This window comes from Mus caroli, unplaced genomic scaffold (genome assembly GCF_978045245.1).
Source record: "Mus caroli unplaced genomic scaffold, Mus_caroli_1 scaffold_13, whole genome shotgun sequence".
NCBI lineage: Eukaryota > Metazoa > Chordata > Mammalia > Rodentia > Muridae > Mus > Mus caroli.
Window position 1 is genome coordinate 111,661,020 of NW_028227268.1, and position 144,179 is coordinate 111,805,198.

The window sequence follows — 144,179 nt, forward strand, 5'->3', positions numbered from 1 at the left end:
AGTACACAGGGCCCACAGCTGGGTAAGATCGTAAGTAACCTTTCTCACCTAGCAGCCTACAGCCTGTAGACAAGTCTTAGCTGGGGTCCATTCTGCCAGTGTCTGTCTTTTAATTGGTGTGTGTTGTTCACTGGCACTTAGCATGATTAACACCTACTACATAGGTCACTGTTTTTAAATAAATTTTCTTTCTTTCTTTTTTCTTTTTTCTTTTTCTTTTTTTTTTTTTTTTTGAGACAGGGTTTCTCTGTGTAGTCCTGGCTTTCCTGGAACTCACTTTGTAGACCAGGCTGGCCTCGAACTCAGACATCCGCCTGCCTCTGCCTCCCGAGTGCTGGGATTAAAGGCGTGCACCACCACACCTGGCTAGATAAATTTTGTTTCTTTTTGTTTCCCCCTCTACTTGGCATCTCTGGTTTTAATTATCTTCCATGTCTCCATTATTCATTCTTTCTGCTGTCTGTTTTTCAAGAGTTGGTTGAGATGCCCCTGGTCTGTGGATCCTGACTGGTTTCTAGGTCCTGTCTGTTCAGTGCTTGACTCTGAACATCTAACAACCTTGTAGTCATTGGCAAAACTTTGGTGTCCCCTTAACAGTGAACTGTTGTCCTCTCATCTTTCAATTAGTGGCCATGGGACCTGACAGGTCAACTTCTGGCCTGATTAGAGTCAGTGGGATGGAACTTGACCATGCTTATAGGACTGGCTTATACCAGTATAGTCTGATAGAAATAACAATTGCTTATAGGACTGGCTTATACCACTACAGTCTGATAGAAATAACAATTGCTTATAGGACTGGCTTATACCAGTATAGTCTGATAGAAATAACAATTGCTTATAGGACTGGCTTATACCAGTACAGTCTGATAGAAATAACAATTGCTTATAGGACTGGCTTATACCAGTATAGTCTGATAGAAATAACAATTGCTTAAGTTAGAAAAGTCCCAATCTGTGAATGATACCCTCTGCCCTCTACTTGCAGCTAGTTTCTCTGTTTTCAAGGGGCTGCACTCACCTTCTCTACCTCATGGCCCTTCTCTTTGCTTTTTTCACACCAAGGCCACTGCCTGTTCCAGGATACTTTGTCCTGAATACTGGGACAAGGAGTGACCCCTCCTGGAGATTCCAAGGTGAGAGCTGCTGCATTTTCCACTCCCAAGGGGAAGACTGAAGCAGTGCAAAGATGGGAAGGAGCTCCTCAAAGAAAAGATGGGGGCTAGGGTCCAGATCATCACCTTGGACAGGACCCGTCTGGGAGCCAGGGAGCCCAGGATACAGGGAGGACTGACCTCACAGGATACCATTATTATGGGGGGCTCTGGGGAGCCTGGAACCCTCTAAGATTTTAGTCTGATGTGGATAGACTACCACTTAACAGCCAGTACCAGGAATGATCAAGTACAAAGTTACTCTAGGAACAGATCTGGTCTTGAAGAAGCACCAAACACTGAGTGCTGAGAATTCTGTTTTAGTAGCCAGTGCAGTGTGGGAAGACTTTGAGGGCAAGCAGGGTTCTTAGAGTAGGATGGTGTGAGAATTAGATGTGATTTGGAAGATGTCTGAACAGATGGGTTGGGAACAGGGCTGTCACGATGGGGAGAATGCTTTTTACCCATAGATTCCTGCACTTTATGGTCCCTGAGGCCATGAGGTTGAACTCATAAGAAAATCTGCTTTACTTTTGTATTTTGAGATATATTGAATTAAATTAAATGTTTAAAAAATGGAGTGAGGAAAGACAAGAAGCCTATTTTAACTCATTTGAATCCACAACTCAAGTCAGCAGCTGCAACAAGACGAAAGGCTTCAGTTTAGAACCGAAGCATCTGTGTGTGCTGATCAGCCATCAAGGCCATTTCATACTCTGCGTGTGGGACCAACCAACCAGGAAGAAGAGGAAGCCTGCCCTAGGCCTAACCTCCTGTCACAGGCTATGCCTACTTCACATTGTTCTGTCCCTATTATCTGTAGAGTGTGTAGGTTTATAATTCTTTTCTCCCAAATTTTGATATAAAACACACTGGCTACTTAGGGTGTGTGTGTGCATGTGTGTGTTTTAACAGCAATCTGGCCATCTTGCTGGTGTCTTAGGGAATTTTTCTCAGGCTATTCTTTCATTGGTTTATTTTAGAGTATTTGTCACCTAGAATTTGGTAACAGTATCAGTGGATATAAATGCACAACAGCCTTCCTGTGAGGTGTTATAAAACGAATGGTAAAAATAGCTCCTGATGCTTGCAGAAGTGGGAATTTATGGGGGCAATAGGGAGTCCCTCGAAGGGTTAGAAAAGGGCTGTGCCTCTGTGGGTGGGAATCAGGGTGGTACCACAAAAGGAGGAGGCCTGAAAGGGGAATGAAACTGGGGAGCCCTGAAACCACACACCCTTTGTACCCTGGGACTGATCCACCCTCTGCCCACAGAAAGCCACAGGGATAATGTTAATGAGGAAGCTCATGCAGGCTCTAGGAAGTGGCAGAGTGAGGCAGCATTGGTCAAGTATACCAGTAGAGAGGCAGATGACCACCAATGCTGTTTGTGAATCTGGAACACCATATGCTTGTGTTGCAGGGTAAGAGCATTTGGGTGTCCCCCACATTGCATGTGCTTGGGAGAGGTCTCTGAGGGAGCTCAGAAACTCACTTTGGGTACCAGGGAGTGGTGGGTTGAAGAGAGAAAAGGCTTGGGACTGACTTATGAAGGGAGACAATAATAAAAATCAAACAACACCCCCGAACCTTTGGACAAGTTGCACATGCTACCTCATATCTAGTTGGTGTGAGAAAACATGGGAAAGAAGAAGTGAAATTTGTTGAACTATACCGAGATCCATGCAGTTCACTTCAGGGGACAGTTTTGGTACCAAATTATCCCTATTATGCAAATTTCCTCCCCTAGTGGCTGGTTCCTGGTTGTGCCTGAGGACCATGGCGAGCACATCTGCTTCCCTTGGTGCCGATTCACTGAGTCTCCAGGGCTCAGCTGCTCTGCTGCAGGTCAAGTGCTTACTGTAAATGGAGTATGGGTCAGGGGCTCATTGCTGTACAAGGAGCCACCAGACTGTTCTTTGAGCTGGAGCTTAGGGCATCCTGCAATAAGCAGCCCTCTCCCCAGACATGCTGAGTCTGTAATCATCGGAGGAGTCAGAGGTCAAAGGATGTCCACTTTGCTCCTGCTCTTAGCCTTGTCAAAACGTGGAAAGAGCCAAGAGACATACCAGTGAGGGTCTTCTTCCTTTTTTTGTAAAATCTGGCCAAGAAACTGAGAGCAGCTGAACTTTGGCACTGTGTTGCTGAAGTCTTCTCTTGTTAGCTAGGCCTGGGGTCAGAGCCTACCTCTGCTGTATGACCTCTTCCTACTCATGATAGACCTTCAGGGTCATTTGGAGCAACCTATATATCGGGATCAGAGGCCACCTCAGTTGCTGTCCTCATTTGGCCTTTTTTTTTTTTTGGGACTTGTAATTGGTCTCTTATTTTGAAGATGAAAATTGGGGATGCCTTCTTTCCTTCATGTACAAATATTTTTATTTCCTTTGCCAGCTCTTCCTGTTCCTCTCCCCTCTCCCAGAGCAGTGTTTTCTACCCTCCAAAGCAGCTGCAGTACAGCTCAGAGCTTCCATTACGTCTTGGGTAGACAATGCTGCCCACGTCCAACTACCATGCACTGGGCTCTAGAGATGTCCACAGTTGTCATATTTAAACAAGATCTGTCTCCCTGTGCCTGGCTCTACCCATGTCATTATTTTTTCCTATTTGGCTCTGGATTCTGGCCCTGTGCCACTTGCCTTGTTGCTCTGGGGCAAGTCTTGGGGATAGTGACTCTGTGAGAAACTGATATGATATGCAACCCGTGGATCAGTATGGTGATGATCAGCTGAGGGCTGCTTTGAAGGCAAGTTTATAGGTATAGGTATTTCCCTCCCTTTCTGAGAGTGACACTGTAGCTCAAGAGGATCATATTATATCCACTTTTCCTTGAAAGGAACATTCCAGAATGGAGCGGGAGCCAAGTGGAGAAGGGGCCTGGGCCAGGGCCTGCAGCTGTAGCTACCTCTGCACAGCACCATCTTTTTTGTGAGGCTTGGCCTCCCAGGTGCTGTCTTTCATGTGTCCAATGGGGCATGACCCTGCAACTCCCAGGGAAATTGCAAAGGCTGGGGACTTTTCAGTGTGGCTGGTGTTACAAGGAAGGAGAGGCTTGCTGCTTCTCCACTACAGCTACTTGGTCTCCAAGATTGGAATACGGATGGCTGGCTTGTCCGGTTGTCACAGAGATAAAATAGGAGGCAGAGGATAGTATATAAAAAAGTTAGAAAGAACAGAATATTTGACTGACCCAGTCCCAGTGCTCATGTTTTGCCAGATGTTACTAGCTTTAGCCTCCAGCTCTCCAGCTGTCAGTGATGAGGAAAGAGGTCCTGGAAAGGTTAGGTCACCTGCCCACTATTGCATACCTTTAGTCTGCAATGCAGACATTCAAACACAGACTTGGTGGCCTCCAGAATTCTGTTCTTAAGCAGCAGACCACACTTTTGGGAGCACACCCAGGGGGACACCTGCTTAAGGCAAAGCAACCTCAGCATCCATGTTCCCAGCTGAGGAAACTATACTCTGCTCTGAAACTTCAGTGCAACCACTGATGATCTGTGCGTAGGGACAGTAATGTGGGATCAGGTCCCCATTTCCACAAATCACTTTTGAAAGCCCAGAATGGTTGGGCCACAGTAACGGGACTCAGGAGGCAGGAGGCCTGCAAGGACAGTCACAGAAAATCACATCATCTGTGATGGAGTCGCTAGGGAAACCCACTATGGTTGGCATGTGGCCTTCTGTCTTTGTAGTGTACACAAGCCAGGTTGGGTGTCAAAGCTGCCCACTGGGGGAAATGCCGAGGTACTGAGGGTTAGACAATGTGCCTCTTTCAATGTGGTTGCTTTTTGCTGGGTGGTTACACGTGGAAGCTGGCCTTTTGAGAGTAGCAAAATGAACATCTCAACTTCTCACCTGATTCCTTTGTCTACATCTAAGCTGTTTCAGACCATTTGTGGGAAGACACTGTTCCTCTATGCAGACAACTGTGAGCCCAGGCTCAGGAGAGTCCCGGATCTAACTGGTCCTCAGTGAACTAGCACTGACTGATGATTTGTTTCATGCACTGGAGGGCTGGCCACACCCACACCTCAGGGCTGGGCATGGGGGTTGTCCCATGAATACTTTCCACTCCAGAGTATTCAGTAAGTGACCTCTAGATGCTGCAACTGAACAATAGGGGTAAGATCGGGTAGAGTTTGAGAGGCTTCTAAGATACCAGTTCTAGGGCACAGTCCTGACACCCAGCAGGGTTGTAGTTGATGAACTGGAGGCTGGGCCTCTTGTGTGCTAATCCTAGAGTGGGTTTGCTCAGGGTGGAGGTTAATAGTGGAATAGAGAAGCCAAAGGGTTTGGGGCTGCTAAAAGCAGTGTAATTCTAGGGGCCATGGGAATCCCTTTGGGTTTCCCAAGAGGTTGTATATGTGATGGGTGGAGGGGGTAGCCTGGGAAAAGACACAAGAGGTGGACGATGTGTGGCAACAGCAACATTTGACCTCACCTCTGCATATGGGGGCTGTGCCAGTTGGTTGCTGCTTTGGGTACTGGTACAGAGAAAGAGCCAGAAGTTTCCAGAATGATGGAGGAACACGGAGTTCCCACTTTTGTCATCTGAGAACTTCCTCTGAGCCCTTTCACTAATTGCTCAATTTTCTATCTCTTTTGCTCCTAGCTCTGTGTCTTAGTTGAAGCCATGACAAAAGGCAACTTTCAGAAACAGCCAACGTTTTGTTTCTTTCTTTTTATGAAACAGGGTGTCAGGTGTCCAAGGCTTCCCTTGAGCTCCCTGTGGAGCTAAAGACCTTCTTCCTCAAAATACTGGGATTACAAGTACTGCCACCACACCCCGTGTGTGGGGACTGAACCCCAGGGCACTGGGCATTTGAGATGAGCACTCTACCTACCACCTGAGCCATATCCCTAGTGCCCAAAGCTTTGTTTCTTGAGAATTGGAATGGGTTCAAAGAAGGAAGGCAAGGAAGTTTAACTAAGGAGTCACAGAACTTCCACATCATTTTCTGCTTGTAGAAATCTGAATTCTGCTGATCAAAATATGACTGAGAAACACTGGAAATGAGGTCAGGGACCTTGGGCCTCCCTCCTATCCCTCAGTGTGCATTCCAGGCTCACATGGAAAACAGAGCCCAGCATTTACATTGACATACTCCTTAGAAGTGAAGTCTGCATCATGAGAAAGCCTTGCTCCACGGTGTCAGAAAATCATCCTGAGATCTTGTGCTTACTTAAAATGGAAAGGAATAAAAGGCAGGACACGAAAGCGTCATTCTGTTCGTCGTTCTGTCCTGAATGCTCCTCTTCTGCTGCCACTTCACCATGTGGCTGAGGTCCAGAGGCTTACCAGTGACTCCCTAGCTGGCCAGCTGAGCTAACTGGCTGTGCCTCTTTCTGTGTATCCGCTCACACTTCTTGTGTCAAGGCCTGAGCTCCCCCCCACCCCCACCTCCTGGTTTCAGAGAGGCTGCAGCAGACTCCCACAATGACTGGGGCTTGTTTTATGCTTGTGTTTGGACTTCACTGGATGGGGCAGACAGAATATTTGTAGAATTTATTTGCCCTGTAATGATAGTCTGTAGTGATCTAAGGCAAAATGTGTACAAAAGGATAGCTACTCTATGCTCCCAGTGGAAACCTCTTGTTCCCAGCTAAACAGAAATGAGTTAATATCATGCTAGAGTCAGGGCTGCAGAGATGGCTTCATTTTCTTATTCACACTTCCATTTACCTGTCAGGAAGGAGGTGAAGATCTGAAGTGGTAGTGATACAGGAATATTTAACCACATACAACATCATGAAAAAAATGTATTAGAAAGGATTGGAAACAATATTGCATATTAATATCTGGTCACACTTATTCACAGTGAGTGCCATAGCACCAGATGCACATGAGCCTCCTGGTTTTGGATGGCTGTACATCTCAAGTCTAATTGTGGCTCACCATAAAGAAAGAAAAATCATAGAAAGAACATGGATGTTCATTGTGGGAGATCTGGATTTTAGAGTTTATCCACTCTTATTGCTATAACTGACAGAGAAATAGATAGTATGTCTTGACATGTCTACATAAATCCAGTTCAATTTTTTTTTTGGCAAGATGTTGTTACAAGGGTCACAATTCAGTCAAAACCAAACAAAAGAATAAAAGAACACAAAATGTGACACAAGCATAAGCCCCCATCTTTATAACAAGCACCTCTGCTTCCCATTGAAGACGCTAACATTTTATTATGTGGTTGTATCTAAATTGGAAACAGTGTGATGGTATCTGAAGCAACAGGTGCTAGGCCGTGCGTGCCCTTGGTGATAATGTAATGATAACAGAGCAATGCTCCTGACTCTCACCAGGACAGACACACACGCACACTAAGGTAAGAATCACAGAAGGGACCTGGGACAGGAAGCTGGGGTAACAGGGAGAAGAAGGAATGAGAAATGGTGATTGCCAGCTGTCGCCAACAGCTGTCGACCTGCTCTTAGGAACCCTCTTGCCTCTGATAGCTACTTGAAAGACAACTTGAGGGCAATGGACTCTCAGCACGCTTCATCACACAGCAATACTCAAGACACACATCATACAACAGAACAAAGCACAGAACAAACAGTGAGGTCATGCAAAACCCTCCTTTACCAGCTAAAGAAAAACATCATCAACTTCTGATACAGCATATAGCCACCTTCAAACATAATTTAATTACTTGTGGACATAATATGAAACCTTATCTTAAATACAATAGTTTCAAAAAAATGCTGTTACAATATAAAACCACAACAAAAGGTGTGCAAATTGACGTTTATATTGGCTAAAAAAGGCAGTGAGACGAAGGGGCAAAGCATTCTAAAAAAGAGCTCATGAAGCCACTATTTACAATTCTGCTTTAATCTCTGAATACCAGTGGTGGGGCGGGAGTAGGGTTTGGAGCCATCTTCCTTGGACCACATTTAATGGCTCTCATGGCTAAGGACGAGTGAGCAAGAGCTGCCTGCTAACTGTAGGCTTGGGAGGTTGACACCTGAAATATATGAATTTGGGTAAGGCTAGTCTGCCTTTTGACCTGTATATTGAACAAAATCTTTTCACAGCTATAGTTCCTCAAATTTTCCGCTCTTCAGTGTAAATCCTTATATTTGCAATTTTACTTTCACTTTCAAAATGCTACACTGTTTTAGAAGCAAATGAAAAAGATGCCATACTGTTTTAGAAACAAACACACACTTTTGAACTTTTTGAACACAGTTCACACCTTTGTGAACTCTGTCCCTGCACTTGAACTCAGAAGTATTTGAAGTGTGTTTGCAATGCTGATCTATAGAATTCATCAGCATTCCAAAGACACAAGTACAGCCCGAGGCTGCCTACTGGGAAAGGCTTCAAGTGCTTTTTATTTTTAGAAATCCTGCATACTTCAGAGTTAAGAGTTTAGATCAGTGGTTTGCTCCCATGAACACCTGGGAAGACAGTTTAGGTATCAGCTAGAATGTTCCTGGCATCTACTGGGGAGGGACCAGGGGTAGTAGTAAGCAATTCACAGAACAATCCCTACCAGTAATGATCAAGCCCTCCTGAGAGCTGAGACTAAGAACTCCGTTTAGCTCAAGAGCTGTTCATAGACCATCTCCCCTCTAGTTCTTTGGAATCACCTCAGGAAGTTTCTGTGAAGACAGTGCTGTAAACGTTTACAGTTATAAGCTTTTTGTTTTGTTGAGGTGGTGGATGGTAACAACCCTAATACTGACTCTTAAGAGAGGCCTTTCTGTTGGGAATCTTCAGCTAACTGACGTGGCTTCAGCGTGACATCCCTGTCTTGGTCTGGCTATACCAGATCCCACCTCTACCTTTCTGTGATATGGTGGGCATACCTCTCTGGGAACCTGTACTGGTCACCCTGTGTCTCCAAACATTACACCATTCTAATACCTCTACTTGGTAAAGGTTGCATGGCCCCTGTCTTATTTATGTGAAAACACATGCTACTTGGTGTTTATACGAGAGAGCTTCGGAATAGTTAACAATTTTGTTTAAAAGCGTGGATATTTTGTGTTTTAGCCACAGAGATGCTGGGCTCATTTCTTCCATCTAAAAATGGTCATTCTTAATAATGGTTTTATAGGTTTTTCAGACAAAATAACATAGAGAAAGACATTTATCAAGATAGCCAAGTCCATATCTATAATCAGAACAGGGATTCAATTGAAGTGAAGGATGCCTTGTGCTTTTGTGGAATAACAGGTCCTGGTACTATCAGCTCAGGGAAGCACAGGAACCAGGATAACTGAGGATGGGGCTTGGAAGAAAGCTTTGGCTTCCAAGAAGTTTTACAGTATCAGAAGTTTAGAATAAGGTCTCAATTTCAGGATTGGGTTCTAAAATGCAGTGATGAGCTTCAGGGCCATCAATGGCATGGAAACGATAAGAGAGAAATGATCACAAGAGCACTGAGCTCGTCTTACTGGGCAACAGACCCTCTGGAGGCCGGGTTGATCAGGCAAATGAAGAAGAGTCTTCGAGGCTCTCCAATCCCTTCCCTTCAGCACATTGCACAACTTGTCCAGACACCATATTGCCATACAATATATGACTTAATAGTCTTTCAAAGTTCAACCTTTGGCCTTGGTCTCTGCACAGGCTGATGTCCCTGTTCCTCCCCAGCTGCCTTATATCTGGTCCTCTGGCTCACCTGCAGAGCTCCCTGAGATGGCTCAACCCCAGTGGCTGTGCTGTCTTGGAGGATTTGGAGAATCTTTGTGGCATAAACTCTGCTTAGGGCAAGATCCACCTTACTCCTTCTTGGATAATTGTTTTATTCACTTCTTGAAGATTCAGGCTCTGTTTTGGGGGGGTGGGGTGGGTGGGGTAGGTGGGGTGGGTGGGGAGAGTGTTAGGAAGCCACATATCAGGGAAATCTCAGCTATCAGTGAACAAAACTGGCTAGAGGGATGGATGTTGTGAATGTTCCTGATGCAATGCAATCCTGGCACTAACATTAAAAACTTATCTTCCAACGCAAATCAAATGCCAAACAACCAACATAAAATAACAAATGCTGCCTGCAAATCCACTCCCAACATTGTCCGCTGTGGGTCCAGCTGCCGGGAAGGAGGCATAACCAGCTATCTTTGTGCTTCAGTGGGGCCTGGATGGGTTTAGCTCAGGTGGTAGCGATGCTCCCCCCGCGTGATATGGGATGAGAACTCGTACCTGTCCTGGCTGTGATAACCACACATGTTACACTCAAAGGGATCCCGAAAGCCATGGCAGCCCATGTGAATGGTATACATGACGTGATCCAGGAAGAGCACGCGGCAGTGTTCGCACTTGTACACCTTCAGCTGCTCGCCACTCGTGCTGACCACACGGAAGGCATCCTGCGAGTTCTCTGAGGCCGCCCTCAGCACCTCGTAGGCGCGCTGCTCCTCCTTGAGAGCCAGCCCATTGCGTGCATGCGGGTTGATGTGGTTGGTTAGGTAGATAAGGCCGCTGCGCTGTTCCTCCGCGTTGCTCTCTGTATCTGTGGAGTCTTGGCAGCTGTTGCTCGGGGAGGCCTCCCGTTCCGATGACACAGACTTGGCCTTGGACAGCAGCAGCAAGTTCTCCACGGCGTTGTCCTGTGCTGAATGGTTGGACCGTGGGGGGCCATCTGAGGGGGGCTTGTGCAGCTGGTACATGGAGCTGATGACTGGCACCACCTCGGAGCTACCGGGGGGTGTCTGCACCAATGGGCGCAGGGACTCAGCCCCCAGGTAGTTGATGGCATTGTTGATGGCCTGGTCCATCACGTGGGATGTCATCATATCCTCTTTCTCATAGTTGGCACTGTCATAAGGCATGTCTGACAGGCACTTGTCTCCTGCGGGAAGTAGATGATCATAAGTGAAATCGACACCCAGCGGTTGGATGGTGTTCTAGTGTCACAGCAGACAGGGCACATCTGCCAGGGCTCAGGAGGGATAAGGTGCCATCTTTCCCAGGGACTTACTATGGTAGGTTCTTCAGGAAGTCCTATTTACCCATTAATGAAAAAGAAACTAAAGATTATCCATGTCAGCTTAAAGAGGGCATATTTCACAGGGGTAAATCCCATATTTCATTAAGTATGATAAAGTTAATACAATTATATTTAATTTAAATATTTTAAAAGAGCATTCTAAATGTATACTGTTTAATTTATCCTAAAATTATTTAATAAAAATACACAGCCAAGAATTAATGATATTTAATAAATTTAAGATACTATATTACATTTATCATTTTAATAATCTTAAAAATGTTCTCAAAACATGATTATATATTATTTATAATAAACTATATATTTCTTATAAATATTTGAAAAGTGGATGGGTTCCAATGCATGGTGAAGTTGAAGGAATACTTAAACATAATTGTATGTACTCTTTCTTCATAGTCAGCAGTGGTGAATTAGCTCAGCAGAAACAGGAAGCAGGAAACAGAGATGATCTATTTGAGTAGGCTTGGAGGTGGGCACCATTCACTTACTGTTTACAAACACAGCTAATACTAAAGATGAGCAGAACTAAGAATTCAGTGGTGGCCAGACCTGGGACTCAAGAAACTTACGGTCTCGTATGGTTAGCTTGTAGGACTACATGAACTCTGCTACTGTCTGGACCTTCGATGTCCCCAAAGGCCCATGTTTTCAGGTATTGTCCAACCTGTGTTATGATTGTGGCTGAACCCATTTGTAGAGAACAATGTCTTATCACAATGTCCCGGAAGCTTAGTGTCTACCCAGGGACATGCTGTTGTTGGAAGGTTCTCGACTCTTTAGGGAAGAAGGGCCTAATGAGAAGATTTTAGACTTGGGGGACTTTATTCTTAAAGGGGGTCCTGGAACTCTGACCCCCATATATTTCCCTTTTGCTTCGCAGCCACAAGACAACATTTCTACGCTATAACCTTGTTGTGCTTTCTTGCCACAGAGTCAGCACAATAGGGCTAACCAGTCATGAAGAAGGATCCCCCAAGGCTTAAGTCAAACCTCTTCCTTTTTACAAATTGGACATCTAAGATATTTCCCTATCATAATGGAAAATCTGGCTAACACAATCTTCCCTGGCAATGGAAGAAGACGAGACCAGATTTGGCTTCAGATATAGTTTTGGAGTAAAATGTTTTATAATGAAATAAAATGAATTTCCTTAAACATTTATTTTCTAAATACATTGATGTGAAGTATAACATGAAATCATGACCCAGAGAAGACATTCATTCAGTAAATGGATAGTTTATATTCCTGTTGGCAGAGGTAGTCACTGAGTGCCCTCTCAGTGAGAAGAAGGCACTTGGCAGCCTGCCGAATCAGATGCACTTTTAGACCTCACCTCCCACAATGCCTTTTTCCTCTCTTCAATATGTCTGCCTCAACAGTGGGACTAAAAGGAAAGCCAGTGAGAATGGATATGTATCCTTGGATACACACAGCTAGCAGTGGAGATACACACTAAATGATGACAGAAGACTCCATCCCTATCTATGAAATCCCATGATCTCAGGAAGGCTTGCTACCAGAGTGTTGCATAGGTTTCTCATCTCATAAGAGCCAGCTGGGGCTTTTTGTATCTTACTGTTGGAAACAGAAGCAGTGAAGATCCTGAGGGGACAGAGAGCCTGGAGCTTTGGTGACAATGTAAAGGTTCAGGGGACAGAGCTCTTGGGGGCATAGGGAATGTCCAAGTACGGCTGGGATCATATACTGAAACCTTAGACTAGACTGACTTTATTAAAATAAAAAGGGGCACTGATGAAGGGTCTGAAGAAAGTGAACTACCCAGCCACAGTGGGGCAACAGACTGAGCTACCAGGGTGACAGGCTGCTCAGTCAGGTGGTACCTGAAGGCAGCTGATGGAGTGGTGGTAGAAGATGATACCAGTGTCTTTCATGCCAGCACTGAGGTCAGCACTTCCCCCAAACTCTTTATCTACAGTAGGAAAAATATTCCACAATTCATAAGTCTAACCATAGTCCTTGAAAAAATAATCAGTGACTATAGTAGCCCTGGAATATATTCCTCCTGATTCAGTATCTTCCTTTGCATTGCATTTTCTTCATCTTCCTGGGTGTGCACCACACAATGGCTTGATTTCATTTGCTTTCATCTACTCATGCCAGAACCAACACATACTCTGGTAATGACATACAATGATCCTCAGGCTACAGGAAGAAAACATGTTAATGTCCAGTTACACACTCTCAGAAACTGGGCAGAGCAAAAGTCATGTGTAGTGGATGGTAGAAACCAGGAAGGGATTTCTCTCTCCACTCAAGGAGGAGAGTTTGTTTGTTTGTTTGCTTTGTGTGTGTTTTTGTGGTTTTGGTGAGAACCCATCTCATTACGTGGACATGAGGAACTCATTCTTGTACTTGCATCTCATTTACTACCAAACCCTAGCAATGGAGGAGGAGGGTGTGGCCTGGTGCCCAGTTCTGTTAGTGTAAAAGTCTGTGTTCTCTCACCAAAGGTGGTACTTTCCTGTTTCTCCTCAGAGCTGTGGTTCTGTGGTTTTCTAAGCAACCACTGAAGCCTGCTGTTTCAAGAAGTGGGTGTTGCAAAGAAAGCAATATACATTCCAGATGAGTATGGTGTGACAAATCTACCTGTAGAATTTCTCTACCCATATGTGAAAAATTAAAAGCTACAAAAGCCCCCAGTGCCCCAGTGAACCAGTGAAATCTATTATTCTATCTATCTATCTATCTATCTATCTATCTATCTATCTATCTATCTATCTATCTATCTATCTATCTAGTCTAATCTAGCTATCCTATTTATCTAGTCTAATCTATCTATTGTCTATCTATCTATCTATCTATCTATCTATCTATCTATCTATCTATCTATCTAGTCTAATCTACCCATTCTATCTATCTATCTATCTATCTATCTATCTATCTATCTATCTAGCCTATCTACTCATCCATCCCTTTCTCTCCCTGTCTCCCTCCTATCTATCTTCTATCTATCCATCCTATCTCTCTATCTCTTTATATCTATCTATCTATCTATCTATCTATCTATCTATCTATCTATCATCTAACCCATATACTCATCCATCCCTTTCTCTCCCTGTCTCCCTCCTATCTATCTTCTATCTATCCATCCTATCTATCTATCTATCTATCTATCTATCTATCTATCTATCTATCTATCTATCTATCTATCCCATCCATCCATCCATCCATCCATCCATCCATCCATCCATCCATCATCTTCTTATTTCTACTTTACATTCAACTACATATGACCAAGGAAAGGAGCAGAAGATTCTTGCCTGAGACTGGACAAAGCTTTGGGTAATGTCACTTCTAGAAACAAAACATTCTCAACATTCCCTCCAAACCCTCACACTGACAGAGTTCCAATGGGCAAATGCCCTCCTCATTTTGATCATGGAGCTGAAAATTCCACTTTCAGGCAGCATATGACATCAGAGACCTTAGCATGTGGGCTGGCTCCCCTGCACAGAAGCAAAGGCCTTGATGAGTTGTACTTCAGGGGAAGTGAGGCCCTGAGATGTCCCTTGTGGAGACAGAAGGCATCATCTGCTGGTTTAGAGTTTTAACCAAATCTGAAAACTCTGAGAGAGCTCTCAAAGGGGAACATTTTAAACAGAAGCCGTACGTACTAGGCCTCACCTGAACTCCCCCAACACCATCCTTGGCATTCTTTCAGGATTTAAAAAACTTATAGTTCTCATAGGAAAAGTCTCAGGTACAATGGGAAGAATGTTGAAATGTCAGTCAAGCCTCATTAGACCAAGTAGAATGAGCAGGATGAAAAGAAATGCCATGGTTACAGGGAAAATATTTTTTGTCAAGAAGGGAAGTAAGACAAACCAGAAAGTCCATCCTAGGGGAAAAAGAAACTTAATTCCAGGAAGAGGAGCAATGAAGCATAATTACTTCATGACATGGGGTAAAACTTTTTTTTTCAAGTTTTAGCTATTTTAGTTTTTAGAATATGCAAGCAGTCAGATTTCGAAGCTATTCAAAGGCAATACTAAAAAAACAAAAACAAAAACAAAAAACAGAGCCGGGCATGGTGGCGCATGCCTTTAATCCCAGCACTTGGGAGGCAGAGGTAGGCGGATTTCTGAGTTCGAGGCCAGCCTGGTCTACAAAGTGAGTTCCAGGACAGCCAGAGCTATACAGAGAAACCCTGTCTCGAAAAACCAAAAAAAAAAAAAAAAAAAAAAAACAAAAAAACAAAACAAAACAAAACAAAACAGAATAAAGGGAGATTTTAGATCTCAGGAATTAAAACAAAATCCAATTCAATACATACTCAATACATGAGTTAAAAATAGCAAACACTAGAATAAACATTGCTAGGAACTCAATTAAATCAGGAAAAATATAAAATAACAGTAAGTAAACTAAAAGAAAATAAAGAAATTAAAATAGCAAAATGCTAACAGACATGGAAACCAGCACTCTTGACTAGAAGTCACATTAGATAGAACAATTGGTACTTATGTAAAGGAATGTTTCCAAAAGACAAGGAAGAAGAAAGGAACCTCTCAGTCTTAAAGGCTACATTTCATGTAGACTGTAAAACACCAAAGAGCTTCTTACTGATGATGGTTGACTTAGGCCCAAGGAAAGAACACTACATATTTTGGGAGAAAAATAATATCAAAGAAAAGAAAATCAGGTTGTACTTGGCACCCACATAATTCAACAAAGAAAAATCTGCCAATGTTAGAGAAGGAAGAGTGGCCGGAGGCTACGCACTCCTGGGGTTACTATAGAGAGGTGACAGGTGACATTCTCAAACTCAAAGCAGAGATGGAGATGGAATGTCTACAAGGGTGCTTGAATGTAAAGTGTATTCAATGAAGGGATTTATCAGAATAAACGGAAATGAGCCTAAGAGACCAGGGTCTGATTCTGTAACCTGTTAAAATATATAGTGTTGAATATCTAGATTATGCAAGAATAATGATTTCTGCATAGAATGTGAATAGAATGTACAATGTAAAAATGAAAGCAATAAAAATGATTGTTTTAAAAGTATTTTTTAGAATAAATTTTTTCCGATAGTCATCCTTTTTGAGTCCCGTTGGGAATGACTGTGTATTTGAGGAGCCTTTATCTCCTAAGACATGTTGAATATGCTGTGGCCACTGTGAACTGATTTTCAATCAATACACGGGAAGAGGGGAAGCCAGGCAACACCTCCAGCCCAGGGAAGAGCAGTTGCAATCTTTCTGAGGTGGAGCATTCAGGAACTTAAAGGCCTTTACTCCACATCTCTATTTGTAGTCCACCTATTATTAATCCTGTCCACTGAAATATATATGGCAGGAAGATATTTACAATGATGTTCTTCTAATTTAATACTGGTAATTTCTGGATGTTGCATTTGGTTTTCTGAAAAACATGAAATACTTCTATCAAAACTCTTACTATCTATTTATCTATCATCTCAAGTACACAAAGAGATATCATCCTAAATGTGGAGAGCAACCTTTGAGGTCCAATTCTCTTCATTTTAGGGAGAAAACTGTGACACAGTAGGAAGGGTGGACAGGAATGTCGTCATGTAGCACCGAGAGGAAGGCAGACAGGAGAGCAGGAAGAGGCACTGGTTAGTGTGAGAACTGCCAACCACCTCTGGGGGAACACCAACAGAGCACAGCTGCTGGGAGTCCTTCCTTGCACACTTCACTTCTGCTATCCTGGTCCTCCTGTTCCCACAAGGCCACTTCCTCTTGTGTTTAACCTCTCCCCTGGAGATTGCTTTCCCCTCTCAGCATTGCTTCACCAGTTTTGTGGATCCCTTTCACATAGAGCGTGTGAATCAAGACAATGCCCATTCACCCAGGAGAGCCATGGCAAAGTTTCAGATGCTCTGTTTGGCTGGAAGTCTCCGGAAGCTTCAGGGCACTGCAGATGCTCATTCCTAAGGCATGGGGCACTCTTCAGGTTCCTAATCGGAAAGAGGAAGTCACACCCTGCCTCCTGAGGTCAGTTACTCTTCACAACCCTTGAACACATTTGCTGCTTCATCTCTGCCAGTCTCCCAGATAGTTCATCATGGTTCCTGTCTTCTGTGTACTCCTCAGGGAGAAGATAGGGACCTGCACCTCATACTTTCCAAAGCCCCAGCCATCCAACAGCTGGCTCCTTGACCAAGATTGCCTCTTTCTTTGATCAGGATATGAAGTCTCCTTTATTCTTTTGGTTCAAAACCTCATACACAGAGAGACAAGTCTATGAACAATATTTCTAATAAGTGGTTTCTGTTTTGTTTTCTAGTGGTCTTTCTTCCCCTCCTTATCAACGCCTAGAACCTTACCTCTGTCTTTCTGCCTCAGTGTAGGTAAAGATCTTTACATCTCTGTAAAGATGTGTGTGTGTCACCAACTTTTTATTTGCACATCCTTTGTAGCACAGCTTCCATGGGGTAGCCTTACCCGGGTAGCATTCTTAAAAGCAATTACATCAAACCCTGAACTCTTATTTTCCAGACTTGGATTTGTCTTTTCTGCAAATGGCACACTAAGCAAGGGAAACCACAGTTTCCTTCACCAGCCCTACCTTGACCTCCATTTCTTCTTCACCAAAGCATTCTTTCAATTACTCCCCATTCTCCTGCCATCTCCCATGTCCAGATAATTTTGACCCATGTCATCTCTATGTGCTCAGCTTCTGCTCCCATTGGGAGCATACCCCTGTTTCTCTGTGATTCCAAATGAGATGCTGCTGCCCAGTTTGGCCCTCAATGACCAGTACTGTTATAGTCAGAACATCATGGCACAGCTTTACTCACTGCTTTCCAGTGGGTACTGCGCAAAGCTGGGAAATACCCACTAGTCCTGCTCTAGATCCCAACAACACCAGCAGAGTAATTTTCCTTGTCTGCCTAGACTCCATGACCCCTTCACTGTATGGCATGCTGCCGAGGTCCTGCCCCTTTCTCAAAGTCCACCTCAGCTTCCCAAACACCTTACTGTTTCTTTCTTGGACATAAGGTTTCTTTTCTTGATAATGATAGTAGCTGATTTTCCTACTGAGGGATTCTAAAATGTTTTATATCTGTGGGGGCATGTTATGCTTCAGGCTGCCTTATGAGACACATAAAGAATGGAACCCAGGCTTGGGAAGGTTGGGTCATTTACCCCATGTTGCCCCCATAGACTTTACGAGCATCTCTGTTCTGACCTAAAGCCTGCCTGTGAGGCTAGTGATGCCATTCAGGCATCTGTCTCCGCTACTTCCTTGTCCTCACAGTGTCCGCCTTAGCTGGCAGGCACGAGGTTCTTGTCTATGACCTACTATAGGCAACAAGGCGTCATGAACAACTCACTCCCTCTGCATTATTCCGCATAGTATCAAGGACAGGTAAGGATTCAGTGATCAGAACAGCAAGTCTAGCTGTACCCTTCCACTGTCTTCTGAGGGGGCTCATCTCTGTTTGGTTCCTATTAGGCCTCACTGTCCTTGGAGGGGAGAAAGAGTTGATGTAACCATGTCAGAGCGCGGCCACAGAAACATCATACCAAAGGCTCCAAATGCTATGACACCCTATCTAATTCCTAGTAAAAGGTCTATCAGTGTGAATAATATTATTAGAAAAAATTTACAGTATTTAAGAAATAATAAGCTTTTTTTTTTCCAAAAGGGAGATTTTTTTTTGTTTTCCTCTACTTTCAAATAATTTTTATTTGTCTAGAACACCCACATAGTTCTATGTTAAGAGACAGCAAACATTTAACTCTTACCAAGAAATTTCTGAGGCATAGAGCTCTTACGTTTGGCGACATTGCTTGCCAGCCTGTCCAGGACAAGGGACCTCTCTGCTCCTATCTTGCACAGGTCTTCTGCCATCTCGTTGTGGTTAGTTTCTTCCTTAATGACTAAAGTCAAAGACAGTTAGAGAGGCTAGTTTAGAAATGCTTGCACTTCAAGATCCTGCTGTATTCAGTGTTAACTGCACATTTGTCAAGTGCCAATAAGAGCCGTTTTCTCATCCTGCAGCCCCTGGCAGAACCAGCTACCGCAATGCCAATGACTAGCCACCTGCTAGGACTCCATCCTCCACCTGTTCAACCCACATTATCCTTAAGACCAAAATAACAAGCTGCTGTCTACCACACAAGGCTGGACCACAGTGAATTAACTGTGTTACTTTGGAGGGCCTTTTGTCAAGATTGCCTTAACCAAATTTAACAACAACAATGAGAACCAAATATCATCGGGTCCAGAAATGAACAAAGGGTCTAAAGTCACAACTCTATAGGGAGCAGTCCTCAGCCACACAGCACATGTCTAATGACCACACAGCAGTCACACAGGGTAGGAAGCCGAGCATCCATTAAGGTAAACAGAGACATATAGGTTAGCTCATTCCATCTGCTTTTCTATACCAACTCTCCCTGCCCACAAGTGAAGAAGATACAAGTTTGTCTCCTGCATACTCTCATCTATCCTGACACCTCGTTTGCAAGGCAGGGACTTCTAAGATATATAATTCCTTCATTCCCCAGGAGCTTAGAGTGTAAAGTAATCAGCTTCTACTTTTTAAACAGCTCTTCCAATACTGTTCCTGCCTTGTGTGTTTCCCTTCTCAGGCCATTGATTTACAATAGGTTTATCTGGTTCTATCTAGTTTATCTTCATGCTCCTCAAAGAGTTCCTTGACCCATGGCTACATCTTTACATAACCCTAGCCTTGTCAATATTTAAATATATTTTTTCTGATAATTTTTTTTAATTTTTAATATTTTTTATTACATATTTTCCTCAATTACATTTCCAATGCTATCCCAAAAGTCCCCCATACCGCCCCCCACTTCCCTACCCACCCATTCCCATTCTTTTGGCCCTGGCATTCCCCTATATTGGGGCATATAAAGTTTGCAAGTCCAATGGGCCTCTCTTTCCAGTGATGGCCGACTAGGCCATCTTTCGATACATATGCAGCTAGAGACAAGAGCTCCGGGGTATTGGTTAGTTCATCATGTTGTTCCACCTATAGGGTTGCAGATCCCTTTAGCTCCTTGGGTACTTTCTCTAGCTTCTCCATTGGGAGCCCTGTGATACATCCAATAGCTGACTGTGAGCATCCACTCCTGAATTTTTTTTTTTTTACAATAAATGGATATTCACAATGGCTCAGCCTTCATTCACTCCATCATCTTTACATTTCCCCCTTGCTCAGGATGACCTGGTAGTTTCTGCCACTTGCGTATTCTGTACCCTGCATGCCCACACAATCCTTACGCATTTTTATATCATCACTTTAAAACCTGCATTTCTAGTCAAATACCACTGCTGGCATATTCTGTTAACAGTGAATTATGAGGGTGTCTTGTTAAATAGCTCAACATTCAGCCCACTCTGATTAATAGGAGGAAATACAGAAAGTCATAAAACCTAATTCTAGAAGTCATTCATACATGTGATTTATCAAGCTAATTTACATATCTTCCCTTCTCTCAGGTGCTCCATCTCTCAGGTGACATCATACCACACCTCTGAGCCCAGTACTTTTTCTCTGTCCTTGGTGCATGTGAGGCTCAGGAGATAGTTCCTTATCCTATGCAGATATAGGCGAAGTATAACAGGTATCCTTAACCTTTTTACTAAAGAAAATCATATTCAGAAAAACAAACCTTACTTTTACATCTCTTGAGTTAGGCAGTTTTTAACTAATGGACCCAACCTAACTAGGTCTGTGGGAGTAATGAGGTGACCTGAGGGAGATGGAGGGTCAGGGTCAGGAGACAAATGAGAATGCACATGTTTATTGGCAGGATGGAGCCTCAATGCCATGCTCCCTAAGCCAGCACTCAGTGTATATGTATAAGGCAGAGGTTTCAGGGGTGAAATAGTGAAGTAAGACATGACCTAGGCAGCCACAGTTTGCAACTGCAGGGTCCCCCACAGGCCCACGTGTGGGAGGCCTTGGCTCTAGGATGAACCAAGGAAAAGTTGCTGGGAACCTTGAGAGCTGGGGTCTTGGGGGAAGTCCTTAAATCATTGGGACATGCTCTCAACAAGGAGCCTGGGTCCCTAACCTTTTCTTTCTCTCTTTCTCCCTGGCTTATTAGGGTCTCTCTGGCAGGAGATTTCAGTGTACCTGTGCTTCCAGCATGGCCTGGCCAAAGCAATGGAGCCAATCGACCATGGTTTGAAACCTCCAAAGTTCCAAAACAGAATTGCCTTCCTATTATTACTGGTTGTCTCAGACACCCATTACAGTGATGGAAGCTGGCTGGCACTGGCTTGGGGGCAACTATAATCATCTAGTGTATCTTAATGTGCCCTGAGGCAGAGGCAGGAAGAACCCAATGTAATTAAATGCCTCTTTGGGCAGGCTGAGGTCAGATTGCTGCTTCTTGCAAGAGTAATTTCTCACTTCTTGAGAAAGAACTGGAGCATGAAGCCATCACTGCAGTGCTCTGAATCAACAGACACCAGGCAGGACAAATTAGAAACTGATTCTCACCACAATGTAGTGCTCAATAGACATCCAACACTCTTCCTCAGGCTCAGAACCAGTGCCACCAGGTCTCCTAACAAGTTCTGCTCTCTCCAACTGTGGATACTCAAAGCTCAGTCTAAATCAATGTTTAGTTCCAGCCTAACAGTTCTTTTTTGAAGACCTTCATGAGTTATTAGTTTTTTTTTTAAAGACTCACATTTTATTTGGACATTTAAACACAAAGAAGCAATCACGAACGACACTACTCTAGCTTGGTTATTTTATTTTCTCACTTGTGGTGCTGGAGATCAAACTCAGGGCCTCTTGCACACCAGGCAAGCTCGTTCATCACTTAGCTATAGCTTTAGCCAATTCTTGGTTTGAATCCCACCCACCATCCCCTAGGGAAAAAAAACACAAAACAACCCAAACAACAACGACAAAATACCCCACAACACAGACTCTTAAAAGGGTCACTGCTGTTAAGGAGGTCTTAAGACAGGTTATGTATGACTGGTCAACTGAGAACTTGGGAAGTAGAGAAGCTCGGTTTGTCCCTAGTGTAGTTGCAGTGCTACAGGACAAAAAGTTCCTCCTGTGGCTGAAACAGGCCACAGAGCCCCCGTCCTGACCCAGGTGCTGGGAGGGGGAGGGGTGCAGCTCAGCAGGGGCCTCAGTGCTTACCTGGGTACATGCCCGGAAGGCCCATGCTTTCCAAGTAGTTGTGGCATCGCTCTTTATGCTCCTCTAAAGAGCTTCGCTGTTTATAGCTCCGGCCACAATATCCACATTTGTGAGGCTTACCAACTGCAGAAAACACAATTGAGTTTAAGACTCCAATTAAATATTGGCCTTCTGGGTAATCAATACATTTATAAGCAAAAAAAAAAAAAAAAAAAGATAAAAAAAAATGTACTCTCTACTGAGCTATGACTATTATGGACTTAGTGAAAATTAATGAATTTTAAAAATGTTAATGCCCAGGTGACTCATTGAGTGTACCAAGAATTCATGAATTTCATCTTAACCTATGACACTGACTCAAGTGTCTTCTTTAATGGTAAAAAGTAAACTCTCTCCGTGTTCCTGTGTGGACAGAAACATGAGGAGAGTACAGAGTCACTGCCAGGCTGGGCCTCTCCCCAGGCTGACCCCTTACTGTGACAACCTCTAATGAATATGGTGAAAATTCAGGAGGCAAAATGAGGTTGCGCAAGTCTCTAAGAAATCATGGCAGGAAAAGGCTTTAATGAAATGAGTATTTCTAAATTCTATCTTTCTATATAATTCAAATATATTTTACACTTATAGTACATACTATCCTGCTTAAGAATATTAAGAATATACAACATATAAACACAAAATGAAAAGGGATATGGATAAGCCAAATTCATTTTCATATACCTGGAGAACATACAACGTGTTTTGCATAGGAAGAGCATATGAAAAGCCTCTATTCTACCCGCAAAGAATATGAGATGATGAAATATCCAGATCAGCCTTAGCCATTAGAACTCATGCTAACGACTTGAGCACTCTAAGTGTTCTTTGCATATCTGTTCAGCTTGGCATTCACTGTTACATGGAGTTTCTAAGTTTGGCTAGATTAATGTTAGGACTAACATTTTAATTTTGTTTAATTTTAATTTACTAAAACTTAAGTATGGCCAGTGGCTTTTATGTGTGGCAATGTGGCTCTACAAGAGTTTAGTCCTTCCTGGGTTTTTTGAGAGGTATTTTAGGAGAAGAATAGGAAAGGGTCCATATAATATCTGTTTTTAAAGACTTCAATAAAGGCCCTTTTTTTTTTTTTTTAAGAGAAGATGGTCTCCGATTACTTTATGTGGAATATAGAGTTTCACCTCAACATCACATTGTATTTCTCATGCTAAGTATGATATAAAGCCATCCAAACAGGAATGCTTGATAACTGGTAATTCAATGTGACTTAAGTCTCTTTCCTAAGTGACCAGATGCTATGAAGATGCTCTCAAGGAAACCAAAGCTTCATCTGTAGACTCCAAAACAGATTTTTATTTTACTTAATTTCATGGGCATGGTTTTTTTTTCCCTGCATGTATGCCTGTATACCACTTGCTTGCCTGGTGTCTGCCTGAAAAGGCTGTAAGAGGGAGTTGGATTCCCTGGGACTGGAGTTACCGATTATTATGAATCACCACGTGGGTGCTGGGAATCCAATGTGGCCCCTCTGGAAGAGCTGCCAGTGCTCCAACTGCTGAGCCATCTCTCCAGTTATATAGAATTTTTGTCTAGAGACAGTGATGTACCACAAATGATGAAATATGGAACGAATATTGCATATGGTTGCACATTTATATTCTATGGTTACAGAAATTAATACATGTCCTTTCCCACAAAAATGTTAATTTTAGTGATTTCGTGAATCAAATTGCCTCCCTATATAAATGGTATGGTACCTGATTTTTCTTAGTATACGATTGACTTTAATGCTAGAACACGAGAACCAAACTGTCTCTAACAAAGTTTGTAGTTTCCAAAAGAGTACCAACCCTGATACCAGCACAAATTCCATTATCACAGTAGAGTCTAGAACCTCAGACCACCACAGGATGCTAGGGAAAGCTATGGTTGACCCTAGCTTTTAATGGAATGTGGGCGTGGCCATTCATTAAGAAAATATAACACCCTGGACTTTGCAGACAAAGGCTGAAGTCCTGTCATTTTGGTAAAATTGCTTTGAAGAAGGAAACACAGTGTTTCTTTTCTCCCAGAGCTGTGTTTGTTAAGTACATTTTCAGACAATGGAGTCACCCACGCCCCAGGTCTCTGGTGGACATCTTTACCAGCTCATTGGTGACTCTGTGGCAGAAATAACTGTCAGGAGCCCTCTGTCTGTTTTAAATAACTATTCAAATCATTAGCCCCATCGAGAGGAGGATACCATCATGCCTTAAATGCAATGACCAACATGTAGGCAAATTGCAAAACTCAGCCCTGATTTCACAAGATGTTGTCTTGCTATCTTAAGTTGAAGGATGGACATGCAGGAAAGACTTATACTGTAAACCAGTAATTAAAGGGTGATAGTGCTGTGACTGGTATCAGCCTAAAAGTGGGTCTTGGAATTTTCCATTGGCTTGGGAAGTCGTGCTTGCTGCCAATCTGAGTGCATGGTACCTTCCTACTGTGTTTATGTGACTTTCTCCGAAGTCACCTGCCACCTACCCAGGTCTGTATGTCACTCCCTGCCTTGCAGTGCCTTCACCTTGTGGAGCATCTACACACAGACAGTGTTACCTCCATCCCAGGAAGCCTTTGGTTCTCCTCATTCCTTGTAGAAAACGCCTCCCAGGTCTGAGGTAGTGCCCTACCTAAGACAAGGAGGTGTCTGTCTCTTGACATGTTCTCTGACCCACACGCTGCCTGAGAGGGCAGCTCCTCAACGGAGGGCACCACCTTTCTTGGCAGTGCCAAGGAACTCGCCCAAGTCTTAACTTTCTGCCGCACACTTTTAGGAGTCTCCTGACTGTTCACTGCCAGTCAGGCAGGGAAGTAGAGTACAGGGGAGATGACACATAGCCTTAGCTTCTTTTCTTCTCTATATCTGACCACTAACCAGAAAGCCCAGCTCTGGATACCACCTGTTAAAATATGCACTGCAGTAACCTCTGCTCTCATTGGTTCAGAGTTCCTCTAAAGCAAACTTAGCTTGAGCTGACCACTCCCTGTAGCCCTCCTGCTGTGGGAATCTCTACAGATCCTCCAAATAGGACAGACTGTCTTTTCTTTCTGCTCCTGCAGGACCCTCAGGACTCTACCGTGCCACACACACAGAGGATGCTGGTGAGGGGCTTAGGAAATATGGGGCAAAGAGATGGATAACTTGGGATGAATCTGTCTTGTTTGGGGAGATAAACTGAGGACCTTTCTGTCACTGAGCAAGGACAGAGTGACGGCTTGTTATGACAGGGCACTCTTGGAGGGCAGGGGCAAGGCCCATCAACCTAGAGCTCCTAAAGCCAGTGTAGCATACGATACCACACGGCAGTGCAGAATGGAAGCAACATATGTGTGCTACAAATACTAGATTGCAAGCAAACATAGCACATAGTTGCTGGACAAAATTCCTATATCTCAGACCTGGAGGCTTGTGGGGCTACTGGATAAGAAGCCACCCAGGAGGCAGATGATGAGTCTGTGTGACAGGTTGGGAACATTCTGACAACGGTCCAGCATTTATATAGATGGTCTTCTGAGACTCTAGAGTATCTGGACCATCCTTACAGGGAAATTTTCCTGTCTGCAGTTTGCTGACAACTCTAGACTGATTAGTCCCATCAAAGCCTCTGTTGGTTTCCAGCCTGGGAGTTACTCTCTGGCTGGGGCAGTGTGCCCTGGGCTGACAGGGTTATATTCTGACCAACCTATCTCTCTGCAAGGAAAATAATTATGTTTATTACTGCTAGTCAATATATTCCACATAAGCCACTGATATGAGTGACACAGCAATAGATGTAAAAGGATGTGTTTGGAAAGTTAAGGGCATGAGTAGTATACTTCAGAAAAATACCCACTTACCTGACATGGTTGGAGGGGAAAGCTCTTCTAAAACACACCAAGGAGGCAGGGTTTCCATGTGTGCACCGCCCCTCCACCCATTTCCTCTGGTTCAGTAGGAGTAAGTGATTACCGCATAGGAGGCCAACACCCCAGAGGGTTGTGGACTGGGTGGATTGGAAGGACAGTGGCTGGGAACATGGAACACATGATCTGGGTCCCTACATGGCATCCCTGCCATGCTCAGTGAACATACCGGAGTGCGTCCTCAGGTGGCCGGTGAGGGCGTCCCTCCGGCGGCAGGCATAGTTGCAAAGATGGCATTTGAAGGGCTTCTCACCCGAGTGCAGCTTGATGTGCCGCAGGAGGTTGCCTTTCTGGGTAAAGGAGGCCCCACACTGGTTGCACTGGAAAGGCCGTTCACCTGGGCAAGAAGGGAAGAGGGTAGCCTGGTAAGCACTGAGAGAGAGCTGCTCAGGAGGGCGGCCTCGAGAAAGTTGTTTCCTTTGGGCTTGGTGACTTCCACCGGCTGCAGGTTTGATAGAACATGAGGCTTTCAGACTAAACCTGCCAGCTGCTTAACGCTTCACTGGCTGGGTCAATTTGATCTGAAAATCTAATTTTTTTTCCCTAAATCAGAATGGCACATCACAATGCAAATTCAAACTCATTTAAATAAAGTGACTGCAACATTTTGTGATGAAGAGTCACTCTTCCTGATCAGCAGTTTTGGAATAAACCAATATCCAATTTTGCGTGTTGTGGCATTTGGTGGGGTTTTTAATGTGGCTTTTTTCAAAGGGTCTTTAAAATATGCCACTGAAGCAGCAAAATAAAAAGGAAACTCATTAAAAATGCATTTCAGGATCACAAGTTCATTTCAGCGTTACATTCTTATATTTAAATGAAAGGCACTTCATTATAACAGTTATAATAACTTCTTTTCATTTACATTTTCCCTGTATTTTCCCTTTCAATTTCTTCTCCATTACCTGTCTGTCCCTAAGCAGGCAAATCAGGAGAGAGACAGACAGAGAAAGTGTGAGCATGAGAGGGAGAGACTGGAGCAAGACTGAATAAAAGAGAAGTTCAGGGACAGGACAGCCGTCCTCCAGAGGGAACCCCTGGCTCCCGCGCTCGGCAGGCAGCGCAGTGAGTTGCCTGAGACTTCCTGCCTTTCCCTTTCCTCACAACTCGGAGATCCTTCGAATTCATTTTTGTGTCCACAGTAGACAAGTCATGTTCCAGGTACAGATCTTGCTGCCATTGAAGGCGTTTCCAAGGAGGTTTCTTGGTTTGTGACTGAGACAGCCCAGGGCTCCTGCACTCTGTGCCCAAGAGCTTTGGCTTACACCCTGGCTCTGGAGATGGTTGCAGGAGCTACCTGTGAGTAAAGAGTGTGTGACTGTCCTGCTGGGTGGACACTAACTCAGCCTTTAACTCTCAGGAATGGTGTGCCCATTATGTTCCTTATAAACGCTGCCTTTGAAGAACAGATGCTTCATTTAAATGATCATTATGTATGAATCCCATGTCCCGAGACACATTTCTCTTAAGGGTGAACAATGTGTTAAAAATACCCAATTAACATTTCTCCAACATGGAAATGGAGGGGCAGCAGAGAGTTTTTATCACAGGTGGTGCTGTTAAAACCTGTGCCAGGTTAAGCTTTAATGTGCATACTGGTGCCCGGATTTCCGAATCACCTCTAGGTCTTTTTCACTGGGCATTGCAAACACAAAAGTTAGAATTAATTTACAATGGTATTTAATGGCCAGTCAGAGGCTTCTTGATACTAACCAGTAAGTATTCAACGTTTCCCAAAATTCCTGTCTGGATTAGACCCAGGTGAACGTGAAGACACTGTTTAAAGTCAAGGAGGATGGAGAATGATAACTGTAGGTGTTAGCATTGAGAAGCCTCACTAACCGTCACCACGTCTGGGAAACCCAAGTGCACACTCAGCACTCAGGACACTGTGTTCACAAAGTGCTCAGCTCCAACTGGATGAGTGGAAACAAGAAAAGTAAGCAGTGTATGCAGGAAGATCCAGCTGGGGAAGGAGAACGTGCCTAACACTGTAGCTGCTACTCAGAGAGGGCTGGGCCCTCAGGCTGCATGGGAAAGCACATGGAACAGGTTCAGAAGACACTCCTGGTGATCCAAGTGGGCAAAGTCACTTGCTTAGCAGCTGAATGAATGACCCCTTTCTGAGCTGGGAGGTGCTCCAGGTGTCTCCCTGATGTGATTCGAGCTACTGTTCTGGTCATTGGGAGGCAGACAGGACTGGTAATGCCTTTGAATTATCAATTTCTTTGAATTTGATAATTCAAAGCACATCGTTCTTCTACAGGAAGGGAAGGTGGGCATTCTTTGGGGACTGAAACCTGCCTTCTCACTTGATTCAAATCTCTCCATGGGAACTACTTGCCTGGTGTCACAAGCCTTGCTACAAAGCAAGGTAAGGCAGAGTTACTGTAAATCTACTGATTTCCAACTGATTGGGTGGGCATGAATGTACAGCCCATGGTGGGGAGTCTTAAAGACCACATTTCTAAAATGGACCATATGGTATTTCACTCAACGCAGGTGTTACACATAAGTGGGTGTGTTCGAAGATCTTGATCATGGGACACTGCCCATGTCTGTTTCTGTTGACAGGGGCCATGACCTGTTTCCTGGAGGACAACAGCCTATAGCTAAGTTAAGGTCCTTTAAGCTTGTATCCACCTACATTTAACTGGGATGAGACATTAGGTACTGCAAATTCTGAATTTAATTTCCATCCCAGGAACTCCACACTTTTTAGTCTCTCACAATGTTTGCGACCTGTTACTTGGGTAATAAAGAATATCTTCTTAAAAAAAAAGAAAAAAAACCTGGTAGAACATCCGAGGGCCTGTCTGCAGAAGGTAGATTTAAAAAAAAGCCTGGCATACAAGAATAGATGTGTAACTACCACGCCTGTGGTAGCACCTGCTAGGCAGGAGACCACAGGAAGCCAGCCTCTTTGTTCTGCTCAGGCCACTTCCTAGTCTTTGCTATTCAGAATAATGATGTTACAGGTGGGGCCCCGCTGCCCTTCTGCAGCTCCCTACCACCCCAGGGTGATCCTCAGATGCACCCTGAGCTGTTGGTGGCTACCCTGGGGTTGTGACACTTGAATCAAACATGAAACCAATGGAGCACCCAAGGGGAAGTGACACACCGGTGCCCACAAGCCATTTAGAAAATGGCAGCAGTGGAATGCCACCCAGTGAGAGGAGTAGAAGCCGGGCTATGCCCCTGAGATCTTTGTTTACTAGAAAGGGGCTGCAAGTCATGAGCCTGGTTGACTGGGTCATGGGCAATGGGAAGAAGAGAGAGAGGCTCTGGTGCACATCCTGGCTTGTCCACTGGGGCAGCACATCCTACATCAGTTCCTCATAGGCCACAGAGATGGCTCTGCTTATTGTCCTGTCCTCAGCAGCATGTACCCGGAGGCTTATTGTGCTCTAGCTTCCATGCCCAGCGTTCTTGAGGACTTCATAGGAATGCTGGCTCTCCAGATTCTCCCAGAGTCTGAATTAGGACCTGCATGTTCTCAAGATTCCAAGTGATTCACGGCTCCTTTCACAGGGGTGGGGTGGAGGGTTAGTATTCTCACTACCTGCTGTTATTGTAGGAATGCAGAGCCCAAAACTTTGCTGACACATCCCACCCAGACCTGGAAGAGAAAACCCGTCTGCTCTGTCTAGCTAGTCAAACCTAGTTGGCTAAATGGGGTTTTTACTTCTACCTGGGGATTTGTATATTCACATATACAAAGATATACTGTGGAGTTGGCAATGACCAAACTTTGTGTATGAGTGCACGCGTGCGTGTGTGTAGTCTCTTCCTGTTTCCTCTTTCTGTAAGCTATCTGTTCCATAATTGAAGAGCTTAGCATATTGGGGTAGGTATGATACTTAGTCACTATTTGTTGAGGGAAGTATGTAGCAAATATCAGGTACCCTCCCAGATCTGTTGATAGCAGGTTTAATCATTACATGTAATTTTTCTTCTTCTTCTTTTTTAAAATCAAGGCAGGCAGTCATATGTTAGCAATTTACTACACTAGAATTTGATTCATTTGTCAAATATCTAAGGGGATTTTTACTGTACAGTCAGAGGTTTGCTCTCTATCAGCAGTGGTTTGCTACAGGCCGTAGACTGGTTGAGCAACTGTCACAGGGTTCTCCATGTTAATTTCTTCTGCCTCACAGAAGGCAAGAGCAAGGCTACCTTCACATTTGATTTCTCAGGGCTGGGTATGTCAGGTCTATTTCTACGAGTGACTTGAGAACTAAAGGCTCCTCTAAGAAAAGCCAAATTTGCCTAATTTTAGAGCTAAACTTTTGTTGAAGACAAACATTTATTTAAGTATCATCTTATAAATCATTTGTACATATACTATACATGGAATATATAATTTTAGAAACTGCTTCTGTCCATATATAAAACCCAACCTTGGAAACGCCTTCATTCCTTGGTGATGACACTACTGCTCTATACCTGTTCTAGCTCCTGATTCCTCTTTGGATAACACACACTTGTTGAGTCCCATGTAAGAAACAGACAAGGCTGTCATTTCCAAGCCATCTTCCTCAGCTTCCTGAGATAATCTAGTAAAATGCGCTATCATTCATCTGTGCTTGTTTTTCTCCCTCCTGGACACTGCAGTAGCAGATGCCAGCCTTCTCATGCCCCAAAGAAGCCAGTATATGGGTAGTGATAGCCCAGGCTCTCTACGTTTTACATGTGAGCTTTCTGTGGCTGTAAGAGTTGGGTGAATTTGCCAGGTTATAATATCTACCTTTCAAGAAACTTCTATGGAAAGAAGAGTAATGTTTCTCTTTAGTTTTGTCCTCAAAGAAACCTTATACCATGCAAACAATTGTCCTGAACACCACTGATGGTTCTAGGAAGCCTCTTTAGTGTCCTTAGTGATGGTGGAGTAACAGTTACGTTGAACAAGGAGCTGACTGTTCATATACATGTGGAACAGGAGTAGAATAGCCGATTGAAGCTGGTTAGGCTTCCCACAGTGCCAGTGGCAGGGGTAGGCATGGCTCTTGAACATTTTCTTAGTTTTGAATAGACTATTGCATTCTCTTATTCTCTTAAAGCCTTGTGCAAACCTTCTACCGTAATAGGAGTTTGGCAGAAAGTCCCCTACTGCTCTGGGATGAAAACTTGTGGCAATAGGGCCAGCTGACTCAGAGACTCAGACTGGAGGGTGAACCACTTTATGCTGACCCACACCCTTTCCAAAAAAACTGTTTTGCTGCTAGGCTAATGCCTCACTAATGATTCACTAATGCCTCAGAATAGAGAATCCCAAGTGTTAACAAGATTAAAACAAGTATTCTCTGTAGTTTCTCAATGGGAAATTTGTGAAGTCAGTTTTGGTGTGTCTCTAGCTTCTGATCTTGTCTTGTGAAGGATGGACACTTTGGACATGAGAGTCAGCACTGTGGCTGGGATTTTTCTTTTTCTTTTTTCTATCGAGTATACTATCATAGTCTCAGAAGCTGACACACACATGCTGTTAGCTTTTTCTTTCGTTCAAAGGGTTGATTATGTACATGCCGAGAAGACCTTTCAAACACTGCCCCAGAATAAGAAAGCTGTGCCTCAGTACAACTTGGGAGCTATTTATAAGTAACTGCCGCCCTGCTAGTCCATGGGGAACTTGCTTCAAGACCACATTCCTTTTCCCACCCTCCTCTGCACTTTGAACTTAGGGACTGTGCGTGCTAGGTAGGTGCTCTACAATACTAAGTTGCATCCCCAGCCCTTGACAGTACATTTTGCTCCTTCAGCCCCCACAGGACCTCAGGAGACACTCAAGGGAAAACTCCCAGGCCTTACCAGTATGACTTCTTTTGTGAACCATGAGCACATTGGGCCCGATGCAAACGATCCCACAGATATCACACTTTAGTTTTCCGTTAGGAAGTCGAATGCCTCCAACTCCTGACAAAGCCGAGCTGCCTTGGTCCCTGTGGGAGCCATTCATTTTCTCTCCCGAGGCATCAAGCATTCGTAAATCCTCTGCACATTCTTCCCCATTCATTTCACAGGCACGCCCATTCTCTTCATCACTCTGAGACTCTACTTTAACATTACTGGCTGAAAGAGACAACACAGGAGGCCGCTCAGTGTCACTGCAAAAACAAGTCACAAGATAGCAACACAGCAGCAACAAGGCATCAAATAGACAGTTGGAGCTTCTAAGCAGTTTTGAGCCTGTACCTCAAGGCGGGCAGTCTGACTGGTGCATGCACCAAGCTTCCAGAGAGTGTGGATGGTACCTACGGGATGCACTTAGGGATGCAGGGACAGATGCAGGTCTGAACGGGTGAGTATTTTCTTATGCATATGCACAATAAATTTGGAACAGCTCTTTGCTGTTTGGACCTCTGATTCCAACTCCCTTGTCCAAGTTCCGTTTTCTTAGCAATTGGCTTTCTTTTTTATCTTATAGCAGCATACCTCAGCCTGTGTCCTAGGGTGGAGGTGTCCTCACATCTCCTTCATTTGCTAAGAGGTTAGCTGGAATAGTTTATGAATGCAACAGGTAACAGTCTTTCAAAGAGGAAGATGCTTGTAGGTTAACAAATAAACACCGCTATTGACTCTGCTGGAGTCCCAGCACAAGTCATGTAGTTTTGTTATTCGCCTACTTATTTTAAAAGAAAATACAACACATTGTATAAACATGCCCCTGAAACACTAATGGTACAGTGATGAATCCCACATGCAATGGCCAGTGGAAACTGTAGTCATAATTTCTCACAGTGCTTTTTATAGGTGCATAAGAGTTAGGGAGGTATGGGCTGCTCTAAGTAAAATAACCAGTGAGGTGACTAACATAATTAAGAAGCAGGCATTTGCTTTTCATTTGTGTGTATGTGGGAGTGTCTGCTCGTATGTATGTGCACTGTGTGCAGCTTTGTGGGACTAGAGCTTCAGGCTTTTGTGAACCACCAAATGCGGGTGCTTAGAACTAAATCTGGGTCCTCTGCAAGACAGTCAATTACTATTAACCATTGATCTGTATCTCCAGCCTCTATTTGACATAACTTCTGAGGAGCACTTTTGGTCAAGGATTCTCAAAGTTTGGTCCCAGAGCAGCAGCCAGGACATGGCCATAGAGGATGTCTGAAGTGTGCTCTTCTGGGTTTCCCCAACCCTTCTGGTTCCCAAATTCTGGGGTGAATTCAGCTGTGTGTTTAAATCGACCCTGGAGGGGAATCTAAGGTCACTTTACAATGGAGAATATTGAGTTAAAGGAGCCCACCTGCTTCACGGCCTGAGAGAGAATCTTATTTCCCAAATTTCTCTTGACTGGGACATTTGAGATTCTGACACCAAGAGAAAAATGGCTGGCCTGGAGGCGTGGCACCTTTATTTAAAGGCGCAGTGGTTTTATGCAGGTCATCTGACTTCTCTGTGCCTCATTCCTCATCTGTAAATACAGGAGCTTTCATAGCCATGGCCAGCCCGGGGCAGCTGAGAGGACCGAGGAAAGGAACAGTCGACTGGGGCACAGCAAGTGACATCCACCAAGGCTCTGCCTGACCTCGACAGTGCTTACTGTACTTACCTTGTCCTAGACCTCTGGTACTTTAATGGCACTTGCCATTTAACCTCACAACAACTCAAAAGGGGCACACCATTACCATCCTATAGTTTGTAGTGGTAGAGGTTCAGTCAAAGAACTTGCTATGGTCACAGAGCTAGCAACTTGCTAGCTCTAGATCTGGGAGGTCTCCGCACAGAGGCCTCCAGTGCCTACTTACTGCCAATATTATCCTATTAGCTCTTTGCAGAAAAGACTTACTGGCTTAGTAATGGCATGAGACGTACAAACTGGAGCATGGGCTCTGAGGTCCTGGAAGTGAGAATGAACTCTGAGGCTGAATTCCGCACATATCCAGGACAACACTGAGAAATTTTGTAATGGGGAATTCTCTAAAAGCTTTTCCCTACAAGACTCTGATCCGAAACTTTGCAAATCAGCAGTCCTTACTTCCCTCAGAGGCCAGATCCTATCCATGTGGCAAGAGAGGAAAGGTCTGCGGTTCACAGAGTGGTGATTAGTGACACTGGACTCTGAAGTAGCGATTCTTAGGTTATCTTTGGGTAGATTAAAATTCACCAGTATCTGCACTCACATGGCTATGGTTTGGAAAAACACTTCCCAAAGGCTCATTCAGGGTGAGAATTTGTTCTGAGGTGGGACCTGGTGGGAAGTCCTTAGATGGCTAGTGATGTCCCCTCAAAAAGACTGTGGGACTCTATTGTCCCCGTTGGTCCTTTCTACTTCCCAACTTTTGATGTGTGATTGGCTCTGACACATGCTCCCATCACTATCATTGGCCACTCTCACCAAAGCCTTCCCTGCTGGTTTGCCTGGAACCTCTAGAGCCTAACCAAATACACGTTTCTCTGTGAACCCCTTGCTTTGGGTTTTCACTTAGCAATGCAAAGCTGACTAAGAGGAAGACAGGCCTGTGCTAGAGCAATGTCCTATCTAGCCACTTAAGTCCCTTACCAGATGTAGAACACCACACCCAGCTTCTTATCCCCCACAATTACAAGCTAAATGAACTTACATTGTTTATATGCTAACTAGTCTGTGGAATCTTTGTTGTAGCAACAGACCATAGACTATGTTAGCACGGTAAAACTACAAAAATCTCAACCTCTGGTTATTTTTCAATTCTCTCTCTCTCTCTCTCTCTCTCTCTCTCTCTCTCTCTAAGTGAAACTAGGTAGTAAAAGATTCCATGAAGAAAATCATAGCTCGTGTGGCAAGTTCTTAGCCATGACAGCTAAGACACAGAACTGCAGCAAAGTGTATGAACCGGAAGCATCCGCAGCTGGGTAAAAATCACCTTGTGGAAGAACATGTGTTGGGATGATCCCCTTAGCATGTTCCTGACTCCACTGGACTCCACTGAGGTAAAGGAGGCTGTGATCCTGCTTTCCTGAGCACACTGCATGCAGGGCAGAGAAGAACATGCCAGCTGTAAGCATTTTTCTGTATGAATAAAAACATCAGAGTTCATGTGCAATCCTCTGGGGGCATTTCTTGGCACATGCCACTAATGCCTATGTGGGTGCTTCCCAGAGAAGGCCAGGACAGCAGGGTGCATGGGCAGTAACATTCAGGCTTCTCATACCAGGAGCAGCTCTCCTCTAGCAGGCTGCTTGCAAAATGAGGGAGAGTGGAGAGTCAGGAGGAAGCAGGTTATGAATCAGGTGATGGGTGCTGCTTTCTAGGCTACTGGCTTCCTAAAAGCCACCGAGGGCCTATCACTAGGGTGACTAGGGCACCTGAAGGCAGGGCTTTGGCATTTCTGCCTTCTGGATAGTACAGGAAGGATGACCAGTAGTCAGAAAGTTAAAGACTGAAAGTTTATGTTTTTGAGAAAGAAGATACAGTGTCTGCAGATGCCTGTGGGTGTAAGCAGTGGGGACGCAGCAGGCTGTACACACATCTTGCTGAGCTGGGACTTGTGGCTGTGATGCAGACACTCCCAGCCATGTTTTGACTTGGGAGGTCTGTGAGGTCTAACGGAGATGAGTGACCAGAGAGAAGATGATTTGGCAAAAAAACAGGTTACACTGTCAGCATGAGGAATTTAAGATTCCTGCTATGTGAAGGGTTTCTATACAAACATGGGGAAGGCCCTCATATCTCTGGGGATAAATGCAAAGAGGGTGCTTGCTAAATAAGGAATCTGACAGATTTCTATTCAACCAAAAAGGTTGTCCATGACAACAAGGGACTCTGTCTAGAACTGTTTAGCTGTGGCATTCCTTCAGTGAGATGCTACATATAAGGAATAGACTCACACATACTTTGTAAGCTCTATCCCTAGTCTACTACTGAGAACAACGGGGAGTTTGATGAAGTGCTTCACTGAGTTGATTAAATATAAAACATGAATGGAGTCTTGTGAATATTCCCCCTGTCCCCCCAAAGCTCTGGATTCAACCTACTCTTCCAGATACTGACAGATAATGGATGAGGCCAATTTGAGTGTTTACAAAACATGGCTTATGTTAACATGATATTTTCAAACCCCTTATAAAAGCTACCTTGCTTCTCAGTTGTTACTTAAAATGGAGAAAACAAAAAACCCTCTCACTATGTATTTTAGAGGCACACCAGCATAGTCACCCTGCTGTCCTAAGAGAATGTCCCTCCTGACCCGAGTGTGGCAAGGCCTCTCGCATCTAGGAAAAGGTTAGAATGAAAGACTCTGGAGAAGTGAAGGAACTCAGGCCAGCAGGAACCAGGAGGCCTGACTTGGCTGCCAAGTGTGCTGTACCCTTGTGAACAACTGAACATTTTTAATGCAGAGGTGTAATGTGCAGGGTAGGCTCTGGGTCACAGATTTGATGTCTACATTGTTATTCCCCTTGCATCTTAATATTTACTAGAAAAGTAGTATTTCAGAATGTATAATGTGATTTTCCCATTGGAAAATAATTCTGAAGTTGTCATTCTAGCCTGGTTTTATGTCAGGTAAAGAAAATGTTCAATATTTTAAATGGAAAAAGGCAGATGCAAGTGTAAAGATGCATCTTTACAATAACTGTAGCTAATAAGCAAAGTTATTAAATATATAAGGTATATTTTGATTTAGTTGTGATAATAGGTGAAGACCTGAGACACATATGTATGTGCAGATTGGTGTTTTTTATTTCCTCTAAAGGAGCCAGCAGTGTGGTGGGAGGCAGAGACAAGGGATTAGGAGGAACCAGGCCACCCTCCATTAACTCCCTGGGAAACTTGAAGCTATCCTGAACAACATGGCACCTTGTCTAAAATCCAGAACAAATTGTAAGCATTATTTAGAACAAATTGCATGACTTAATATCATTTAAAAATAGTTAAAATAATAAGGTTTCTACCTAATCAAGCCTATTTTAGAAATAATCTTATTTGATGTTTTAGCCTTCAAATACAATGAAGTCAGAGATGGAAATATAACAGAAAATGAAAACTTATTAAGAAAGAAGAATTTTAAGGCATATTTAAATTTTTTGGGGGTATCTAGGGACTCAAAATGGGATAAAGATGGCAGAGGAGGCCAAAAGTTTGTTTTAACTTCCAGAAGGAAGCCTGTAGGTCAGTTCTCAAGCCTGACCACAAGGTGGCGATATTGGCCCAGAACAGTTTGGTTGTTGTTGGGCGGAGACTTGAGGCTCAACCAACCATTTGTTCCAGAAAGATACAACTGAGGGGAAGAGAGAAAGAAAAAGAGATAGTATTACTATGAACTCATCTTTATAAGCAGATAGACATGAAAAACATAAAAACATTTCTCATGTTTCAGAACATCTCCCACTGTCATTTTTTTCCCATCCTGAAAACCTCACCCACTGCTTGGACAGGAGGTAATGCTGGGCTTTGCCCACTCCTCAGGCTTAATGAAAATGTGTCTTAGAATGTGCGATCTTACCATTATGAGCACTTGACTTACCAAAACATTTCAAAACTGTGATTGGCCGGCTCAAAATTAACATGACTTCCTGCCCTGGCACTCTCACAGCTCACACACAAAAATGTGTTATGTGAATATATATGCTTACATGAAGAAGTAAATCTCAAATTCTTATCTTAACATTGAACTGAAGAACTAATTAAGAGGAGAAATATCTTAACAAACTTCTTATATTCTGGAGAGGGAAGTCTATCTGGCCTTTGACCAGGAGCATACTGAGATGGCTAAATACTGTACTTCCCAAGTAGTGTCTGATAACAGGACATCATAAATCTAACGCTGCTGACATCTCAATATTAAGAATAGAGTTGTAAGATGTCAGCAAGCTGGTCTTAGGGTGTAATTTGGTGGTAGAGCATGTGCTTCGGTTTGATCTGAAGCACGACGCACAGACAAAGCTCTTCTCAAAGTGATGCCAATACACTCTGCTTTCTGCTGCTGCTTCATAAGATTAAACATTTTATTGATACAAGGTCTGAAGGCTTAAGACCTAAGGGGTCTAACAACCTGTAACACTTTTGCATTAATTCTACTTGCATTTAAAAAAAAAAAGCCTTCTCTATTCTTGAAAATACTCCTTATGGTTGCCCAAATATAGTTATCATTTTCAACTTTCAATATATTGAGATGAAATTACCATATAGTTTTTGGCTCAGCAGCTCCGAGGAGAGCTGGTAGGCTGCATGCACGCTAACATGGCGCATGCTTACGTGGCGAGCCACCACAGAAGAATGGGCTGGAAACCCATGAGTTTGAGTTTTTCTTCTCTGTTCTGAGGTTAGCACTCCAGAGCAAGGGAAAGACGGTGCACCTTTTTTTTTTTTTCCTGTCACACAAAATTGCACAAGTTATCTGAAAAGATGTTGGTTTGTTTGATGCTGACAGGAAGCATGGACCACAAAGTTGTTGATCACAGTTTTAATCAGGACCCTGCTGAGCAGCCTCCCAGTGAGACACCCACTGTGGGTACATTAGTTCCTTTCCTTTCCTTTCCTTTCTTTCTTTCTTTCTTTCTTTCTTTCTTTCTTTCTTTCTTTCTTTCTTTCTTTCTTTCTTTCTTTCTTTCTTTCTTTCCAATTTTTATTAGGTATTTTCTTCATTTACATTTCAAATGCTATCCCGAAAGTCCCCTATAATCCTCTCACTATCTGATCCTTACTGGTGAGGCAGAGGCAGAGGGAGGGGAGGGGGCAGGGACAGAGGGAGGGGGCAGGGGCAGGGGCAGAAGCAGAGGCAGGAATATCATTGCAAATTTAAGGTGAGTCTGGGCATCCCAGAGCAGTCTAGGCCAGCCAGGACTAATAGGGAAACCCTGCCTCAGAAGCAAAACAAAGATCAATCAAACAACCCCCTCACCCTCTGTCTTTGCACTTTATTGTATCAATGACACACTGGATGCTGGGTGTTTAATGATAGAACGGCAAACATTTAGTCCATGTCACTTTCAAGTTATAAAGGAAGGTGTTGATGAGAGAACATGCAAGTGGTGGTGTCTGTGTGATGGAACTGACCGTGAAATGAACATCTGTTTTCTAGAAGCAAAGCAGATACTTACGAGAGAAAGATTTGGGAATTATTGCATGAAAATCCCTAAAGCCATCAGCCCCATATGCAACTGCAACAGAGAAGGCAAAAAGAAAGCCAGGTTGTCAAATCATCACTAACACAAGAGTGCAGAAGGCAGTGCTGCTTTCACAAGGCAATGCTACTGTGTAAAACCACCAGCTAGCTGCTAATTTGTTATTGTTGTCTTCAGACAAGCTACAGAAAAGTCACTCCTCAGAGCAGGACCTCTGAACTGTGAGCCAGCTCCGATGGGCTCAACGGCCTAGAACATCCTAGAACCAATAGCAACCATTCAGTAGTACTGGCTGAGTGTGCTCTTGGCCACATCACAGTCTCACACGGGAGAACACACGTCTGCACAATCAGTGTGCTTCCTCATGGGTAGTCTGCCCCTGAAACGCTCTTCATTTGCTTTTTTTTTTTTTTTGGTCTTTTCTTTTTTGTATCCAAAGAAAATGAAAACATTTCCCATCAGCCTGTTGGATAGGGAATTGCTGCTCCAAAAGGAGCTACCAGATTTCCGTAGGTATTGCTTAGTAATTGCCTTTGAAAATGGCACCAAGCCCCATGCTTGTAGTGTTCCGCAGGCCGTTCCTAGTGAGTTCCAATTCCTAAGATCTGTTATACTCTGTACACGTGTCTGTGTGTGTATATGTACATGCATGCACACCGGGTGCACGCTCACATGATTTCTTTTCCAAAACGTCAGCCAGAATTGTATACACAAAGTAGCTGGCTAAATTAAACTTCTGGGATCAACTACGGACTCAGCAGGAAAAAAAGGCTGATGGACTTCAGGAAAAAGACATAGTTATCAAACTTTGCTTAAGTCATTGTTTCTCAAATTTGTTTGGCCACAGAACCTTCCCTTTTTCCCCGTGAAAAACTTTATGTATGTGGATACTACATGTGCAGTTGTGTGGATACGTATGTGGAGACATCAACGTGTGATGTTTCCTTAATTGCTCTAGACATTATCACCATCACCATCATCACCATCAAATCTTTTTATAAAAAAATTATCTATCTATCTATCTATCTATCTATCTATCTATCTATCTATCTATCTAATGTATATGAGTAAACTGTAGCTGTCTTTAGGCACACCAGGAGAAGACATCAGATCCCACTAGAGATGGTTGTGAGCCACCATTATGGTTGTTGGGAGTTGAACTCAGGACCCCTGGAAGAGCAGTCAGTGCTCTCAACTGCTGATCCATCTCTCCAGCCCCCATCATCATCTTTTGAAATAGGGCTTCTCACTAAATTTGTACATTGCCAATCCAACTGCACTGGCTAGCCAGAAAGCTCAGGGGTTGGCCGCCTGTTGCTCCCCCTGCTACTGTGGGGATTACAGGTGTTCATTGCCATGCCCGGAGTTTACATTTTTACTATTTAATGTAAAGACCATGATGCTGGGTCATGAAATGTTGATTCCCTTCCAAAAGAATTAATCCTTTGTCTACCATAACTCAAGTCAGTCTGCTAATTTTCATCCTTAACCAAAAATCTACCAAAAGCTTAAAAGCAAAATATAGTACCAGTTGCTAAGTTCTGTCTGGCATAGTAAAGTGGAATTGATACAGATACAATGGCTGGACTTAGAAAAAGCATTCTATGGTGTTCTAAGTGGGTAGGAATTATGGCAGACAGGAAACCCCTGATCTATGCAAAAATCCAGTCTCTCATAGCAGCAACTCAGTGGGTCTGTCAGGTGCACACAAACTGTTTTCCACAGACAGCCTCTAAGCCACACTGTGGGCCTTTGAGGTAGACACCATCACTGTTTTGGCAGTAAGCGATCTTGGGCTCACAGGAAGGTCTATACTTTGCATTAAGCATAGTGTTTAGCATGTAAATGTGAAAAGTAAAATTTTTGGTGTTTAGCACAGAAATACGAAAATTAAAGTCAAAGCTAGTTACATGACACTCATAATTCAAAAGACAGAGTTTTGCAAGCAGCCTTCTTTTGGGTGGTTGTAAGGCACTGGGAAATGTGTAAGTTTTGCCACTGCATTCACACACTTAAGTGTGCACCCCCATGCATATGTGTATACTTGCCTGAATATGGTCACACTGGGTGACTGCATTTACATGTTTCCGAATGACAAACACATGGCCAGCTAATAACTTGCAGGGTGTTGCAAATACAACTGCCTAGTTGTGCCTGCTCTGTGGTCCTTACAGCTAAGCCTGGTGTTCTTCATGTACACACAGAGGCAGGAAGCTCAGAGGTCACTGAGAGTACCTTGGATAATGTTCCCAGATTTCTTATAGAAGCTCTGAATCAGGACACAGTTCCTGGCTGCCTGCTCTTTTGCAGCCGTCTTCAGGTGCAAGCTCATTGCCCTGTGATATACCCTGTGAAGTCTATACACTATCCCATCAGAAGCAGCTCACCCCACGATGGGACCTAGGGAGCACCGTGCGATTTTTGGCTTTGTCCTCTTTTCTCAGACAGTCTACTGCAGCTTTAAGCCACTGTTTTATGAAATAGCACAGATTAAAAAATAAATTTTTTTGAGACAGGATCACACTATGAAGCTCTGGCTGTCTTAGAACTTGCTATGTAGACTGGGCAGGCCTTGGATGCACAGAGATCCATCTGCCTCTTCTTCTTCTTCTTCTTCTTCTTCTTCTTCTTCTTCTTCTTCTTCTTCTTCTTCTTCTTCTTCTTCTTCTTCTTCTTCTTCTTCTTCTTCTTCTTCTTCTTCTTTTTTGTTTTTTTCCAGACAGGGTTTCTCGGTGTAGCCCTGGCTGTCCTGGAACTTACTCTGTAGACCACACTGGCCTTGAACTCAGAAATTCGCCGGCCTGTGCTTCCCAAGTGCTGGGATTAAAGGAGTGTGCCACCATGCCTGGCTCTGCCTCTGCTTGAGTGCCAGCATTAATGGTGTCTGTCTTTACTCTTGGCTTCATTGAGAATTTGTACAAGTCTTTTAAGAATCACAAAATATATCTTTTACAAACTTCTCTGCTAGGGACTTCTGATTTCCAAATTCTTGTGATCACCATCATATAGCATGCTGTAATCTCCTCAGATTCTGAATCCTATTTGAACTGCCAAACCTGTGCACGTCATGGAAAACAGGTTGACATTACAGAAACCACTTTTTGGTCTGTATTAGCTGTGTATCTCATGAGTGGCTCCTGATGCTGCACCCAAGGGAGAGGCTGAAAACTATTTGAGATTTTCAGAATGACAGGGCCTCTGCTTCTCTGTCAGGTCCAAGAGGGCCAATGACAATTTCCTGTGGAAGGTAATTTGGTTCAGATTTGTATTTACAAGAATTCAGGAATTTGTTGTAGCTTGGTTTTACATCCCATAATTTTTACATCATGCTAACTCTTCAGTCACAGGAAAGTGATTATATATATATATATATATATATATATATACACAAAGGTCCATTAGCAGTGGCCTTGGCAGTCCTTACAGATCTAAAGAACTAAAGAAGGGGAAGCCTATGGGTGTGGTTGAGTCAGCAAGGGATAGGACTGCAAAGGGCAAGCAGAGAAGAGGACCAGGTCCCCACAGGCACTATAGACAGATACATTTGTTCTTAAGCCTCCCTGTTGGTTGGGCTGATCAGGGTTTTCTCACGGGAAGAGGACACTAGCTAGATGACATCACTGACAGAAGACATTGTGGTTCCAGCCTTGCAAAGAAACAGCTAAGATACAAAGAAGCCCCACGTCCCACCTGTGGACACAGTGGAGAGGTGGGTTGGCGTGCAGTCTTACACCTACTCAAGTGACTTCCACCACTCACCCAGATGCAGAGTCAGAAGAGCTGTGAGGCTATCCCAACTCTTTCAACCATCTCCTCCTGTTGGGACATCAGAGGTCCTTCTGTGTAGGCTACCATGCTCTGCATGCCTCCAGGCATTCAAGTATAGAAAGAGCAGGCAGCAGAACTATGCCAAGGCCCAGAGAACAGGATGCACCTGGGCTGCCTCCTGCCTGCCACTCCTGTGCCCTTTAGGCACCAGACAGCTACCCATCTACAAACCCACCCTCTCCCCAAGGCCTAGCTTTTTTCCTACTTCTCCATGTGTGTCAATAAACAAGGTTCTAGCCAATGAATCCACCAGAGCTCCTCCATGGCCACCCACAAAGTCCAATGATCATCCCAGTTTCTTTGAGAAGGAGCCTCAGTTTCCCTGTTGTGCTCCAATCATACCCCTGCCACTGCCCAGCCCAGGCTGGGTCTGTGTTATCTCCTGACTGTGCTTCCTGCTCATCATTGTCCACCTGCCTAGGTTTTCTGTGCACTGTGGGCTGTGGCCTTTGGGCTCCCATCCCTGCACACGTGTCTATCAGACTGAGGCTGTCGCCTTCCCTGAGTCCCTATGATCACATCTGACTTCCATATGGCCCAGCAGTCTACAGTGCTCTATGAGAGAACTGAAAATCTTGTGTCAAAACTCCTCTACTTCTGGCAACTGCTATCATAGATCTCTTGTCAGATCACACTATTCAATAAATAAAGGGATGGACCTTAGGAAAATGCTAAAACAATAACCAAAGCTCACAAATTACCCATGCTTGCAAATGTTGTGGTTTCCACTTAACCATGCACATTCTTGTTCCAGAGCAATGCCCCACCCTCCACCCCACAGCCACCATTTGCACATGTCTTCCTGGCTTAAGTGACTTTCTGGGTCTGGGATGGAGACACCCAGATCATCTCTCCCCTAGAACCAGGCTGCCTACCCTCTGGACTCCTTGTGTTTGGTCCTCACAGTATTATGGAGTTGCAGGGCCGGCCCGATGATCATAACCTGGAGATGCTTCTTCGGAAGACCCTCCTCCCTCTTGCCTTTGGTCTTCACATAAGCCTATTCCAGATAAATGCCCAGCTCTGAATGCTCATGTGACCTGACCATAGCCATGCTCAGAAAGAGGCCATGGCTGACTAGCACTCAGTGTCACTTGGTAGCATGCACAGGAGGTACAGGATATCTGTGACACAGTTCAGCTAGAAAGCTCTCTACTTAATAACTACAATAGTTGGATAGTTTCAGAAATCCACTTCCAGTAATTGAGAAGTGTCAGAGTACATGGCGGAACACATTGGTGTTCATATGGAGTTTTAGGATGCATGCATATTTAGAGCAAAGTCAACAATGGGGAAAGTAATTTTTGACATTAATTTCATTCAGTGTCATACATCACTACAGTCTATGTCTACTGGCTCTCCAATCAAATGAATCCCTTGGCTTCCATTGGTTCTGGATGTTCTTGAACGTAGACATTTGTAAGTCTAGAGGCTATGATCTCATGGAAGGAAGAAACAGCTGACCATGTCCAGGTCAGGGGAGGCATCTGATGCTGGGCTTTTCCTCCTTGGTGGAAACTGTATCTTGTGCTGACTATCTGAGCTCACTTTCCTTATCCACCAAGTGGGAATAATCCCATCTGGTCTGTCAGGTTTGTGTGCCGAATCATGATAATACTCCACGGGCCTGAGAGGACAAGTAGTTAGCTTTGTGCTCAGCGCAAAGCCACAGGCTGGGAAGATAACGCTTTATCTTCTTGTCCACAAAGAATCCTATGGGCCTATGACATTGGCTACACCCAGCTACCGTTTGTCACCTTCCTCAAAATGGAACAGCAGCAGGAAGAGGGCTTGGCAGCTCACCCAGGACAATGGAGCCAGGGTAGAGGATGTTTGTATGTTCCAGCACTGAAATCCCTAACAGTGTTCTTCTGTTTCAGGATTTTGTTGGGGACTCATCTCATCTGTAGTATGTTTGAGGTGATCTTCCCCGTGCTTTAGGCTGTTGGGGGACATGGACGTTGGGGTCGTTCCCAACATCAGTTTGTCTTGCTCCCAGTTCCACCTGTCAGAAAATGCAGAGGACACAATGGAAGAGGGCAGTGTCCCCCTTTTTCTGGTTGTTGTAGATCACCTGGGTTAACCTTCAGTGCTGAGGGCAGGACCCAGGGCTGTGAAGACATGAGGCATGTGCTCTCCCATTAAATCACACCTCCAACCCTGTCCAGGCTTTGTCTATATTTTACAAACACAGTACTAAATTGTCACAGAGAACAAATCAGGTTAGAAAAAGCAATGTATGACTTAGAAATACAGAGATGGGTTCAGAATTTCGTTTAGAGAGGACAAGGAGAGAGCAACAATAATGGTTCTATTTAGATTTACAGGAGAATCTGGTTGTCTGGGGGAAAAAGTTTAGAGATATTTTATGAATGTTTTAAGTTTCTTGCTTTTTTGATATTTTTTTTAAAGAAGTGCTACATTTTCATCAAAAGCATTACTTCTTCACGTGTGTGGTACAAAGTATGCAAAATTGCCATGAGGAAGTTCCTAAACATCACCTGTAAGACCTGTGGTTCAAGAAGAAACACATAAGCATGAGAAAATTAAAACAATAATGAAAGCTTTAAAAACAGAGAACGGGAGTATTCTGATGAGTAAGGTGAACACGGTGTGGGCAGAGGAGGGGACCATTATTACAAAGGTGCTTGTTGTGTGTCTCATAGTAGGGTGGCATCATTTGAGGTCTTGGGTAGGAGTTGAAAGTTGAGATACTTATTTCCCATTTCATTTGAAATTCTGTGCAGTGAGAGACATCTTTACCAGATCACATGAGCCAGTATACTGAGGATAGAGGATACACTGGAATCTTGCTGGATAATTAGGCCATGCACCAGAGCACTAACTGCAGATGTCAGGAGGGACACCAGGAGGTTTCTTTGTTTATCTTCCAAAACTCGGGCCCTAGAAGGGCTGGGGAGACATAGTCAGAGGCACCTACCACAAAGTGAAGAGGTGGCCGTGTTCACTAGAGAAGTACAGAGGCTTGGGAGGAAGGAAGCCTGGAAGGGTCCCATGACAAGTTTAGTTGTTATCAGAGTAAAGTGGTATGAGCCAGCTAATGAGAGTTTCCATCCACTGCTAGGTGTGAGCTGAGTGAAGAGGTTACACATGGGTGGCCTTCCCAGCAACATACTTCTAAGAGTAACAAGTTGAACTGCCTGCTAATGCCAACCAGCAATTGGCAAAATGTAGGGCTGAAAACACTACATGGATTGTTGTACTTAACCTGGCTTCTTAAGTATTGTTCAGAAGCGTGCAGCTCTCACATGGGTGAGGTGTAGGGTATGCTGGTCCTTGAAATGAGTGGAACACATGCAAAGCAGAGCTGAGCACTCTAAGTCCTAGGGTGCTCAGGTGAAGAGAACATCAGATGGGTTAGCTCCTTGTGGCTATCCGTACATTCCCCATCCCCAGAACTGGCTTTGTGTCAGCCCCACCGATTCCAGAAGCCTAGGCCGAGCTTCAGGGTGGCTGAAGATAATGTAATCTCTCCTGGGACACACAGAGGGTGGATCCCCTGCTGTCCCTCCCTTCCAGAAGCCCAACGGGCTCCTGTCAGAATTCCAAGCAAAGAGTGACTCAGCAAAGAAGGGGGACTGATGGGAAGGATGTCGGTCTTTCTGCAGCCTTTGCAGCCACAGGTCCAGGTGTTGGCTGGCAGTGTGTGCCTTTGTCTGTGGAGAGGCACTTATGCACACTCAGGCTGAGAAATCAGGATTGGGGTGGTCAGTAGGCTTTGGACAACTTCACTCACAGGAGGCAATGAAACCCCAGATCTGCTTTGGTTATTTCTCCATGTGCTCCTCCCAGGAAACCTGTTTCTCAGGTGCCAGCTCAGATGGGGAGGAGCAGAGAGGATATCTGCAAGAGCTGGCTATGTGTACAGGAGAACAAGCTTGGGTCAGTGGCTGGGATATATGTGTGCTCATGGGGATGGATGTACTTGGCTGGCCTGGTGTACCAGAGCACAAGGTTGTGTGTATACAGAGTCATGACAAGAGTGCGTTAGTACAGGTGTATAGCACACATAGATCATATTTACAGGGACATTTTCATGGAGGATGAGAACAGTACAGATAGGGACCCATCGCTACTCTTCTGAATACGAGATTAGCTTATCTCCATGTTGAGACACATTCTCCAGAATTCTGGCTCTGGGGGCAGGAACTTGATGTTACAAACGGCATGCATGAGCTCCCTCTATATCTTAACAGAAATACATTTCTGTAGAGCAGTGGTTCTCAAACTGTGTTTTGTTACCCCTTTGTGGAGGCGTCCAGCAACCCTTTTAATATGGGCCACCTAAGATCATTGAAAACATAGATATTTATATTGTGATTCATAACAGTAGCACAATTATAGTTATGCAGTGGCAATAAAAAATAATTTTATGGGTGGGGTCACCACAACAGGAGGAACTGTATTAAAGGGTTGCAGCATAAGGAAGGTTGAGAACCACTGTTAAGAGGGTCTGGCCAAGGAACGGCAGCTGGTGGCAGAATTAGATTTGGGGGTTGCTAATTCACATGGTGAGAAGGCAGGACGTGCTGGGAGTCCAAGCCCTTCACTGTCTACGGGCAACTTACTGCTAACCTCAGCATAACAAAGCCTTTGCATTGGATGTTTCTTTTTGTATGGAGGTCTTCAAGGGTCATTCTCCCTTTTATTATTCTTCTTCCTTTCTGTTCTAGACTCCCATTACAGGAACTGAACATTACAAATGCTGACCACATTCTATATTGTTTGGTCATCATTGCAAAGCTCTCAGGTGTTAGTCATGACTGTGGTCCTAACATCTGGCCTCCAAGCTTTGGAAACTGCCATGGAAAATGGGCCCCCAGAGGCAAGCAAGCTCTATTCAGGCCCTCCTACCCCTACATTATCATTTCTGTGGGACTGAAGAATCACATGACATCACCAAGCTTCAGCTTCCTCCCAAGGAAATCCAGAAAAATAGCTGTCTCAGGGCTCCATGTGGTCCGAGCGGCCGGATAAGACACCCAGCACTCAGGAAATGCTGGCACCCTTTGTGCAGGTGCCATTACCTTTCTCTGAGCTCAGCTCATTACTCAGAAACCCCTAGCTTACTGGCACTTTCATCAAAATGTCACATCTCTTGGGAAGAACCTTCAAATACCACGTTTTTCCTAGTAGGGACCAGCCATTTCTTACCACCAGGCCATTGCAAAAAGTCCTGTCCTTATTAGCATTTCTTTGAAATGAGAGAATTTCTTTCTTCTTTCCTGTTTTTCTCATTGTATGATTCAATAGAACTTTATTGGGAAATGTATAGAAATGAGTAGTTTAAGTCATGTGCTCTTCCCAGTTAAAATCAGACGTATTAAGCACTTAGCATCTAGGTCAAGGCTACTGGTTCCCCCACAGTCCCCATAGTAGCCTGCGAGCTTTCCTTAGGTGAGGGAGCTGTGTTGAACATCTACCATGCATTTACTTGTTTAATTCTTGGAGCAACCCTTATAAATACTGCCCTCCCCAATCTTACCAGAGACAGAAGTAAGGCTCACAGACAACAGAGCTGCCCAGGGTTACTAGTGAGACTCAGCAAGCTATGAATGCACCCCACATTTATGGGACCTCATAGCCAGTTCCTCCCAGATAATTCCCTAAATCCTGACATGTTTTGTTTTAAATAAACTTTCTGCTTCTAAAGATTTTGAAACAAGGCCTTTCCAACAAGCCAATCACATCATTAGAGGAATGCAGCCATTCTAGAAATATGCTTCTAACCCCCGAGGGCGTCACTGGAGAACATTGTAGGAGAAAGATGTCTCTGGCTCAGGAGCATTTAGCTTGGCAGTACTATAAGAATACAGCACACACATACCCACTGCCCAAGAGCCATCATGGAGTACCAGCAGAAAGGGACCATGGGCCCTGGGTTCCTAGGGGGGCTCTTTAGAAGTCATGTATGTGGGAAGAGACCTGTAGGGGGCATGTAGGTGATCCTCTGCCTACTCAGAGTTATGGAGACAGTGTTCTGAAATCCACAGGGGGTGGGGGAGATAATAGTCTGGGAGCCATCCTAGGGCCCTATGGAAGCTGGGGTTCCCAGACAAGAGGAACTGTCTGAGGTGTTTGTTCAGCTGGTCACATGGTAGGAACTGGCTTTGGGATGGAGAAACTTCCAAGGAGGGGAGGAGACCATAACACCCAACAGGCAGAAATAGGGAAGTTGGGAGCCAAACAGAACAGGCATTTTAGAGGAAAAGCAGGATTATGAGGCAATGACTGAGAGGCCCTAGCCCCAAGGCAGATGTGTGAACCCCAACTGCCATTGTAGAAAATGATGGAATGGTCTACTTTGCTCACCATGCATCTGGCATAGCAGCTACGCAGCAGGAAGTCCTGGGCTTCCCAGAGCCAAACTTCTCTATTCTGTCCGCGTTCCTCCCTGCCTCTCCTATCCCATCCTGATCACTGTCCCCAGGAGGTGGGGCCATGCTTGGTGATTGTGACACTGTGTTGTGTGACATATTGTAACTGGGTTTCCACATCCTCTTGGCTGTATGGTAAGAGCTTGTGAAGAGGAACGAGGGTGAACACTGAAATATAGGAATGCAGGAAAAGAGGAAGCTGCACAAGACACCAGCCCAACTGAAATCAAAGAGCTATGGAGAACTGACAGAAAGGGAAGTAAGATTAGGGAATGATGCTGAGGGTTTAGCAGAGAGCTTGGGTCACACACAATACACACATGCACACAAACACACAAATATAGGCCCATGCACAGATACTGGCAGAGAATAGGCATGCACACACAAGATGGATCAACAGCAAACATGCCATTAGACCTATACAGATGCAAAAATACAAAAGACACATGCACACATGTGTCTTCTCACACACAGGCATGTGCACATGTATTTACACAGCTTTTCTTGAACATAAAATGAGAGTTTGAGCTCTGTATTCCTACTCTTTGCCAAAGAGTATGATGGCTACCTTAGTCTTGTGGGCTGAGAGGGGCTGCTCAGCTGTGCCCTGCATATTTGGCTCTATCTGCTATTTGATCCTAAAATGTAGGAACTCTTGATACTTCTGGTAGGCCACTCAGTTCTTTTTCTCTTGTATTTAAACAGCGAGAATAAAAACCACAATAAAATTTCCTTACATTTTAATAAAAATCTAGTGTTAGGACTGAGATAAAATCAAGCAAACAAGCAACAAAAATAGACTACTGAAACAGAGAATATATTTATATATATTAATACTTATAAAGGGCACATTTAGAAACCTCTACAACTCCGTTTTTTGAGTGAAGAGAACAGATGAAAGAGAATATCCTAGAAGAATGAGGAAAATTCCAAACCAACGTGTTAGTCTGCGGCACTCTGTTTGTGGAGATAATCAGCAAGCACAGGGTTGAGTCAAAGGCAGCCCACTAGTAGAGTGTGGACACCAAAAAGAAAAAGTCCTTATCTACCATGTCACAGGCTAGTGGCAGAGCCCGCAGGCCCCACAGAGGAGGCGAGAGAGTGGCCTGGGGCAAATGGAAGGCACCCTCACCAAGGCAGGGATTAAAGGTCACAGGCCTCTGTCCCAACTGTCTCCCTGCTCCAGAGAATTACCAGCCACCTTAGAGCCACTGTTGCTCTCACAACAAACTGATGTCCATGGAGACTTTCTATGCTAGTAGCTCTGAAGAGCTGTTCCTATTTGTTTACTGTCTTGCCATCTAGCATCTGAAACTTTGGAGGGACTTTGATGTGAGACTCGTGGCTTAGAGTACTGTGTGGTGTACACACATCTGTGTGTTTTTATGTCCAGCCCTGGGAAGGCCATGCACTGAGTGGGTGAAGGCTCTTCTGTGCTCATGTGTGCTCTGAGCATTCTTTACACAAGACATTTCTACTCAGATATTACCTACACTGGGTCCTAGATGATACACTGCACAAGGTACCTGTCCACCTGTATGGGCCAGGTGTGAAAGGAATTTCAGATGGCTCAGGCTTTCCCTGGAAAATGGAAGCTGGGGAAGATTCCCCTAGTGGAGGCTGGTGGGCAGGACTATGTAGAAGAGGGCTCAAGACTCTTTTGTCCACCTTCCATAGAAACCCTGGCCAGTCCTACACCTGTCATGCTGTCTTCAAGGCTTCTGATGGGCACATTCTTGGCCAGATGCTCTTCATGGTATTTTCTCTGTGTTACATATACAAACCATCATATTTTTGATCTCCAAGTATACATGTAAGCTGGAAATGCCAGATAATAGAACAGAAATGCTAGAGAATATGTAAAAATGTATGCCTGTAGATTCCTGGCATTCCATTTTCCCCTTGAGTTTCGACAAAAAAAATTCATTTCTAAACGTTGCTTCTTTGTTCTATATAGATGTACACGCTGTTAGAGATGGCTGCCTGGGTGCTGGGTCCCCTTCTGGTACCTCCCAGTCCACACTCAGAATGAGCAGCCCAATATGGCCACCTCAAGCTTATCATCTGCCTTCTGGGCTGGACTCATCAGGCTGAGCAAAGGCCTGTGCTCACACACATGCAGCTAAGGAAAAGAGGTCACCCAGCTCTTCCGTGCCATGCCAGGTAGCCCAGTAGTCACCACACACCCTTTACAATGTTTTCCTCTCTGTCCTCTTCCCTTAGTCCCCAGGAAGCTGCTCACAGCACAGGAGAGCTGATAAATATGTACTCAAACACACAAAAGGTAGACATGGTCCTCTAACTCTCATGTGGCAGGGGGACTCAGCAGAGGCCAGGAAACTGTGCCCTTCGAACAGATGTCAGGGATTCTGTGCTCTTGGGATGCTCCCCACACTCTAGCTCAGTGCCAGACTGGGTCCCAGAGTAAAAGGTTCTGGGTATGAGGTTTATTTGGGACACTGTGCTTCCTGAAGAGGTCAGGCCAAAGTTGCGGAACACAGAATGTCTTGGGGGAGAACTACTAAGAGGGTCATTGAAACTCTGTAATCAATGAAATGTTAGTATCTCACTAATAATTTAGGTATTTATGGAAATAAACACAAAAATAATAAAAGAAACACAGTTGGTATAACACAGCTAATATTGGAGCAAAAGCCTTATCAACCATGCCCTTGGCCATCCGTCTGCCAGCACAGCCTCTGGGACCCCACTGATCACTCAAGCTTAGGTGGAGGTGCTGGTTCTGGTTGCCTGTGCTTATCTGTGCCATTTGTTACCAGAATACCCTAACGGTCAGCACTTGTATCACTGAATGTAGTCACGTGACATATGGCTGTCCTACTTGTGCCATGTCACATAGATAGCTTAACCAATATCACCAGGATAGCATCACTTGTGACCCATGGTCATTTAACCTGTGTCGCCAGAGACTACACTAGATAGTCAGCCATGCTATGTGGTGACATCCACAGTGGCCTGGGAGAGGTGGCAAAGCTGAAACAGCTTGTCATTGCCAGTGATGGGGGAAGGGCTGATGTCAGGAAGATTAGGGCCTGTCAGTCCAAGCTCCTGGGAAATCCTGAATGGAAACCTGCTGGTGCAGGAACGCACACTCTCCCAATGTGCCTGTCCTGCTGCAGCCTCCAGGACTCTCATCCTCTTTGTGTCTCTCAACCTTACGAAGCAATCTGACTGTGAAAGCAAGGCAAGGTTGTACACTACAGTGAGCACCATCTCATTCTCCAACAACAAGGTTTAAACAACCTAAAACAGTTGATGGAAACGGGCACGGCATGAAATCGGCAAAGGTGCACTCTGCAGCGATGAAACACTCATGTCTCCATTACTGATGCTGCCAAGGCATGCCAAGGAGGGTTCCAAGTAAAACACATCCTTCTTTCCCCCTTTTTTCTCTCTCTCTTTCTTTTTTTAAAAGATTTATTTATTTTATGTTATATGAGAACACTCTTGCTCTCTTCAGACACACCAGAAGAGGGCGTCAGATCCCATTACAGATGGTTGTGAGCCACCACGTGGTTGCTGGGATTTGAACTCAGGACCTCTGGAAAAGCAGTCAGTGTCTTAACTACTGAGCCATCTCTCCAGCCCCTGTAAAACACATCCTTAACAAATACAGAAACATATTTGGACATCAACTTGGTGGCTTCTGTCACTTTTAAGCGACAGAAACACAACAGAAGCTTAACTAGGAAGAATCCAAAGACATCAGAGGCTGAAAGTGACAGTCTTGTGGCCTAACGACGCTAAGAACTTGTACACTCTTAAGAAGAGCAGTAGCTCTGTAGCTGGCCCGACCCCATCACTCTGCTCACTCAGTAATTCACATCTACTGCACCTCGCAGTGAAAAGGGTCCCAGGATGGGAAAGAAACAACAGTTAAAACCCAGATAAGCAAAGTTCTGAAGTGAAACTCATGCATTTCCTGGCAAATCCCTGAGACACCCACTCTGAGGGTGAGGACCCTGCTTTACAGACTGTAGTGGGGGGAAAAGACAGTTTCTTATCTAATCTCCAGCAGCCTAACAGAAGAGGAGACAGGACTCAGTATGAGAACAGAGAAGCCAGCTTAGAGCCAGGATTACTCAGGCAAGGCAACTTATTTTTGGTGGCCCGCAGGACCTGTGGGTTAACAAATGCAAGCATGGTTCCTGTCCCTAGGGTCCTAACCATCTGAAACCTGAGCAGAATTGAAAGGTTCAGGTCAATACTCTGGTTACGTGGGAGACCAGGGAAAGGCATGCTGAAGGGGTGAATACATGAATGTAGATGCGGGGGCATGGCTCAGTTGTATACCACATGCCAGTCATGTGCTGGTCTCACTCAACATCATTATCAACAACAATGTGTGCATGTACACACACACACACACACACACACAAAATCTTTAAAGACTGTTGGGGCAGGAGGTATCAAGCACATTCAACGAAAATTCTTTACACACAGTGGTTCAAGTCCACTGGAAATAGGATGGAGCAAGTTTGGAAGCTTTGGTCTTAACCACCACGTCCACCTCTGTGACATACGAAAGAGACTCTGTGGTACATAGGGAGACGAGAGCTTGTGTGTCAGACACGGCACAACAGTGCTGGGGTGACGAGCTCCATGAGTGGCCATGGCACCAGACACCAGGGGAACAGCCAGCCCTGTCCACAGATCTGTGCGCAGACAGCTTAGAACGGATGGCAGCTATGTGCAAAATGCACAGATGCCAGGTGGGGCAAGAGTGTGACGCTGGCTTCCATAGCCATGCTACTGGGAGAGTAGATGTGGAGCAAGCACAGAGCAACCTGAGATTAAAAACAGGAAATGGGTGAACTGAGTGCCCCTTCTGGGAAATGATGAAATGAAATGGGTTTCAACCTTAAGGTGTAACCATGAAAGGCTGAGTTCAATCAAGGTTGCTAAGCTGTATGCAGGGACATCCTTTTAAAAAGCAAAATCCTTATTGTTACTACAGTTCAACCCACTCCTTCAGTATCTTAAGAATACAGTGGTGAAGTCCTCAAAGAGTTCACCACATCACAAAAAGGGTACAACTCCTGAACAGCTGCAGAGTGGCGGATCATTCAGGGTTCCTCAGCCTGAACTCGCAGAGTTAATTACTAGGCGGTGTCTATGATGTTATAGAGAGGTGTTAACACACATAGATTAATTGAACAATTGGGAATCTGAGAGAGAATGACTTAGTCCAAAAACTGTGTTTTCATTTACAAAGCAGGCTTGAGAGCTGAAATTGTGTCAAACGACTATCACTCTGTATTTTCCACCCTCGGCTCCAGGCCAGCTGCCTGTGGCACCACCTGTGACTCGACAAGCCCATCCAGCAAGGCTTTCCTATAGACTGACAACAGGGCAGTTGTACAAATCATACCCAAGATCTACATTTATGAGTAACCCATGCAAATGAGAGGGATTGAAAGAAAAGAAATGATGGGAAGTCTAACAGCATACGTATTTTCACACTTCGGTGACACATTTCTAACGGTCAGGAGTGAGCAGAGCTCTCTGTGGGCAAGGTTAGCACCTCTCTGGCAACGTTGAGCAGCATTCAGTTGCTGAGGGTCTGTAGTGCAGCTGCAGGGCCCCTCACGGCACACACTCTTTAAAAGAGCAGGGTAGAGAGTGGGAGCGGCTTTTGCTTTGGCACACTAGATTTCTAGGAGGGTACAAACCATAGCTTGCAAAGCTACGGCAGCAGCTAGAGGGTCTGGACCAGTGGTGATGAGGAAAGTTTGTAGGTCTTTGCACTACCGGTAGCGGGGATCAGACTTGAAGCTCAAGGAGACAAAGTACAGAATACATCATGGCTCCACCTGGCCAAGTATCCCAAGGTTTCAGCCCTGAGTTCTGAGAGGCCACAGCACAGTTACTTAGGAACCATCTCCAAGTCCACCCCAGGGCAGCCATACTCTACATGACATGCTCCCTGTAGCTGATGAAGTATTTCTCATTGGGGAATCATTTTGCCTTTTCAAATTGGCTTTTTTTATTTCACATTGATTCTTCCAACCCTATGGCTCTCTGAATACCTTTATAAACCGAAACACACAGGCCTTCTTGTTTTGAGAGCCTTGACTCAAATTGTACCTGGATGGTCCTCAAATGTTCCTTGCTTATTTTCAATCAATGCCATAACATACCCACTCTTCATTGTTTTCACAGGAGTGGGGATTGAACCCAGGGCCTTGCACAAGCTAGACGGGTTCTCTACCACTGAGTCATACCTTTAGCAATTCAAGATGTTAACATGTAAGAATCAGGACTTTCAATGTGACAGTTTCTCTACTCCTTTTCAAGACAGGGTCTTGCTGTGCAGCCCCAGCTGCTTTGAAATCACAATCCTCCTGCCTCAGCCTAGCCACAAGTGGTTTTAGTAAGGATGAGTCATGCTCTCAGCTTTCTTGGAAAAGGCTGTGACAGAACAAATGCTTTAGACTAGGGATCATTTGATCATGAGAAAGCCACCCAAGTCACTCTCAACATTACATATCCTGGGTGCCTGTTCATACCTGTTGAGGTGGCCTTCAGTCAACCCCAAGCCAAAGCCGGCAAGTCAGTCTTCACCATATTTGAAGACACATAATATGTCATTATCATCTAAAGACCCTACATATGTCTCCTCAAAACTGATTTCTCTCCTTGCTTGCTGTATGCATTGCAGGTTTTTTTTTTTAAGTATCCTGCCCCCTCAGAAAAAATCAAGTTCATCTCATTCACCCCCATTTTCCTCATTATATGCCTGACAAGTATGTCCCCAACAAAATTAGACTAGATGGCAGATACCTGGCCTCAGAATGGCATTTAACAAGTATTTGTTCTTTGGATAGCAACAAAGGAAAAGTCAGTGACAGCCTAAAGAATTAGAAAACTTGGATCCATAGTCCTTCGAGAGCAGAGCCAAAGATCAGATAATGAAGCCCTTAAGCTAACCAGCCAGGTAAGCAAGCATGGCATCTGGCAACTCCATACAGTGACCACTCTTTCAGCCTATGCCAGGTTCCTGGGCATGCGCTTGGAATCTGCCTGTCTACAGCACAGAGGCAAGGTTTCCTACAGCAACCCTATCCCACATGGCCCATATGCTACCTCTCCCTGTACTTGGCAGAACATTTTTCAGAGTGTCATATCCTGGCTTCTGTGAGTAGATCAGGTCATCTTACTGAGAGACTGGACATCTACTAATGGCTGTTAAACATGACAACTGCTCGTTGAAGCTGCTCCAGCCTATCTCATTTATTTTATTACATATCTACCTATAGATACATTGCCAACGGCATCCGTATCTAGTATAGTGGTCTAGTTGGTTTGCTCCTGAAACAAAATGGTGGCCAGCTTATTGTTCCAGTGAGTAGGGTCCCTGCTTGCTGTGGGGTGATACCCATATTCTTCAAAAGCACTTTACTCTTCTTCAAGTCTTCATGCATAGTGTTAGGGAAGCAGTACCTTTAAAAGATGCTTTACCTCAAAGAATATGCACCAGATAGCTTTCTGAACATGCCTACCCTGTTCTTGCTTTCTTTCCTGAAGTGATATTTTTACTAACAGCCCAATTATGGGGACATTTCTGATCACCAAACCTCCTATCCTGCTTGGGACACATGTGGGTCTGAAGAGATTGTGTGGTACCTCTGGATGCAACAGTTTCAGACCTTAACTTTTCTGACAAACTCAAACAATTTCTGCCAGCATTTACCAGTGTGGAGGTGTGAGTGACAGATGAGAAATCAAGCAAGGGTATCATTGTCTTGGTAATGCCCCGGCATACATACAGAAGGAAAATCTTGGGATTTATGCGATTCTTTCTAAACCCAAAGCTAAAATTTATATCTCAATTATAGCAAAACATTCTGCCTTTCTGGCCAGCTCCTATTTCTTTCAAGAGAGCTTCCCCAGCCTGAAGAATGGGTAAGGCACTCCATCAGCACCAAGGGAACATCACTAAACACAAACCAGGAGGGCTGTACCGACAGCCATGGCCACCTCTCCACTCACCATTATTATCAAACTAACTTTCTGTCTGGTTCCCCTTCACTTAACCTTCCTAAGAACTCTTTGTGCATTGATAGTAAACCATCTGCTCTTGAGTGATTTGACACACTTATGTGGCATGGTACCAAACCTTTCAACAGACTCCCAGAAAACACGGATTTCAGGAGAAAATCAATTTGCCAAAGTAAAAATGAAATTCAATACAAGACCTGATGGAGAAATCTCCTTGTAAAATAACCTTCACTGGAATAAGAGAACTGAACAGTGCAGGGGCAGTTGGATGTTTTTACTCCTTTAACTGAAGTGTATTAGGTGTTTTGGATCCCTTTAAAGAACTGGATTTTGAATGGCTTGAAAACATGACTTTGACAGTAAGGTTGGCCAATGAGCTTTCCTCTTGTAGGTGTCTGTGTTGTCTAGGGCATCAGGGATCAATGCAGAACCCTTAGTAGATCAGCAATGCTAACTTCATCATTCCCACATTCTATTCACAGAGTATCACACTATCAAAACAGCAAAGAGGGACATTTCAGCCATCTTCCGAAGTAGTAACTAAGAACCTCTTAAGGGCAGGAGTCCTGTCTTATTCTACAAGGCCCATGTGGCTGGCAATTTCAAAAGACCTCCAAAGACTGAGCTGAGACACATTAAACCAAGCAAGAAGAAGATGAGCAGATCCCATTGTTCAGCCAAATGTCAAAGGTTCCAGAATGCAAAAGATCTATGAGTGTCTTCAGACTTCTGGCAAACTGCTTCTGAGCTGCGGGTCAGCAGGAGACAAGGGATGTGGCTGCAGCCCCCCCCCCCCCCCCCACATTTCTGGGAGTACACCAAATGTGAGGGAGGTGGCCTTCCTACTCAGCCTTCTGTCCTCAGAACTCTAAGAGTTTATAAACAATGGGCATATGCTTAAGAAGCCATGATCCCACAGATCATTATCTGTGAACACTCTGGATTCATGGCTAGCTATGACATGCCACCACACTGATATAAGAGAAATGCACATGGGCAAGAAACCTCTAAAGAATGAGAATGTTGAGAAGCAAGGCAAATGCACTGTAGTTTTTCACTGTGTATTTATTATATTCCAAGGAAAGGAATTATTAGGAGAAAGGGTATTTAGTGTATGTCTCATCTCCAACTGGAAGAGCTCTTGCTGCTGAGGAAATGTTGTAGACAGAAGCAATGGTCTGCAGATGCATAGACTTAGTTCAGTGCTTGATGTCTTGTCCCCCATGCTGCCAGCACCTACAGCGAGTGACCTGCCTGCTGATGGTTTTAAATGGACTGCCGAGTCCACATGGGGTCTGGGTGGCCTTTTACACAGTGTATTTCATGGGAATAGGGACCTTTTGACACAGCAGCAACATGATATTACTCACAAGCTGTGCTTGTGCTTGCCTTCCTCTGTGGGTATGGGGCATGGGAGAAAAGCATTAACATTAAAGCCAATGGTGTATATTCACTGTCTGTTCCATCCATGTTGGGACAGAAGCTCTTACATTAATGCATCACTTAATAACATAGTTATTCTTGAAGAAGAAATGCATCCTGAGGTGGTCTCAGTCCTAAGTGATCATGCATCGTGTTAAGAACAGATGCAGACAGCTATGATATACTAGCAGATACTATCAATGGGACTGTCACACATGTGGTCCACTGGTGACTCAAATGGCATTTTCTAACCCATGACAATTTCTTGCCTTTCCCAGGAGAATAGTCATACTACCATCAGAGAATTTGATAAAAGCAGCTATGAACTTCACTACACCTAGCTGACTATTTCATAAATATTGAACTTCAAGTGTCTAAAACCAATAGAATGGTTTGTACCACAAACTATATTCTTCCATATTTTATTGTTCACCCTTCTCTTGTTATTTTCTTGACTCTCTATTCTGTACATTTTTTTTTATCTAAGGGTAAATTCTGTGATCTCATCTTACTTGGTGGCTTCTGCCTAACAGGGTGCCTGGACAAGTGTCTTTTGTAATACTACCTTCAGTTGTCCCCTGAGCTCTAGAATGCTCAAGCACTCAGAACACATCTCCCCCTAGCTCCAAATCTGAAGATGATTCAGAGGCAAGGCATGGTGTACATGTAACTCTTTAAAGGAACAGGTTCATGTCTACCTGTGATGCTCATGACACTCCAGGGTAGAGGTAGGTGCAATGTCAAGACTACACAGCTTTGAAGACTATGCCAAGTAATCATGCAGATTTTCTTTTGGTTTTCTCAATTCAGGAAAAAAACAAATCTACTTCTTCAAACTTTGCTACAGTAAAGCTTGGTTTATAGCCTGGAGCAGTCAATGAAGTCAAGACTCTCATGTGCTCAGAAGTCCTGCTTCCATACCCATTGACACTATGTGGTAAGCTTTCTGTGATACACCCAGCTAGACATAGTTCACTACAATCCATCCTGAGCCAGGGAATGACCAACTAACTCATTTAACAGGAAGCAAAGCACAAGAGCTATGACCTTGAGAAAAGTGGCTCTGACTCTGCTAGTTACTGACAATAGGCTCCTAAAGATGCTTCAAGTTACTTATGACAGCCAGGTTATCCATGATGAGCTGCCTGTGCCTCTTGAGCAGAGTGCTGAGGGTGGCCTAGTACAATATAATCAACCCATCTATTGGTCCTTTGATCCATGCAAGCAACCAAATTTTTGATGACAATGTATCTATGACCAAATGTTTGAAGGAATGGAGGAAAGAAGATGAGAAAGAGGAAGATGAGGAGGAAGAAGAAAGGAAAGAAAGAATAAAGGAGGGAGGGAGGGAAGGAAATCAGATATGGAAAGAGGGAGGGGCAAGGGTAGGAGAAAAGGAGGGAAATAATGAGAGGAAAAAAGGAAGGGTGAGTATGAGGGAGGGAAGGGGGAAATATAAAGGGGAGGGAGGGAGAGGAAGAGGACAGAGAAGACTGAGAGAGAAAATGAAAAGACTAGGGTGGAAGGGTGGGAAGGGTGAGGGGAGAGGTAGGGAGGGAGAATCATAAGAGAATAACAATACAAAGCCACAATGACAGATCCTATCTCTGTGGATCCTGGCGTGCTCAGGAAACCCAGCAGTCATATTCACAGGGACACACCCTGTCTCCTGAACTGTAAGAAGTGCAGTGGGCAGTGGCGTGCAGACGTCTGCGAAGGCTGGGGGTATAAGCTGGGCCCAGGTGTGGGAGTGAAGTGGGAGAGGCGGGAATGCCAGAGCCATCTATGCCTGGGCCTTCAGAACCACAGTGGGTAGTGAGGCAAATCCCAGGCTTCATTTTAAGCTTGCAGGAAGGAAGCTGGTCTCTATTTCTCCCTTAAAAGTCCTTTCCAACACCCCTTCCTCCCTGCTGCCTCATCAGGTTGCAGCAGTGTTATTTTTTAGGGAGCAGCAACAGGACTCAGTGGCCACCATTTCCATAGCAGTCATAGTGTGTCTCTGAGGCTAGGTTTGGTGGGAGCAGATGCCTGTGGTATTCTTCTGTAATGTGCTTTGTTTATGAATCAACTGTCATGTTTTGAAGATGTTTCATTAAGTGAATAGGCTCACAGCGATACATGGGAGAACATAGGAATAGATGGAAGTGATACAAACAAAAGCCAGAAGCGTCCCCTGTCCCACGCATGTCAGTTGGGCTCAGAGAAGAGGATGGGCTTTCCAGGCTCCTGTATTTCTGCTCCTACTGCTCTTAGGGTGGAAGCAAATGCATGTGGGGTCCCTGCTAAAATGCTGATGCCAAGTGGAACTCAACAGTCCAAAGGGACAGGACTGAGGAAAATATGGAAGAACTAGATGATACAACTCAGCAAGCATTCACATTATATTTTCTACAGTACAATTATATGCTTTCCTCAGGAACTGTCAAGATCCACCTGCCCAAGGGCTGGGCCTACTACTGTTTGAGTGCAGCACTGGAAAAAAATTTCAGCCCCCTCCAAAAAGCTGATTTAACCCAAACTGAGATGTGATATAAGCATCAAACACTGGACTCAAACACTCAGTCCACGGGAAAAGTACACGTTTTCAAAAAACAAGACAAAAACTATAGTGAGTACTTATTTGTAATACTATTTGGGTATATTGACTAAATAAAATATATTAACATTAATTTTACCTGAGGGATTTTTTTCCTTAAAAAAAACATTCCTTTCTCTAGGGAATTCAGAAGCATCTAGCACCTAGATTACTACACTTCAAGCTGACTGCGCTCCACTAAAACAGGCAATCATGCATGGCATAGCTATATTCCAGAAACACTGGCTACCACTCATCTGAGACTCCTGACCCAGACAGGGACTGCTCCTGGTTGACATGCTTCAAAGTCTTGAGCTAAAGGTAAGCCTGTCTGTCTGACTGTCTCTCCAGGGGATGACAGCGAGTATGGGCATGCGTGTGGTATGTAGGCACAGTGCGGGTTGAGCTAAGGGTGAATACTTAAGAGGCATCCCACCAATAACAAAAGTAGTTAGTGAAATACAAGAAACACACAGAGAAACACGAACCCGCAACAGGTGCAAAGTCTCAGTTAAACACCCACGGAGAAGTAACAGTCTTCCAAAACTGTAAGGAAACACACACAGCTTTACGGCAAGCCAGCATCATCTTCTTAGGATTTAGGATTTAAACCCCTGCCTGCACTTAAGTCAGCCTTCTTTCCACAGCCCTGATCTCACTGAAGGCAGTTCCAACTGTCATACTAGGCTCAAACAAGTGGTCACTATACCAGGCAATACTTAATTGTCATTATTACACATTGGGGTGCCAACAGAAGCCAAGAGAAATGCTCTGGGGTCACTGCTGATTCTTATTTTTATTGCCACCAAGTTCAAGTGGAGTGTGGAGACACTGTGAAAGCACTCAGCATTTTGCCAGGTTCTAAGAATAATAATAACAATAATCATATGGCTGCCTGCAGGGCTGTAATAAAAGTCTTTTTCTCATTTCAGCAGGGCTTCACTTCTAGGGTAACGGTCTCTCATTTGGAAAAAGTCAATGTCCACAATTGCCTGGGACCTGCCAGGCAGCAGGAGTCAGCCTGGATGCCATCCATGGATCACATGATCACACCTTATACCCTGCTGGATGGGGAAGATGCTGGACGTTCAGTGCTTCACTGGAATCCTGGCTTGGTGACTTCAGTGGAAATTGACAGCCTGCAGCCACATCCCCTGTAGGGGAAGTACTCTCCTGGCAGCCAGTCTTCCAATGACACACCCCAGTCCTGTGCCAGAGATGCCTGCCTTGCCCTTACTCCTAATAGAGGTAGAATGAATGGCTTTTTTTTTTTTTTAACCACAGAAGTGAGTTCCAGCAAGTGGGGTGCTTCAGGGCCTCCAAGTGTCTGGGGTCCCTCCATGGTAAGGTGAACTTTTGATCATTCTCTTCCACATTTGCATATTGCTAAGTCTTACTGAGAAAGTGTCACCATGGGCTCAGGGAGCAGCAAGGGGAGTCACCTCTTGATGTCTATTGCCATCCTGGTGGAACATAGCTGACAGATTCAACACAAGTCCTCTCTCTTCATGACAAGGGAGAGGGCAGTTGCTACAGGAGGCCTCATTTGTGATACCAATGGCAGAGAGCCACTGGGAGCCAATTATTGGCCTTTACTGCACAAATAGCTATCCAAAAAATACCCCCCCCCCCACACTTCCGTGTCATGATATGAAAATTGTATCAAGCCAGCTCTCAAATCCCAAACCAAATTAAAACAAAACCAAAAAGCCCTAACTTGTAGCATTGGCCAAGTATCTGTGGTGTCAGTACTTCTAACCATGGTGGTCTTCAAGCTGTTCATTAACAGTCTGGCAGCGTGAATGGATCTACTGAGGTCAGCTGACTCCCTGCCAACTGGAGCATACATTTTGAATTATTTCTAAGTTTCTCATATCAAAATAAATAAATAGATAAATAAACAAATAAACAAATAAAGCCCAACAAAAGGTTTGAGATTCTGAGCAGATCTGTGATCTGTTGAGCTTCTCTGGTAGAGGTCAGAAGCTGGAACTCAACCACTCAGGGCCTGAGGAGGGAAGCTTCTCACTTCCCCTCCCCCCGCAGGCATCTGCACAGGGCTTAGCTGCTTCTGTGCAAACTTGAAGGGTGATGGGTAAAGCCTGGTGTCTCTACTTAAACCTTTCTACTTTTGCATAAAAGGAAGGGAAGCTGTTTTTTTTTTTCTGGGTTATATTTATACTTCCCAAATCAGAAAAATGTCCTAACCAGATAGGAGGACAGGTGGCAACTGGCAACCACAGCACAAAACCTGTTTTTTTTTTTTTTTCCATTTCTTTCTGAAACCCCATGCAGAAGGAAAGTTAACGGAATGTCAGTTGACTGCTCTACATACAGAAGAGCCACTGACTCTTTCAACACACAGAGAACAAAGCAGAAAATAACACTGGGACCAAACCCAGAAACAGAAAGTAGCGTTTGTCTATCTGTTCCAGGGCCTTTTAATCTTGGACTCCTCTTCGTTTCTCTCAGTAAATGAAGGGAGCACAATGCAATTTTTGAATTTCAGTGGTCAGAGTACAGTGAAGATAAGATTAATGCTGGGTTTTATTTACAGAAACAAACCGCTTTGCACAGTTAACCTGTATTTTTGGAGACACAAAGAGAAAAGAGCCGGAAGAAGGGCTGCACATTCGAGAGTGGGGCTTGGGCACCTTTTTTGGTTCAAATTCTTTATAGTATACTTTTCATTTCTATGTTGGGTTCTGGGACATTACTGACCACAAGAAAAGTCTTAGCCAGCTGAAGATGTCCTGTGTGAACTCGAAAGCTCTCGAGTGTGGGAACGCTGAGGGAAGTGTGGATGACATCTGAGTCAGCTTCTCACCTGGGAGCTGTATGGGGACATGTGGGTATCACAGAGACCTGGGTGGGGTAGCACTACTGGTCAGTGTGGCAGGGACCGCCTCCCACAAAGGCTCTGTCTCCCTGCCCTGAACAGCAGCTGTGCTACTGTGAATCAGTATCCTAAAACAGTGAGGTGCTGAGCATCAGATCTTGCCATGTTTCCTCTTAGAATACTCTTGCTTGATAGCTCCTCTCCCTTTATCACCCCCAATAAGGCAACACCATCATTCCATCCATACTGCTGGGACACTGCTCTACCCTAGGGGAAAACGTGCTGAGGATCCCTCAGGGAGAGAATCCAGGCCAATTCTATCTGTGGGATGAAGTGTGAAGATGGAGAAAAAACTAAAGGGTCCAGGAAGCTCTGTTTTGGGTCAAGCTTTCTGAAGAGAGACCCAAAGAGAGGGAGAACCACCCTGCTTGCTTCCCAGGTTCCTTCTTAGCTTAGTCTATTTTTCTCCAGTCCTTCCTATTTCCTGTAATTTTAGTTTTTGACAGGGTTTCTCTGTGTAGCCCTGGCTGTCCTGGAAATCCCTCTGTAGGCCAGGCTGGCCTCCAGCTGAGAGATCCTCCAGCTTCGGCAGTTAAAGGCCTGTGTCACCACGCCTGGCCTCCTTCCTACTTCCTAACTCTTCTCATGCTAAGGTAGCCTGGAAAGCTCCCCTTCAGCCAGCAACTCTTAGCTCGTGTTCCCATCCCATCTGATTTGTCTATCCTCCCTCATGGCTACCCTCCCATTCCCTGTTCCTCAGCCTGGTTTCCTTGGCTGTCTGGTTTCTGCCTGCAACTCGTTGAGCTACTTTTGGGAAATGCACAACTGGCCCAAATTCTCCTTGAAGGGCACTCACTAAGTTCTCTTTGACCTTTCTCACTTTTGTCACATGTGTTTTCTGTGGCTTCCATCCTATAATTCTTCTGAGAAATTTCATCTGAACCACAGGACTGTCTCCTCCCCTCTAACCCTTTTCTCTACAGTTAAAGGCTAGTGTTCCTCCAAGGGTTCCCTCTCTTGTCTCACCTAGCTGACTCTATGCACAGATGGAACATCTGCCTCTTCCATCCCTACATTCCAGCTAATTCCCTGGATCAGAATTATCACGATTCTATGCTAATCAGCGTTGGATTACTATCACTGTTGCCACAATCACTGTAGTTGGTCACAATACCCATGGATCTATACCAACTCAGTAGACAAACCCCATCTCTCCCTGACTTCTCCTTACTCACACTGCCTGCCACAGGTTCAAATATCCTTCTCTGAGACCAAGACTCCTAACAGTTGCTACTGTGAGAACAAACTCTACTATGTAAAGCAGCTGGAGCTATCACCTGGCCCCTTGCCTGCACCACTGCTCACACCCCAGATCAAGATTCTGGGGTCCTCTTGTGCCTCTACTCTTTTGCTTTTAAGCATTCTTCCCTCTTTGCTCAACTCATTCTACAGTTAAAATAGGCCTGGCTTCCTCTCATACTCCTGAGCATACCAGCTGCTCCATGAATCTGAACCCCTCGTGAACCCCAATCCTCAGCCCAGTTAGGACACACTATTCTTTGAATATATTCTCTACAAAAACTCATATTCTTGTGCGTTTATCGTTGTGTCATTGTAACACAGGCACTACAGCTTTCTTTAGTTGTCAAGGTTTCCAAGGCAGTGGGAGTCCATCTTATCCACTAAAGGTTTCTGGGATGAGTTTCTATCTCTGAGGTCCAGACAACCTAAACAAAGCTGGGAGATGACCCGAACAACATGTACACAAATAGCAAAATGAATTCAGCAGGGGTTGGGGCAGGGTTGTGCTTTGCATGTAAGTGGTTCTGTTTTGGGTCAGATACTAAAGAAATTTCAGGATTTCATGGTCAGCAGTCTACAAATACAAGGCAGTAAGTGCGTTGTAGAGTGACCTTTGTGTACAGGAAGAGGCTAGCCCAAAGTGGAAAGCCATGTTCTTCCCAACCATAGATTAGCTTACTTGTCTCCATTCTCTTTCTGCCAGGACCTGGCAGAGCTGGCTTAGGCCTCTTATGCCCATGAGTTCTAGTTGATGGTTCAGACAGGAAGTTAGTGAAGTTCTTTCAGAGACCTGGAGTTGTCCTCTTTGGGATCCAGGGTGTAATTTCATGTCAGGTTTAGTGTCCAGGCTTCTGCCCCATGTCACTTGCAAATGGAATCTCAGGCAAAGTGTTGCCCAACTGAGATGATATGTAATTTTTGTCATTGGCACAACATGAGTTATTGACATTAATATTATGCCATTAATAACATCATGGATGTTGGCTGGGGTGAATTCCATGCCAGAGTATAACTTGCATGTATTGCTTAGGTAAGGTGAACCCCTCATCTCCTAGGTGCAGAGATGGCAGTCACGGCAGCACTGACGAGCTTAGGACACACCAGAACCAGGGCTTCTAACTATTTCTAAAGCATCTAGTTGAAAGCCAGAATCTCCAAGAAAGTAGCCATGGCATAGTGTCAAGATCCACACATTTGAGCTAGTAAGATAGCTTAGTAGGTAAAGGTGCTTTCTGCAAAGCTTAATGGTCAGACTTCAGTCCCTGGAACCCACTAGTGGACAAAGAGAACTGACTCTTGTGAGTTGTCTTTTAATGTCTATACATGCTTCCACGGCATGCAGAGTGTACCTTCATATACCCTAACATAATTTCTGTAAGTGTAGAAAAAGCAACAACCACACGTTTATCTCATAACATACAACACATATACACATCACCACACATGTCACAGTGTGTACAACATAGTACTACACAAATTGTTCAACTACACACATGAATACCACATACATACACAGCACATACAAGCTCCCTGCACACCATACACATATAACACATACCAAACATATATACACCACATATATACCCCATACATAAACACTACACACAAGACACAGACATATATAATATTACGTATATATTACACAAATCACACATACCACATATAATCCACACACATACATGCCACATATATAAATACCACACACATGGCACAAACATACATATAATACAAGTCACACATACCAAATATATACCAGACACACTACTCAAACACATCATACAAATACTCATACTCATCACAGATATACACTATAAACTTACCATACCCATATACTCTGTGATATATAAAATATCATAGATATACCACACATATACTATGACAAATACACATCCCATACAGATACACAGATATACTACACATAGCACATACCATATACCATATGTATATATTACATGTACAAACACATCATAAATACACAGCACAACATATGTATACACATTCTTTACATATCTCACACATTCATACTCTAATACACTATACATATTTATGTATCAAACACACATGCATAAAAATATTATGTATCTATATGCACATATACTATACATGTGCACATGCCACCCACAGGAACACATAAACTAGCACATACATATCTAGCATGCACACAAATGCATTCATCCATCATACACACACATAATGCCCACATACACAGAAGCAAGCATGCACACACAGGTGCTGACTGACACATTTGAGTTTCTGTTTCCTCCAAGGAATGGATTTAAATTCCTGCTGCTTGGTCTCCCTGTATACACCCAAGCCCAATCCATGATGGCAGGTGATATGCAGAGTCCCTTCAACGTTCAGGAATAACCAACTGTTAGGATGGTCTGTGAAGATCGCTGTGATTCCTACTGGTTGACAGAGTAAGGGAGATGCAGAAGGCCAAAGGCCTGGGTGGCAGCCTGCAATTCTCATTCCTCTGATGGAAAGAGAAGGAGGGTGGGAAAATAGTTATTATACCACTGCTTACTGTCTTGTGTTTTGAGAAATCCACGAAAAAGGGATACTTCTCAGCTGGCTTAGAAATGCCTGTGGCGGAGTACCAGTGGCTTTTACAAGCATTTCAGGTCAGAGATAGTAAGTTACATTATGATCAGTATTGAATTCGACAGATGTGCTCTGCTACATTCAGCTCTGAAGCGGGGCAAGGAAGGGAGAAAGAGAAATCAAGGCACACACGGAGTCAACTTACATACTCAGTCATCTCCAGAAAAGAGAAACTCAGTGCTGGTGGCAGCTCCTGAGGCTGGAGATCCTGCCTACTTGCACCTCCAGTCCCTGCACTTGCTGCAGCTGCTCAGATGCTGCCAGATAATGCTGCTTCTAGGCTGAAGTGGGGCTATCGCTTCAGAAGAGATGCATTTTACTGATAAAAACAACTTCCTTTGGCTGCTGATTAGATAACTGGGCTCACATCCGTACTTGAAGCCAGCTTCCCACTCGCTAGCCAGGCTTGCTGTCTCTCTTTCAGTCCTAAATACCTCCCTCCAGCCCTTCTCTCTCCTAGGCCTAGAATCTCATGGCTGCTCTATATTCTGAGGACCCATCCTTGACTGCCTAAAGTTGATGGTAGTGATGGGGCGAATAAGCCTGGTGCCATAGTACATTTAAAAATGCCACAGTGAATCCCAGATTTTGTATGCCAACCAAAACCTATTGCTACATACACACACACACACACACACACACACACACACACACATGGGAGAGGACACTGGCACAGGACAATTAGTTGCCAATATGTGACAATATATTTCTAAATGCTCTCATGTGACACAGTAACATGTAGACTGCCTATATGCAATGAGAACTTAAAATGATTGCTTGTAGTTCCTGCTTCAGCCCTGCCCTCATGGCTGAGTCAATGTAATGAATACAGAAGAAGAAGGAGGAGGAGGAGGAAGAAGAAATGAAGGAGGAGAAAGAGCAGGAGGAGAAGGAAAGACGAGGAAGAGGAGAAGAAAAAAGAAGAGGAAGAGGGGGGAGGAGGAAGAGGAGGAGGAAGAGGAAGAAGAGGAGGAGGAGGAAGAGGAAGAAGAGAAAGAAGAGGAGGAGGAGGAAGAGGAGGAGGAAGAGGAAGAAGAGGAAGAGGAGGAAGAGGAGGAAGAGGAGGAGGAGGAAGAGGAGGAAGAGGAGGAGGAGACAGCCAAACAAAATAAAAACCAAGATCAATATTTTTATACACTTCACTATTTCAGGATTCCTAGAAGAATGAAAAATGTAGATTTTCTTTTGTATCTGTTTTCTCTCCTCATCTAAGCTAAGAAGAGTAAAAGTTAGGTGCAAGCACTCACTGAGAGGCTGTACAGGGTCAGCCTCTCTCAGAGCTGGCAGATAAATATCAGACTGAGATACACTCAAAGGGAGACTGAAGGGTGCCTATCCTAAAATGCACCCTCTCAGAGTTCAATCCCATTTCCTTCTGTCTGGGTTCTGCACAGATTGTCCAGTGCTCAGTCATGGACCTAGCCTCCCCTGCTTAGCAACATCCCATTTCCAGCTCAGCCTTGGGCAGGCCTATCCTTCTATTGGCTTTTCGCTTGGACCCTGCCAAGCCCCACACTGGCTTGGCTTTTTCTAGGGGTTTGTGTGTTTAGCCTGGAATTCCACCTTGCATTCTGGGTTCCCTTCTCTCTCTGCCCCAGCTTCCCTGTGGTCACATTCAAACACAGAGTGGTGCTCTGGATTTTATCACAGTTTGGCCACAATCCCCAGCTTGCCAGCTGGGAAGGACAGCACAGCTCTGTTCTCTTCTAGGCCACAAGTGACAAGAGCAAACCCAAACCAGGGGGAAACTCACCAGAAAGAAGGAAGATGTATTACTGAGCAAAGGAATAGAATATTGAGCCATCACTTTTCTTTATAGTTGCCCATATGCTCTCTAGACATCAACCTGGACACTGTCCCACAGGAAGGCCTTTATGAGGCCCTAGAATTCTGTGTCAGTGCAATCGGCTCTGCCCTTCTTCCAGCAAACAACTGAGACTTGGTAAACTCAGGTTTGCCAGAAGAGGTCAATTGAGTGCTTCGTCAGCTTCAAATGGTTTCAGACACAACCACTTCAGAGAGCTGAGAGTTCTCATTATTAAAGAGATAACTTCAGAAGAACAAGCCACAGTGCCATTAAGTAGACCATTCCGATGACTAAATCCCTGCTTTCCAGAAAGTTCTTCTTCAGGTCTGACTTAAATTCTTCAAGCAGCTCTTCAAATCTTTTTTTTCTTCTTATTCAGACTTTGAAGAAAATGGAGGCCCAGTAACGGTGCTTGTATTACTCTGCCTCTGACTGCCATTGTCCCAATTTTTATACATAGATCTATGGTGTCCTTTCAGCATTATTACAGAGAGCAGCAGTGTGTGAAACCCTAACTTTTCTAATCCTGGGAATGACCCACTAACCAGTCAGGGGCTGGTTTCCAGTCTCTCACCACTTGTTTTCTAACTCTGTCTGTTCTTGTCTGGTACAGCGTCTCCTGGCATGGTCACAGCTGTCAGCAGCAGGCCCATCTCTCTCCACTGAGTGACCTAGGCTGTTGCGTCCTCACTGCTGGTCACTCCAAAGGCTTGAGCTCTCAATCTGCACTCAGTTTCCTCTTTGTTGCTGTCCTGCTTTAACACATTTCTCCCTCTTCTGGCTGTTTTCAATTTTGCGTGTTTTATGGGTCCGTTTTTTATTAATGGACTCATCTCTTTCTTATGCTCTGTTGTCTGTCCTCATCTTACTACTGAGGCTGCATGGATCCCTTTTCTCTAGGAACAGTCGCTAGGAACGTTTGTGCCTGCGAAGCACCACACACACTTTCTCTATCTTTTAGTCTGTCTGCCATTCTGTCTTCTGCTTTATTCACCTGGCCCACAAAGCCACTCTGGGGCATTCAGTAGCTGCTCTTGCTCACATGAGGAAAATGGAGGTTCAGAGAAGATGAGAAGTTCTGCCCTGAGGGTCACAGTCAGGGACCAGAATCTTGGATGTGTCCCTTCTGAGACTTGCCCTCCTGTGTGAGCACATCGCTCCTACTGCCTCCCTGTTTCCATGGTGACTCTTGCTTGACCCTGTTGCCCTTTGCTCCTACTCCAAACTCTCCTGGCTCCTGGTCCCCTGTCCTTTTTAATCCATGATTCTCATTAGCCACTCCATAAGGCAGTGTGCTGAAGTATTGCTTCAACTTTATTTCATGTAATTTGTGAATACGTCCTACATATTACCCCATTCTATTTAATGTTATATTCTACACATTATAAAACTTACAGCCTATATATAGCCTATATGTGGAAATGGGTGGATTTCTTTCAACAATCACACAGGACAAGGAGGCTACCATGTAGTGTGGCTGGGGGTGTTCCTATGGTGGGTTCTCTCACCCCTTTCCCATGTACTATCTGTCCTCTGGGCTTTTGCTCTCAGTTTTTTTAGCAGGTGATGTTGTGGCTTCTAGTTGTCCACCAAAAACTTTGCTCTCTTTGTTTCTGAGGCTCACATCAAATAGCCTCCTCCTGTCTTCAGGGCCAAGTCAACTGCTACTGCCAAACCATGCAAAACGTTTACCGAGGCATTTTAAGTTTTCAAGTTTGAAATGATTACTTTCTAAACTTCATCTTGAAAGGAAATTGAACTGAAAATTGTACATGGTGACAGTCAGGGAGAGAAGACCCTGGGAATGACATGTCCAACAGAGTGCCCATGCCAAGGGCACCTGGAACTAAGCACTTGATTTGGGATGCAAAGGCCCATGAGGGAGCCAGCCAGCAGTGCCAGCGAAGCCTGCTCCCTGCTCGCACTACATGCCCAAAGGGACAAGGTGCCCACAGCACTTGTGACCTATTCATCTATGACACGTGAAATACACACATCTTCCCTGCTCTCCAGGAACCAGCCTTGTTTTCGGTTCCTTAAATCACACCTACAGCATGATGATTCTGCAGAGGTTCCACAGCAGCTGTGGAATTTCAGGGCAAGCCCACCTCTTTCTCCACAAGAACTAAGTCATTAGCCTGACTCTGAAGTAGGGGCTCTCCCTGTGTGGCATGGTCAAAGGACAATTTCTCCTGTTTCCCAGAATGAGCCTCTTGCTTGGTGATGAGAACCACAGGCATGTTGTGACCATCTGTTTATGTTTTGAAAAGAACCCTTATCATACAGGGTGTTTTCAGGACTAAGCAAAGGAGATCTATATGCTCCAACACTGGCCGAACTCCTTGATTTAAAATGACCTTTAAATTAATACAAATGTATTTCATACAGTTCCATGTAGTTCAGCACATAGTAACACCAAGATCACCTGTAGTCAACCGAAAACCACCTTAAAAATAAATACATCAATTAAAGCAGATCACCCACATCCCAACTTGAGGAAACCCTGTTATGTGACTGACCTCAGAGGACAAGAGGGAATGAGCCCACCTACCTTACCCTACACAGCAGCCATTTCCTAACTGTGCATATGCTACAGTCTGCAGGACAGCAGGGTGAGCCACTTACCCATGCCTCGATCACTCTTGGAGTTCTGCTGTGCTCCAGAGGTAGTGGACAGGTCCTCAGGGACAGGCATGGGCTCATCCCCTTCATCTGGAGTGTCACTGACTGGGGGGCTCTCCTTTCCTGCAGACACAAATCAGAGCTTGAGTTTCTGGCAGGCGTTGTCGACTGCTGGGAAAACCTCACTGCCTGGGCTTCACCTTGACAGCACTAGGGCAGACTGAAGGGGTACCTGCTCTGAATTAATGCTTCCCTGTTAGGACAAATACGTATTTCTCTTCCTAGGAATGAATATCACTGCTAAGCACCAAATAGACATCAGAGGAGAGAACAAAGATTTACAAAAGGAAAAAAACAAAAAGCAAAACAACATCTGTGGCCTTAGTTATTCCTGGTACTAAATTACTACATAAATATTGATATACTACAGGGTCTATGTGGTGATATTTTTCAAAGCAAACTGGCTTTTAGACATCCTCAATACAATTTGTTGATATAAACCTATTTCTACAATTTTATTTATAGGGGAAATAAGGAATTAGTTCCATTGTTTTGCTTCTTTTGACTCTATATGTTGTTTTGAGTCTATATAGTCAATTTTGCACTGAACCTCCTTTCAGTCAATTTTGGACATATCCTTAAAGATCATCATTGTATACGTCTTTGGAAGTGTTACTGCTGGGCTAATGGTGGCTGTACTTCTGAGGCTCTTCTTGTGATTTGACAACTCAAAAGCATACTAAAAGTTTGTTACACGTCATAAAGTAGGGCCCCCTATCCCTTCCTCTCCCTTTCTTCCTTCTTTGCTATTATTTGAAAACCTCACACATGCATATACAGCTTTTTTTGGTCCTTCCCTCTGCCTCCTTCCCTTCTGTGTTATTATTTGATAATCTCATACATGTGTATACAGCTTTTTGGCCACTTTCACTTCCAGTTACCCCCTCACTCCCTTCCTAATCCCATCTCCCTAGCAATCATTGGCTGGGTTAGAATGAAGTTTGTCTAGCTACAGGATGGATAAATTGAGATCGACACAGTGAAGCTGTTGCTGGTAGAAAATGTTCTCTTCTCACCAAGGCTGGATCTCTGAAAGTGTCCACCTTTCTGGAGCTGATTTAAAGAGATTGACAGGCTCAAACTGAATAGGAGAAACAGCCAGTGAGGCCCAAAATCTATGCTGACTGACTCACTGTAGCTACTTACAAAAGAAAGTCCGGCTCAAGATCCTGAAGGTAGGCTACCAGATGTGTGCCCGCTGAGTTGGCAACTTGGCCCAACAGGCCAACAAACGCTAACCCAGACTTTTGGGAGCATTATGTAAACAACATGCCAATGAGTAAAATTTTCTGAGAACATGAACAGACATGGTATGAAAATTGGATCAACTCACAAGAACTGCACCAACATTTTTAGGAGCCAGAAAAGATCAGTAAAATAAGTACATGAGACAAGCTTTACTGGAATCTTTAAAATAGAATCTGCACCAAAGACATGCTTTGGGGAATAGTGTTACAATCGCTAAGAAAGAGACATCACAATGTACTATCCCAGGTTAGCTTGATTAGAGCAACTGGCATATTTTCAGAAAGAGCATTATTGGGTATATTTGGATAGCTTATACAAGATAAATAGTTAAAGATGGGGTAAGATTATAATAATTTCCCAAAGAAAAACAAAAAGCCCAAGAGACTGATTAAAAGTGTTCACATTGTGCTAGAATCTTGGAGCAGTAGTCAGCACTGTCTCCCTCACCCTAAATAGAAGACATTTACAGTAACAGTGGCAGGACTTGTGGCTCTGCTTCTCATCTTTGCAATAAGCAAGGAAAGCCTCTATCCAGGAGCATGCAGAAGGTATACAAACAATTTGACAGCTTACAGTCATACAGATTCATGGCCCAGAATGAAGGTTTTCAAAGTCTGGGGATATTAGGGAGGTATTCAAAGACAATAACCACACAGAAATCTGGTTAAACAGATCTTTATAATGTAGAGACATTGAAGTGGGGAAGTGGCAGGCTGGGTTAGCAGATACCCACACCACTTGCCTTTTGAAAGGCCAGTAAATAACCCCCAAAGAGCAGAGGGGAGAGGAAAATGACAGCTATAACCTCAAAAAAAAAAGAAATAATTATAAAAAGAACCTCTATGAGATTGGGAGTGGGGCCCCTGGCCACAACACCATAGCCTAAGAGGCTGGTACATGAGACGGCACATACAGAGAGTGGAGCCATGGGGACCTGTGATTCACCAGCTGGCATTAATATTGAGTGGGAATTGGAGACGGGGAAATGGAATTGCTTTGACTTGTTTTGTTGTGATGGTCTTCCATATAATAACTTTGATATCATCCATGATACTTCTGGGCCTGTGGACATGCCATGCCACACAAGAGCTGGAGAGAGGGCTATGTGTGATAAAGATCTAGGATTAGCCAATAAAAGCCTGCCATACTCTCAGTCCATTTCATGATTAGTTAATTGCATGCAAAAAGACACATGGTGGTTACTCAGTTTTAAAAGTGTGGCTGATCCATCTTTGAAAGGACAAAAATCAACTCTGTCTTAAAGATGATGTTCATAGTAACAGCTGGACTTCTTAAGAATCACAGCTGGCTGAAGTTGTACATTAAAAGGCCATTTCACCTCTATTCCCATCTTATATCCTGGTACTTTTCCTACATGAAGGACATGGTGTAATGAAAACAGTAGGGATCGTGATTCTAAAACGCAGTGGGTCCGACAGATCAATAGGAACTCTCAGAGCAGAGGAAACCACACAGGGAGAAGGAAGAACAACAGATCAGTCCCCACGTGTATAGGGGTATAGAGTACAAAATTAGACCTGAAGGAACAAAACCAGATGTATTAACATGGCAGCCAAGAGTGTGGCATTAATTCAACCCTGCCTCACCACGGCTCACTGATGGTTTTTAAGAGGTCCTCTGATTTGCCTAAAAGCCCCCAGTGTGAGTTCTGTTGCAGAGACATCCATCACTCTAGGGGCGGGGGGGCTTGATGACCAAGGACCTTTGCATTCTTTTACTGCTGGGAGGTCTTCCTGCAGAAAATTTACCATCTCATGAAAACCTTTCTGATAGACCAAGTTATTGTGCATATTGGCTTTTGCCCCACTAACCAGTTGAACCATTACTAAAAACAAAACAAAACAAAACAAAACAAAAAAACCCCCAAGTGCTAGGTAAAGCCAACACACCCCAATTATGAATACAATGATTAACCTGGGCTATAGGTCTGATTAAAGCAACTGGAGAGCTGATGGGAAGGAGAGATGGCCACTACTTTAGAATTCTCTCCTCAGGTATAACAAGAGGCTAGAATTCATGGTTTGGGCATAGTTCAGCAGGTCATGGTGAAAATTAATCACAAGCATGAACACCGAACATAAGTAAACTCTTGGTAACCTGTAGTACACCACAGAGGCATAGGCTATGTGATACCTTTATCAGGTAGCAAAGCAATAGGGTGTGGAAAGCAGGACAGCAAATGCTTAATAAGTCAAATGGGATGACTCTGAAGAGGCAAGCAAAATTTCACTTACTTAGAAAACAACACTTCTGGTGAAATTATAATCACACCAATTTATACTTAACTTGCCTGTTGCCTGTGTGTCAAGTATGTCTTTGAGAAGTTTGTGGTCAAATTAAAGAAATTGTGCCCTTAATCAGAAACTAAAAGTAAATGAGTTCTTAAGTATATTATGATTTGCCCAGCTACCCAGCAAATCTCTAGAAATCTCTCCCAAAGGCAAGCATCTGTAATATACAGAGGGGCTTAAGGGAGAGTAATACCAGGGTAATAGATGTACTCACTACAGAGCCACCACTTGAGGAGAGTAAGTTGCTTCTAGTCTAGGGCTGAAGTAGGCTCATAACTGTCTGGCTCCCTATGGGACTTCCTGTCAATTTCTTATAGGCCGAGTCTTCGCTTCCTGCAACTTGGAGGTAACTACATCCTCCTTCAGTGGGTTTTTATAAGGTAAAAATGAGAAAATGCTTAGGATGTTATTTGGGTAATTCCAAGTGCTCAATCAATGTGATTTACTATGATTAACTAGGTAGAATACTTTTGTTATTTAATATATATGAGGCTCCTCTTCCCTACACAGATTATGTATGTCTACAGGGTGTACTCCTTGTGTGCACGTTCCAACAAACACATTACAAACAGCATTAAGAAAATATAAAATACAGAGTTCAGGTGATCTGAGCCAGAGGAGCCTCAGAGATTCACTGGCCAGAGTCCCTGCTGCTATAGGAGACACACCATGGTTCAGGAGGCAAGAGCATTGGCTTGGGTCCCACAGCTGCAATCAGAAATGGGTGTGGAGTTGGTCTTTCAACTCCCAGAAGGTTCTTCCCATAGACTGCCTCTTTCTTTAGAAGGCAAACAAAAACGCATGAGTAACCTGAAAACTCTGATGAAGGGAAGACCAGGAAATGAGCTTCCATCAGAAAGTGAGTGAGGGACCTCCACAGGAAGCACCTCAGTGTGGTCTTGATAGATGACAGTGTAAGAAGGCTAGACACAGTTGCGAGTTTCTACCAGAAAGCTTCCCACAATTCGTAGACTCAAGTCAGTGAGCATGATCTGCAATGACCATCAACCTCTAGGATTGATACTGTAGGTGACACCAATTAGAGCACAGTCCATATTTAGAGTACACCCAGGGAAGACGAATCCAAGGGCCTTGAAGACAGGGGACTAGTAAGGAATGTGTTTCTAAAGTATTGCACATGTTAAGGGGGAATCCTATGAAACTGCTAGGTTTGAACATCTTATGAAAAAGAAATGACTCAGTAACATATTCCTCAATTTCTTATGAAGAAAGCTAACTCCCAGGCTAGGATTATAACTCAGTGGCCTGTCTTGCATGAATAAAGTCCTGGGTTCCATCCCCAGGGCTGCAAGAGAAACAAAACAAGAAAAAAGAAAAACAAAACCAAAGAACAAGTCAACCTTCCTACATGAACCCTTCCTACTTTCTTCCCAGTCTTAGCAGACAAAGGAGGAAGCATTGCTTTGAATTGGGAGATTATCAACTTTAAAGGAGTGCAAAAATAATATGTAATTCTTTCCTAAGTGTGACACACTCTATGATGCTCTAATCACTGTTCAGGATGTTCAAGGCCGAACATAATGCAGCGGCTGTATCATGGTGAGGGGTGTCATTCCTTTGCTATGGGCATACAGAGAAAATTTCAGACCAAATATTTTCAGACAAAAAATGAAAATGAAGGTTTTTTTTCAGGCTGTGTTGCTGTCCCTGCCCTCAACAGTCCTCTCTTTCAGGACAACCTACAATACACCATTCAGTATAATGTTAAGGGCAAGAAAAAGAAGTTCAAGAAACTAAGGCTTTTGGAAGTCTTGGGATCAAATGGAAAAATGAAAATACTGACTATTCATCATAGTTAACATTTTAGAGGTGGTTTTCGAGGCTGGGAGAAGTTGTATCTTTATTGTTTTAAATTTTGTTATTGACGTCCAATAATTGCTCATGTTTATGCGGTACAGTGTGATGTTTGAGATTTCGGTCATACATATAGTGTGCAACCCTCGAATATGTGTGGGTGGCAAATCCACCAACCCAGACCATTCACTTATAAGAACAAATTCAGAAGTGGCAGAGTGTGTGCCTGCCTTTGGTTTTTAGAACCTGGGCTCTTTCACTTAACTCTTGGAGTCTATCCATGTTGTCCTGAATGATCAATTCCAACATTCATAACTAAATAATATTCTGTTATAGACACATACCACACTTTTCCCATTTAGTCACTGATAGTCATCTGGGTTGGTCTCATCCCTAGCCTAATGTTTTGATATTAGGACATCAGAAAGTATGCGGCATGTGGACCAAGAGTGTGGACCACTGAGTGCATCTTGAAACATAAAAACTCAGAACTCATCTGAGGTCAAAGCAGCAAAGAGAAGCAGATGGGGTTCTTCTTGCCCTGGAGTTTCTCCACATCCCTGTTTCTGTGATATTCAAAACAATCCTGCTGTAAGGGGCAAGCCCGTAGGTGAGGTCTTTCAAAAGTAGAGCCTGATCATCACCCTATTTTAATTATGTTTAGCACACACTGTTTTCCTGGGCTTTGGGGGATGGCAAGGGAAGCTAAATACAAAGCTTCAACAAGCTAAACAGCATCTTTTCATTTAACAGATTTGCTTAAGAAACATAAAAGAAAATGAAGTTAAATAATTCTACAGAGTACAAGAAAAAAGCAATGTCCCCCCCCCCCAAGTACACCAGGATTTCTTCTAACCTTCAGCTTTGGGGGAAGTCCAGGTTAATCTACACTCTAGAATCACTGTAACTGTTCATGGAAGCATGCAGAATGTGTGCACACGTGTGTGCCATTTGTATTTCCACATGGAAACATACTTTGTATCTTTCCCATTTTGATATACACTTCAGATTTCCTTCCATACCTGCATATTCATATCCTCCTCCTTTTTAAGAACTGAGGCTTCAGGTCTGTGCACACACCATAGTTTTTTAAGTACTAATGACAACACCACAGTGAGCATGTGCTTACATGCTCTGTCTACTTGTAAGAGTTTATTTTTAAGATGAATTCCTTAAACTGAAGTGGGGTAGATTGTATAACATGAACAAGGTTTGTTTGCATAGAGAAGAGACCACATTCATTACTTTCAACTAGGAGAGCATAAGATCAACACCTTTTAAAAGCGGCCATTCATTATTCTTTGCATTGTGGGAAGTTTAAGTCTGAAGCCTTACAATGGAAAGAAAGAGCTGACAGAGCATAAGAGAAATATGTGACTTGCCACAAGCCCATCTCCAGAGGGTCAGGTCACCCAGTGATCCAGGCAACACCACATTTTAAGGGCAGGTCCTGTCAGGGGCACCTGGACCAAAATGCAAACTTACAAACAAATCAACAACTCTTCAAAAACCTGAGGAGGCAGCTTAGCCAAGGCACAGATGGCAGGCTGGCCAGTGCCACAGAGAGGACAGGCTCATGGGACTGGGGAACTGCCTGGAGGCTGTGAAACAGAAACACTGACTGAATCTCCAAGTCCAGGAAGTCTGCTTCCAGGTACTGTCCAGATGCAGGGCCAGGCAGAACCGGACCTCATACGCTAATGCGTATGGGAGCAGGGCTGGATCTACTGGATGGGCCACCCTCAGTGCTGCCCACTGGACAGCCTGGAACCCAGCTCCACCTTTATATTAGCCAGAGTGTTTCACTTTCTCGGTCCGGCAAGATGAGAAAGGATTTGCTGTTCTCACATGGCAAGTGCTCTGACTCTGAACTGGGCTCCGTCGTTGGCTAGGCTTTCTTTTCATGCTGCTGTGGCCTCTTCTTCCTCTCTCATCTCTTATCTTTTAAATGCCACCTTTGGCATGTGTTTTGTATGTTTGGTAGACAAATCCATTACAACTGTCTCCAAAAGTACAGCATTTACTTAATCCTTTTTGAATTGCTGTTAGAGTTCACACTACCTAATCTCACTTGGGAGGTTTTTATGTTCAAGTTCTCTGAACACAGACACACGTGGCTCTGAGCCTTTTCTTTTATGGCAGCCTTGCTAGCTCCCCCGTGGACAGCTAGCACAACTTCTGGACATACAACTATCACCCAAGGTCTCACCTGAAACTTGGGACATGTCTTGACCCTCATCGACATCCATTGTCTTCAGGTTATCTGAGAAGAGAAGAGAGAAATGGATTTTACTTTAAACCAAAAATATGGGAAGGGAGGGAGGGAGGGAGGGAGGAGAGAGAGAGAGAGAGAGAGAGAGAGAGAGAGAGAGAGAGAGAGAGAGAGAGAGAGAGAGGCGCTTATGCTATTTAACAACAAGGCTATCTAGCAAGAATAATGCATTTTCCTCTTCACATACTTGCTGGGGTATCAGCCTAGCACAGACCTTGATCCTTTAAAAAACAGCATTACAAAGATTTATAAAAATATCATTACAAGCACAGGAGGACCAAATTTGTTATTTATTGTTAATTTCCTACTGCATAATAACCCAAAATGCAAACTGACTGCAACAAAATTAAGCAGAAAATTAAATGGCCCTGGGTCATTGTAGGCACAGAATTCATTCTCTTGGCTGATCCATAGTTATGTTCTTTCTAATTTACTGAGCATGCATCGATGAACCTTGAGTCAGCTTGGTGACACGCGTACAATCAGCAATCAAAAAACGAAGCAATTTGCTGAAGAATGTCTCATTTACCCAGGCAGGCTGCATATCTGAACAGCAACGCACTACCTCCATCAATAATGAATACACCTCCAGCCTGGCAGATGGGCAATACACACTCTGTCCTTGTCCCCCACTCTTCAGCTCTAGCTGCAGACTCCACCAGCGTTCTCTCACAGACAGAGATCACAGAACAAGCCAGGAGAGGGCTCAAACCTCCTGCTTTGCAGGCCTGTGGCTGGCTCCTCATCTTGGTTTGAATTGAAAACACCCATAGGAAAAGGCTGTCTTATAGTGGGCCTGGTGAGTGCTCCATAGACTGTACACAGACTACCACAAATATCAGGGAGGGACCCAGAGACAGAGAGGGAGAAAAATGAATGCAGTGGACTTAGCAGGGCCACACCTCAGGGCACTAGGGTACCCTTAGATGTTATGTTATTAGTATGCAACACTCAGTAGCTCAATAAGAAATCTATGTCCAGTAGAATACTCTGGTGACGTCATTGAAAGTGCTCACTGTGGTCTGCTAGACATCTATCGCTGTCAGCAGACTCAGGTTATCTGCTGAATCTAAGTCAGGTCCCTTTGTTTGTTTGTTTTTTTTTTCTAGGTACTCCATCTCTTTGATTCAGCTATGGGGCTATGGGTTGAGGCCTACGTTTAAAAGAAACCTGGAAATTGATCGGGGATTCCAGTTGTTTGGGAAACTGTGTAGGCAGGGGCACCTATGTACATAGTTTTATATAACACAGAACACATGTAAGACATGGTATATGTACATGTAGTTTTATATTAATATATGAAAGTATTGTTTATTTTATCTATGTATACACACACATGCCATATAGCTATATAAGTAATTTTGTGATGTTATCTATATAATTAAAACTTTATATATCTTTTTATCATTAATATATTTTATGGTATACGTGGATGGAGTATGGTTTTTTTTTTCAAGAATATTGTTAGTCATGAGGTAGACATAAGTAGCAGTCATGCTTTCTGGATGGAGAAGGGTTTCATCTATTTCTGAAAGGCGCTTCATTTGTCTCAGTTGTGAGGATTTCTAAGGCTGATACGGAACTTAGGAGAGCAGCCAGGACCACAGGGAGACAAAAGCCCTATCACAGTACACATATGCTCAGACTCCTAAGGAAGGCCCAGCAACCACTGAAATGAGACACATCAGCCCCAGAGAAGACAGCCAACCAGTACAAGAGTAGCCAGAAGCTCTGTGCCCAGAGTCCCACAGCCTTTCAGTGCAAAAGAAACTGTCAAAAATAGGAATAAAGGAGGACCTAGAGGGGAGGCCTGTGTGGGGGGCTGGACTGCACAAGTGAGAGCTGAGACCTTATTCCTATGGCTTTCTGGCCTTAAACCCACTGATTTATGAAGCTTTGAGATGCTCTAATGTTGGTTGGTGAAGTAGAACTTATCAACTTCAACACAAAATGTTCGGAGTGAACTTATTGTGATACAAATGAACTTTCTTTCTTTTCTTTTTTCCTCCCTCCCTCCCTCTCCCTCCCTCCCTCTCTCCCTCCCTCCCTCCTTTCTTTCTTTCTTTCTTTCTTTCTTCCTTCCTTCCTTCCTTTCTTTCTTTCTTTCTTTCTTTCTTTCTTTCTTTCTTTCTTTCTTTCTTTCTTTCTCTCTGGGGGTTAGAAACTCATGTAAGTTCCACCACTTAGGACCAATCAGCTTTTCTATCTCTGTCTATGTTTTTCATAAAATAAGACACTAAGCATATTTCAGAGGTACTGCTAAAATGTTTAATTTAACTACTATACAGTGCCATTATTGTATTTTAATGGCTATGCATTGAAGGCTTGGTTCACTAGATGATAGAAGTGATAGCCCCGATAATATACCCAAGCTACGTCCAAGCCAAATAGAAACAAATGTTTTATCAGGCCCATGAGTATGAGTGCCTACCCTTCTCCAAACAGTCATCTCATGGACAAAGGAGCCAGCTGTCATGCTGGGGGATAGACAAGTGAGGTCACCAACAGTGCTTGGAGCAAGTTCCTGTGGGCACTGTAGTAACACAGGTGCATGTCAGGATCCCAGTAGCTCACCTGTGTACATGGCTGCTCTGTGGGTCACTTATCGACAGACTCCCTGCCATCCAGGGCATATGGACCCTTGTGACACAGTCTACCTCCCTTAGATTTGCATGCACACTTTCAACCCCACCCTCTCTGGACTTGTGACTAGTATGGTTGCCAGCAGGGTCCCTTGTTTCAGAACAACAGTTTCAGGTACTTGATAATTTTTAAGCTAAGGGCTGGAGTCAGTCTGTACTGTGTTCTATGAATTCTGCAGAGACTTCTTAAGCCTCTCAAATGTCCTAAAACCAAAGATCTGCATCTTTTGGGGTAGAGACTAAAGAAGTAACCTACCAATGCAGAGTTGGGGAGAAATGCATTTGGCCTCTTTCAAGACAAAGTTTACAAAGGGCATCCCTAAGTGTCCTGAAGGAGTCTAGGCCATCCTGGGTACTCTGCTGACCACCAGGTACTGCTTACAGAACACCTACAAAGTACCTCTGCTGCCATGTGGAAGCAATACAGGGAATCTGAGGGGGAAGGGTAGGGCTTAAAGGGCCAGAGAGATGTCTTAAAAGATAATGGTGATGCCCCCAAGTCTGGCAACTTGAGTTTGATCCCTAGGAGCCACGTGGTAGAAGAAGAGAACGGATTCTCACAGGCTATCCTCTGACCTCCACATGCCACATGCACACACACTCATACACAGGTACACTTGCATACACTGCCTCCCCCCCCCCCATGTGTGTTTGTATGAAAGAGAGAGAGAGAGAGAGAGAGAGAGAGAGAGAGAGAGAGAGAGAGAGAGAGTCAGAGAAATCGAATACATTTTAAAAACTTAAAAGACAAATAGTTTGAGCTCAGTTATCTTACAGTCTCAGCTTTAAATAAAACAAGGAGATTTCATTCACTAAAGGGAATTAACCACCAAAGCAAATTATTAGCATCTTCAGGTCTGGGCAGGGGTATTGGATGGAATAAGCCAGTCACAGAAACATGCTGTGGTGGTCCACTTTTCATGAGAAGAGCAAGCAAGTCTCAGATAGAGGCAACCCACCGGAGAGCATGCCATAATGTCAGTAAACTAGCTCTCACCTGGGCAGTTCTTCTAAACATGAATGCTTTTATTGTTTCTTTGGAGCAGGCAGTTCTGAATCTTGCACAAGGGGAAATAGATGCAGAGATAAGTGCAGGCCAGCATGACAGAGGCTGCCCAAGGCTGGCTCTTTAGGACAGTGAGCAATGAGGCCTTCCTTATAACCCCACCATCCCTCGGGATCTCTTTGCATCTCCTGTCTTCTTCATCTAACTCTCTTCTCTTCTCTTATTTCTGTGTCTCCCTCTCTCCCCTCAAGCCCCTCTTCCTTCTTGACTGTTTTTCTCTTCTTCTGATTAAACAGGGACAAACAGGTTTCATTCATTTCCTTGATTCAGACAGAAGGATTCAACACATCACCAACGTTAGAGAAGAGGAGCGAAAGAGGAGGCTGGGAGCCAGGTTTCAGACTGCACAGGAAGGACCCCACTGCTCTGGGGACTGGGCAGGAAGCACACATTCAAAACTTCTACACACCATGGGAGTCTTCCTGGGAGGCCAGGAGCCTTTCCTCTTGCCACGAAGAGGCCATTACCACCAGGCTGGAACCTGGCTGGCTCTTGGGAGAAGCATCCAACAGCCCTGGGCAGTTGCTGTCTCCAGGTAAGCCACCAGGCCAGGTCTTCCTTAGTGCTGGCCCATGTCTAACTTGCAAGGCCCAGAGGAGGACTTAGTAGAGCCCAGAACCTCAACAAGTCCTCAAGGGAGGGTGCTGGCAGATCTTCCTTCAGCAAGCACCTCTTCCTGTGGTGCTTTATGTCATAACCCAGTGCCTATTCCAGAATTTTCACACGCTGAGCTTAGATTTATTAAATCAAAATGAAAAAACTCGAGGCCAGGCAGAAACCACAAACATCTTTCTTTTCAAGTTACCCAGACAATATGGCTATCAGGAGAACTGCTAAGCACATGGCATATAAAGCTTGCTGTAGGCAGGAGTGGAGGTCAGTAGACGTTAGTCTGTTACCTGGCCTGTATTGTACTTCCAGAAGCTTTGAAAAATGTCCTGAGATTTAAAAACAGTGTACATTAACTTTTTGTGTTTATTTTCAAGGCAAATGCCCTTCCCTCTCCTGAGACTTCTTGGTTATCTTTCTGTGCTGTGATAGTTTATAAGGGTCCTTGAGAACCTGGTCTATAGCAAGAAAAGGAGGAGTACAGGCAGCTCTGAGGCAGCCCATTACATGTGAGGCATCTGAGAGCTAATGAGCTTCCTGAGACTGTGAACACCCTGCCTTGCCCAGCACTTTCTTGGGCAGCCTGCCTCAGAGTCCAGCATCGAGCTGGCATCCAATCCTGATTTGTCAGAGGAATCTGCTTTATCATTTCCATTTTGCAGAAGAGAAGACCGAGGCTGTGAGCAGAGTTATGAAGCAAGAGTTGCCTGCCCAAGGCTACCACCAACAAATAGCAGAGCTGAGCTCTGAACTTCCAGTCATCTGATGACAGTCTCTGCCTTTCCTACCTGCTCTAAGAACTCCATAAACACACCACAGTGGAGACAAGATCCAAATGTCTGACAGACAGAGGAAGGTGCCCCTCATATTTGGCTAGAATATAAACTCACTCTTTGCAATAGCCTGAAACCTAGACAAACTTCTCATAACAGAACTTGTACAGCAACTAAATTCTGGTCATACAGTTACATGTGCCTGGTGGTTTTCTTTCTTGCTGGTGAAGCTGTCCCAGGGAGACTTGGGACTAGCCACTTAATACTCAAAGTCCTTCTCTGAAGGCAGGAAGTAAATGTGTATGTGGAGAACAGGGGTGATTCCAGGACTATCATCTATTAAACATGCCTAGGTCTCAGACCTCTTGAATAAAACACATGATTCTGTGAAAGACATGTCTTTTCATCTGTACACTGAAGATTCCATTTTTTGCAAATTTATCACATCACTGTGAATTACTCTGTATTTTTCAAAAGGGATGCTCCACGAGAAAGAGCAGCAATATGGGACGTCTTTGTATCTAGTCAGAGACCTTCTAGGTTTGTGTAACAATTTGACAAAACAGGTTGGGAGAACATAAAAACTTCTGAGCGCTCCTATTTCATCTCTGATTCTTTTCATTTTTTCAAAAATTAGCTGCCAATCTACACATTTTCATGATTATCTCCCAGAGCTGTGCTGGTGCAACTCACAATGAAAAACAAGATTTAAACAGGAGCATAGGAATCCAATTTAGTGTTCCCCACACCCCTCCTCCCATAGCCAGCTAAGCCACAGAAGGCTCCAGCAGGTTGTTCTGAGAACCTTTGTCTCCAGGGCAAATCACTCACATTTTCCCCTCTGTGGGCAGAAACTGATATGAAGGAGGGTCAAAGGGAAATGAGGAAGTCTGTTAAAAATACAGCCAAGGGGCTACAGGAATACCTCAGTCAGTAAGCGCTTGCCAGGCAAATGTGAAGACCTGAGTTTAATCCCAGGAACCCTCAGAGAAACCCTAGTAAGGCAACTGTAGTTCCAGTGCTGGGGAGGTGGGCACAAAAGAGCTGTGAGGCTAGATTGACAGCCAATTGAGCCAGTCAGGGGCAGACTCTGGCCTGGAACTATAAGGGAGATTCTCCATTTTGACCTCTGGCCTTTATACATATGCATGCACACCATCACACACAGGTATACACATACACACACACATACACACACACATACACACACACACACATGGGGGGGAGGGAGGGAGAGAGAGAGAGAGAGAGAGAGAGAGAGAGAGAGAGAGAGAGAGAGAACAAAATAAAGATTGCTTCCCAATTAGAAGGCAACACTGAGTACCTGTTCTGTGACACGTAATAGAAAATGGTGGAACCAGGCACTGTAGCTCTCACCCTTGTAATCCCAGGACTAGCAGCCTAGGCTACATATGAGTTCACGAGTTTCAGGCTAGCCTGGGCATCAGAGTGAATCCCTAGGCTGGAATCAAAAAACAAGAAAGATGGTGGATTTTATACAAGAAAGACAATGGAATTGGAGGCAAGAGGCTCACATGTGTGCTGACATGACAGTCAGTGGTGCCTTGGCTCTCTCCTCCCCCAGGTAAGCCATGATCACACAACAAGGCTGTGTTTCCTCTCTAACCTCTATGCTAGCCACCCACTCACAGCCACTGAGGAGAGGCACGCAGTTACAATTAGCATGCTTTCTGATTTGGACCATCAACACTGGCCACTTCTTAAGTAGCTCCCTTAAACATAAGTGGCTTTTCACACTTCATCATTTAAGAGGGAAAAAACCGAAGTTGAGAAGCAGTGTCTTCTGCCCTCTTGCTGTGGAAGACCATTACGTGTAGTCCAGAGTAGTGTGGTGGAAGGGAGATGCAGCACAAATGAGATTTCTATCTTTAAAAGACAGCAACGGTTTCCACAAGACTGATCCACACAGATAATTCCCGAAGTGCTGATAGTTTGTAATTGTTAGAAGAGACGGTAGAATTTTGTTCTCCCAAGTCCCTATCAGTCCTAGTTTAAGAGATAAGTACAAACTTACAATATATATATTTTTAAATTAGTAAGAGAATATGGTGTCACAAAAAATACAATATCTCATTGTGACTTTTGGCAGTGAAATTATGTAGACATACAAGTAAATTCTGTCAAGTGGATACTTGAAAATACAACCTTAAAGCTGTATGTGGTGGAGGGAAACCACGTGTACATCTCTAACATTAAGCAAGTCCACCTCTGATGCGGGTGTTTCTGCAGCGCTATTCTACTTTAGCTAAAAGGGTTTGGGTCAGTTTGTTTGCTAAAGGCTTTATTTTGTTTGGACCTAAAGAAGTTAAGCCACACAGAGCTTCATAGAGGTATCCTATTGTTTGGAAGTCCTTACACGCAGACTGACCCAGTGGAACGGAGAAGGTGCTCTGACTTGACTGTTCACTGTGATAGTGAGAAGGACTTCCTAGGTCCCAGCATACATTGCTTTTCATGTTACTCATTGTCTCAGCGAGATGGGACGCTGCTCATGCTCCAGGCCAGCACCATCACTGAGTTTGTTGTGACATACACTGGCCTTTTGCTTCTTTAAATATAAAAGGCCACTTTGGCACACCCCAGCCTTATTAAGGGGCATCTAGTCTTGCTCCAGAGAGAAGCATGAATTACTGATGGCCAGCTCATTGTCACTCGCTGTCACTTAGGGTAGACCACATGGACTCTGTGGCCATTTTCCCGAAAGTACTGAAACTGATGGTGTTATTGATGGCACCTATAAAAATCAACCATCGTCACTTAAAATGAAATAACTTTTTAATAAAAACTTTTAAAATATTAATTTGTTATATGTTCTTTTTTTTTTCAAAACTATGTTTACAGTACTATAACTTAGATTTAAAAACTGAGTTCCCTAAGTCACATCATGGTCTTTTAAGGGCTTTAGTACTTTGGAAAGTTACCCTTGCTGACCCAACTTCTACGGGAATAAGCAAGACAACTGTAGTGTCAACAGAAGGAAAATCAGTTATATGATAACAACTACAGACAGGAAACTAAACAATGACAAAAATGCCACTTGATGACCTGCATTGGCCTTCCAATTAGATCCTGAGGAATGTCTACATTTCTAAAAAGTTTTATTCTATGGTATGGCTCGGAAGCAGGGTCCCCTGTCCCAGACTTCATGATAGTCATGCCAACACAACACACCATGCACAAGATTGAGGCTCATGTGTAACACGTGCCCACCCAACCCAGGCTTTCTGGACGGCTTTATAATCCTTCACCTTCAGCCTACAAGGTCCTCATGCAAACCCAGGAGACAAGGGTCATCAGCTGAACCTCATGGAACCTCACAACTTCCTCATTTGTACAGTTACAAAGATCGGCGTGTCTATTTATAATAGGGCAGAAACTGCTCTTTAGAAAGCCAAACACAGGGAAGCTCGGTTTTAATGCCTGTTCTGTAGTCTCCCAACAGACAGCAACAATGCGTTTTCAATGCTCCAAGTCCCTTTCAGAAAAGTTCATGACTTTGACAAAAGTCCTGGATGCTCTTAATTCAAGTGAAAATCGTTTAAATTTGATCAAACACATATAACCTCATGATAAAGCACTGGCACACTCTCGGTTGGAGAAGAACACGAACTTTCCAAACCATGTTTTACACATTAACTGCCAACCTTGGCTTCCGGGACCTGAGATACGTAGCCGCTGGCTTTCATTTGATGAAGTGAGAGACACAGTTTACCTGTTTTTATGAAAGGTCTCTATCACTTTAGTTTTCTACTCTACCCAAAACTCAGCACAAACAAGGGAGAAAAGGCCACTTTTTTTTTTTCAGGCTAAAAGTGGGGCTCGAGCTAGGGGGTCGATGGCTTCCTCTAGTTTCCATTAAGAACACTGGGGCACTTTTTAGAGTGTCTCACATAAGCTTACAAAGGTCAACTACTCATTTCCATGTCTCTTAAAGATGATAAATTAAACATTTTCCCCCCATTAGGTCAAAGGAGCCATCTTGTGGAATTTTATTTGCTCCAAATTTACCAGTGAAAATGTGATACAACAGAAAATTATCTAAACGTGCTAAGTTGGTCCTCACGGAATGCCTAGCTCTGGCGAAAGATTATTCCAAAGCACAGTGTTCATCTTCTAACTGTTTGAGCATAACAGAAAATGTCATAAAGTGTAAATCAGCATGGAGTCTCAAACACACACACACTTCATATATACAAGGAATTTAAAGAACACTTTTCATTAATTGGTTGTTTCAATAATTTAGCCAAAATGCCACATACTGCACAAAGAAAGACTGTGAGAAAGTAAGGAAGACAGCATACAGCTTGAGAGACAGGGCAAGATTTCTCATCAGACTCTGTAGTCCATTATACCTAACTCTCCACCCATCATCTTAAACTTTGCTTTTGAAAATGGCGGCAAGTGTCAGATTTGCTACTGAGGTGAACTGCTTAAAAAACAAAACAAAACAAAATAAAACAAGAACACCAAACCACCACCAACAAAACGGAATCACTGTACATGCGATTGAGAGAAGATGAAGAAAGCTCTTTTGCTCTAATTAGGGCCCACTTTAAGCAATTCGTTAAGCCATGGCCCCGTGCCACAAGCCATCAAGAGGTGGGGCATGGGTCTAACTTGAGAGCAGAGCACACTGACGGAGCCTAATGATGCTTTCCATCAGCCCAAGACAGGGAGCTGGGCAGGGGTGGCAGGGAGGCACTCTGGATGATGGCTGCTCACCAAAACCCCAGCAGGAGATGGAAGGAACACAGCCTAACTCTAGCCAAGCAAGCACAACAAGAAGCCAAACCATGTGACACTCACCAACAGACTTGTGCCTCCCCCAGGCCAAATGAGAGCTGTCTCTCTCTGCCACACAAATCCAGACTTGGTCTGAGTCCCCTCTGAGTGGCCACTTGGGAAGGACCCTGATCCCTGGATGAGCTGCAGGTTCCTCTTCCTCTTTCCCCCAAGGTCCCAGTTCGGCCTTCACACACCACTGGGGTTCAGAGAAAGGTAGAACCAGTCTCCAAGTATGCAAAGAAGGAGGGAAGCTAGTTTCTCTCAGGGAAGCACACACAGGAAGGGAGCCTATGCTTCCTGTCTTAACCCAAATGAGTTCAGAAATCATTCGGATGTCTGATTTGTCAGACATAGAATAGGAAGGGGTGTTCTTTTTGTCAACAGGAATTATGACTTCACCCTGGCAGGACATGGTCTTGGGAGAAAAGCAGCCCTGTTAGGACTACAAAGAACACCAACAGCCTCCATGCCTGAGACTTGGGCTTTTTCACCCCTCTTTTTTTTACTTAAAAAAAAACAAAAATCAAAACATTTATCACCAGCTGATTGGCTGAAGACACCTTGGCATCCACTTATTTATTACAGTCTAACATGAAAATGGGAAAATGTCAGTGAACATAATTTGCCAATTGTCTTTAGACTGTGCCTCAGCTAGCTGTGTCCCTTTGAGACTTTCCCATGAAGAAATAGAAAGATATCCCCCAAACCAGGGCAGATATCCATTTCTCCCTTTAGAAATATTTTGCAAATCATATTTTTGTTGGCTGATATAGTTCACTTATAACATGTAGTAGTACTGTGTGGAAAAATGCTTACAAATGTCTTAAAATAATTATTATAGTATCATCCAGCTGCTAAGGGCTATATCAAACAAACACTATTGAAGAAAGAGCACTGAAATTCTAAGAACAGAAGCATACATTCCAGCAATGGGACAAAGTACTCTGAGGTTTAAAGTCATTTATTAAATTAACAGGAATGTGAGGAAGCTGTGGTTTATATGAAGAGCCAGTGTGAACATTTCATCAGCACCACTGCAATCCATCCTAAAACCTAGATTTTTTTTAAAAGTCCCCCCCCCCCCGCCCCCTTAAAGGTAAAAACCAAGCTTTCTGTCAAGATGTGAAATGATTTCTGTTTCTCTCCCTGTATCCCCGGCAGAGATCACTTGCTGTGGTCACATGTCGTGTGTTTTCCTGTGAAATGTAAGCATCACGTAGCAAGCCTAGGACATGAAGTAAACTCACAAAGCTCCAAGAGAGAAAGCAGTCCTGTTTACAGGTTTCTAGGCAGGGAAGGAGCTACAGCTAAAAAGAGGAACCACAGGGTCCCAAGATATTTGTCTGTCTTAAAAACAGGCTTCGGCAGCTAATGGTTTCCCAAGAACTCAGAGGCTCTTGGTGTGCCTTTGGAGGCTGAAATCACATCCCATTTTCCTTAGAACAGGGCAAGTACCACTTATTTTATAGAGAGACTGTTTTGAAATGTCAAATATTTCAGGGGACATAACGCTCTTCACGCTAACATTGATGAATCTTGGCTAACTGCAGTGTCAATACATGAATGTGCAAAATTTGGTAACTACTCAAAATTATCTGATATTATAAAACTAACATTATCTATGCCCCAATATGCCATTACAGAGAAGCCATTTTATTTTATATTTAAAAAAAAGTATAAAGTAAATAAGATGAAGGAAATTAGTCCCCCATCTTAGGTGTATTTAATCTAAAACCTCTCTCATTGCTGCTTTCAAACCTCTCTTACAGCACACAATGTGTGTGATCTGTGTATGTGCAAGCAGGTGTGTGCACATATGTACACATGTAACTTATTTCCTATACAAATTAATATAAATAATCCGGATCTATCTATCTATCTATCTATCTATCTATCTATCTATCTATCTATCTATCTATCTATGAGCCTGTCGGATTTCAGAAGTTCTGACATTCGGAACAATGTGCTATTATATTAACTAAATATGAAACACAGAAATTCAAATCAAGGAAAAAAATTTCCTCAAACTAAAGAAAGATCATTCTTACACTCAGTCTCTAGTGAAGTAAAGAGAATGCCAGGGGCCTATGGCTTTGCTGGGTTTTAGGTCTTTGGGGCAATAAATTAACTGTGATCTTAATTTTTCAGCAATGGTGATGTTATAAGAACAACCACCATTTGCTTTCGCTTTAGGAAATAGTACACAAACTTCTCAAAAGAGTCAAACATCACAGTCATCCACACTTTTATTAGCAGCCCCTGTGTGCTTGTGAGGCCACCATGGTGGGCTAGTACTGTTGTTATGGCTTCTACATTTGTGGAGAAATTTGGGGTTTGGCCCTTCAGTTAAACCACCAATGAATTAAACAAACAAGTTCTTTGGAATTTCTTAACTCTAGGTTTCAACAATCACCGTGAACAAAAAACCGAAAGCCACCAGACTCAAAACATGTTGGCCATCAGCTCTAGTGCATCGTATGTCTGGGAAGAATATTTTATTCTACGATAAAAAAGGAACAGCCATGTATGCTTGTGGGGAAAGTTGAAATTATTCATGTTTTATCAAAAGAATGACATCATCAGTGAAGTGCCCCACTGTCATTTACATGGATGTGGCTACATTATGTCCTCAACGTGTTCTGTGTGCCTTAGGGTGCTGATCCGAGTAGGCAGGTGAATCTTTTGTCACGGATATCTGTCCCCGTTTAAATTTTGAGTCATATACCAAGTAATCTGATTTGTCACTGAAACAATTTGGACACCTACTAACATATTATGAATAATGTTTAAATTGTTACTTTGAAAATTCCATAAAAAAGAATGATTTCAATCTCATAGAACAAATATCTTCAAACAAAGAAACTGAAGCAGACTCTGGGATTTTCTTATTCACTTCACCCCCCCCTCTCAATTCATAACCCCAAACGAACCAACCCTTAAAAGCATTTCAATGTCTATGAAAAAATATTTTATATATATACTATACATTTTCAACATTTTAAAAAATTCTTCTACAGGTAGGTTGGACCAGTAAAGGGCTATTTCCCTAACACCACTTTGGTTCTGTAAGTTTAAAACAAGGCAGCTCAAAGATGAAATAGGTTGTCTGCAGCAGGAAGAGAAATTACGCGTGGGTTACTTGAGCAAAATAGCACATTAAAATTCACTCTGGGTGGGCTCCTGCCCGAAAGAAAACAGAAAATATTTCTGGCTCAGACCTTTTGAATTGATGTCCCTTTGGGTCACCAGATGCCATATCCTGCACTCCCAAATTAGAAGGAAATCGAAGGCTCATAAGATTCCTTGGGAATCACCAGTGATGCTTAGCAATTTTAAAAAGCACATTTCAAATAATCGGCAAGCGTCCTGATGCCTATTTGATAACAGGGTCTCCTTGCGATAGTCTCATGACCTGTGATCAGACAGTGCAATGAGAAAAAGTATGTGTTTCAATACTCAGATCATTTTTGTTTTGCACAAAGCAAACTCAGACAGGATCTTATCAGTAAAGCAAATAGCTCTCGCATCAAAAATAAGGAAAGTCTTTACTCATGACTTTGAAAACGCTGCCTTCCGTAATCTCGATAGATATGTCGATATAAACATAAACATAAAAATAAAAGCAGGACATTCTCTTCGTGGGACCCTGGGCTACTCAGAAGTGCCTCAACTGGCCTGGTCTCGCACCTGCAGCCCCAGCCTAAAAAGGCAGAGGCTTTGACCTAAGTCAACGCTTTCACAGTCCTCAGAAAGAAAAAGATAGACGTGAGCGACACGGACACTATGGATTTCGAATGACTTTCCTTTCTTTCCTACTCCTAATTGAAAAAAAACAAAAACAAAAATCCACCAGTTATCCCAAGTTTTTCTACTGAAATTTAATTCGAAAACACTCACGTGGATTTGTGCGCCGCGCTTTGGGGGCCAAGAATGATCCTGGGGCGCGAAGAGCAGCCGGGGATCTGGGGGCTCCTGCACCCCGCGGGACCTACCAGGTCTCCGGCAGCCGCGGCCGAGCGTCCCAGGATGGGCTGTACTGCGCCGGGCTGCCGCTGTCCCCCGCCCGGGCGCGGCCGCGCAGGCACTTGTTAGAGTGCCCTGCTAAGTTGGCTGCGGAGCAATTCCCAGCTTTCTTTCACAATGACTTCCTCAAGTTGCTCACTCGCATTGTTCCCCATTTCTCGCCACACTCCCCGCCCCCTCGCGGGCTCCGACCCGGCTCCGAGCCCCTGGCAGCCCGGCTGTCCCGCACGATAGCGCCGCCCCGCTGCCGGGGCACCTGGCCCGGGCTCACCGCGCCGCCACCTGCGGCAGCCCGGAGCGCGCGCCCCTCGCCCCGCACCGTGCAAACTTTGGGTTGGCGCTCGCGACCCGCCTCCCGCTTGGCTTGTCCCACAGCCCACCCGGCCTGCGCGCACCGCACGCGGCTTCGGGACCCTAGCGGGGACACTGAGCGGGTCAGAGGGAGGCACCCTCCCGTCCCGCGCCCGCCCTCGGGTCCCGCCTTCAGACGGCAACTCCGCGAGCCGCCGGGCCGCGCACACAAAGTTTGCAGCCGCACGGGGCTCGGGCCCGGCCGCCGAGGGTAGCCGGGCGGCGGCGGGCACCGGCCGTACCTGCTGGCGCCGCCGGCGGCTGCAGCCCGCTCGCCCGCGCCGGGCCCGCTCGGCGCGCCGCCGCCACCCCCGCGCGCAGCGCGCCCGGGCCCTCCCCTCGGCGCCAAGCTTCCTCATTCCAGCGCAGCATCGCGCCGCTGCCCCGCGCGGGATGCGGCGGCCCGCGCTTTGCCCGCGGGCCGGGCCGGCTCAACCGCGCCACTGCGGGACCCGCGCTCGACCCGCAGGGGTGCGGCACGTGCGGGGCCGGCGGGGAGGGGGAGGGGCCTCCCTGCCGCAGCGCCACGCGCGGGACAGCCGGGCGGTCGTGACACAGGCTCACTCGCCCAGTCGGGGGACACGGGACACTGTAAGGCACTTTCCCGGGTGTCTAAGAGCAACCGCTGCAAGTGCACAGCCGAGTCCCTGAAACTGGGACCCATGGGCTCCCGCGTTCGGGCTCAGACCCCAAGGTACTGATGCCCACCCTAGGGGGTGGGAAAAGTTGATCCTGTGCGAGTGAGGAGAAGGTGCAGTTCATTTTCCCAGACAACCAATGGAATACCTCTCGCGTCTCTTCCCTCCCACCTGCTCACAGAAGAAGTTAGGATGGCGCCTTCCATCCCGGCCTGTGTGCGCACGCCAGCGTGGAAGGGGTCTATGGACAGAGGTGGGAGCAAGGCAATCCTACACCATGCTCCACGGCGCCGCAGACCTCTCCCTGGCGTGTCAGGCACGGAGTGCCTGCGTAGAGACAGGACTGCAGCCTCTGATGGTGCTCACACTCTACAAAGAGCCCATCGTCTTTCTGATTAGCTGGGCCACACCCGAAGGGGGCCAGACAGGCGTTAACCCTGAGCACAGAGGGAGAATCTTTAATTCCATACACACTGGCTGGGTGTCCCTGCCTGGGTAGGGTGGCGGTGGGGGTGGCCTTGCCTCACCACTTTTCAAAACCACTTAGAAAGGCACAAAATAAAACTCTGGAGTACCCTTGAGAGGAGAGCAGGCAGCTATAGTGGTTGGGAGGAAGGCTCTGGGCCTCAAAGGGATAGGTTGTGCCTGTGGAAAGGAAGACACAGGCAGGAGGAGTAAGCCACAGGGACAGGCAGAAAATGTGACTCCAGGGCAGCTGAGCGTGGTCGGGGACACAGCTGTCCAGATAGTTGTGGTCTGGCTGCCATAACAGGACCCATGCACCTCGATGACATGCTTGGCCTCTACTATTCTTGAGAGAAGGCTTTCAACACATAGAGAAAGTTTTCTTGGACGGCTTAGGCAACATCTACCAGTTTGTTTTTGGAGATGTGCCACGGTACAGAGATCCTGAGCCAAATCAACTTATGGGTCAAGCCCAGGGAGGCCAGACTTGTAAACCGCCCTCCGGTCTTACTTCTAGCTCTCCCTTTTCCTTTGTGATCTTTTTTGTGTGTTCCAAACTCTGGCTGTCTTCCTTGTGTCTAGGAGTTGCCTCTAGAGGATTTGCTGAGGCTGTAACCATAAACTGCAAGGTGCAAGGTGATCGAGGTTAGACTGGTGGTAAGGAAGGGATTTTGGACATCTCTAGTTCTTAGATGCTCAAGCACCCTTAGACATCAGACATGTCCCTTGAAATGCTTGCCTAGTCCTGGGGAATGGATTCAGACGTGGTCATCCCTGCAAGGTGTGTTCTTCTAAGTCTACAGGTCCAGATACCCTGGGCTTTCTGATAACATCTTAGGCCTTACATCTTCCAGGCCTGTTTCCTCATCGTACCTTGAGGGTAATAATAAATTCTCCCCCAGGGGATCTTTTGAGAGTGAAAAAGGATCTATATGGAAGATGCTGCTGTAGTGCTGGAAGAGCAGAAGTATCAGTGAATGTTACTTGTTATTCAGCCCATTAAACCTGTGGTGGGGGCCATACTGCAGAGTTAGGTTCTAGGGTCCAATTCTCTCACTTCCCCACATGCAGGTGGAACTAAAGTAACTGGCTATTATTTGGGAGTCTCCGGATGGATACCAAGAGTCCAGAGGTCACTTAAAACATTGATGCCTTTAGAGTTTAAAAAAATGACAATTTTAATGCCGGTCACTTTGTTTATGAATTAATAACATATATTGCCAATTTCAAACTGTTAAGGGTATTAGTGCTTAGTGTGTTCAGGAGTAATCACTGAATTACCAGTCCTTTAGTTTGCAGGGTTTTTGTCAAAAGAATCCACACCACCTGTGGAATTAAGCCCAGGCTCCTTGTTCAGAGCTTTTTACTGTAAGGATTCAGCTGGGGACTCTGTTCTGGAAAGGGCTGGAAGACACTCTGAGGGAGAGTGAATTTTACAGAGTAAAAGGGTGTCTGAGATACTGCGATTCAGCTAGCACATTTTCTGAGGTCATCAAATCTTTGTCAGCTTCAGGCTCATGTCTTCGGTGGACCTCCTCCCCAGGGGTATTGGTACTTTGGTGAAACGATGAAATAGGGCAAGCTCTTTCATTTTAAAAGTTGTGTCCATCTGTCCTTCCTTCCAGACAGGTTGCATATATCCCAGGTTAGCCTCAAATCATTACGTAACAGAAGGTGGCATTGAGTTCCTCACCCTCCTGCCTCCACCTCTCTCTCAGGATCATAGGTGTGCTGCCATGTTCGCTCTGCCACTGTTCAGGCAAGTACAGTTTTCTTCCCTTTTAAAGAACCCGCTGAAACACCACTCTAATGGTGTTTGCTTTCCTCCAGGCACAGGGAAACAACCACATTTTTTTTTAAATAATGGGAAAAGAATTTTTGGTATATAGTTTTTCTATAAAGAGAGAACTTCAAGAGAACTTGGCTAATTTATTCGAGAAGGAACAGGAGCAAGATGCAGGAACTGAGGAGTTGTGTGAAACTGTTGTAACAACACCCAATCCTTTGGTTTCTTTTTCCCAGTTTTCATGACTTCCAGCTTCTGCTTCTTTGAATACCAGTGGTGGCTGCTGGGCTGTGTGACGTCTGTCTTGGATCCTGGGTTTGGGTTTCTTCCTTTTATTCACAGACCACAGGCTACTACCTACTGCTGAATGAAAGGACAGTGGACCAAGGGGTCAGGCAAGGGTCCCCCTGGTAGTGGCTGGCTGGCAGGCACCAGGAGCCCAGCGGACCAAGGAGTCAGGCAAAAGTCCCCTTGGCAGTGGCTGGCTGGCAGGCACCAGGAGCCCAGCAGAAGCCTCTCTTCTGAGCTCCTTTGGCAACCAGGCAAAGGCCCTGTCCTCTGCTTCTGAAATGCAGAGAATCACATCCCAGACTCATTAGCACCCACATCCCATCAAAGTGTGCCACAGCTCACAACCACTTTCCATTTCTTTTCAGAATCTCTTTACCTTTTTATTTTTGGATATGTAAGAGTTGGTCCTCAGATGTTCAAAATAATCAATTAAAAAAAAATCAGTATTGTTTGCTTAGATTGAAAATGAATTAGAAACACTGATTTGGGAACAGCAGGTTTATATAAAACGTTTTCTGATGAAAACTTCTGAAAATGTTTGAATGAGTACAGACAGATATTCCTTTGACTTGAGAAAGCCAGACTCCAACCAGGCTTGTGGGAAACTGTTGACTTTATTAGACCAGAAAGATTTGGAATACTATTTTTGAACATATAAATACTCAGGTAGCTTGTAACAGCTCGGTTGTTCAGAAATTATTATTATTTTTTTATTATTTTAGGTGATGTTTGGTACTCCGGGTATCATAATAAGGCATAAGGATATGATCTTGTTCCTTACAGGGCTCAGAATCTAGTGCAGCAGCAGAACAATTAGATGATCCCATTTCAGCTCAAAATGTGTCCTGTTAAAATCCTCTTAGAACACAAAGGGTGGACCTCAGCAGTTACTAGATTCTGGGAAGCTTCATGGGTGCCAGGGGGTGGGAGGGGGGTAGTGTTAGAGGGCACAGAGCCAAAGGAGGTGCTTTCTTCTCCACAGCCAGGCAGAGCCCCTTAAAAAGCCCCCTCTCAGGCAACAAAACAAAACAAACCCAATAAAACCAAACCAAATCAAACCAAAAACAACAAAACCTACCACCCAAATTATAGTAGTTATGCTGTCCTCTCTGAGTCTGACTCAGCTCTCTGATGGAGGTCCCAGGCCAGACACCCATCTCAGAAGCAGCAGTGGCATACCATTTTACATAACATTGAGGGCAGAGAGGGTCACTCACCTGGGGTTGAGAAAAAAGCAGAGATCTTCATCTGACTGACAGAAGCCTGAGCAAGCTATTTGGGTGATCTATTGGTACTTGGCTTCTCTACACTTTAGTTCAGCTTTGGAAAATGGGAAATATAGCCGGGCAGTGGTGGTGCCCGCCTTTAATCCCTGCATTCATGAAGTGGAGACAGGCAGATCTCTGAGTTCAAGGACAGCCTGATCTATAGAGTGAGTTCCAGAACAGCCAAGGTTACACAGAGGAACTCTGTCTCGAAATACCAAAATGAAATAAATTAAAAATAAAAACATAAAGGGACATATACAAATAGATAAAGAAACATAACCATCATGGTAGCAATAGCAACAATACCTTGCTCAGAAATGTTTTGGGGTCTAGATGAGTTGTTGACACAACCTAACTTTCCAGCAGTGGCTTCTAAGCATGTGCAAGTGCTTAATATCCTTTTAGAATGTAGTTTTTAAGGTGTTGGAAGACAAATCTTGTCAACGTTTTCAACCACAAGCCTGTCTTTTCTTTCTCTTTCCATTCACCTTTCAATCCAAGACACCCCTTCCTGTGGTCCCTTCCCATTTGCCCCTCCCTGTCCAAAGCCTTTCCAGCTGCCTCTTCCTCTGTGGTCCTCATACTTCCGCTGCTTGGAGGAGACTCTGAAGATTATTAAGATGTCAGCCTACCAGACAGAAGGTAAAGAAAGTAGACTGTCTGGGAGATGCTCCCAGGTTCTCCATTGGGGCTAACCTAGACTAAGCTGTAAGTATAGCATTTCTTTTTTCTTTTCCTGAGGAGATCTGGGGAAAAAAATCTGTCATGGGGGCCAAGTGTGACTTATCTCAAGGGTAGCAAGAGAATACTTATTTCTTTAGGTATTTTAAAACTCCCTCCCCCAAAACCTTACACAAGCTTTTCAGATTATTTCAGTGAGTGAAATATTTCAGGGCCCTGGCTGCCTGGTTTTTCTTCTATGCCGTTGGCCTTCTTTCCAAAACATTTTCACTACACAGATGAGGCCTTGCCCAGGTTCCTCTTAGTGGTCAGTGACTTGAAGGCCTCTCCACTGTCAGAGTTCAATATATTCTATGTACTGTTAATACTAATATTTGCATCTATGCTTTGGACCTCTTTCTAAAGTCTAGCTTGGTATAATATTTTTTACTGTCCCTTAGCATCTTCTCCTGGAGTCTAACATGTATCTCATCACATGTTTTCTCTTCACAGATGGATCCCTTCCTACTCTTCTCTAAGTCTTGCCTTCCTCGTCTCAGTGAATAGCACCTAGACATGGCTTAGTCATTTCTCAATTATTCTCCCTTCTCTGGTATCCAGGTGGTCGAAGACTCCAGTTGGCTGAGCCCACAGTGGGAGACTTGAAGCCCTATTTCCTACCCTCCTCGTGGTCACTCTGATTACCTCTATCCTGCTCCTCACAGAGGGCAGAGATGCCTGGGAAGACATTGTGCCAGGTTGGATTGCTTCTTTACAGAAGTCTATGCCAGCTCTCCCAAGTCAAAGCCCAGTTCTAGGAGACCCAGGACACTTCCCCTTATCTTGGCCTCTCTCCCCTGACCTCTTCTGTTTAGCTGTTTTCTACTTTGTCTCCACTTTCTGCCACTTGGCCCAGGTTAGTCCTCCTCAGATATTCTACACTGGTTACGGGCTTGCACTTACGGTTCGGTCTTCTAGAATGTTATCGTGGATATCTGCCTGCCCCATTTCCTGCCTCATGTCTTCCTTAGTTACCACTGTCACACAGAGAATGTCACTAGTTCTCTCTGACAGAACAGCACACCTGCTCCTTCCCTTTTCTCTGTTCTTTATATAGTACGTAGTATTTCCCAATACTAATTAACATTTTCTTTGTAATTTTATTACATTAAAGAAACCACATTTCTTTAATGTACACACACACACACACACACACACACACACAGAGAGAGAGAGAGAGAGAGAGAGAGAGAGAGAGAGAGAGAGAGAGAGAGAGAGAGAGACTGTGTGTTGTGTCCTTAATGCCTTAATCATTGAAAAGACACTGAGCAAGTTTGCATTTAATGGTGCTGTGTTTTGAAGGATTTACAAGACTCTCCTAATTCAGGAAACACGTTTTGTTTGCACACCATGACAGACTGGGCATGTTAATTTTGCAGTGTGTATTTGTGCATGATTGCTGTGTTCTCCTAACCTTGCAGCTAGAAGGGGCCCCTTCTCTTTCCACCCTCCTGTCCTCTCTGGTCTCCAAGTTCAGGTTGGTTGGAATAGTTCTTCCTGACTAACTTAATTCTCCCAGAGGGAAAGATTTCAGCAAAGAATATGCCAAATTTCTTTCCATCTTGGGACTACAGAAAAGTCAGTTTTATTCATCGTATTCCTATTTGTGCAGTATCCTGTTCATTTTCCATCTGTTTTTAAGAGAGGAGACAAAGAGTAATTTTTAAGTATAACCTTTGGTATCATAATGACTTTTTAAATCTATGTTCTGGTCACATTAGGGAAGTATCATAAAAGGATTGATAAGTTTTTATTTCTGTTAGAATGACTATGGATTATACTGCATACAGTAAGGCCAAGAGTAAAGTTCTCTTTGTTTGAGTTTGATGATTTAAAAGTTTTTAAAAAATATATCATGTATTCTATGGCTACACACAGCCCAATGGTAATGTGCTCCATTAATACGTGCTCATACTATTCCTATTACTTGCAGATATGTTGTTCTAATGAAGAAAGATAACTCATTTTCTATGATATGCTTCTCAGATAGTAGCAACTTTATTTCCACTTCAGAGCTCAAATTCACAATTTTCTTGAGCTTACACACTGTTTTGCAATTAAGCTGAAGGGTTGACTTCTCATTTGAACATCCCTTATTTTCTATGATTATATCTTATAAACACTTCCTGGCAGGCACAGTGTTTCAAGTTGTAACAAATGACCCTGAAGTCCAGGAGAAAGAATAGTTCTAATTTATAGGGGAAAGCAAAGGCTACTATTGAAAAGAGATTTTACAGAATGAAGATCCCGTATTTTGCCACAATTTGAAGAAGGCATGTAAATATTCAAGAGAGTTGACTACAGCTGGGGATATATTTCTGTGGCCATGCAAAGATGGCAAGCCAAGTGAACAACTCTGGGGTTGAACTGGGATTCTGGTTCCATCGGTGAAGCTGAGAAGCAAGGATGTAGTTTTGGTTGTGTGATGCTCAAAACTTACGTACTGCTTTACCTATCTTTCTGTTAGACTGCAGGCAGCTAAGCAAAAGGCAGCTCCAACTTTCCAGCAGTGCTCCAGCCTTTGGAGAGCCCATTGCTCACCTCAGAGGGCAGCTTTTTTGGCCCCTTAGATTCCAATGCCATTAAGCCCATAAGACACAGGGCTGCACCTAATGATTGATGCCATCTGAGTGGACTACTTGATGCAGCAGTTCTCACAGCAAATCCAAATGTAGCGGTCGATAATCACACACTTAGCTGCCGCCCTCTAGCACTGCAGTATACTTCATAATCGCCATGGAAACGCTCTGGACCATCTTTCCTGCTACATATTTCTTCTCCAGCCCTGGAGCTCCTGTTGATGTCAGTGAAAGCTCCCGGCGCCTAAGGTAGAATCCAGCAGCCCACATAGCACTCAGAGATTGATACTTGCAGGGCTTTTGAGCTAATCAGCAAAAAGTTCTCCTGAGTCTCCTCCCCAGGAAGTTGGACTGCATCACTAGTCTTACTTTGTGGATGAGGAAACTGAGGTTCAGCAGCCTCCCAAGCGATGACAGGTTTTTGTTTTTTTAAATGGAGAAATACACTTACTTCTCTATGACCCCAAATTAATGCTTCACAGATGATTGTCTAACAGGTAAGAGGAAGCATTTTTCCCACTAAGCTTACCCATTAAAAGCTGCATTGGATAGGGTGACACAGGCCAGTGGGCAATGCTACCACTCCACTATCACAATATGTATATGCGCGTATGTGTGGTGTGTATATAAACATTTTTGTTAAGTTAAACTGACTGATGTAAAAGGCAGATGAGACTGAGTTCTTGCTCAGCTTCTCGTTATCAATGTCCACAGAGAAGAGCTCAATGGTCACTGCCCATGTGCTTGCCTAATTGGCCTCTGTATAATCATACTAGGAGGCAACGGTTCTCATTGAAGGATACACTGCATGCCTCGATTCTTTGCTTCTTGTGAGATAGGAGTGTGCTAGAATCCTTTCCTAGGTATAATAAATTTAGGAGCCTCCCACAGTGGAACTGACAGCAAAGGCAAAGACTGTCAACCCGCCCCCCTCCCCCCGTGATGGGAAACTTCTCAAGGTTTTCCCAGCAGTGCATTAGGCAGCACTGTAAGAACCCACTGTTGTGCGCGTTTTGAGACTTCATGCCTTCCATTAACCAATTCTCAGACAGAAGACCAGTGTCTTCATTTCCCATGTTGTTGAAGTACTTTACATAGACTTTAACCCAGTTGCTAAATTGCTTGAATTTGTTAAATGTACAAAAGGGTCTACTCCCCGTTGATGGAGGGAAAGTAGATGTTTGATTAAGTAGATAGCTAGATATGCTTTTCCCCCACCATCTGGATGTGTTAAGGGGGTATGTTTGAAACTTAGCACTCAGTTCATGCCTTTCAGAAGGGGAGGGAAGAGGGTATTTAACAAGGTTAATAATGACAGAAAGAGGAATTGACACCACAAAAGAAAAAGAATCATTCTAGCATTTCATGACAGTTCAAAGACAGATGTCGTTGGCTAAGTGAGAATCTCGTAGACATGGGGGTAATATACACCTTATATGCATATGGATTAGTGAAAGCAGACTGTCAAGTCGGGGAGCGTAAGATTGTCAAATATGAGACATAGCTGCACAAAACCTGGAAAACTACTTACTATTTATTTCTTCACTTAAAGACCCAATCTTGTTGTCTTTTCGCAGACAAAAGATCAAGTTCTTACGAGCTGAGGCACGTCAAGGGTGGGATGTGACCGATACTTTGTTTGAGGACCTTCTGAGGACATCAGGGCCAGAGGTCTATTCTCCTCTAAAACCTATTGTTCACCTGAGCCTTATGCTCACATTTGACTTTGTTTCAGCAGATGTCAGCTTTCAACAGGGCCATACCTTGTTGATGTCCCTGGTGTAGAAGGGTAGCATATGTGACCTCATGTTGAACAAGTTATAACTGAAGTCTTTGGATATTAGTGTAACAATTGTTCTCAATACCTCTGACCTGATTTTAGGTTTTTCTATGAGACAAGATGCCTTCAAGAGGCAATACTGGCCTGCCATGCTTGGGCAAAAGGTTTGGTGCTAAGCATATTACTAACCACAGATGTTCTGGCTTGGTTTGGTACATGGAAGAGTCAGGAGAGCTGCTTATGGTATTGATTTTCTTTTCAACCTAGATCAAATCATTCAGTTCACCTCTCTAAGCTGTGATGTCTCTATGAGGGATATTGTTTATTAATTCTTTCAACTGATAATCCATGGGTTAGTTTTGATCTAGGCAATCCATTTTCCTGAAGATGGTATGGAATTGGAAACAGCATCTGTGAAAAGCTTGTTAGTATTTGCCATGTTATCTCTTAGCACACTCTCTGCCCCCACCAGCCACTACTTTTTTATGTTATGGCACTCCAGAAGACTCTAAGATCTGAGAGGTAGCTATGCCAAATCAGTCAAAATATGCTGTGCTCTAAAAAATACATAGTTATAATCACCGAGTGTGTCATTTATGAACTGATCATGAAAGAAAGTGTTATGGCTTAAATGTGAAATTCCCTCCCACTCTGGGCTTATATTTTGGATGCTTATTTTCTCAGATGCTATTCTGGGTTGGTATGCCATCTTTAAGAAGTAGGATATAGATGGTGTGTGTAGTCACTAGGTATGAGCCTTTAAAGGTTATAGCTGGGCCCTTGGTTCCAGCCTCTACCTACTCCATGTTTCTTGGCTACTATGATGTCAACAGACTCTTTTACATGGTCTAGCCATGTGAAATAACTGTTCCACTCTGCCTTCTTTGCTATGATAGGTGAAAACCCTCTGAAGTCATGAGCGAAAAGAAATCTTTTCCTCTGTAGTTCTTTCTTTCTTTTTCTTTTTTTTTTTTACATTTTTATTAGGTATTTTCTTCATTTACATTTCAAATGCTATCCCAAAAGTCCCCTATACCCTCCCCCTGCCCTGCTCCCCAACCCACCCACTCCCGCTGCCTGGCCCTGGCATTCCCCTGTACTGGGGCATATGATCTTTGCAAGACCAGGGCTTCTCCTCCCATTGATGGCCAACTAGGCCATCCTCTCTACGTATGCAACTAGATACATAGTTCTAGGGGTGTACTGGTTAGTTCATATTGTTGATCCTCCTATAGGGTTGCAGACCCCTTTAGCTCCTTGGGTACTTTTTCTAGCTTCTTCACTAGGAGCCCTGTGTTCCATCCGATAGATGACTGTGAGCATCCATTTCTGTATTTGCCAGGCACTGGCATAGCCTCACAAGAGATAGTTATATCAGGGTCCAGTCAGCAAAATCTTGCTGGCATGTGCAATACTGTCTGGGTTTGGTGATTGTATATGGAATGGATCCCTGGTTGGGGCAGTCTCTGGATGGTCCTTTCTTCTGTCTTTGCTCTGAACTTTGTCTCTGTAACTCCTTCCATGGGTATTTTGTTCCCCATTCTTAGAAGGAATGAAGTATCCACTCTTTGGTCTTCCTTCTTCTTGGGTTTCATGTGTTTTGCAAATTGTATCTTGGGTAGTCTAAGCTTCTGGCTAATATCCACTTATCAGTTAGTGCATATCAGGTGTGTTCTTTTGTGATTGAGTTTCCTCACTCAGGATGATGTCCTCCAGATCCATCCATTTGCCTAAGAATTTCATAAATCCATTGTTTTTAATTGTTGAGTAGTACTCCGTTGGGTAAATGTACCACATTTTCTGTATCCATTCCTCTGTTGAGGGACATCTGGGTTCTTTCCAGCTTCTGGCTATTATAAATAAGGCTGCTATGAACATAGTGGAGCATTTGTTCTTATTACCAGTTGGAACATCTTCTGGATATATGCCCAGGAGAGGTATTGCTGGATCCTCTGGTATTACTATGTCCAATTTTTTGAGGAACCACCAGACTGCTTTCCAGAGTGGTTTTACAAACTTCAATCCCACCAACAATGGAGGAGTGTTCCACTTTCTCCACATCCTAGCAAGCATCTGCTGTCACCTGAGTTTTTGATCTTGGCCATTCTGACTGGTGTGAGGTGGCATCTCAGGGTTGTTTTGATTTGCATTTCCCTGATGATTAAGGGTGTTGAACATTTTTTCAGGTGCTTCTCAGTCATACGGTAGATAGTATGGTCATGGTATTGCAAGAATACAGCTTATGTTTAGTACTGTGTGAGTGATCCTTGGGAAGACAGACTCTCCTAACCCGAAGCATTTGTAAAACACATGAAGACCTACCTGACCTCTGTCTGTCTAGAGCCATCACAGACAAATTGGACATGCCTTGTTTGAGGCATAATTTTCTTGGGAAAGTCCTCCTGAGTGAAAGATACAGACCACTGGTGAAGGCAGCGTCCTGGGAAAGCTGCTTGCTGCATAGGCAAAGGGAGATTTAATGAGGATGAGCTAATACTGCACTCACATAAGTGTATTGATCTGGGGGAAATCCTGAGGTTGGCTGTGAGGTGGGTTGTTGTGGTAAGTGGGAAATGCTTTGGGGAAAACCCATAACTTCCCCAAATGCCTATGTAAATGCCCGCAGCATGGAAAATTAGCAGGAAGAGCTTGTGATTTCCGATGCACTGCCATTTACATTGGAAACACAGAGCTCCCAGGAAAGCAGGGAAGGTTAGAATCATGACTGCCTTCAGGCTCAAAAACCTTTCATCACTTAATGCTCAACTTGGTGGAAAACAAATAAATGGAGAAATAAAAACTTTGTGATAATAGATTTTGATAGTGAATATTGTGAAAATGTGTCTCAGAATATATGAAAAGTAAATGAAGAAGTCTCAGATAAAGTTGTCTAGGGCAAAGATTTAGCAAGGGATTTGGAAGGGACAGATGTTATAAAAAGGGCTTCAGAGGAGTAGGTGGTAGTTTTTTGGTATTAAAGGTGAGTAGGTTGGAAAAGGGTGTGAATGTAGTTGTCACAGCATCCTTATAATTATGGATATATAACTATATAGGATACATATGTATATATTTATATATGATGGATTGTACATAAAATGAGCTTTGTTTACAACAATGGTAAAGAAGACTTCACAGATAAAACCAAGTTACTAAAATCTTTGTAATTTTTGATGATACGATTTTTTCTATGTGTGGTTTTATTATATAATTATCTCTCCTTTTATGCATCAATTAGAAGATTTCTGCAATAAGAAGAAAATATTATTTAAGCATAAATATTTTTGAGGTTATATTTGCAATAAATATGAAAGAATACTACAGTTCCAAATATACAAAATCTCTTAAAATTAATGAAAAAGAGATAGCAAAAATTGAAGAAATAACAAAATTTAAAAGGAAATTTAATACAGAACCTAATACAAAGAAAATAAAGATGAAAAATTATGAGCTAAGATTGTCACATATTAAAGAATGTCACTGAAGGTAGAGATTGGAGTTTGGTAATAGCATTTGCTGTCAGCCTTACCCACCAGTATAAGTCAGCATAGAAAGTCAGAGAGAAGTGATTGGGTAATATTGTTCCTTAGAATAAAGTTCCCAGAAAAACAATGGGAAAATCCCTAAATGTTCAGTATAGATAGGACAGTTTGTTATATATGCAAAAGTGAATATTATGAGTATTGCAAAAATAAATGATGCATGTTCTTTAATTGAGTGAAAATGCAAGATGTAAGAGAGTTTTAGGGATTTGGCAATAATTCATACCTCTATCTGAAGTCTAAATAACAAACGTTACTTGTGGGTAAGAAGCTCCTGAGTGATTTGTACTCTCCTGATGTTTTTTACCTTCCTTGACAGTACTATGTTATCATTTATCAGTAATTCCATCCAAGCTCTTTGGAGAGAAAGAATGAAACAAGAGATTCACAAGGTCAATTGGCTCTAGAGATTATGGAGCAGCTTAAAGGCCCAAGAAAGTTAATGGGGTATTCCCAGCCCAATGGAAAAGACCCCCAAGACAGTAGCACCAAAGTCTAATGGCAGGAAAAGGCAGATGTCCCAAATCAGGCAGAGAGAAAATCTGCCCTCTTCCTCCTCTTTTTTCCTTTAGACCGTCCCATCACATTGGTGAGAGAGTTTGAGTCTAAACTCAAGAACTAATATATTCCAGAATGCCCCTCCCCCATGTACATACCCAGAAAAGGCAGCTTATAAGGAGTTCTTCAACTCAGTCATATAGACACCTGAAATTAATAGTCCCAGTAAAAATGCTCTCAATAAAGTTATGCAAGTGGAAAATGTACTTGAGAAAAATAAGTTCATTTCCTTCATACAAATAAAAATTCAACAACTCAAATTAGGTCAAGATTATGTGGGAAACTATTGTATGATAATTGATTCATGTGTTGAAGGAAAATAAAATACACATCATGAAATGATTGTAGAAAATGTATTGAAACTAAAGAGATAAATTAATTCAAGGGTAAAAGATGCACATATTTTGATAAAGAAATGGAAAGACTAGGTTTCTTGGAAAATGGTGACTGCAGCATGACACAGACAATACTTAGAAGGACACATCCACATACCCGCCACAGCATCTATAATAAACTCACCCTACAATATCTCCTACCTGCAAGCTTTAGCTAACACCTATGAAGGGCAGAGTCAATGGAGAAATAGAGAAAAAGGTGACTGTATACTTTCAATCCATATGTCAAACGATATGTTCTAAATCCCTGGCCTGAGGCCTGGGCCAGAAGCTCAGGTACTCAACATTGTCAGTCATTAAGGGATTACAAATTAAAACGCAGAAATAACATCACACCCCTGCACTGATGGACTAGTTGGTTCTTACTGCTGTGATAAAGTATATAACAAGAAGCTACTAAGGGATGGAGCGTTTATTTTGACTTCCAGTTTAAGAAGGGACAAAGCTTTTCTTTATATATTTTCAGCAAGGACCCAGACCCCTGAAGTTAGCATATATTGGATGTTACCAGACTAGAGAAAGAGACAAATTATTGTAAGTTGTTGAGAACCTATTGATACACAGATGACCAATGCTCACTTATCTGACTTTTCATCTCAAGAACTCTAAATCCCCTAGCTGGAAAATTATACCTCCAAGGATGGGTGTGAACCACTGCTGCATACTTTAAGCACTCTTTCAAAGAGTAATTTGAGCACGTATCTTGACGCCTGTAAGACTTGTTGAAGCAAATTGCTAGTTCCTATCATTTCTGCAGCACCAGTTCTCCTAGGCGGATGATCTCAAAACTGTGCGCTTAACGAGTTCTCCATGCTGATGATACAATGCCCTTTTCAGGGATCCAGTCTTTAGGAACTACTCTGAAACAATCAGTGGGAACCCCCCAACCAGAGTATCTGTGAAGAGGAGTTTGTGGGGTTGCTATGGACACTTCCTCCCCATCTAAAATGTTGCAGGGGTGTAGAATCTTCTTTTCTTGATCATACACAACTAATGTAACTGATAAACTCAGGAAAATGAGCTCCTTAGACAGAGACCTGAGAACAAGAACTACTTCCAATGATGACCACAGCAACAGCAACAGCAAATACCAGCTTAAAAACTGAATACTAATAAAAAACATTGCAAACAAACCAGTAGCACACCTCCTTCCTAACAGGGCCAGAGCATCTGCACTGAGGCCCCAAAGAGGGAGCAAAGAGTGCAGAAACTACCATGATACTTGGAACATTTGGTCTTGAGAGAAGCCAGACAACAGCTTCCTGTTCTTGCTTTGTTTGGTCTAGAAGTTGCACATATTCATGGACAGTGCCAGATGCACACCAATACTTCTGACTGGGAGCACTGTGTCTGCTGCTAAGGACCCTCTTTCCTCCCCTCTCTTCCCTCCCTCCCTCTCTTCACTTCTTCCCTTCATCATTTTCCTTTCAACATTCATTCCTAAATATTTCCCACTTCCTATCATTTATTCATACATGTAATGCCAATTGTTGTTTTATATTATATGCCAGGTCCTGGACCAAGCTCTATGTATATGAAATGGTAAGCTATAATACCTGCACTCAGGAATGTTTAGTGTTTAGTGATTAGCCAATGTTTAGTGATTAAGACAGATAAGGCATGAATTGATGCCATTCAGGTGATAATATTATGTAATGATTATACTGAAAGTCCCAAGAAAGTGAGAATATTTTAAAAATTTTATTTATGTTTAAAATATTGAAATCTGGACATCATTATAACTTGACATCTTGCCTGTCACCTGTAGCCCCAGCATCAATACCCTTCTGCTTTTATTCTCATAAAGCTGAAACAGAGCGAATGCTTTCAAGGCCTTGAGATTTCCTTCCTACAAGTGGCAGACTGTGGTTGGCTATCCTGGCTGACTTGTATGTGTAGCAACACAAACTGGCCATGGGTTTACTAGCAGCAAACTTGTGAAGGGGACTGTGGACCCACTAATGATCTAACACACAGTTGCAACTGCGTGAGATCAATGGATTCACTTATGATCTAAGCCATGATCCAGGAATACAGTTGTTTGCTCACTGAGAGGATGTAAGTTACATTGACCACACCATTGGATTACTCAGAACTTTCCTTCCCACTGAATCATAATCCTAGCAGAAGTAAAGAACGTGGTGTCTAGTCTCTCCTCTTCCTCCTCCTGAGCAGGGACAGGGATGGAGATGAAAGGGAAACTGAGGTGTCCGGCCCACTGGCCCTGGTTTGAAAGTCTGAAAAGGCACTGAGTACTTCCTGAGCTTCAGCACCACAGGATGCCTCTCCTCAATAGCCACTCAGAAATGTCTCTCCTCCCCTATTAGAAAACAAAAGTTTGGTTGATGTGAGGCCCCTTAAGTGGGGTTTTCAAAGTAGAACTTTGAATTGAGTCATTCTTTCTACAAGTGACCTGTTTTGACTTCCTTTAGTCCATCATGGAGATTTTCAGAAATAAAGTGAGCATAAAGGTAAGGGGACCTTTGGTTGCTCTTCTTCGCTGCCCCAGATTGTGTACCTCATAGTTACATAGAAGGGAAGGGGTGGGTTCCTGCATCACAATCCGGCCAGCCCTGTGGACTCATTGCCCACTTCCAGGATCTGTTTTTACTATACCTTTGATGATTGGGCCTTTGACAAGTGCCCTCGTCCCCATAATCTCCAGGGTCCTGGAGTATAGATTCCAGGGAGCTCCTCTGAGCGGCTATTGGGGACTGAGTGACTCAGAGAGAAAGGCTGAAACCAAGCAGGAAGTTGGAAAAAGTGAAATGTACATCGCATTTCCCTGTCCTCCACTTGTCTCTATTTCCCTGGCCAGGATTCATCCTGAGAGACTATTTTTACCCTCTTCCTGACCCAGCGAAACCTTGAGGTTCTGCAAATCTTACCAGAGTTAGATTCCATTTGTGTTTTCTCTAGAACCTCTTATTTCTGGGAAAGGGAGCCCATCACAAAGAACTGCATTCAGCCTGTACTTATTTGCTGTGTTCACATGGAGGGACCCTTGCCTCTTTTAGGGGGACCATATGTAGAGCCTCAAGCAGCTTCACAAGGGGAGAAACCTGTGACAATGTTGAAACAAACAGGGAAATGTACATGATTTCTCCCAAGGGCTGTGGGGGCACAGCATATACCCTTTCTTTGTGTTCTGAGGCCCTAACTTTGGGGACTTTGCAGCTGAGTGAGAAGTGGGCTGTATAGTGTGCTTTCTCACCGCAGTTCTAGAAGTGGTCTTGAAACTGCAGTAGGCCCTCCTCCAGTCTATAACTGCTGCTGTCATCTGGGGAGGAGGTTGCCCACTTCAGACTCCCAAAGTGTTGAAGAGTGGAAATCACAAGATGGGCTTATAGCTGTGGGAAGCGCAACTGTCGTTTTTTGCTAGTCTGAGTTTCGAACCTATCCCAATCACTATATAGTTAATGGAGGAATTTGAGTGGAAGGGAAAAATAATTTTTGAGCAGGGGACTAGTTCCCCTGTATGCCCCTTTCTCCTCTTCTCTCTCAGAACATGCTGCTTTGTCTGAACTGAGAGTAAGACCTGGGGTCTATTTCTGGTTCTGCCAACTGACTCCTGGGTGACCTCAGTCACTTCCTCTCATAGAGTGTTCAGAGTTCCTCTCTCTGAAAAGAACTTTAAAATATTCTTCCAACCAGAAATCTAGTCTGAGAACCTAGCATATAAAATTGACAACAGATCGTTGATTGCCATATGCAGAGCCTCCATAAAACTGATTTAGTCAGGGTCAATAACACTCAAGCAGAATAGTCTCTCTGCCTTTTCTTCTGGCAAAGATGTGGCCAAGTGCAGCGGGCTGCTCTGCTCTGCATGCTTTGTCTGACCTCACCAAAGTCTGTGGATGAGCAGCCGGCGATGAAAGACCCTGGAAAGTAGGGCTGGATTAGGTCTAAAAATCGGCTTCCAGAAAATGTCAACTAGAGAAAAGCCTCAGGGTGTTTATTAGATTTGTGCCTTAATTGCACATGGGTAAGCTAGTAAAACAATAGGAATGAGGTGTGTGTGTGTGTGTGTGTGTGTGTGTGTGTGTGCATACATGTGTATAGATCTCTGAATTCAGGAGCAAAGAAAACACTGAATCAAAAAGGAGGCAAGAAAAACGTGAAGAAAAAAAAAGAGAGAGAAATCCAAAGCACAATAGAAAACATGAGATCAGGTGCTGGAGATACATCAGAGGCTATCATGACCTGAGATTAATTTCAATAGATTAATCTCTTTGACGGAGATTGAACTTGGTGTCTAGCATGAACAATTTCCAAGAAATCAAGAAAAGAGTTGAAAAACATATGACGGCTAAATAAAGACAAAAATGCATACAGGTGGGCAGAGGCGGTTACATCCTTACTAACAAAGACGAAGGCTAAGGTGAAGGAGATTATGAGAAACCAAAGTTGCCAAAACTGTCAGAAAAATACAGTAGATCCAAATATTTAAATTAAGAAAAAATAACTTCACAATGGAGAAACAAAAACACATACAGGCCCAGAAAGAAGAATAAATCATCCTACCAGTGTCTTCCGCAATGGAAAGATACACTATGTTCATGGATAGACTGCAGGACTGCTTTAAAGGTGCCAGTTTAAAAACGGAGTGTAGCTTAATCCCAAACAAAGCTTCACTTTTTTTTTTTTTTTAACAAAGCTTGCCAAGATGATTTTTATTGTTTTGTGAAACGGCTCTAAGTGTTAAGAATAGCTAAGCAAAGATCAGTGGAACAGGAAAGAAGGTGCCCAAAGCCAACTTATAGATATGTGAAAATTTAGTTCACAACTGAGCTAGAATTGGAACTGAGAAAAAGAGGAAAAAAAATCCCTTTGTTATAAATGGAAACTACTTCATTATCCACATAAGGAAAACAATGCAAATTAATCCTCTCTTCAATCATGTCCTCCACAATCAAGTCACTAAAGGTAAAATTTTGCACTACTAGACTTTTGTTTTAGAAGAAAATATGCTCTGCAAGTAAGATTATTTAAACTAGTAATAAAGCAAATAGCAAAATAAGCAAAAGGCTCGGAGAGATACTTGTAAGAGAAGAATATGACCTTTAAACATATGAAAAGATCCCCAATCTCAATGACTAGGGAAATGCAAAATTAAAAAAACACATTATCCTATCGTAAGAATGGTAGAAATTAGAATATTCAAGACTATTCATAGGAATACTCTTTGTAATAACAGAAGCTTTAAGAAGCCAGGAGGCCCATGGGGAAGTGAGCATTTTATAAAGTGTGATGTGTGCTTACAAAGGGATGCCACAGAGCCTGTGAAGGGGCTAATGGTGTGCGGCATGGTAGTGTAGGCGAGTGCACCAGTTAACGCTTCAATGGAAGACGCAAACTACAGAAGACTATAAAAAATGCTATTCTTTCTCGTGGGATCAAAAGACATAAAAACTCTTCAAAATATATTATTGATCAGATCCTGGAAAATGAAAACAACTTTTCTAAGAAACCATAGGGCAGCAACCTCAGATTTAGGACAGTGATTAATCTGAGCAGGGATGGAAAGGATGAAGTTAGGGACAATAACTGTTTTCCTAAGATAGTGAGTTGAAAGATTGGATGTTACAGTCTGTGAATTGTTTATTATTATAGTATTTATTCAATATTTGAGAAAATATAATATCATTGACAGGTTTTCAATTTCAAACATTTGTAGCTTGAAACATATCATTTAAGCAAAAATCTTCCTAATTATATATATCATTTTTTTAACCTAATAATTTTCCTGTTGACATAAGATTAAGTTATTGTTTCCTAATTTGGAAGATGCTCAAGTTAAATAATTTTAAGGTTCATCTTAGTTATTTTTTTTTAAAGAAAGGAAGTGTCCTTGCTTATGAAAAACAAGCTCAGCCTGCTTTGCTGTGGCTCCATGGAAGGCTTCGATGCTAAGTTCATCAGTTGGTCAAAGACTGGCCCAGGAAGTAGGTAACTAACCACAGGTGTGCAATGGAGAGAGGAGCCTCTTTTCCTATGGAGACAATACAAGGGAAGGCAGGGGAGAGAAGGGAGAGGAATGGGTCTCTCCCAAGGCTGACCCACATTCTGAAATGTGGCACTGAAGACTTGTCGGCCTTAGTAGTAAAATCTTCAGTTTGGCTAAGTTTACTTTTCATTCCTTACCCTAATCCATTTCCCCCTTATACGAAATTCCCATATGCAAATTGGGTATTAGGATTTTTGTCTCTGTAAAATTCACAAATTAATGATGAGAACAACTACAAAATATAAGACTAAGGAGTTGGATATACAGAGGGATGAGAAAGCAAAGGAAGGGAGGAAGGAATGAAGGAAGGAAGAAAGGGTGTACCTTTGCAATCTTTCTCTGCCAGCAAGTCAGGGTACAACACCAGTGAATCTCAGGCATATGGCTACTATCACTTATCTGATGTTTAATCAATGGTTGTTGATTATTCAATTTACTGACCAATAAATAACGTATTCAATTTTAAACAGTTAACAAATGAATTCTTTTAGGAGAGATAACTCTATTTAAAAAAAATATGTTATTGCAAAAATGGCCAAACTCACCAATTAAATACAGACGTAGTAGGTAATGGATCATAGAAACCAGGAGCACAATATTCAAGCAATTTAATGACAGTTTAAGAATAAGATCTCTATTATACATGCCTGGAATTAGAGTATACTGCTTTACTGCTTTCCAACAGGAACACTTGTAAATTCCCAATTTAAAGCTAATATATTTAAGCACATGAATTAGTTAGAGTGGGTATCCGTGTACGAGAATAAATTGGGCCAGAGATGTAGCCATTGTAGTAGTGGTGTGCAAACCTGATTGCTGGCTTATTAAAAATTCTGGACTAATGTTCTGGAAAGAATGAATTTGCTGTTATAAAAATCTTCCTGCCTCATGATGCCAGTGCAGCTGAAACACCATGTCTAAATTTAGCACATGCTTGAACAAGGAGATTAATTGAATTAAGAAGTATTTATTAAAGAAGAAATAAATAGCTCTTACCAATTAATGAGATCAATCAGTCTGACCCCTAAAGAGCCAGAGAGGTGTGGCAGTGGTGTGGGCTTTGCAGATATAGAGGCCGATAGGCAGGACTCCAGAGCCTGTGGATCCATTCATGAGCTGTATAAATCTAGTGAGGGAGGAAATGAAGTGTAAAGAGAGTAATTGAGCCATCGTACGATCAGATTAGAGGAACGCATCACCTCTGACTTACCTCCCTTTCTCTTTCCTCCTCCATCTACCAGGCACTTCACTTACACATTCCTCTATATTGACTATTAAATATGTTCTGTATGTGCAATGATTGATAGCTGCCACACAGTGACATTTACCAGTTTGTCACTCTCTGGACTGTAGCAATATATGGATAATGGTTCCCTTCTGTTTAGAACAGTCATATCCCGTTTAGACATTCTGGAGATGCACAAAAGTCACTTCCTGGAAATGTCAGTCTGACCATCAACACATAGATGTAGGCTTTCCTCACAATACTACTTCTTTCTAGAAAGTTGTTATTTCTGCAATTTGAAGGAATAGAGGGAACACTCATTTGATGCATCTAATACATCAATTTCTTGCTTCATGGGCTATAAATAAAGTGAAGAAACTTTCCCTCCAGAGCATTACTTCCTGTATGTGCAGTATAGCTGTTTTTTTTCGATGATCATCATAAGGATAACTGGACTGATTGATGGGGCATAGGCTAAGCTAGGGGGAACTCCAGGAGCTATCTGGTCACATTACTGTGGCCAGGACAGCCTCTGTGCCTGCATTTTCATCAGAATCTGGTAATTTCTTCCTTGTGGTTATGGATGTGCCTGGGTCTCTCACAGGATAAATGTTGCCTGGTCCTGTCTCCAGGAAGGTGCAACCCAGGCTGTCCAAATGGCTAGTATTTTCTGTAAACCAACTGTGAACTAGACATAATATGAGTAGTTATTTATTCATCTCTGAATTCTCTTAGCACCTTTGTCAAAAACACTTCGTCTGTAAAGATGGATAAAGCTCAAGTCTTTATTGCTGGTTATTTGTGAAGTCTGGTAATTAAATCTTGACATACTTACTGTCTCATCTTCTATAACCTCTCTCCCTTTGCCCCTTTAGCCCAGCAGAAGGCAGTACCACTGCCCTTCAGATGACTGTTAACAGGAGAGATGCTTACTAGGCAGGTCCTCCGGACTCTTGCTCTACTAACTCTTGCTGCTTCTGCTCTTAGGAGAGGAGGGGATGGGAATTAAGAACATGGTGTCATATTTGGGTTGGAATCTTTCCTCTTGCTCTACTTCCCTGGTTTAATTATTTAGTTTCTCTGATTTTTAGTTTCCTCATATGTAAAATGGTAGTAATGGTAGTATCTTTCCATATGATTGCCAAGGACACTAAATGATCTAGAATTTATAAGGTATTTAAATGCATGCATGGCTCTCAGATCTAAGTCAATGGGGTTGTGGTGGTAGAACAGGCATGTAAAGGAACTGGAGTGGCATCTGGCTTATGTCAAACTCTCAAATGAACGTAGTATTCTCTAAGAATTTAATATATGTTCATCCTACACAACTATTCTTGTGTTTTCTCTGACTTCAGAGATTAGTGTCTTTAAACTTCTTGATATGGCAAGAGAAAGTTTTCAAAAGTCTCTTGGGGAAACCACCATCCTTTATGTGATTTCAGGATTCCGTATGTGGTATGTTTTCAAGGACAGGATCCTAAAGCTGTGCGTGTATGTGCACATGTGTTGACTCCACAACAGGTCTTTAATAAATTGTTACTAGACAAATAAGAAAAGTCTTGGTCCCTATCTCAAAAAAGTATTCAGTTCTGAACTGGAGACTGGGAGGTTGCTTGTGGGTAGGACGTGCCTATGGAACCATCTTTCCATGGTCCTGCTCTTCAGGAGGGCTGCCCTTCTTCACTGTGCAGCAGTTTGTGGCTGCAGGAGTATTCCTGCTTTGCAGCAAGGGGGATAACCAGAGACTGTTAAATCTTCCCATTCACTGCAATGCAATTATGCCCTGAACCATGACATCGCATAGGAACCATCTCACAGCAACTTCACAGTCTTGCAGACAAAAGAGAAGTCTTGGTATAATGGCCCTTTGGTTCCCAATTAAGGGAAGGGGTTGTATTGGACATAAGAAAATCACTGAAGTATACCCAAGTAATTTAAACCACCACTCATATTTCCATCTAGCTTAAAAAACTGGAAATCCTACAATGTATGTAGATAGTATATATAATGCAGACAGTGATAATTGTATGGTCAACGCTGCTTTCCTGGTCTTTCTGATTCTTGTTATAAGAATAGAGAAAAGTTTGGTACAAACACGAGTGTGGACAGTTGTCATGAAGAATACCGATATGTGGTCCATCTAGGCTGCATTCTTGCAGTGGTCTACCAAATTTGCATTACTACTGATAGCAAAAGCTAAAGTGACTTTTGATTACACATATGAGAATAGCTACTGGGTCTTCAGTCTATGTCTGACACCATCCTTTGCTCCTCTAGTTGGAGTCCTGGTAATGCACACAAAGTGTGTCATTGAAGAGATGACATGGAGCGTTTTGATTTTCTTTTTTGATCAGTGTCTTAATTACTAGGGTTTCCTGTGTTGTTGAAGTGTTCTGGTTCCTGTCCAGCTTTTCTGCATCACAATGGATATTCTTCTCTTGTGCAAAGTTCAACATAAATGAAATCCCAGTCTCTGTTACTACATGCAGTTGTATTTAGCAGGGCCAAACTCCTGTATCTATATAGCTTTGGTTGCAGCTCAATTCAAGAGAACTATTTTTCTTACAGTGTAGCCTTTCTAGAACATTCTGGCAGCTTTCTTCAGACTTGACCATGACTTTCTCTCTTCTGTTTGAAGGCATTATCTCCACAGGATTTAGTGTGAGGAGAAACAGGGTTCTTACCATGGCACATTCTACCTACTGTGAATGTGGTTCTCCATTCCACGCTGACTCTGTCTACCCCCACCTACAGCAGACCTTTGAGGTTTTACTGTTTAACCCCTTCACGCCCACTGATAGTACTGTTTAGACCACGTTTCACCAAATGAATGGAACGTAAAGATGGTACACATGTTTGAACACAGCTCAGGACCTCTTCCGATGAATTTATTTAAGAAGCGAGCACTTTTAAGATAATTCAAGGCTTCCAGGTGTGGCTGTGGGCTGTTTGCATATGAGGTATACTCCTGGGAGTCAATTCTGCAGCCTGTAATGGTTTTCAGATTGGGCTTTTTAATAGCAGAGGCTGAATAGTGGCAATACTTCCTTTACTTAATTCTATGTTCATTTTTAGCACACGCACAGACAGCCCAGCTCGTTATACATTTATTACTCTGCAATGCATTTGGCAACACACACAAGATTCCCATAGCTGTCCATAACAGGGAACTCACACTGCTTGAACCAGACCTGTCTCATCCCCTCTGCAGTCCCATTAAGTTAAAGAGTGAATTATTAATAATGCTGACTAAAATCAAAGCTCTAAATGACACAAACAAAATTAACCAGCACTGGGAAAACAGAAGCATTTAAAACAACAGAGAAACATTTGCTCTCACAGAGGAACACATCTTGACAGTTATCAGAAGGTATTACCATGGACCATCGTGAGAGGAGTAAATGACTACAGAGGCTGACAGGAGAGAAGGGAGCCTACAGAATTCATTAACTGCCTGTGTAGCTTCATAAGCAGACAGTGATATTAGAGCAATGGTTTGTAAAAATGATGCTTTCTGGCCTCTTTATTCTTTTAAAAATAATAGGAATAAGTCTGAATTAAACAATTTCAATTTGGTCTTAAAACAAAACAAAACAAAACAAAAAAATTAACAAACCACAGAGTCCAGATTTAGGGACCCAAACTTTCTTCTTAAAATAGCTGCTAAGTCTTAAATTCCTTGTAAAATGATAGTTATTTTCTAAAGCTTATTTACAATGATCAGCAGAGAACAAAGAACCCACAGCAGGCCAAGAGATGCTAGATGCCCAGTTGCAGCAGGTGACCAGTCATTCCAGAGAGAAGGCAGGGTCTTGATGAAGCTGCTCAGGTTTGTAAGTCAGTCTGTAACCTGGTTTGGACTTGCAAGAAGATTGGGCAAGGAAAAGCTCAGGCTTTTAGACAGGCTTGGCTTTCCAGTCCATATTTCGGGTGCTAGTGTCCTGCCACCAGAGGAGGGAGAATATTTTTCTTCAAACTGCAGCCTAAAGTAAAGCTTGCCTTCCATAGGCCTCCATGAAATGGTCTTAGCTTCTTTTGGGAATCCTACACTCTCACTACTATAGCTTTGGTAGCATGAGCCCCAGTGGTATCAGCCTGTGGGGCACTGATATATTTGACAGTAGAGTTAGTGCTAGGCTCAGTTCATTTCAGCTCATAGGAGGTTTGCATAAGAAACACTCACAGAGGTGGATGCTGGCTAGCAATGTCTTGTATAGGAAATCCAGCATGTCCATGTATCAAGAGGGGAAGCACAGCAAGTTGCTTCGAACCTACTTACACCCTGAGATGTATAGGAAAGATTCTGATAGGGAAGAAGATATTGTTCTAATAGGCTGTGGGAACTCTGTAACCATGGGCCACCATCCCACACAGGCCAGTCCTTCTTGAAGATTCACTCCTTCTAATCTCGACAGGTCCCTGAAGCTTATGCCTGTCTGTTCCCAAATTTCTAGTGAAGGTCAGAGGCTGATCCCTGTCTAGCTTTGGGTAGCAATGTTGGTGCAGCTGTCTTCTCAGGCTCCTGCATCTCCCCTGCACGTGCAATGCAGTTTGCACTGCTCTAAGCCACACTTGCCTGGCTGAGTGGCCCTGTCAACTGTCCTTCCAGTAGGTGGGAATTTCACTTCCTTATTTCCAGGCATAAATAATTGCAGATGCAAAATTGGGGCCTTATTTTAGACACAGGCGTTGAGAATGTGACTCAAAATATTCAACAATATTTTTAATCCTGTTTTTTAAGTATGAGGTAGCCTGAGCAACTTTCTGGTCAAGGCTCTGGATTTGTCAAGCCACACATGTCAAAAAGGTGACAGGTGGGAGGTGGGATTTCAGTGCTGCATGCAACTTGTGTTTTACCTTTGCTCCTTATTTCCCGTTCCTTATAAAGAACTATTCTTAAACATACCACTACACCCAAGGCTTTAAGAGCCATTATCCCATCAATGATAACATATCCTGGGGTTCATAGCTTACTTGGCTGCATCTGTCTGGCACATAACTTTCATGGGATAGTGAAAAATATGTATCTCTTCCTTCAAAATCATGTAGAAAACACATTTCTCTTCTTTTGCTTAAGGTTCCTTCTTCCCCTGTCACAGCATTTTATTGGGCCACTGAATGCTGTATCCCTTGGCCAGGAGAATATGCAGAAGAGATATCAGGGGCACACACACACACACACACACACACACACACACACACACACACACAAGCATTCAATTCAACTCTTCCCCTTCACTATATAGGTCCAAATCATTTCCCATGTCCTGGGTCTCCTTGCTGCTAGGTAGGTTGTTGAGGGAAAATTCAGCCAGAAGAGGTGCTCAAGTATTGGCTCAGTGCAAGCTTCATTGCTCCACTGGACTTCCCTGACAAAACAGAAACTTAAGACAAATTGGTTTCAGGACTGTGACCTCAGGATATGATGGAGCCTATTGCACTGGCAGGTCCAGGAATCCTGCCATGCTGGCAGGCTTAGTGGATGACTAGAAGAAAGACAAGGTGCAGTGGCTTGGGTTTACCAACACACAAAGCCTCATATGTCTGGTCTTTGTGAGTTATGGTAGTTGGACCTTCGGATATCTTATCTGTATCACCTGGGTAGCACCAACTGCTGGAGAATTTATGAGCACAGACACCTTGGGGCTTTCTTGAGAGAGGTGATTGGTCAGAGAAAATGGAGTGCTCTGGAGTTACAGCCGCCATGACTCCAGCCTGTGATTAGGCAGCTTGGGTACTGTCAGCGAGGAACCACAGGCAGATCGGAAGGTGGCAGCTGCAGACCTGCCATTGGCCCAGCTGACTGCCTCTGGTCTGGAATGTTCTTATTATTCTTGTTCTATAACCAGGTGGCTGAGGGAAACCAGGGCCTTTCTGACCTCAAACTGACAAGCATAGGCTCTGTCCCTCTAATGATCAAACTCTGCTAAGCACTAGAGATGGAGGACAGATACTGCTGGTACAGCTCTTCTTCCAGGTCCTATGTCCATGACAAGAGATGGGTTATTTCCTGTACACCATAGGGCATAAAATTCTAGCACACAGCCCTGGGAATGTGTTCTATTGAAACATTTGCTCACAACTGAATGGGAGAGCAGGAGGCCAAACTGCCCTTGGGTCAGGGTAAACACTGCTCTTTCCTGGCTCCAGTTGAGTCATGTAAAAGAAGGTGATTAATGAGACACTAAATGGTGTGCATGTTTTAAGGACACAGAGGACAGGGGCTCTCAGAACCGCAGGAGCCTGTGGTTTCTGAAATACTGGTGGGTGGCTTCCTGTAGCTGCAAGGCATGCTGGGGAGATGAGATAGGACAGGCCCCACCTAACTCCCTTCATACGGATTCTGGCAGTTTGGCTCCTGCAGCCTGGTCTGACCTGCTGCTCCTATGCAGTTAGACTGGGGAAGCAGACCAGCTAGCTATCAGCCAGACAAGTAATAGACATCTAATAAGGCCACATGGCCAGAAATACAGAAGCCCACAGACCAGTTTCTGGGGGCAGAGATCTGAAGCCATTCGCTTTATTTTGTGCCTGTAGACAGTGACTTTAATGTTATGTAAATGTAGCCCTTAATTCCTAATGTCTGGAAATGTATGTGTCAGGGCTGTGGCAGCTCAGGTTGTGGATGATCCAAATGATGGTGTGTGTGTGTGTGTGTGTGTGTGTGTGTGTGTATTCAAGTAAAGCTTGTGATTACTAGCCTCTGATTTCCTTTTTCCATTACAAGATTTAAATAGGACAAGACAAGATGATGAAAACTAAGGGGTATGCCAGTATCTGCGGAAGAGGCCTCACTGGAAAGGGGAAAGGAGGTGGAGGCTTTGGAAAGCAACTACACTCCTGGTTTCAAGGCACAAAGTGATACCCTCCTGGTCAGAATCACTTATCTAACTAGAAACACCAGGAAATCAGCATGAAGGGCAAATTTGTGTCTAGGAAGATGAGCACCATGTGACAGAGGCTTGCCAGAGAGTCATATGTGTGGGTGGCAGTGGAGTGCAGAAAGAAGGGCCAGTGGTAAACTCCCTCCAAGCAGGTGGAAGGAACCAGCAAGGCAGTGTAGGCCCCAGCTGCCCACTTTGTCTTCCCACAGGAAGCCTGTGGCTTAGTGTAAGTCTAGCCCCATGGTAGCTGTACAACCAAATGTCCTGCCCTTCGCTGTCCTCGGGTCCTCAATCTGTCTCTCTTTGGGACAGTTAGGATCCTGGTTAATGTGATGAAATTTGCCATCTCTGAGGCACAAGCAGCCCAGGAGCCCAGAGCCTGGAGTGATGGTCTCTCTAAGATGATCTGAATAACCAAATGCTCACACTTGAAGCCAATTCTTTGCTCCTAAAGTAGCCTGTAATGCTTTTTATTCTAGTTTTATTGACATTGGGAAATTGTCCCTTTTTTAGATTTTTTGTGATATTTTGATACAAGCATACATACTGATCAAATAGGTTAATTGGCATGTTCACCACACCAAACATGTACTTTTCTTTGCCATACCTCCAAGGATATTAGAGTCTAATTTGTCTAATTGATTTCTTTTTTAATCAAGGGTTGTTGACGAAAAAAAAAAAAACATACGGTTAAGCCTGGTGAGAAGGATTATACTGCCAGGTACATTGCAGGATGAGGCCAGGGGATGGAAAAGTTCAAGGCTTTCTAGGACTATAGATTGAGATCAAGGCCACTTGGAGCAATGTAGGAAGAGTATGTCTTAACATAATAAGCAAAAATGGACATGGAGATGGAGTCTAGTGCTAGGGATCTTGTCTAGCACGTGCAAGGCCCTACACTCAATCCTTAGCACCATAGAAGGAAACAATCAGGAATGTCAATGATAGTATTTTCTTTGCACCATTCTAAAGCACAGAAGAGAGAAGCTTATTTTTTTCTCAGAAGCTACAGAGTCACGATCCCTAGATCATGTGACTAGTGTGACCTGAAGATGTTCCTTCTTTGTAGTGACTTAGACAAGGAAGCTTAGAGCCAAAAGAATTAAGGCAACTCTTTGTTTCTCTATACCTTATCTATCCCAGAAATCCTCAACAAACTTATTTCCCTCACTTCGTCCCCATCTCTGTTTATATTTCACTTTATTGTTAATACTTATGGTTTTTAAATTGTGAGCCAAATGTAAGTAATTTTGGAGTTAGGAGAATTATTGGCAACTAAATGTAAATGATGTCAGCTGTTGGGCTCCTTGGTCATTTCTGCTGGCTTCCCACTTACACACTGTAGGTAGAGGTGTGGGTGACTACCTTTCCTAAGACAAGCAGCTAGCCTTTCTCAGCTTCACAAATCAGTTCTGTGGTATAGTCAGCAATTCCAGCTGTGGAAATTCCACAAGGTATGAAAAAAAGAAAATAGTTTTTGCTCTTAAAGAGGTTTCAAGCCATGAATGAGTCATGAGCTATCTTAGTGTCCTTTGCCTTCAACAAACCTCCTCCCACCTACACACACACTCACACTCACTCATACATACACATTCTCACACACCCATCCATACACACTCACACACACCCTCAAACACTCATACACATACACTCAAACACATTCAGATGCACTCCCACACACACACTCACTCACTCTTATTATTCCTAGAGGTTGGCAAATCTAGAATCACCTGGACCTTTCCTTTACTTCCCATGTCCAGAGGCTGACCAGGTCCAGTGCAGAAGTCATCTGTGGAGTCTATCCTGCCGTTGTTCTACTTCCTGTAGTCTCACAGGCTCGTCTTTGTAGCATCTCCCCAGCAGAGCTCATCTTGCTGTACATCAGCGCTTCTGGCCTGCCAGCACTCATTGGCCTGCACCTCAAATGGTCAATACTTGCTATGCATTCATTAATAAATGTCCCTGAATTCCATTCAGCCCACAGTTGTCGTCAGCCACTTCATCTAACGTTCTTGGCCCCATTATCCCAAGGATTCTTCCATGTGGATTATATTGGTCAACTGCAACTTTGATATTATTTTTTAATTGTCCATACCTCCCTCCTAGAGTGTAGGTACCAGCAGAAAAATGATCACAGCTATCTAGTTACCTTGATATATTTCTTAAGAGCTGTTGGAGAATAACTGAACAAAAGATTGCTTGTTTAACTACCTCTGGTAGCCAGGGCCTAAGCATTGTTCCTCTGAGCCCTCCCTGTGGCTTTCCCTTACCTGACTCCTCCCTAATTCTCCTACATTAGAGCCTGTCTAGTTCTCCTAGAGTACTGCTTCACCTTTAACTTCCCTTAAAAGTTCCTCTTTCTAAGTACAGGGCATAGTTCCTACTGCAGAGCTCATTCTGGAAGTTGTCCTGGGCTGGTCACATTTCTAGCATTATTTTCCTGGGCAAACCATGTCATCCTAACATTTTAACTTCTATTTCAACCAGCAATTCATCTGCAGTGTTGGTCATTCTTCACAATGTTCTCTCTTCCTTTCCTGCCATCCTCACATTTTCAGGAAGGAGAGACTCCCGTGGAGAATAGAAACATATTCTTTAGAGAGGCAATTTTTGATTTCAATTCTGACGTGTTATTCACAGTGTTGGTTTTTGCCCCCTCTGTAGTAGACTCTACTGGAAAAGGTGAGGTTAGATATGCAGCTAGCACAGAGCAACAAGTCAGTTTCCTTCCCCACATCTTCCATTCCTTACTGTGAGGCCAGTTGCAGTCTCTGAGTCCCCAAGGGCTTGCCAACTCCTCTGTGATCATCTCTTTACCCTTTCTTCTGCATTACATACCTATGTGCTGCATAGAATTAGACTTGAGCTTACATGGTGCTGTATAGCTTTATGTCTATAATTTCTTCTCAATTACATCTTATCCTTAAAGAACCCCCAGTAAACTTGACTTATATGCCTTCACTTTTCAGTTCCATATCAGATATATATTCAATACATATTCACACTTTGGGATTTCTTTCACTTTATAGGTATTTTCTGAAGTCTTGATATGGAAAAGGCAAGACGCCAAGGCCTGCTGAAAGAGGTATATATAAAACAGAGGTAAGGGCTTGTCTTGGGGACATTCCTGGTTCACAGGGTTTTAACTCTCAGCAAATGCCACATAGTATCATGATTTTGTTCCCCCTTTTTTCTGGAAACTAAGCCCTGTACCATTCATGTTATGTTCCGTTTCCTACAGACTAGGCTGATAAGCTAGCGATGGCTAATTTGACAGGTGTTTTAAAATAAGGAGAGATGAGAAAGATAAAGATTATGATGCAGAATTCAATGGTAAAATGATGTTTCTTATTCAGTTTACAGGTTGAAGAAGATCAGGCTTGCTATGCTGAGATCTTGTGTGAGGCAAATACTTAGTGAACTTTTGCAGGTCAACTCCAAGCTCATCTGGCCAGATAGTACTCCACCGCTCTATGTTGGAGAAAGTAAGTGTAGTTTCTGTTTTCCCAGTACTGAGCTGCTTGAAGCTACTAAATGAGAATAGAATCCAGTGACAACTCATTGAATTACCCACTCCAGGTAAGGAGAAGGACTTTATCTCTGACTCCTGACTTGCTCTTGAGTCACTGAATTTCATCCAGAAATAATCACCATTATTTTTGGAAATATCTAGAAGAAAAAGAAGAAAAGTTAATTGACTGAAAGGCAAATTTGGTCCAATAGTCTCTAGGAATTTGTTTTCATGCAGATCTATTACACAGAGAACCACAGCCCCCTCTTCGGCATGCTCATCCTCTATCAGTGTTAACCTGGGGTATAGTCTCCAAACCATGGCTTAGAACAGAGGCTTGCTGATAGTTCCTCATGTCCTCACCATGTGCTGTGCTAATGGAGATAACCAGCGTTATACCTCCTCATCAGAACACATCTCCCAGGTGCAATGTGAATAGACTAGTTGGTATTCCAATGCCTAGGGTGTGCCAGGAAGTGTTGCTAGTTTGTGGGTTTCCCCCACAAACTACATGTTCTCATGCATACATGTTCTCATGTGGCATTTGAAAACAGAGCAGAATATCTGAGCTGATGGCTGTGTTTACCACCCAGTTCCAAAGAAGTCAAAAGCACCAGATCCAGGGAAGTCCTCTAAACACATTTAATCTACAACTAGAGTGTGATGCTGTTTGAGAGGCAGACTTTGTCAAGAAGGGGAAAGGTGACATTGTTCATCCACACTTCTGTTTGGTTCTCTCCATTTGCCACAACAAGAAGCCAAACACCAGTCACCTTTCTTCTGTGCATTCCTCCCCCCCATCCCCAAAGAATTCCACTAAAGTTTGAAAGTTTTGGAAATCAAGTACCTACCTAAATAGGTATAGAAAGCTATAAGATTCCAGGGAGCATTCGGTTTTCCTGATGCTTATACAGATGTTAACTGAAATGATGAACTATTCTGAGGCTCATTATGTTCTAAAGCAAGGAAAGTCAAACAACCCTTTCCTTAAAGGATCAAAAACAATTACTACCAGTATTGCTATGATTTAAGAGAAGATAGACAGGACTCTAACTTCCCATTTAGTTCAAGAAACAGATTCAGTCTTCCAGTACTCACTATGTTACATGTGGGTGTGGAGGGATCAAAATCCAATCAGTGAAAGGTTGTCTTTGCCCAGAACAGGGTGTTCTAGTTATCTGAATACCCACAGATACAGATCTCTCCCACACTGAGGTGGCATAGTTACCAGAGCTGCATCCAGGCATGCACAAAGTTCCACAGGGTTTGAAAGCACTATGACTGATTCATACATAGATGTATGCCCATTTCTCAGAATGGAAAAAGTAAGGTCAGAGCCAATTAAGAAAACATAAATTCCAAACACTAGGGCTGGGACATAACTCGATGGTAAAGCATTTAGGCCCTGTGTTCAACTGCCTGCCTCCCTTAGATTTATTTTATTTATGTGTATGAGCATATGCATGTGTGTATGTATCTGTAAGTGTGCGTGAAATGTGTCCATGGAAGCCAGAAGAGAGAGCTGGATTTTTTGGAGCTGGGTTAGAGGTATTTGTAACTGATGTCAGTGCTGGGGTCTGAACTCTGGGCCTCATGATTGAGCAGCATGAGTGTTAATTGCTGAGCCATCTCTCCAGCTCCCACCCACCCACCCACCAAGGTGTAAAATGTTTTGTACTCATCCAAACATTCTCATTCTCCTGCTCTTATCTGCAAAAGCAATAACAGTGTCATGGGGCTCCTCCCACTCAGAGAAAATTAAAGATCAAATATACTGAATGACAGCTCTAAAGTCCTGCAGGGGGCTGAAGAGATGACTCAGTGGTTGAGAGGGATGGCATTCAGGTTTTAGCACCTGTGTCAGGTGGCTTTCAATCACTTAAGGGAAACCAACGCCCTCTTCTGTGCATGCACCTATACATGTTATATAGTCACATCCCATAGGAAGTGCCAGAATCTCAGAGCATCTGAGAGGTGATTGTGCTTTCTATGGCTAACACTGAGATCAGCAGCTATGGCAGTAGAGAGTGCTATCATGATTTGTGGGACCGTGAAAGGCAGCCTGTTTTCTGGTTAAGCTAGGTTTAAACCCCAGAGACCCATCAGATTAATCTGCAAGGGACAGAAGGAAGTTTGGCACACGCTCCCAGACACTAGGCTCTGGACATGAGGCCCCAGCTCCATAATTCTGTGGCCATCAGTCAAGTAGGCTGTCTGAACTCCACCCGCCACAGTTAACTGACAACAGTCAGGTATGCTCCTTCCCACAGTTACTTGGCAACAGCAAGATAGCCCAGCCCACTATAAAAGGAGCTGCTTGCCCCCTCCTCTCTCTCTTGCTCTCTTACCTCTTATTCTCTTGCTCTTACTCTTGCTCCCTTGCTCCCCATCTCTTTTCCCTCCCTTCCCCCCTCTCTCCACATGGCCATATCTGCCCTCTACTTCCCCATTTCCTCCCTCTCTCTGCCTTTCTACAATAAGCACCTTAAAACCATGGACCCTCTCTGCTCATTGGAACCCTCCATGCTGGAGCAATGGAGCAGGTTTCCCTCCAAAGAGCTGAGCATCTAACCTCCTGCTAGGAGGCCTCCCTGCACTCCAGCCATGGCTGCCAGTCAAACCAAGCAGTCCGCCGACCCAAGCCTCCTCTGCTAACCCGAGCCAGCCAACCCAAGCCAGCCAAACCAAGCTAGCTACCCGACCAAGCTAAGGACTCTCCTCCCTCCACAGTAACCTGCCAGAGCTCTCCTTCCTGCCCCTTTTCCTTCAGCTCTCAGGCCAGAATCCACCTGAGGGTCCCCACTTTGGTCTCAACTATTTCTAGACATACAGTGGTGTCTGGGGTGTCCGAGATTGAGAACCTTGTGTCCCTGGCCTCTGTGTGGCCCAGGGACTCCAGAACCAGCTCTTCCGCGGTGCCCAGAGGTATATGGTGCCTAAGAGTCAGAGCCCGACTCTGGTAGTTCCATGGGGACCCCAGACTGTGCTCTTTTCCCATCCCCGGAGCGGGATTCCACAACTTCTCACAGTCCTATGCCGGGGCGGTGGTTCCATGAGCATTTGCTCACAGTCAAACTCCCCACGTCAGCCTCAGCCAGAAGCCCTAGTCCCCAGCAGACATGGGAGCCCTGCACCAATTCAATTCCTGAAATAACACTGAGCTTGGAGATACAAACTTCTCCGTGTCTTGGTCACTTAATATTTCTGGGATCTTGGCATGCTACTTAATTTCACCCAAGTCTTCATTTAGTACTAATGAAATAGGGTGCTCTGTGAGGATTAATTAAAAAGGTAGATTAGGGACCTCTATGAATGGAATTTTAACATGCCAGATTCCATCTTGAGTTCTTTCCATCTGGAATTTGCTTGCAGATCTATACATGTTCTCTCTTGACAAAGTGGCTGCTTTTCCTGTTCCATTCTAAGTTTCTATGGGATGACCACAATTATGTTATCTCATGTGTTAACTCATGTGTGGCGGATAAAGAACTGAAACCATGCAGTATCTTCCTCGCTGGGGTTTAATGCTTGCAGTTTGTTTCTGTTTTTGACTCTGTGATGTATATATACATCGTGAAACAAATTCATGGACCAATGCAGCACACTGCCAATAATATTTTACGATACACAGAAGGTGAAGGTAATTTAAAGTTTAGTATCCCACTAAATCTAATAGAAGAGAAAGTAGGTGGGGAACTATCTTGAACACATTGGCATAGGAGACAAATTCCTGAGCAGAACACCAATAGCTCAGGCACTAAGATCAACAATTAATAAATGGGACCTCATGAAACTGAAAAGCTCCTGAAAGGTTAAGGACAAAACTGCAGCTGACAGAATGGGAAAAGATCTTCACCAACCCTACAGCTGACAGAGGGCTAATATCCAAAATACACAAAGAACTCAAGAAATTAGACAACAACAAACCCTCAGAGCTAAACAGAAGATTCTCATCAGAGGAATCTCTAATAGCTGAGAAGCACTTAAAGAAATGTTCAACATCTCAGTAATCAGGATAATACAAATCAAAATGACTCTGAGATTCCATTTTATACCTGCCAGAATGGCTAAGATAAAAAACTCAAGTGACAGCACATACTGGTGAGGATGTGGAGCAAGGGGAACACTCTATCATTGCTGGTGATAGTGCATATTTGTACAACCACTTTGGAAAGCAACTTAGTGGTCTTTCAGAAAGTTGGGAATAGTTCTACCCCAACATCCAGCTATACCACTCCTGGGCATGCCCCACTATACCATAAAGACTTGCTTAACTATGTTCACAGCAGCTTTATTCATAATAGGAAACAACCTAGACGTTCTTCAACTGAATAATAAAGAAAATATGGTACATATACACAGTGGAATACTACTCAGTTATTTAAAACAAAGGCATCATAAAATTTGCAGGCAAAAGGATGGGATTAGAAAATATCCTGATTGATGTAACCCAGACCCAGAAAGACATACTTTGTATGTATTCAATTATAAGTGAACATTAGCCATAAAGTACAGAAAAACCATGCTACAATCCAGACTCAAAAAAATTAAATAATAAAGAAGACCCACAGGAGGAATACATGAATCTCACTCAGAGGGAAACAGACATTAAGGTTGGCTGGATGGAGGGAATTGAGGGGGAAAGGGAGTGAAGAGAGGAATGGGGATAGGGCTCAGATGTGGGAAGAGGGGACAGGAAAAGATTGGAAAAGAGAACAGAAATTTGATTGGGGGCAGGGAATCTCTGGCAGTAGCTAGAGACCTGGGACAAGTGAGGCTCCTGGGAGTCTTTGGGGGTGACCTTAGTTGAGACTCCTGTCAGTGAGGGATATGGAGACTGATTGGGCCATCTCCTATAGCCAGGGGAAACTTCCAGTGGAGGGAGGGAACACATCAACCTACCCACAAAACCTTCCACCCAAAATTTTTCCTGCCTATAAGATGCACAGGAAGAAAGATGGAGCAGAGACTGAGGGAATGGTCAACCAATGCCTGCCCAACGTGAGACCCATCCTATAGGAGAGAGCCAATCGGATACTATTAATGATACTCAGCTAAGCTTGCAGACAGGAGCCTAGCATAACTGTTTCCTGAGAGACTTCGTCCAGCAGTGGAGGGAAAGAGATGCAGAGACCCATAGCCAAACATCAGGCAGAGCTTGGGGAGTTGGGGATAGGATTGAGGGATCCAGAGGGGTCAAGGACACCACAAGACTTACAGAGTCAACTAACCTGGGCCCACTGGAGCTGACAGTGACTGAATCACCAACCAAGGGTACCTAAGGGGGGTTCCCCTTCTCTGAGGAAAAGGGTGAGGGTAATGGGGGAAGAGACTTACGAGAGTGAGATGGAGAGGAGAGGAGAGGAGAGGAGAGGAGAGGAGAGGAGAGGAGAGGAGAGGAGAGGAGAGGAGAGGAGAGGAGAGGAGAGGAGAGGAGGGGAGGGAGGTGGGACAGTGACAGGGATGTAAAGTGAATAAAAATAAATTAATGAAAGAGAAAGAAAGAAAAGGAGAGAAAAAGAAAGAAAAATTTAAATGTACACACAAAAATTGAGGTTGGGAGGTAGATAAGTAGGTAAGGGTACCTGCCACTAAGTCTGATAATCTGAGTTCAATTATGGAAACTGATGGTAGTAGTTAAAAAAAAAAACCCAATTCCTTCAAATTGTCCTCTAATTACATGGGTTGTGCCCCCCCCACTGAATACATTTATAAAATTATTTAGCATATATCCTGTCTTCCTTCCCTTCCCCACAGTTTATTTATTGTTCTTAGATCCTGTGCTTTCTGTGATATCTAGAGCCAAGCTGAAGTTGGTACCATGCCCTCAAAACCCTGAAACTGTGAACTGAACTTTTCTGCATTGACTCCCAAGCCTTAAATATTTGATAGTTATTACAGGAAATAGATGAATATATCTAATGCAGGAATGCATTAAGAACTAGAAAAATAAAAATTGAAGAAATACAGCAGTAGAAATTTGACACATTTTTTTATTACTATGACAGTAGTAACAACAACATTGAAGGGGAAATATAAATAAATTGGTTATTCACAAAAGTATAACTATTAACACTTCACAACTCTGCCCTAAAATAGAACATGTGAGAAAATACTAGAAATAAATGTGCAGTGCAAAATAGAGCTACATTGTGATCTGCTGGCCATTTGTAAACAACGAGGAATCATTTCCTGGAGAGTCAGTCATAGAATACGACATTAATCACATAAGAAGATAATGTCATTCACCTAAGATGATGTTGCTCACCTAAACTATTAGGGATGGTGCAAATTTGTTTCACTTGACCAAGAAATAAGTGCAAAGCAACCAGGCAAGTATAAGAAGTATCCTAGCATTTGGGGCACTTGGCAGCACAAGCATTCTTTAGAAGACTGCCTGAGAAACTTAACAATACACTATTTCCCAAACAAACAGATATTAAAAGACTAATGGTGAAAACTCAATTACTTAAAATTAGCTTAGAATTGAATATAGATGTAACATAATTTAATAACTCATCTAAGTAATTACCATTATAAGAGAGAGAAACCATTTTTTTTCTTGAATTCTTTGGTGAATTTTGACCTGTTAGATGGAAGTGTGATGGTGGACTATGAGGCTTTGCCTGTCTCAAAGAGAAAGCATGCTGTGATAGTGGCAAGCCCCAGGAGTCATCTATGATGACTTCTCTGGGGGCACAATAGGTTTGAAGGCTCATTTGTCACCTTCATGACACCTGTACATTTTTACAGTATAGAACAGTAAAAATAATTCATAAACTAGTTAAAAACTACTATCAAGTTTTATAGTTACATATGAAGCAACAGACATAATAGGCAACAATATAAATAATATATTATGTGTATGCATAGTCCCCAAAAGAGTATAAATATACTATATTATAGATTTTCAAGATGGAGAGTTTATTTGTTAATGGTTAAAACCAGTACTATATGGTTTTCAAATAAAAAGATCTGTTGAAATAGATTTCTGCATAGAATCCTAAGTCTCAAATATTTGATAGTCATAACAGGAAATAGATGTTGTTCAGGAATCATGTCTGAATAATGTAAGCACATGTTAAAGTTTTTCAAACTAAGTAAGCTTGGAAAGGGCTGTGTTGAGCCAGCATCATGGATCCTGACAATAAATAGTAAAATACCAGTATGTTCAGGTGATAGACTTGTTGGCAATAGACAATGTAATAAGCCACTTGTGCATGCTCTAATGCTTAGTGCCACAACAAAGGAACTAATACAAAGAAACATACCTTAATACCATGAAAATAGGATGAAAAAGTTAAGCAACAGGAGACTAGTGATGAGGTGTTAGGAAGCGGTTATTGCTGTTCAACAGTACAGGGTAAAAGGAGTTAGCAAAGCCTACAAGGGTGTCATGGTTAGACAAGACATGGCTGCTTATGTGGTATATACTCAAACCTACAAGTCATAAAATTGATAGACAGCACATATGCATGCACACATCTACACACAAAGTCATAAGTAAAAGTGGGAAAATATGCATGAGCTCAACGGATATCTTTGTTATGGTCACTATTGCTATGGGAAAGTACTATGACTGAGGTCTCTACAGACTTGCCTACAGCCAGTCTTCAGGAAGAATTTTCTCAATTGGGGCTCTCTCCTCCCTGATGCTTCTAGCTTGTGTCAGGTTGATATGAAACTAGGTAGCCATGATAGATTACATCAACGCCCACAGCACAGTTATGATTCTGTTGCTATGATTTTGCAAGATACCATGAGAAGCAAAAGCCAGAAGAGATAATGTGTGATTGCTATTAGTTCTTATGATTCCAAATGTGTGTTAAATTATCTACAAATTATACAAGTTTCATTAAAAAGACTTTCCCAAATAAGAAACCAATGACCCCAAAAATAGTGCCAAAAATTCAATATGCTTATTAAGTAATGTTAATAATAATAATAAGGAAAAGAGCTAGAGGAAGGCCTAGAAGAAGCTAGACGACAAAAGCTATAGAAGGACAAGAATCCCAGAGATGTGAGAGGGGAAACAGGTATATCACAAGTTCATGGCCAACTTGGGCTACTGATGTAGATTAAGGCAAATTTTGTGAGCCTCTATTTAAAAAATAAAAGGTAAGTGGGTGGCTGAGGCTGTAACTTAGTGGTAGACACTTCAATACTATTCATAAAGCCCTATGTTCAATCCAGAACAGTGCAAAACACAAAGGAAAGTATTTTAATATTTTAGGTAACTGGTAAGAAAAAAATAGGCTATCATTATCAAGTAATAGAGAAGTGGAGTATTTTAAAAATCAATTTAGGACAGGTAAGAAAAGAATGGGACTACTAAGAACAGAGCTGGGACAGCAAACAGGAATAGATGACAAGATGGTATATTTAAATCTAAACATAAAAGTAAACTAAAAATTTCAATCTAAAAAACCGAAAAAGCTTTTAAAAGGCTGTGTTGAGCCAACATCATGGATCCTGACAATAAATACTAAAATACCAATATGTTCAGGTGATAGACTTGTTGGCAATACACAGTGTAATAAGCCACTTTCCAAGCTAAAAAAACTAGAAATATCAGCTGAATAAAAGTGGTTAGAATGAAAATAAATACTATAACTCAAACTTATTTAAGAAGCCAATCACATGATGTGCAAGCCCAAGGTGAGGTAGGCTTTGGGTACATACTGGACAGTGGATGTGCAGTTACCATGTTGTAACTGTACATGTACAGTATGAGGTGCACACACCCACTCATCTCTAGGTGCCATGCAGTACAACTTGGGATAACACAGGGTCTTAGTGCTCACTGGCCTCCAGAGCCTCAAGCCCCAAGCAGCAGAGGGTGAGCAGTCCTGTACCTAGAGGTGAGGCATGCTTTAGGTATACATGGTTTGGGAAAATTCCAGGTGTCATGTGACATTTAGGGTCTCAAACTTTCTCAATAGTGAGCAAGCTGGTGATCCAAACCCCTGAGCAGTAGAATACATTCAAGATCAGGATCAAGTTGTGTCTTTGCATTTCTATTACTGTGATAATATACTATGACCAGAAGCAACTTGGGAAGGAGTTTATTTCATCTTACACTTCTACATCATGGATCATCACTGAAAGAAGTCAGGTCAGGAACTCAAGGCAGGACTCTGGAGTCAGCTACTAAAGCATAGTTCATGGATGGAGACTGCTTAATGGCTTGTTCCTGAGCTTCCTTACAGGCCAATTTTATGTTGGTGCTTTCTTCCATTGTGTTTTATCCTTCTCAGAAGAATACTCAACCAACAAAAAAACCAATAAACTAGGACAAATTATAAGAGAGGATAGGGCTCCAGAACTCAGAATTCCATCTGCACACAAAGATAGGCTTAATTTGACTGATTTTCTCCTTATTGTATGGTATATATGGTAAAGCACACCAGTTTTCTCCTATTTTTGTGCAAACTAATGTAAAGGACAGCTCCAAGAGTCGGGGAAAACACAGCATCCCACTGAGGGAAAAGCTTGTACCAAGTTGCACTAAAAAAGGTGACTTTATAAACAAACAAACAAACAAACAAACAAACATTTAACCAATAAATGAACTCAAGACATGCAAGCCCCAATGCAGAAGCAGAAGTAAAGTGAGAAAAAGCGCAACGTATCTCATCCAAAATATACTGCCCCACAGTAAGAGCAAACAACTCAAACTGAAATGACACTGGAGACAAAAGTATCTTCTTAGTCAAATAAAAAGCTTAGAAGAAAGCTTTACCAGTAGACTAGATTATGTGGATGATAGTAGGCTGGATTTTTTTCCTTTTATTCTTGAAAGATAAAGAAACTGGATCTCTAGTCAAGGTCATTGACAAATATTAAAGCAAAACAAATAGCTAAAACTTTCTTATGAACAGGGATGTAAAACTCTTAATTGAAATATTAGTCAACTAAATACAGCACAGGGCATAGTGCAAAATTTGATTCACTCCGGGGAGCCATGTTTTGCTTAACATTGGAACATTAACCACTATGATTTGCCACATTTTCAGATTAAAGAGAAACATTACTACTGTAGCTTTTTTCACAGCCTACTTTTAATGATGGTTCTTAAATGCTTTAATCTCCCTTCTAGTACACCACTCACAAGAGGTAGTAGAAAAGAGAAGATATGGGGGAAGTGGACCTGTTTAGAAAGAATTCTTTAGAGCAAATACTATCTGCATTGTCAGGAAATTAGCAGTTCAGTTTACTGCTCAGGAGTGGCAGCTTGATCCACTCGCAAACACTTCATGAATATACTAGCAGTCCAGTTCAGTTTGGGATAGCAAACATGAATCAGCAGCAGCAGTGGTGGCATGACCTAGCAGATTTAGCCAGGCCTCAGCTGAATCAGCACAGGTCAGCAGAAGGAATATTGATCACCGGGAACACCAGGAGTTCTCAGCTATGCCTCTCTCAGAGAAGCAAAGATCAGCAAAGACAAGAGACCAACAAGCATTGTACAAATAGCTCTACAGTCAAGCCCCTCTCAAACTCTACTGAGTCCTATTTATACTCCCTCCAAACATCACTTGTCCTCCACAGGTCTTGCCTCAGCACCTGAGTTAGTCTCAGCTGACATCATTCTGCCAGTTAGCTAGAGTACAAGGAAGTGACAAGAAGCCACCAGCATACCACCAGAAGTTTTTGGTTCATCTCTCTGTAGAGTCCTGACAAATGGAGCTCAACTATGCAATGTGGACCAATACATGCATCTCTGTAGGGAAGAATCCTTTATCATGTGTCCTTTCACATGCTTGCTTTAGGAGAAAATCCTTTAACCTTGTGTCTGCTTCAGTGAAACTTTCCTTCACATGCCTGCTTTAGTAAAACATCCTTTCACTTGTGTCTGCTTCAGGAAAATACTCCTTCACATGTTTGCCCCAGCAAAACTCCATCTGACACATCTGACTTTCCAAAGAACTCTTAAGTGTCCACTGTACTTTATTTTTTTTTTTTAATTGAAAGAAAATTGTGATAAAGTTGAATATCTGTTCAAGGGAACAAGTTTTCAGAATCCTTTTTATTTTTATAGATGTATCCAAAATACAAAATAGAATAAAAGAAAAAAAAATCCAGCCTTTATCAGCCCTCACTCTGGTTGAGTTAACTCACAGAAATTAACTAAAATCTCTGAACAAAGCTCATGACTATACCTTGAGATCCTGTGTAGAGAGTTAATGTAGGTAGAGCTCTTTGTTGAACTGGTAGTTAAAGGAAGCAGAAAATGTTAAGAAAGAATCTTTACTCACTTTTCGTCTTATAATAAAAGCTTCATTTGTGCCCTGTAATTTGATATGGAGTAGCTAAGCTGGGACCCAGAGAGGTACCCAAAAAGGAGATGGTATGCAGAAATGATGGGAGATGGATTATACCAATCAAGAAAATATCAAAGATAATAGGAGTCAGGTTCTTCTTATGGAGAAAGATGAGGTGTGGAGGTGCTAGTAATATAAGCAGAGAACAGGGTAAATAAACCTATATTTCTGGTAATAGTGTGAATGTACATTACTCGTGTACTATGTGGATGTAAAATACTTGTGCAAATGAGTATATGTACAGATTTGTCCCAGTTCTATCCCCAGGAAGGCATAGAAAAATCAAGTCTCAGTGTCCAGCAGCATACAGAGCCTCATTTCTTGGATGTGGAACATCTTTTCCTATGGAAAGGAAATCATACTCCTTGAAGGAATTGGTAATCTGGGGCTTGGTCAAAGAAAACATGACATGAGCTTGGAAAATGTGTTGCATCAAAAAACAATGAAATTGATAACTTTGGATATATTTAATGATACAAAAGATCCTGAGCATCAGAATAGATGAGAATAGCAAACCACAATCCACTGAATTACCCAGAAAATCATGAGTTTATATATCCACAACAGGAATAAGAAATTGATAACAGATTATAACTTTGTCCACTCTTGGAATGTTTATAAAATTCCAAAGTAACTACTCATAAAAAGCTTGTTTATCCTAATAATAAAAAATTAAAAGGTAATAGTAAAATTTAATAATAGAGAAGTCTAGTACAACCCAATTGATATCAACATCTCTAGTAATAGATGAAATCAAATTAAATTCTACCTGATGAGGATTCTATAAGGCCATAGAAAAAGAAGTTGAGAGAACTTGCAGGTGCTGAGGATTTCTCTGAAATGTTCTCCTAGGCTTGTGTGTTTATATATTGAACACTTTGTCCTCATTTAGAGATGTTATTTTGGAAGGTTGTAGAAACCTTGAAGGAAGTAAGTCACTGGGAGGAGGGCCTGGAGGTTTGATAGCCTGTCTCCACTTCCTGCCCAGTCTCTGTTCCTTGATGTGGGTGCAGTGTGAACAGCCACCTCACATTCCTAATGCCACGCCATCTTTGCCATGGTGGACAGTATGCCCTCAAACTGTCCTTAAGCTGCTTATTATAAAGTATTTTTTCATGATGCTATCGGGGAAAGAAGCAAGGTGTGGTTTGAATGTGGACTGCCCTTTCCACCCATACAGACTCATGCATTTGAGAACTTGGTCCCTAGCTCATGCTACTGTGTCTGAAGGCTATGGAGACTTTAGGATTAGAGGTTCGTTGAAGGGAATGTATCACTAGGTATGGATCTTGATGTTTGATAACCTAATTCTACTTCTATGTGCTTCCTGGCAGTGGACAAAAGATGCTCAGATGCATCAAGGTTTTGCTGCCATGCCTTCACTTCCATGGTGGACTGAATCCAATTGATCTCTAAAATTAACGTCTTCCTGCCTTAAGTGGTTTCTTGCCACATATTTGGTCATAACAACAACAGAAAGCTAACAAAAGTAGCAGGCAAACCAAAATTGTGAGAAATTTGTTAAACTGCTCATCCATAGTCTTTAAACATGTCTAGGGCTCAAAAATAAAGAAAATATTGAATGGTTTTTATATAGAAAATGATAGAAGAAAAAATTCTACTACAAAATATGTGTGATCTCTTTGCTATAAGCAATATTTTTGTGTTTGACCATTCCATCCTATTTAAATAGGACTGCATGATTAAAATTCATTCATATTAATTTTCAGTTTTGGTGGGCTTATGTTTGGGTTTAGTATATTCTAATTCATAATTGATAGGACATCATGTTGACAATATAAAGTCAAATTATTCAATGGCAAGTATACTAAAATGCTCTGGAAATATTTCTATAAATTTATTACACTTTCAAAAGATAATTACTGCAAAAAAAAAAAAAAGAGTGTGGATGTTTCAGCCAAGTGTGCTTAATTGAATTAAATACCCAAGGTAGAATATTTCCATAGGAAATTGGTTTGTTTAGCTTAGGGTTATACAGGTTCAAAGCAAAGGCAGCACTACTGCCATGGCTATGGTAATAAATTCCTATGCAAGAACCACATGGTAGGAGCACATATGAGAGAAAGAGATTATGTCCTGAAGTCAGGAAACAATAGAGACTACATACATGTACACTCTCACTACATCCCAACAAGACCCATCTCTGAAAGATAGTACTGTCCCTCACATTGCTACACCAGGGATTCATCAATCCTTTGAGGGACTCAGTCAAGCAATAGCAATGACTAATTTGAAAATTTTCTTGTGGATTAGTAAGTCTGGAACATAAGGTGCATGAATAACTGCCTCCTAGGAGGTCTGGCCTAACCAGGAACACAGGTGAGACTTCTGCCCCAATACCTAAACCATCAGGGACGCCAACAAGGCCCAACAGGTGTCAGATCAAACCTGCTATGCCTAACCCCCACCAACCTTCCATTCTGCACTTCTACCTGAACCCATGGCACATCCATATATCTGTCCTGGACCCCACAGCCAGCCTGTCTACCAGGAGGTCTGTTCTAACTAAGGACACAGGAGGCCTGCCCTACACAGAGACAGCACTGCCTGCCTCCCAGAAGGCCTGCTCCAACCCAGGTCATACAGTTCTTCTGACACCGAAGCTAGTTAATACCAGAGATAACCAGATGGTAAAAGGCAGCACAAGAACATAATCAACAGAAGCCAATGTACCTCGGTAACATCAGAACCCAGTTCTTCTACCACAGCGTTGGTTACCCTAACACACCTGAAGACCTAAAATACCATCTCATGAAGACAAGAGGCTTTTAAGGAGGATATAAACAACTCTCTTAAAGAAATACAAGAGAACACAGGCTAACAGGTAGAAGCCCTTAAAGAAGAAACTAATAAATTCCTTAAAGAAGTACAGGAAATTCTAATCAAACAGGTGAAGGGATTGAGCAAAATAGTCCAGGACTTAAAAATTAAAATGCAAGGGCATCCACTTTCATAAAATAAACTTTACTAAAGCTCAAAAACCACATTGATCCTTCAACACCACACTCACCAATGGGCAGGTCATCGAAACAGAAACTAAACAGAAGACATAATGAAAATAACAGAAACTATGAACCAAATGGATTTAACTGATATATACATAACATTCACCCCCAAACAAAAGAATATCCATGCTTCTTAGCATTTCATGAAACCTTCTCCAAAACTGACCACACAATACAATACTCAACAGATATAAGAAGATTGAAATAATCCCATGCATTCTCTGATTTCCATGGACTGAGGCTGGATTTAAATAACAAAATCAACCGAAAGCCCACATACTCATGGAAACTGAACGTCTCCCTACTCAATGATAACTTGGCCAGAGAAGAAATAAAGAAAGAAATTAAAGACTTTCAATGAAAATGAAGGCACAGCCTTCACAAATGTATGGGGCACAATGAAAGCAGTCTTAAGAGAACAGTTCATAGCACCAAGTGCCTTCATAAAAAAATTGGAGAGATTCTATACTAGCAACTTACCAGCACACCTGAAAGCTCTAGAATGAAAAAAGCAAACACACTCAAGAGGAGTAGATGGCAGGAAATAGCCAAACTCAGGGCTGAAACCAACCAATTAGAAAAAAGGGAACAATACAAATAATCGACAAAAACTAGAGTTAGTCCTTGGAGAAAATCAACAAGATAAACCAACAAGAGCTGGTTCTTTGAGAAAATAAACAAGATAAACCCTTAGCCAAACCAACTAAAGGGATAAAGGGCACAGAGACAGTATTCCAACAAAATCAGAAATGAAAGGGAAAGATAACAACAGAAACTGAGGAAATTAAAAAAGAACAGCAACAACAAAACCTCAGATCCTACTACAAAAAGTCTATACTTAACAAAACTGGAAAATTTAGATGAAATGATGATTTTCTATACACATATCAAGATTAAAATCAAGATGAGGCAAACTATCCAAACAGTTCATTAATCTCTAAAGAAATAGAAAATGTCATTAAAAACTTCCTATTCCCCACCCCAAAAAAGCCAAGGGCCAGATGGTTTTAGTGCAAAATTCTATCAGACCTTCAAAGAAGAGTTAATACCAATACTCCTCAAACTATTCCACAAAACAGAAACAGAGGGAACACTATCTAATTCATTCTATGAAGCTGCAGTTACTTTGATACCTAAACCACACAAAGACCCAACAAAGAAAGAGAACTTCAGACCAATTTCACTTATGAAGATCTATGTAAAAAAATAAAACTCAACAAAATTCTCGCAAACCGAACTCAAGAATACATCAAAAGCATCATTGACCACAATCAAGTAGGCTTCACCCCAAGCATGCAGGGATGGTTCAATATATGAAAATCCATCAATGTAATCCACTATATAAACAAACTCAAAGAAAAAAATCACATGATCATCTCTTTAGATGCTGAAAAGCCTTTGACAGAATACAACACCCCTTTATGCTAAAAGTTTTTAAAAGATCAGAAATTCATGACACATACCTAAACATAATAAAAGCAATTCTCAGCAAACCAACAGACAGCATCAAATTAAATGGGGAGAAACTTGTAGCAATTCCACTAAAATCCGAGACAAGTCAAGGCTGCCCACTCTTTCCCTAATCTATTCAATACAGAACTCAGAAGTTTTAGCTAGAGTGATTAAACAACAAAAGGAGATCAAGGGTATACAAATTGGAAAGGAAGAAGTCAAGGTGAAGTGGAAACTTCTAGTTTCTTTGGAAAGTTAGTTATGTCAAATGATGTTTTGCTGGGGCACACAGGTGAAAGGATGTGTTGTTAAATCAGACATGTGAAAAGACGCTTGATGAAGGAATATAAATATGACCCCACACACAGTGAGAGATGAACACAGAGCATTGATTTTGTTTGCTCTGTCTTGCTATCCTTCGCTTTGCTGTCACTTAGAGAAGCTCACCCAAGAACTGCTTGTGAGGTTCCTGAGGCAGTATGCTGTTTTCATGGCCTTACCTCAGGCCTGTTATCAAGCCTAAGGGTTCCTTCAGGATGAGAACAGCTGCTGGTTTGTGCCTTGTTTTGCCTACCAGAAAGATTGGTCTGTAGATGCCAGTTCATATATGTTGTCTGCTTACCATAAGGACTGGCCTGTAACTGCCAGTTCACGTGTGCTGTCTGCCTACCTAGAGGACTGGTCTCTGGCTACAGAGTCATATTGAGCATTTGCTATGGGACTGAACTGCTAACAAAGAAGACCATGCTCACCCCAAAAGAACCATTGCTGAGCAGGTCCACGTCCCCCACATCCTAATAACTTTTCTTTTCCATTATCTCTGGTGGGTGGATGTAGTTGTAAGCCGCCCGTGGCCTACATGAACAGGGAACTCCTGAAAGGCAGGCTGGGGCTGAAAAAGAGACTAGATGGCGAGAAAAGAATGAGGCCAAGACAAATTTTTCTCTGATCAAGGCCCCAAAGTTTACTAAGAGTCTGTGCTTATAAAGAGGGGAGGCCCATCCCCCGCCAATCCATTCTTGGTGCCTGGAGCCAGCCCAAAGACGCAGCACAAAGTGGATTGTCTCAAAGGTGTCTCAGCAGGCAGCAGGATCTCCTAGAAGAGCAGAGGCAGTTGACACATCAAAAGAAGCCAAGTTGGAAAGCTGCACCGCAGGTCGCCGCACCTCAGTGGCGACAAGGTCTGCACCAGCCCGCTTCAGGCTGGGGGAGGCTACAGGTGGAGGGTTAGAGGATAAGTTGAACCCTAATTAAAAGTAGGCTGTAAACTATTTATGCCTGCAGCAAGGTATCACTATTGTGGATATACACAGGCAAACCCAAAAATTCTACCAGAGAACTCCTACAGCTGATAAACAACTTCAGCAAAGTGGCTGGATATAAAATCAACTCAAAAAAAAATCAGTAGCCTTCCTTTATACAAATGATAAACTGGCTGAGAAAGAAATTAGGCAAACAACACCCATCACAATAGCCACAAATAACATAAAATATCTTGGTGTAACTCTAACCATGCAAGTGAAAGATCCATATGACAAGAACTTCAAATCCACGAAGAAAGAAATCAAAGACCTCAGAAGATGGAAAGATCTCCAACATTCATGGATCAGGATTAACATTGTGAAAATGACCACCATACCAAAATCAATCTGCAGATTCAATGCAATCCCCATCAAAATTCCAACACAATTTTTTTTATAGATCTTGAAAAAGCAATTCTCAACTTCATATGGAAAAACAAAAAACCCAGGATAGAAAAAACAATTCTCAAAAATAAAAGACTTTCTGTGGGAATCACCATCCCTGACCTCAAGCTGTACTATAGAACAATAGTGACAAAAATCGCATGGTATTGATATAGAGACAGGCAGGTAGGTCAATGGAATAGAATTGAAGACCCAGAAATAAACCCACATACCTATGGTCACTTGATCTTTCACAAAGAAGCCAAAATCATACCGTGAAAAAGAGAAAGCATCTTCAACAAATGGTGCAGATCTAACTGGCAGTCTGCATGTAGAAGAAAGCAAATTGATACATATTTATCAACCTGCACAAAGCTCACGTCCAAGTGGATCAAGAACCTCAACAGAAAACCAGATACAATGGATCT

The 144,179-nt window shown here is 43.2% G+C and overlaps 1 protein-coding gene across 8 annotated transcripts; it reads right to left on the reverse strand.

Moving 5' to 3' along the window:
- Nucleotides 1-9,957: 9,957 nt before the first annotated feature.
- Nucleotides 9,958-95,588, reverse strand: Ikzf1 (IKAROS family zinc finger 1). 8 transcript variants are annotated; one of them, XM_029483815.2, is made up of 8 exons: nucleotides 95,428-95,588; nucleotides 80,286-80,339; nucleotides 72,645-72,764; nucleotides 31,990-32,250; nucleotides 26,354-26,521; nucleotides 22,243-22,365; nucleotides 18,854-18,988; nucleotides 9,958-10,958 (listed from the first exon to the last, which is right to left on the reverse strand). In XM_029483815.2, the coding sequence occupies exons 2-8, from the start codon at nucleotides 80,323-80,325 to the stop codon at nucleotides 10,255-10,257; spliced, it is 1,551 nt and encodes a 516-aa protein (XP_029339675.1). In that variant the 5' UTR covers nucleotides 80,326-80,339; nucleotides 95,428-95,588; the 3' UTR covers nucleotides 9,958-10,254. The 8 variants fall into 8 exon arrangements, with proteins under 8 accessions (XP_029339675.1, XP_085685233.1, XP_029339673.1 ...); XM_085829107.1 differs by having other exon boundaries at nucleotides 18,884-18,988; nucleotides 95,405-95,588; XM_029483813.2 differs by having other exon boundaries at nucleotides 95,405-95,588.
- Between the last annotated feature and the right edge of the window lie 48,591 nt (nucleotides 95,589-144,179).

Bases quoted from the DNA above. Each gene is read 5' to 3' on its own strand.
- Ikzf1 (XM_029483813.2), bottom strand. From the start codon at position 95,462: ATGGAAGGCGCCATCCTAACTTCTTCTGTGAGCAGGTGGGAGGGAAGA. The intron at 72,765-80,285 runs GTGAGACCTTGG...TTGTGTCTGCAG, and splicing joins AGACATGTCCCAAGTTTCAG to GAAAGGAGAGCCCCCCAGTC. The intron at 18,989-22,242 runs GTAAGCACTGAG...CTTTGACTTTAG, and splicing joins CCTTCCGGGCATGTACCCAG to TCATTAAGGAAGAAACTAAC.